Source organism: Pongo abelii, chromosome 6 (genome assembly GCF_028885655.2).
Source record: "Pongo abelii isolate AG06213 chromosome 6, NHGRI_mPonAbe1-v2.0_pri, whole genome shotgun sequence".
Classification (NCBI taxonomy): Eukaryota; Metazoa; Chordata; class Mammalia; order Primates; family Hominidae; genus Pongo; species Pongo abelii.
Window position 1 is genome coordinate 110956474 of NC_071991.2, and position 144179 is coordinate 111100652.

General features: G+C 36.2%; 1 protein-coding gene across 1 annotated transcript; it reads right to left on the minus strand.

The window, feature by feature from the left end:
* Nucleotides 1–16391: 16391 nt before the first annotated feature.
* Nucleotides 16392–60017, minus strand: PPP1R3A (protein phosphatase 1 regulatory subunit 3A). Its single transcript, XM_002818362.4, has 4 exons — nt 59223–60017; nt 21910–21968; nt 21687–21811; nt 16392–19764 (listed from the first exon to the last, which is right to left on the minus strand). Exons 1-4 carry the CDS (start codon nt 60002–60004, stop codon nt 17365–17367), a joined length of 3366 nt encoding a protein of 1121 aa, XP_002818408.3. The 5' UTR covers nt 60005–60017; the 3' UTR covers nt 16392–17364.
* Between the last annotated feature and the right edge of the window lie 84162 nt (nt 60018–144179).

Below are 144179 nucleotides of genomic sequence, written 5' to 3' on the forward strand. Positions count from 1 at the left end.
AATCAAGTCGGATTCATCCCTGGGATGCAAGGCTAGTTCAACACACACAAATCAATAAACGTAATCCATCACATAAACAGAACCAATGACAAAAAAACACATGACTCTCTCAATAGATGCAGAAAAGGCATTTGATAAAATTCAATACCCCATCTATCCATACTAAAAACTCTCAATAAACTAGGCATTCATGGAAAGTATCTCAAAATAATAAAAGCTATTTATGACAAACCCACAGCCAGTATCATACTGAATGGGCAAAAGCTGGAAGCATTACCTTTGAAAAGTGGCACAAGACAAGGATGCCCTCTCTCACCACTCCTATTCAACATAGTATTGGAAGTTCTGGCCAGGGCAATCAGGCAGGAGAAAGAAATAAAGGGTATTCAAATAGGAAGAGAGGAAATCAAATTGCCTCTGTTTGCAGATGACATGATTGTATATTTAGAAAAACCCATTGTCTCAGCCCAAAATCTCCTTAAGCTGATAAGCAGCTTCAGCAAAGTCTCAGGATACAAAATCAGTGTGCAAAAATCACAAGCATTCCTATACACCAAATAACAGACAGAGAGCCAAATCATGAGTTAACTCCCATTCACAATTGCTACAAAGAGAATAAAATACTTAGGCATACAACTTACAAGGGATGTGAAGGACCTCTTCAAGGAGAACTACACACCACTGCTCAAGGAAATAAGAGAGGACACAAACAAATGCAAAAATATTCCATGCTAATGGATAGGAAGAATCAGTATTGTGAAAATGGCCATACTGCCCAAGTAATTTATAGATTCAGTGCTATCCACATTAAGCTACCATTGACTTTCTTCACAGAATTAGAAAAAAACTACTTCAAATTTCACATGGAACCAAAAAAGAGCTCGCATAGCCAAGACAATCTTAAGCAAAAAGAACAAAGCTGGAGGCATTACGCTACCTGACTTCAAACTATACTACAAGGCTAAAGTAACCAAAACAGCATGGTACTGATACCAAAACAGATATATAGACCAATGGAACAAAATAGAGGCCTCAGAAGTAACACCACATATCTACAACCATCTGATCTTTGACAAACCTGACAAAAACAAGAAATGGGGAAAGGATTCCCTATTTAATGAATGGTGCTGGGAAAACTGGCTAAACATATGTAGAAAACTGAAACTGGATCCCTTCCTTACACCTTATATAAAATTTAACTCAAAATGGATTAAATACTTAAATGTAAGACCTAAAACCATAAAAACCCTAGAAGAAAACCTAGGCAATACCATTCAGGACATAGGCATGGGCAAAGACTTCAAGACTAAAACACCAAAAGCAATGGCAACAAAAGCCAAAATTGACAAATGGGATCTAATTAAATTAAAGAGCTTCTGCATAGCAAAAGAAACTATCATCAGAGTGAACAGGCAACCTACAGAATGGGAGAAAATGTTTGCAATCTATCCATCTGACAAAGGGCTAATATCCAGAATCTACAAAGAACTTAAAGAAATTTACAAAAAGAAAACAACCCCATCAAAAAGTGGGCCAAGGATATGAACAGACACTTCTCAAAAGAAGACATTTATGCGGCCACAAATATATGAAAAAAAGCTCATTATCACTGGTCATTAGAGAAATGCAAATCAAAACCACAATGAGATACCATCTCACACCAGTTATAGTGGCGATCATTAAAAAGTCAGGAAACAACAGATGCTGGAGAGGATGTGGAGAAACAGGAACACTTTTACACTGTTGGTGGGAGTGTAAATAAGTTCAACCATTGTGGAAGACAGTGTGGTGATTCCTCAAGGATCTAGAACCAGAAATACCATTTGACCCAGCTATCTCATTACTGGGTATATACCCAAAGGATTATAAATCATTCTACTATAAAGACACATGCATACATAGGTATATTGTGGCACTATTCACGATAGCAAAGACTTGGAACCAACCCAAATGCCCATCAGTGATAGACTGGATAAAGAAAACATGGCAAATATAAACCATGGAATACTATGCAGCCATAAAAAAGGATGAGTTCATGTCCTTTGCTGGGACATGGGTGAAGCTGGAAACCATCATTCTCAGCAAACTATCACAAGGACAGAAAACCAAACACCACATGTTCTCACTCATAAGTGGGAGTTGAACAATGAGAACACATGGACATAGGGAGGGGAACATCACATACCAGGGCCAGTCGGGGAGTGTGGGGACTAGGGGAGGGATACCATTAGGAGAAATACCTAATGTAGATGATGGGTTGATGGGTGCAGCAAACCACCATGGCACATGTATACCTATGTGACAAACTGGCATGTTCTCCACATGTATACCAGAACTTAAAGTATTATTTAAAAAATTTAAAAAAGGAATAAGGAAATAGAAGTTAAAAATGTAAAGATACATTTTACGTGTGTGTGTGTGTGTGTGTGTGTGTGTGTGTGTGTATGCTTTTGAGATATAATTCTCTCAAAACCAATCCAATGCAACTAAAATATCAGGTATATTTTGTAGCGTTATGTGGATTTTATTTTAAAGAGAAAAGATTAAAAATAAGTGAGTTATACATTCAGCTCAAGAAGGCAAGGAAAGTAAAACAGAAATAAATGGATTAGAAACAAAACAAACTAGTTCAATTGCAAGATTTTGGCAGGTTACATAAAAGAACATATAAAAGTCAATAGCATTCTTACCCTATTGGCATAATTATCAAAATAAAGAACTAATCGCTACTAGATCTAATAAAAGAGTTCAACAAAATAGTTAAGTGACACATAAATCAATAACCCTCTGTCAAAAATTTCTCAAATGAAGATATAATAGGAAAAATTATTTATTTATAATAGCAACAAAATCCATAAGGTACCTTAGAACAAATCTAATAGAAAATGTTTACTGTATTCATTGATAAAGTTGTAAATCATGATTGAATAAAAGACATGAATAAATTAAGAAATATATTATTCTCATGGATGAAAAGACAATGTTTAAAAAATATTATTCCTCCTCAAATTTATGTTTCTATTCAGTAAAATTTCAACTTGAGTTTTCAATCACATTTTTCACAAAACTTGATAAGCTGTTCCTATAATTCATATGGAAGAGTAAATAGCCATAAGTTAGGGAATTTTAAAGAACAAGTTAGAGCAACATCCCCTATCTGGTATCAAGATCCGATATCTAAACTTGGAGTTTCTCTATCCTAGAAGTTTAGAATTCAGATCCAGAAAATTCTAACAAGTAAGCTTTTGGATGTATATAATTAGGATGCAAAGCCACTGCTGGGAAATTCTGTTTTAAGGACCATATATCTTGAAGAGTGAGTGGAGGCAGAAAATCCACTGACAAAAATAGAAAAATGAAAGGGACACAGAAAACAGAAAAAAAAGATGAGAGAACATGAAAGTCCAAAAGAGACTACATTTCTGGTGACTTTTTATTTCCTTGTTGCTATTCCTAGTGATCCCTATTTTCACCTCTTACCCAGAAGTTGCCTTATTTATGATACATTTAATTTTTTCTTGAAGCTACCTTGAAGGGTTTTATTTTCAACCAATGAGCAAGTTTGATTGTTATCAAATTATACTTGACCTTAGAAATTAAAATGATGTCCTACTTTATAAAATACCATAGGCTGTATGCCTTTGTCTACCTGAAAGGAAAAAGCAGAGGCAAAATTAATATAAGTAGTTTATTTGGGCCAAGCTTGAGGGTTGCAACCTAGGAGTGTAGATTGATTTAACATGCCCTGAATATACACTCCAATTAGCAACATGAGTAGGTTTTTCAAAGGAAAGGAACAAGCAGTTCCTAAGTTCTTTATAAACAATTTACATTAAAATAGCATAAGTTATACACTGTTCCTTGTATCAAAAATTCCAGGAATATGAAGATAATGGATGAGGCAGCTAGTCGGGAACAAAATTCCTTTATACCAGTGGTCCACAACTTTTTGGCACCAAGGACTGGTTTCATGGAAGACAATTTTACCATAGACCTGGGTGGTGGGGGGGCTATGGGTGTGGTTGATTTGGGGATGAAACTGTTCCACCTCAGATCATCAGGCAGTAGTTAGATTCTCATAAGAAGCAGTCAACCTAGATTCCTCACATATGCAGTTCACAGTAGGGTTTGGGCTCCTATGAGAATCTAATGCCACCACTGATCTGATAGGAGATGGATCTTAGGTCGTTATGGGAGTGATGGGGAGAAGCTGTAAATCCAGATGAAGCTTCACTTGCTCACCCATGTCTTACCACCTGCTGTGCAGCCCAGTTCCTAACAGACTACAGACCAGACTACAGTACTGGTCCACGGCCCAGGGCTTGGGGACCCCTGCTTTAAACAATTGCCCCCAGGCATGAGGGGGCAGGGCATGACTGAAATCCCATCCTCATGTCTCTCTGGGTTTGCGTAACTCACAGAGCTCAGGCTGCTCTAAGGTATTTTTCTTTTCTGACCGCCAGTGATAGAACAGCTTTATAGATGCAGCAAATTGTCCCATTAATTTTTTTTAATTGAGCAAAGAGACAATATAAAAAGGGCAGTTTTCAAAAACCATTCCTCTGTGTCTTATGTGGGTAAGGTTATGCTGCTAGTAGAAGCATAGCTAAAAGCTTTTAAAGCAACTATGCCAGTCTTTTGCTAGCATATCCATATGAACTTATTCCGTGGTCTTACATAATGATAGTACTTCTTTGGATATGTTTCCAATACACACATTCCTTAAGCAGAGTGAAGGAAAAGAGATCCACTGCTATTCAGTCTCAGCATAGCATCACCTGCATGAAGTACGGCCAAAAGTTAAAATTACTGCAAAGGCCAAAACTAAATATAGTGACATTGGTTCTGCCTTAAAATATCTTTGTCGGCCGGGCGCGGTGGCTCATGCCTGTAATCCCAGCACTTTGGGAGGCCAAGGTGGGTGGATCACGAGGTCAGGAGATCGAGACCATCTTGGTTAACACGGTGAAACCCCGTCTTTACTAAAAATAATGTAAAAAAAAATTAGCCGGGCATGGTGGCGGGCGCCTGTAGTCCCAGCTACTGGGGAGGCTGAGGCAGGAGAATGGTGTGAACCCGGGAGGTGGAGCTTGCAGTAAGCCGAGATCGCACCACTGCACTCCAGCCTGGGTGACAGAGCAAGACTCTGTCTCAAAAAAAAAAAAAAAAAAAAAAAAACTTCGTCTTATTGGATATCTTGGGTCATTTGTTCGCATTTTCATTTATTTTTGCTGTTTTAATAGTGTTGTTTTACCCTATGATTGTTAAATCCTGGTAATAGGATATAGTTACTTCCCCCCAAATTTTTGTTCCTTTTACTGATGAGGAGCAGAATGCATATTCATAATACAGCTTCTAGCACCAGAAACCATTATAATTTTGAGTATCACACAGTGGGCGCCACAACTTTTGCAAAAGTTTCTTCCATCTTGTGCCATGCTGGCTATCTCGGATGATGGAATTATCATGTCCTGAACCGTCTGAGTAGGCCTACAGTATCTGGTTTCACAATGGTATAATTACCTTATGTCAGTAATGTAAATGATTTCTTTCTTGGATTTTGGCCAGCACATTCTTTTTAACATGTTTCTACCATTTTTTAACTTTTTTTTTTTTGACATTGTCCTCAGCATTACTGAATATGTAAAAATATTGTTCTACTTTACCTAAGCTGATCAGGGGCTGTTATACATGAATTACAATCTATGATCCCAAGGACAAGAATTCTGTCTTTAGGTAATAGAAGGCTGTTGCATTGAAAGCTGCCCCTTTTATTCATGTGACACGGAGTACTTCACACCTATTGGCTAGGTTATTTTCATAGATTTCTTAGGCTGACCTTACAGTTTATCATCCAAACCTGTTACTTATGAAAGTTAAAAGGGGTGCTATTATTAATTACACTAGAACATTAGGCATAAGTAAGCACTACTACAATTACATCAACATGTATCCTCATCCCAGTTATATGCAAGTAAAAGTTAGATATAATAATGCATTTGGAGGGTATTTTGTGTGTGTGATTTCCTTGATCCCTAAAATTACAGTGTTAAAAAGATGGCACATCTCTGAAATGTGTAAAGCAAATTGCTTACAAAACCAAACAATCCTTACTTTGTGCCACTTCTGCTCTAAAATTTTATCTCTATTACTGAACTGGTGACAGATACTGCCATTATTGGTTTATGTCTCTACCTCCATTGTCGTGCTCAAGCCAGGTAAGATGTACGACTAATCTATTGCTTGCAGCCTAGAAGGAGCTCAATGAGTATTTTTTTAATTGAACCCATTTGAATAAAAATGAATTGAAAAGAATAGAATGTTTTAGGAATCTTCCATTTTCAGGAGCATTAATAAAGAATTAGCTGTGCAAAAGATACAGTGTGTTATGTGTAGTATACTTGTATGTAAACATAGTACCACAGAGAACACTGACATAGAACTGTGTAATTTATAAGAATAGCTCAGTGTATCTGGATTGAAGGTACAACACAGTGAAATAGTTAAGAAGATCAACTCTGGAGAAAAACTGCTAAGGATCTGAATCTAGACTTTACTGCTGACTAGCTATGTAACCTTGGAAAAATTAATCTATGCATCTGTTTCTACCTATAAAATGAGAAAATTTTCTCATGCAATTGTGAAAAATAAAATGTGTTATTTTCCATAAGGAGTTTTAAATACTACCCAATTTATTATAAACACACAATAATTGGCCATAAATTTATTATTTTTATTGTTGATATTATTAAAGATGGAAACCTCACATGCACAGATCAGTAGGATATATATGTAGAAGTTATATTCAAAGATTAAGAGTACAACTTGATATTTTGTTTATTCATATAATAACAAATCAACTGTTATATTTAAATTAAATAGTAATTTAAGGATGCCAATAGGACTAAATAGGCCAAAGAATTCACATGCGAAGAGCCAATCTGACTTAAATTGTAATCTACAGGCTTACCCAACATGCTAAAGGCTATACCCGCTTCTTCAATTTTCTGGAAGAGTTTCAGAGGAATTGGTATTCATTTTTCTCTAAATGTTTAATAGAATTCAGCAGAGAAGCTATCAGGTCCTGGGCTTTTCTTTGAGAGATTTTTCATTACTGATTTAATCTTATTACTCATAATTAGTCTGTTCAAGTTTTCTATTTATTTTTGGCTCAGTCTTACTAGATTGTATGTGTCCAGGAATTTATTTACTTTTCCTAGGTTTTCCAATTTGTTGGTTTACAACAATGAACTATTATTGTTCATAATAGTCTCTAATGATACTTTTTAGTTCTGTGGTATCAGTGGTAATGTACCCTTTTAATTTTTATTTTATTTATTTGGTTACTTTTTTTTTCTTTGTTAGTCTAGTTAGTGGTCTGACAGTTCTCAAAATTTTATAGAAAATTGGGCCAGGTACAGTGGCTCATGCCTATAATCCTAGCCCTTTAACAGGCCAAGTCAGGAGGATTACTTGAGCCCCATAGTTTGAAACCAACCTGGGTAATAGAGCAAGACCTTGTCTCTAATAAAAATAAAAATAGTTCTCCTTGAAGAGGTCCTTCACGTCCCTTGTAAGTTGGATTCCTAGGTATTTTATTCTCTTTGAATCAATTGTGAATGGGAGTCACTCATGATTTGGCTCTCTGTTTGTCTGTTATTGGTATATAAGAATGCTTGTGATTTTTGCACATTGACTTTGTATCCTGACACTTTGCTGAAGTTGCCTATCAGCTAGGCAATACCATTCAGGACATAGGCATGGGCAAGGACTTCATGTCTAAAACACCAAAAGCAATGGCAACAAAAGCCAAAATTGACAAATGGGATCTAATTAAACTAAAGAGCTTCTGCACAGCAAAATAAACTACCATCAGAGTGAACAGGTAACCTACAGAATGGGAGAAAGTTTTTGCAATCTACTCATCTGACAAAGGGCTAATAATCAGAATCTACAATTAACCCAGACAAATTTACAGGAAAAAAACAAACAACCCCATCAAAAAGTGGGCCAAGGATACGAACAGACACTTCTCAAAAGAAGACATTTATGCAGCCAAAAGACACATGAAAAAATGCTCATCATCACAGGCCATCAGAGAAATGCAAATCCAAACCACAATGAGATACCATCTCACACCAGTTAGAATGGTGATCATTAAAAAGTCAGGAAACAATAGGTGCTGGAGAGGATGTGGAGAAATAGGAACACTTTTACACTGTTGGTGGGACTGTAAACTAGTTCAACCATTGTGGAAGACAGTGTGGCGATTCCGCAGGGATCTAGAACTAGAAATACCATTTGACCCAGCCATCTCATTACTGGGTATATACCCAAAGGATTATAAATCATTCTACTATAAAGACATATGTTTATTGTACACATATGTTTATTGTGGCACTATTCACAATAGCAAAGACTTGGAACCAACCCAAATGTCCAACAATGATAGATTGGATCAAGAAAATGTGGCACATATACACCATGGAATACTATGCAGCCATAAAAAATGATGAGTTCATGTCCTTTGTAGGGACATGGATGAAGCTGGAAACCATTATTCTCAGCAAACTATCACAAGGACAAAAAACCAAACATCACATGTTCTCACTCATAAGTGGGAATTGAACAATGAGAACACATGGACCCAGAAAGGGGAACATCACACACCAGGGCCTGTTGTGGGGTGGGGGGAGGGGGGAAGGATAGCATTAGGAGATATACCTAATGTTAAATGATGAGTTAATGGGTGCAGCACACCAACATGGCACATGTATACATATGTAACAAACCTGCATGTTGTGCACATGTACTCTAAAACTTGAAGTATAATAAAAAAATTAAATAAATAAATAAAAAATAAATTAGCCAGGCATTCCTGGCATGTACCTGTAGTCCTAGCTACCCAGGAGGCTGAGGCAGGAGAATAGCTTGAGCCCAGGAGCTTGAGATGGCAGTGAGCTATGAACACGCCATTGCACTCCAGCCTGGGCAATGGAGTGAGACAGACACAGAAAGAAAAGAAAAGAGAAAAGAAGAGAGGAGAGAGAGAGAAAGGGAGAAGGGGAGAAGAAAGGGAGAGAGGGAGAGAAAGAGAGAGAGAGGGAGAAAGAGAGAGAGGAAGGCAGGCAGGCAGGCAGGCAGGCAGGCAAATTTAAGGAAGTAACTCTTCCAAATTTATTCTCTGTTTGATTCTATGAGGCTAGCATTACCCTGTACCAAAACCAGATAAGGATACACACACAAAAATAGAAACCTACAGGCCAATATGCCTGATGAATATAGATTTTTTAAAATCCTCAACAAAATTCTAGCAAACTGAATCCAGTAACACATTAAAAAAATCATTCACCATGATCAGGTAGGATTTATCCCAAGGTTGTAAGGATGGTTCAACATACAAAAATCAATAAATATGATACACAATATTAATATAATAAACAACAAAATAATATAATCATCCCAATATATGCAGAAAAAGCATCTGATAAAATTTAATGTCCCTGCATAAATAAGACTCTCAACAAACTAGGTATAGAAGGAACCTACCTCAACATAATAAAGGCCATATATGACAAACCCACAGCTAACATACTTAACAGGAAAAAGTTAAAAGCTTTTCCTCTAAGAACTGGAATAAGACAGTAATGTCTACTTTCACCACTCTTATTCAACATAGTACTAAAAGTCTTGGCTAGAACAATCAGGCAAGAGAAAATAATAAATGGCATCCAAACTGGAAAGGGGGAAGTCAATTTGTTCCTGTTTGAAGATGATATGATCTTATATATATATTTTTAAACCCTAAAAACTCTACCAAAAATCCCTTAAAACTGATAAACATATTCAGTAAAAATACAGGCAACAAAATCTACATACAAAAATGAATAGCATTTCTCTACACCAACAACTAGCAAAAAAAGAAATTAAGAAAACAATTATATTCATAATATCCATGAAATATACCTATGAATTGATTTAACCAAAGAGGCGAAAGATCCCTATAAGAAAAACTATAAAACACTGATGAAAAAAATTGAAAAAAAACACAAATGGAAAGACATCCTGTGTTCATAGATCCAAATAATTAATATTGTGAAAATAACCATACTGCCAAAAGCAATCTGTAGATTTAGTTTAATCTCTATCACAATTCTAATGAAATTCTTTACAAAAATAGAAAAAGGCAACCCTAAAATTCCTATGAAACCACAAAAGACCCCCAAATAGCCAAAGCAATTCTCAGGAAATAGAACAAAACTGGAGGCATCACACTACCTGACTTGAAAGTATACCACAAAGTTAAACCAAAACAGCCTGGTAGTGGCATAAAAACTGACATATAGACCAATGGAACAAAACAGAGAAACTAGAAACAGCCACTGATTTTTGACAAAGGCAACAAAAACATTTTTTGGGAAAGACAGTCTCTTTAATATATAGTGGTGGGAAAACTGAATTTCCATATGCAGAAGAATAAAACTAGACCTCTCTCATCATATTAAAAAAATCAACTCAAAATGAATTAAAGACATAAATGGTGTAAGACCCCAAATTTTGAAACTACTAGAGGACAACATAGGGGAAATGTTTCAGGACATTGGTCTAGGCAAAGATTTTATGGAGAAGGCCTTAATAGCCCAGGCAACAAAAGCGAAAATAGACAAATGGGATTATATCAAACTAAAAATCTTCTGTACAGCAAAGTAAACAATGAACAGGGTAAACAGACAATCAGTAGAAAAATATTTGCAAATATTAATCCAACAAGGAATTAATAGCAAGAATGTACAAGAAACTGAAACAACTCAGCCAATAAACAAGTACCTTGATTAAAAATTAGCAAAGGAGCTGAATAAACATTTCTCAAAGTAAGAATATAAATGGCCAATAGGTATATTTAACAAAAAGTGCTCACCATCACTAATCATCAGGGAAATGCAAATCAAAACCACAATAAAATATCACCTCATTCCAATTAGCATGGCTATCAATAAAAAGACAAAATACAACAAATGTTGGCAAGAATGTGGAGAAAGGAGGAACCTGATACACTGTGGTGGGAATTTAAATTAGTAAAGCCATCTTGGAAAGCTATATGGAGTTCCATCAAAAACTACAAGTAGAACTACCATATGATCCAGCAATCCCACTACTGGCTATTTATGAAAAATAAAGGAAATCAGTATGTCAAAAAGACCTCTGAACTGAACCATGAACTGAAGCATGTTTATTGCAGTACTATTCACAATAGCCCTAGATATGAATCAACTTAAGTTTTCATCAATAGATGAATGGATAAAGAAAATGTGGTGTATATACACAATGGAATACTGCTCAGCCATGAAAAAAATGAAATCCTGTTATTTGTAGCAATATGGATGAGCTTGGAGAACATGATGTTAAGTGAAATAACCCAGGTACAGAAAGACAAATACCATATAGTCTCACTCATATGGGGAAGTTTAAAAAGTTGAGCTTAGAGAAGTAGAGGGTACTAGAATAGTGGTTACTAGGAGTTTGAATGGATGGGATAAATAGAAATTGTCAGAGATTTTGGCTAATGGACACAAAATTACATCTAGATAGGAGGAATACATTCTATCATTCTATAGTACTTAGGGTGAGTAGAACAGAATTTACAATAATTTATTGTTTATTTTCAAATAGAAGAGTGGATTTGGAATATTCTCAACACAAACAAATGATAAATGTTTGAGGTGATGAATATGTTAATTGCCCTGATTTTGTCATTACACATTGTAAAAATATATCAAAATATCACTGTACTCATATGTACAATTATGTCAATTAAAAATAATAAAAGCAAAAGATATGAAAATATGAAAAACATTATCTTTACTTTCTATTTTCTTTTCCAAATTTCAAAGAGTAGAAATGTATTTAAAATATTTTCACATGTTTATGAAGATAGGAAATAATCTTTTCTTTATTCCCTTCTTTAGGTAGGACTCCACCATTTCACTTAAAAACAAAGAAATTGTATTTGCATCAAGAAAAAAGGACAATTGGATTTTCCAAATATTTATTAATTGGGAAGTCAATTTAATATGTAGAAAAATATCTTTTTAGTGTGCATGTATAAAATGATTTAAATGTATATTTCTATAAACACTTTATGCTAAAAATGTTTACAAATTCTAACATAAAAGCTTCCTACATAAAATTACTAAAAGTAGGTTATGGGTTAAGTGTTTACAAAGAAAATTTCTAAACTCATAATGATTTTTAAGCACCATCTCTCTGCTGTTTGATATTATGTTTTATAGAGTTTGTCTTTAAGGAAATTTTAAGTCTGTTTCCACTCAGAACCAAGTCAGTCATATACAGGATTACTGAATTCTACCGTATGATAGACACGTATCTGGCTTTTTCTTTGAGCCTTCAGATATCAGTTGCCGATAGTCTTAAGCTGTTACGTGACATGTTACCACATTTCTAGGCTACATTTCTTTCCTTTGGACTCTGCCTCAAAATTAGACATGTCTTTGTATTAACATTTTAATTTCATATGAGTTTGATATGATGAATCTCATCAAGAATGAACCTCCACATATTACATGCATCACTACACGAAGTATTAGTAGAATGTATTCACTGCCATTTGTCACTGATTGAATGTTAAAATCATGTGTATGCTGGTGGGTGGGTACTCTTATGTATTAATCAAGCAAATGCTTTCTTTTTCAAAAAAATCCACTGATTATTTTTTCTAGTTGTTCTGTTTACCCTAAAAGTTGACATGCAGAACAGGTGCAAAACCGAAAGATCAGCCATTTTCAAAGGGCATGGCAGCAGTTAAGAAGATTGAGTTTCTTACACTTTATGTCTTGTGATGTTTGTTGGTTTTTAAGCTAAGCTACTTTATTTGAAAATATGTCTTGTTCTATTTTCACCTTAGCCAGTGAATTTAAGTTTGCATTATTGTTCTTTTAACATATAATTGGTATTTTATTCCCATGAAATAAAGGGAATGATTCACGTGCTAGAAAAAAATTATAAATATAATAAATCAACTTAATTCTTAGGAGAAATAGAGAGAAAGGGGGATGTTTCTCTCCTCCTTATCTCCCAAATCCATTGTACCATTCTGTCCTTTTTTTCTCAATGTCTCTGCCTTTTTCAACCTTGTGTTTGGTAGTTTACTAAAGCATTCTAGTTTTGATTCAGTCAAATTTATTCCTTTTTAAATCAGACTTCAGAGTATCCTGTCTTCATTTTAAGGATAATAAAGACCTCACTGCAATTCAATTCTATCCACAAGTATTGACTGAATATTCCTACAAACTAGACTTTGCAGTGTGATAGAAAACCTTGTCCGTCTTGAACAAGCAGACAGTCCAGTTAGAATAATGAGTCAAATCTCTAGTGCATGCAAGAAGAAGGTTAGTCAGAGATATGAAAGTGGAGAGATCCTACTGACTGAAACAGGATACTTCCAAAAGACAGGGTCTTGAATTTCCATAGCAAAGTGTGCAGAACTGGATAGGAGGAGAGAAGTAGAGATAACCAAAAGCGTCCTTTAGGCAGGGAGGCATACATGAACAGTCATGGAGGAACAGATTCCTATGGCATGTTCTGGGGATGATGTCACTGACTAAGGGCTTGAGACAGGGAGCAGTGAGAAATAAGGTTGAATGGTTTCAGTAGGGGTGTGAGTAGGAAGATGCATCAATTGTAACCAAGGCCAGTTTAATTAGGCATTGAAATCTACTGCAAACCATATGTTGGAGGCATCACAGCTAAATGAAGGTAATTTCTCTATAATCTATTGTTTTACCCATGCCTCTCTTTATTACCATTAATACAAAGAATTGAGTATGTTAGGAAAAAGGGAGTTCATCAAATTTTCACATTTGTTTCATATTTGAAAAATGAAAGTAATATAAATGCATTTAAAAAATATAGAAGTGACACAAAATAAAAATGTTATGCTTTTTAAAGAGTTGTTTGTTTAATAAGGTTTTAACACACTAAAATAAAGACATTTCCTATAAAACATGATCATTCAAACCTAGTGAAAATTTAATTCGCTGTTTTAAATAGGTTTTGGCAAAGTGATGGAAACATATTGGATTAATGGCAAAATCTATTTTTAAAAGATGAAAAGTGAATTATGTTGCCATGATTTTTATTATAAATTATTTCCAAAAACAGAAGAAATAAGCAAATGAATTTAACCAAATAAATACCAGTAATTTTTTTTACTGTTCTCTTCATATGGGAATACAGAGATAGAGGTGCTTGAAGAGCTTGGCTTCTCATTTATTTCAGATCTTGTTGCAGAATCAAAGTCAATCCTATTTCTCAGTTCTACAGGAACTGGCTAAGACAGATTCAAATAACTAAATAAGATCCTATTGCATAATTCAATTTCTATATTCTCAGTAAAAATTTGAAAGGAAAGTCAGAGATCACAAAAACAAATCAGTAGAGGAATCTGCTTGTATTTTTACTAGTTCTTCTGCTAGTTTACTGTTTTGCTTTGTTTGCTTTTTTGGTTCATTTACATACAAAGCTTGCCATGGATATTTTTAAGTTTCCATTTAACCAGCAGACTGGTTTAACAAATTAAAGATAGGCCTGCTTAATAAATTGATAGATGATATAGAGATAGATATATTACTTGAAATAATTAACTATCAAAATACTAGAGCTCAGCAGGAAATCATGGCTGCATTAACCCAATGTTCTTTTATGTTGAAGGGTGAATGTCATCTCATGAACTTATTTTCTCTTACCTTGAGAAATCTATTGTGATATTGATGGCCTACACCAATGTGATTTTTTTAAAGATAATTGTTTTTGCTACCCATACTTACTTGACTTGCAAATTTTTAGAATTTTGTTTCTAAAAGTCAGAAGCCCAGCAAAATAAAGACTAGGCTGTGTTTCTTACCCAACATATGAAGCGGATGTGTGATGCACCTCTAACTCTCCTGACATACCCTCATTTGGGCCTTAACTAGTACTTGGAGAGACAGAGTGCAGGCAGCTACGCTTGTAAAGATTACCCTTGCCATCATGACTCGCAGCCAGATCTCCATTAACCAGGGGCTGCTAGTCCTCCCTGAGATCCACTTTTCTTGCTCGGCATAGTGATGTGACCAAAACAGGTTGAAATAACCCCTCTCTTCACGTATCAATAGTTTCATAGGTTCTTATTTCAAGGTCATAAGTAACGTTTGGAGATGCAGTTGAATCATGAATTATTTCTTCATTGAATTAAGAGAAATACAATTATTTCAAATCTTTTAAAATTTGTTTTGTCATATTAAAAATGTATAGGAGAAGATTTGGTAAGTTAATATTATCAAAAAGTAAATAAAAGACATAAAAAGTTATGTTGTCTTTTAAGAGAATAATTCTAGTTCAGACACCTGTGTTCATAAAGTAATGTAGTGTTCTCTGCAATAATGAGATATGGCATGTTGACTAAAACACTTAAAGGTAGAATTCAAAAACTGAGACATTAAGAACTAAGGAAATCCTAACCTTAACTTCATTGTAATTTAGACCTGTCAACAAAATTATCAGGATAGCAATTTTAGAGATTATTTCTAGGTACTGCTTACAGTACTTCTCTTGTATTGAATGAAATTGTTCCCTCTCAATCAAATATTTGCCCTAAGCTCTACTTTAGGATGTTTGTATTTGGTCAACTAAAAAGTTGAAGTCAAGCATTCATTTTCAATGGGACTTGAGAGTAGTATACAATTAGAGGATTTGGAAATAGTTATGCACCTAATAAAAATTAAGGAAATCATTTACTACCAGATGAAAGTCAGTATAAGTGTTTCATTCTTATTTTGTCTTCCCATAAATGCATATGTCTTAGCTATATGGGATGACATATGCAAGTTTTACTCATTGACTTTGCCCTTACAGGTAAATAAACAGATTGCTTTTTCTATCTGAAGATCAGTGTTACATGTTTTATGAAAGAATTTCCTATGAAAAAAGAAACAACCAAAGAGGCCTCCTCTGGGTGACTTTCTTCTATAATTTCAGTGAAGTCAAAAGTGTCACACTACGTACCTATGCCTAGAACTAGCTATGCAGCGTATCAAAGGAAGTGCTATGCCACAGAACAGAGCACAGAGTTTTGCATACAGTAGTCATTCAATAAATAGTTGAAATAAACTATGAGAATCTTTGCATTGCCTCTACTTGACTAAAATGATGAGTTTCATTATCATACACACTTAGCTATAGGTAATAACAGCACTCAAAGTCACTGCTATACTGGATATTCATTTCTTCTTCAGATTTCCACATTACCTGTTTGCCTACTGAAAATTGAGTTATCATCTAACAACCTGATAATCATATAATAAATATCACCAAAGACTGTTTTCTAAATGCACTTCGGGGGATAATTCATTGTCTTAGGAGAAAATATCAAAACTTTGAAGACAAAAATACAATGTGGAACAAATAGTCCATTTGGAAATTTTATTGTCATTTAATGCCTTATGCTTTATAGGTACAAATTCATTCTGAAGCAATGCTTGTGGAAATTTTAATTTACATTTTCAATTCTGAATAGTTGACATTGAAATAGTTCAGCTGTGTTACAGTCTTCCCTCACAAGAGAAAAGCATTGCTTAAAGAGAGGCCACCCACAGAATTTTGCAAAATTGAAAGAATCTCCCAATTGTTTCAGTCTTGTCAGATTTTGCTTATGAACGCCCTGACTTTATAGCTATAAAGAAGGTATAAGATGTGTGTGTGTGTGTGTGTGTGTGTGTGTGTGTGCATCAAGTATTACACTCAAGTGAACAGAATATGTTTAAGTTTGCATTTCAATATATATGGGTGTTTTCTTAAAAATATGAAAGGTTGAAATATTTGATCAATGAATCCTGATAAATAATAGTGTTAAATACAAATTTCATGTTCAATACTAAAAGACCAAAAAAGTCCTCTGCCATTGTCCATGTTTTATCTGTTTTTTAAAACCGTAGGGGAAAATATATACTCTCAGGGGAAAAAAATGAAGCTTTATTGCAAGAGAAATGAATGCAAGAAATAGCACTTTAAGTAGTGAAGAGATGTGAAGCATTGTAACTTCATAGCCTGCTAAGGAGCAACAGCTGTACCTAATTTCAACTTGACGTGCTTCAGATCTCATATTCATATAGGTATTTAACGATCCAAACATAATGGTCTTATATAGAATAATTACTTATATGAAGGAGCAAACTTATTCGCGTTCCTTTTTAAATGATCCTTCAAGAGAAAAACTGCACTGGATCTTTGAACAATGAATAGTCCCATTCACCAATCCAAATGTTTGGGGTTAAATAGCTTATCTTTTAAGAGACAATAGTAGTGCTGGGGTTACTTCTTTTTGACAGACTCTTTTTGTCTACCCTCTTCCCAGGATAGCCAGGACAATGACAAAAGGTAGAATGCCAAGCCAATCATTAAGTCATAATGGTAGACAGTTAGAAGAAATATCAGAAACAAAAGGAAATAAGGTATTTTAGAGTTGGTATATTTTGAAAACAAAGATTCATTGCCTTGAGCTTGACTTTCCTCCACACGAAGACTAGTAGATGCAGAGCTCTCAGATTGCTTTTCACCTGAAGAGTATAGTGATTGCCCAGAGTTTACTAATCCTTCATTTTCATGCCTTGCTTCTTCCATATTCTCAAGAGGTTTGCTGATTAAAATCATTGGCCCTAGAGATTTTTCCACACTACATTCTTCTGTTTGGAAAATCTGGCCTATGCATCTTTCTTTTCTACTACCTGATGTCACTATTCCTGAACTTCTGGAAACTTCTTCAGGTTTAGACTCAGAATAAGGGTGCTTCTCAATACCCTGGATTTCTCTTGTTGAATTATAAATATTTTCTGATTTCGTAGAAGTAGGTTGGCTAGCCATGGTAGCAACTGCATTCTCTACAGCAATTGCCTGCTCATTAGTTGACACTGAAATTTCAGTATGATGTTTGGAAAAAGGAGAGCTAGTCTGAGGAGCTCTATTAGTGTCTGAGTTAAAAGCAGAATGCACAATGGCATCCAAATCTGTTTTCTTTGATAATTCTTGAACCTGCCTATGATCTCTGTTTTCTGAAAATACCGTTTTGTCTGTTGGCAACATTCCCAACTGTAAATCCAGTTTTGAAGTTGCTTTTTGATATTCTGTAATGACCCGTGAGGATTCTTCCACAGATGTTGTATTTCCAGTGCCACATTTCTCCCTGTCATGTGTCTTCCTAGGATTGTACACAGACATGGTTTCTTCCTTCTCCATTTCATCTACACGTACATTACAAATACCTAAACGTGATTCCTTTTCAAAATCATTGTCATAGATTACACCTACTGTATCTCGTTGACAAAGAGTATAATGTGAATCATCATTTCTCCCTTCATGTGGATCAAACGCTGTTTCCTTTACCTCGATGGGCCTGTCACTTCGTGCTGTCTCTTCAGGTAGCTTAGCAATTATTGCTTTTTCTCTAGCAGACATGCTTTCTGGAGTACTTTCTGATGTTGTCTTAATTATATAGGCTGCACCAGCTTCTGCTTTCTCAGTAATACCATGATCAGCTAGAGAAGACAGTTCACAGCACACTGTTTCTTGGCAGGTAAACAATTCTTCTGTAGTAGCTTTCAAACTCCTCGTATTATCTCTTTTTCCCCACACGTCTTCACAATCTGTTTGTTCTTTGATATGCTCTGTTATGTTTGTCTTATTCTCTCTTGATTTTCCCTGACTTTCCAGAACATTCCAACTTTGTTTATGCTGTGGGCTATTATCCTGATCTTCAGAATTAATCCCACCTGATTTTTCTTCAACTTGGAAAAGATAATCATTCCTCAAAACATTTCCAGTTCTTGATGAACAAACTTGACCAGTTATCTCTCCTAAAGTGCTGCCTTCATTGGTCAAATGATGATGCTCTGGGGTTAACACAGCTTCTTCCCAACTTAAATTTGTCCTTGATGAATGAGACATGTCTGCTGTGATTGCCCGGGTGGGGATTGCGGTATCTTCGCTCAGCAGCGTAGTCAGGTCTCTGTTACTAGCTCCAATCCCTTCCACACTTATTTTAGGGTTGTCCGTCTTCCTTTCTTGGTCATGTAAGATTGTTTGGAAATTTTTTCTTTGTTTTTCATTAACACCTAAATATATTCTTTGTTCTTCATCATTCTTACCATTGCCATAATCTTCATTAGAAGATCCTTCTTCTGTTGATTCTTTGAGACATGCCAACGTATCTGAATGGAAATCTCTTCGTAAACATCCCAAATCTTTTACTTCAATTTTTTTAGCTCCTCCTTCATGTTTTTTATTAAGGTTTCCTGCCATTAGTTGATCTGAAGAGGGGCAAGGTATTTGCATTGTGCCATTGCCATGGGCTGGATTAGCATTATTATCCAGGACTTCTTTGCTGCCAGTGTGTAGTTGCACTAGTTCATAACTACTAGTATCTCCCAATGATGGCTTGATTTCTCCCATATTTGAAGTAGTTTCCTCTGAAGGTTGATGCGCACAGTCATTTCCTGAGGAATATTTTTCATTGCAGTAAAAATCTCCCTTTACAGAGCTTTCTGCTGATGAACTTGGAGACAGAGACCTTTGGAACAAGTCAGTACATATTTCACCACGGATTTGCTTCTTCTCTAACCCCTCTGCTTTATTTGGAAAATTGACTGGATCTGTTGAAAATGTATTCCTTTCATCTCTGGAAGCAGTAGTTCTGGTTCTTATTAAGTGTTGATTTATCTTATGGGATAGAAACAACAAAGAAATAATGACCATAAGATCTTTTTAAATATATAGTGAATTAGATAGGTTTTATTAACTTGGCTAGTAATTATCTGGTAGACTTATTTGACTGATTTCATTTATGGATTTCATATAAACTCTGGAAGCCAGATGTTTTGGGGAGATCCTTGCTGGCTATGACTGGGGAACGAGATAAGTAAGAAAGGGGGCCCAAATTAATCACTCTCCTTCCCAGCTTCCAAATATCACATTGTATTATTCAACTGTTCTTGCTTGTCATTGCACTTTCTCCTCACTTAGGCTATACACGTTGATAGCTCCATGCTAATCAATTAGAGAGCAGCTTCCTGGGTGCCCCTTGCTGCATTTACACTTGCTGTAGGTGCCCCCATTACAGTTTCTCTTATTAATATGTTTTCTGCAAAGCCTCTGCAAACTATTAATAGCAAAACGTCACTCAAAGAAAAGTGAGGGAGTTAATGTCTCTGCAAATTCTGTTTTAATGACCCTCTGCCAACTGGTACTCAAATGTATTTGAGCTCTTCAGTGATGCCAACTGTCAGGATTTAACAGTGAGATGCCTGTGTTTTTTTTTTCTCCTCATAACTGACATTTGCATGATCTCAATAATTATATGCAAATCTTACGTTTTCCCCTTCTTCTCACATAAGGCTCATGTTACTTGTCAACTGCACAGCTGTCTTGTAAGCCAATGCCTGTGGGTTCCACAGATTTGGTTGTATTTCCATCTATTATAGAGCTTCATTGTTTTATGCATTAACGTCAGCATGGAGCAAATTAGCATCTAAATTACAGCTCCCTGTTCATTTATTGAATGTACAATCTCAGTAACTTCTAAACAAACTTTTATATTTGAGCCTGCTCATCATAATGAGATGTATTGGTGAAGTATGTGATTTTTCAGGGCCCTTTCATTATATTCTGTGGTTTGAAAAAAAAATGGCCATGTTAACTTTCAGCTGGTGAGAATTCTCACAATGGGTGACAACTTTGTAGTTTCTTAAAGTTGAGACAAAGTAAATTGCATACTTTAGTGATGCAGCTCCCAGATCACTATAGAAAAACTGGAATATGTGGGGAAATAGATGAGCTCTATTTCTTTCCTGTTTCAGCACTGACACTTGAAGAGGCAAATGTCATTTTAATCTTAGATGATTATGAATCCATGTATTCCAATGATATGAGCTCCATCCAAATACAGTAAAGGATAGATTGCATTATGTGACTCATTTACTCCTATTTCTTCCTTTGTGATAAAAGTGCTGTATAAACCATCCCCCAAAAAAATTCCAAATAGATTGAATGCTCACCACGTATGAAACTTATAACAAATTTAATACTAAGTTGTATAGTACTGAATTTGTTTCTGGTTTTAAAATTATGGCACAGGCTATTTTCTTTTTACTTGGTAATTTAATACTCTACAATGATACAGAACTTGGAGATTCTCACAAGGATGGAATTTTTTTAAAAATGCGGTTACATGTGACAATCATAGACTTGTAGAGTAGGACAGGACACTAACAATCCTCTAGTCCAGCCCTCTCATTTTATAGAGGAATTTATGCTAAGTATACACTTGTCACAAAGATTAGAAATGCACATCAGGATAGTGCTACCTCTCCTGTAATTCCTGCAAACTATTACTCAGAGCCACTGGTAAAGAGATAAGAAATGAATGTCATTAATTTACCACTGCAGAGACCAGAAGCAACATACAGAAATCAAAGTGCCTTGTTGATCAAGCTAGAGATGCAAGGACAGAATAGGCTGTGCTTTCACATTTGCAAATTATATTAGTTGAAGCTATTGAAAGGCAGGCATTGCAGCATCTTTGAAGCAGAAATGCTTTCAAAAGAAATCATCTTCTCTAATACCGTGGCAACCAGAACACTTACCATCAACTCTAATTCTTTTTCATTATGTTCACCATGTTCCCTGTTTACATCTTTTACATTTTGATTACAGGCTTCCAAATCTTCCTTGTCCTCATGAGAACAAACAATTGTTGGGATATAGGTATCTGAAAAGTTAATATAATTGTGCCTATGTAAGATTGTTTTAATTGTAGACTTTAACAAAAGAGACAAATTTGGTTTCAAAATTAATGAAGAATATTACCTGTATTCTTTGGATTCTCAAAGTTATTTTCTTCTGATGTTACTGATGATTCTTCTTTACTGTTAAATTTAAAAGAAAATGTTATATATTTTTCTGGGACTGCATCTTCTAAGTATTTTTACACAGGGGGAAATTCAATCAGTAACAAGCCAAATAAACATTATATAGCCTTTCTTATTTTCCTATATTACTTGGGATTTTTTGAAATAAAAATGATCTTTTTGGAATGATGCAATAGTAAGTATTGGTTGTAGAAAAATTTAAAAGTAATTCAAACAATGCCACATTTCTAAACAGAGTGTGTTTCTCATATTAAAACTTATACAACCAAAGTAAAAATATATGTAAATATGGATTATTCTATCTTCAATGAATTTCATCTTTTCAAGTGAGAATGTTTTTCTCATGGCTTAATGATAAAATTTTATGAACTGAGAGTCCATTTATGGTCATGGAAATTGCTAACATTTCAATTAATTTTTTGTGTTCCATTTTACTCAAAATTCTTCCAGTTGGACTAACATTAACTCTCTCCAGAAAAGCAAAAAAACACAAAAAGTAAAAGTAAGAAAGAAACAAGCTAACTAAAAAACTGAAAGGCAGCTAAATTTATACTCAGTTAAAAGACTTTATATATGTATTGCCACAGGCCAATTTTAAAAGCAAGACTTTGGATCATTTATATGCAAGCATATACTTTCCTTCTTTAAAATGATTTGGGTTACATTTCCTTTTCTAGCATACCCTTCATACTGATTGTAAAAGACAAATACCTTTTTCCTTCAAATGTAATCTATTTGTAGTTGTATTGTGGAATCATTAGAGTTTAGATTTGTCCATGAAACTCAGTAGGAAAAATGTTGGTACAAAAAGCCCACTTTGTGTATAGTTATGTCACAAGTCAATTTATAAGAAATATTTGGCGCAGTATACACATTTTCTTGTACTGTCTCAACTGAATTTCCTTATGGTGACTATTCTCAAGGGCTTTTCTGCAACAAAAGAAATCTGGAAAGTTGGCAATGGCTGATAATTTGTGTAATAAGAGTCTAGACTTCATTGCATGAGCAATTCTGATCCAAATCCCAGGAAGGCCAATTTTATACTCACAAATCATGAAAAATTGAAAATTCTTCCATCCTGACCATGCAAGAAGATAATTCAGTTTTATATATTTTTATGAATCATAATTTTAACTTTACCAAAAACATTTGGTATCTTTAGTGGGCCCACATATAGAAAATAATGCTTCTATATAAATATAATTTTATTAGAAAAATATACTGCTTGCATAATTGATACTGAATTTATAAATCCATATTGCTTAATGAGGTCAAAAACTATGCCAAGGTTTATTTTTATGAAATCCAACTGCAGGCTGACACACCTTTCCTTCTCCCTGTACATGTTTATGTGCTTAAAAATATATAAACCATTAAACAGCATTTATTCATTCCTGCTTCCTCTCTATTCCCATACAATACAGAAAGTATTATTTGTAGAAGAAAAATAGTCAAAGATTTTTGTTCTTATCTAATCAAAATGCTATCAATCACTTCTCTAATTCAATTCTCTAATATAGTTTAATTCTTAAAAAATGGTCCAGTCAAAAGGACAGGAGCCTGCTTTAACTTACTTGGGGATAAAATAAGTATTCAACTATGTATTCTTATGTTACTGTCTTAAAATGTCAATATAGAAATATAGGAGAAAAACTTCAAATTCAGGGACAAGTACAAATAAAAGTAGAAATAAATGAAATTTATGAAATATCTATAAACAAAAACAGAAAATATGTAAGATTTCTACGGGGAAAGCAATAAAATTATATCAAAGAATGTTAATGATCCTCAAAAAGTTGATAAACATACCATGTTCATAGATAGAAAATATTATGAAGATGTCAATTCTCACAAATTGATGTACAAATTCAATACTAATCAAAACACCAAAACATTTTTATAGAATTTGAAAATATTCTAAACAGAAAAATAAAGGGCAAATGATGGCTAAAATGTTTCTGAGAAATAGCAGGGAGGAGGAACTTTATCAGATTAAGTATTTTTAATGAAGATTTATTTATTAAGATAGTGTTATATTGGTACAGAGTCAGGCAAACTAATAAGACAAGATTGAGAGCTTAGAACTTTGGTATATGACAAATGGTATATCCAGAACATCGGTCTATGACTAACATAGCATGTCAGACAACAGGAAATATGGTACTTTTCAGTAAATTGAGATAGAGAAAATGGCTACCAATTGGATTTAGATCTTAAATGTCAAAAACCTTGAAATTCTTAGTAGAAAATATATGTGAATATCTTCTGGGCCTAAGAGTAGGAAATATTTTCTTAAGAAAAAAGAAAAAAAAGATTTAAAAAATTGGTCAGTTTAACTGTAGTAAAATTTAAAATGTTTATTAAGAGACTATGCTGTAAAAATAGAAGTTACAAAGTGGGAGAAGATGCTTTCATTACACAAAATCAACACAAATAAGCATCAAGAATACATAATGAACTCCTACAAATCAACAAGAAAGTACAAACAATTCATTGTGTGTAGGGGGGCAAGGGTGCAGACATTTCAGAGAAGAGAAAACACATAGCCAATAAGTACATAATGGGACAGTCAGCATTATTGGAGAATAAATGAAATCAAGACCACAAAGAGTTATAATTTTATACTCATTTAATTAATAAAAAATTAAAAGTCTATTAATACCAAGAGTTGAAGATGGTTGAAGCTGCAGGCTTTTTTTATTTTTTTGGAGACAACGTTTTGCTCTGACATCCAGGCTAGAGTCCGGTATGCAATCTTAGCTCACTGCAACTTCCACCTCCCAGGTTCTTGTGCCTCAGCCTCTCAAGTAGCTGAGGTTACAGGCACAGACACGTGACACGACATCCTGCTAATTTGTATTTTAGTAGAGACGAGGTTTCACCATGTTGTCAGGCTAGCCTTGAACTACTAAGCTCAGGCAATCCACCCGCCTCAGCCTCCTAAGGTGCTAGAATTACAGGCATGAGCCACTGCACCTGGCCCCCAGGCTTTCTTGTACATTGCTGGTGGGAGAATAGGTAAAACCACTTTGAAAAACAATTTGACTGACATTATCTTCAAAATTCAACATTTATATAAATGATGACCACTACTTCCACTCCCAGGTGTATACCCAAGAGAAACTCTTGCATATATTACCTGAGATATCTAAAGGAATTTTCATGGTGTCATTGTTAACTGGAATGTTCAAGGTGTCATTGTTAGCTGTATAAGTCTTGAATCAATCCAAATCAACAGAAGAATAGATACAAAACTATTAATATCACAAAAAGGAATATTATACAACACTCAAAATTAACAGCACAGAAACAAACAATATGGATAAATCTTAGCAATATAATATTAAATGAACCATTCCAAAGTATAACAGAAGACATTCTTTTTATTAAGCTAAAAACTACCTATATATGTAAATATACATATACCTATATATGTAAACATCCCTTGCCATATATATTATAAAGTTATATATAACTATATATACCTCTGTAATTTATATTATATAAATATGTTAAATATTATATATAGGTATATATAGCTATAACTGTATAATTTATATATAACTATGTATATAGCAAGGGACAAGTAATTTTATTTAAATATATAGGTAGTATTTAGCTTAATAAAAAGAATGTCCTCTGTTATACTTTGGAATGGTTCATTTAATATTATATTGCTAAGATTCATCCATTTGTTGTATGTCTCTGTGGTTTGTTATATATTATAAATTACATACATATAGCAAGGGATAATTTAATAATAAATAGTTACACTAAAAATAACTTGATTTTCAAGATATTATGGTTATATCAGGTGGTGATACGGTTTGGCTGTGTCCCCACCCAAATCTCATCTTGAACTGTAACTCCCACAATTCCCACATGTCATGGGAAGAACCCAGAGGGAGGTGATTGAATTATGGGGGTGGGTCTTTTCTGCACCTTTCTCATGAGTCTCACAAGATCTGATGTTTTTAAAAACAGAAGTTTCCCTGCACAAGCTCTCTCTTTGCCTGCTGCCACCCATGTAAGATGTGACTTGCTCCTCCTTGCCTTCTGCCATGATTGTGAGGCTTCACCAGCCATGTGGAACTGTGAGTCCATTAAACCTCTTTCTTTTGTAAATTGCCCAGTCTTGGGTATGTCTTTATCAGCAGCATGAAAACAGACTAATACAGGTGGGTCAAATTAGGGAGAAGGAATCAGGAAATGAAATGAGTAGAATTCAGTCACTGTTTTGGGTGGTTGTTTTGCAGGTGCTTATTAATAATTTGAAATATCTAAACAGTTCAATTCTAGTTTCAAATAATTTATGAAGACAGATTACTCTCCAGCCCACATTAGAGGATGCCTATTAATAAAATGCCACTCTGAAATTCAAAGTACGAGTCATATGACCAATTACATCTAAAGAGTTGAATTCAAGAGCTTTAGAACATTTGAGAAAAAAGACAAAGAACTTGATGGTTGATGATGATAGGGCCCAGAACTATGACAATTGTGACATGAAGAAAGTATACTTTTGAATATCTCTCATTTCCCCTTTATGTTCCCTGAGTACTTTTTGATAAAGGAGAGTTTCATATTTTTCTGTGGCTAACACAGCGCCTGACACATAATAGTGGCATAAGAAATGCTGTTGAGTGAATAAATGCACAGCATCGTTTCCACCCTCCCTCCTCCTCTCTACCTTTTGCCAGCATTACTATGACAGTGTTCTTCTCTTATTTCTTCATCTAATTTCAGAAAATAATCTAATATTTTAAAATATGTATATTTTTGTTTATCTTCTAAGACTTAAAGTATTACCCCTTCAGAGTTCAGGACAATGTTTTCAATTATAGAGTCAATAATGAGTCAAGATTTAAGCATAATTTTAAAATTATTATAATTTTAGAAATTAAAAAGTAAAAAAGAAATTAATTAATGGAACACTACTTTGTTTCCAGTGTACCTTAAATTATATAATATAGTCATCTATATTATTTAATCATGGTTTTTCTAATAGATATTTTAAAATATCTGTGTGTCATGAATTATAACAAACACTGAGAAATTGAAAATAAATATGCCCTAGTTTCTTATCTCAAGGAAGCTATAATGTGAAGATGGAAATAGACATATCAACAGGTAATTATAATTACTATAAGTGATAAGTATTATAATAAACAATGGGATATGATAGATATTCTCTTAGAAATAAGAAGAAATGACAGAAGTTATCAGGAGACTGTTGGAGGAATCAGGAAGTTTATCTCAAAGTTACTAACATTCTGATTTAGGTTTTAGGGATAACTAGAAGTTTCCCAATTAGAGAAGAATACAGCTACTGTAGGCAGAGGGAACAACAGGAGGCCAAAGACAAGACTAAAAAAGCACAAAACGGCCAGGTGTGGTGGCTCACACCTATAATCCCAGCACTTTGGGAGGCCGAGGAGGGTGGATCATGAGGTCAGAAGTTTGAGACCAGCCTGGCCAACATAATGAAACCCCATCTCTACTAAAAATACAAAAAATTAGCCAGGTGTGGTGGCGGACACCTGTAATCCCAGCTACTTGGGAGGCTGAGGCAGAATAGCTTGGACCCGGGAGGAGGTTGCAGTGAGCAGAGATTGTGCCATTGCACTCCAGCCTGGGCGACAGAGCAAGACTCTGTCTCAAGAAAAAAAAAAAAAAAAGCACAAAACAAAAAGTCTCATCTAGAAACAATGAAATGTTCAGAGGGGCTGGACTCTGTTTGGGGAAAGAATGCCAAGGGGTAGAATGAGAGTTAGTTCAAGCCAGATTGTAAAGGGCTTAGCATAGCAGGCAAAATGAGGTTGAATTATTTAGGTACTTTTTAACCAGTGGCATGGGGGTTAGGGCTAAACAGGAGAGAGACATGGTCAGATTTACATTTACCAACCAATTTCTGGAGGTAATGTACAGGAGAAACTGGACGGGATGAGCCACAATGGAGCAGAAAGACTAATCAGAGGCTCCTGAAACATTTCAGGCACAAAATGGTAAGGGCAAAGGGTACTATTAATTAAGAAAGAGAAAAAGAACCAAATATGACTTTTAATTTTTGATGTAGCATAAATATGATTTGATCAATACGCTGTACATAGATTTTTTAATGCCCTTCTCTACCCAACCTCAGTCGCATTCATCAGAATTAGAAAATCTACATTGTTGCCCCTTCCAAGACCTAGGCAAAGACAGGTAACTGAGGCGTCCTACACTACAAGTCAGCAAGGTCTTGAATTAGTCTGCAGATTGGTTTTGATGTTTTATGTGCTGGGTGACTTGCTTCCCAGGAGTTTATGTGGACATCTTTTTCAGGGTTCCTCTCTAACCTCTGGCACACATGTCTAGATGGTGAACCAGCAAGTTATTTCTAGGTTTCTGATTCCAGTCGTTCACTGAGGAAAATAAAATGTTTTCTCATTCACACTAGTCACCTGGGTCCATAACATTCTAAGGAGTTCTTACCAACCTTTAGAATGCCCTCTTGAGCATTCTACTAGATGAATTTCTAAGGAACTAGAAATCAAGTTCACAAAGGAACTTTAAACATCTCAGTTGTTTAGAAGCCCTGTTAGCTTGTCTCTCCCCTCTCTCATAAATACAATAGATCTCAAATACAACAATAGTTCCCAGAATTGCCTTTCTTGTAAAAAACTTCAGGCCTTACCTCTGTAAAATCTAAATTAATATAGACCTGTATACAGAGGTGAAGATGGGGAATAGAGAATGATGGTGCTAAAAATTTCCTAAAATGATTTTGATGAGAGGGCAGATTTGCAAACTCCTAGTATGGACAACAATGCATCTCACTGCCCCACCGGATTTAGCTATGCAGACTGCTCCTCCTTAGATGATAGACAGGTGTGAGAGTCATTCCTTTAGTTGCAATTCCTGGTCCCAAACCCAGTTCCCCTGCTTCTTACTAGTTTCATATGAGTTTAAAGCATGCTTTGCTACTATTTACATAACTCTAAAGATATCAAGAGATAAAGAATTATGCAGAGGTTTCTAATTTGGAGATCTAAAAGGATGGAACCACCATTACTTGACATGGAGATTTAAAAGGAAAAGCATGGGTGAAAGAAAGAGGATAAGCTTTATTGAAGGAAATATGTTAAACTTGTAAACTCTTTAACCAAATGGGAAGTGAAAACTAGTGTTTGTTGAAAGGAAAATGCCCAGATTGACATTTTTTCCTTTTTCCCTTACAATATCATTGCACAAAGGCTTGCACTATCTTTATAAGTTGAGGTAAATTTTCCCTCACTTCAAAGAAATGAGACATAATATTGAAATTTTATGTGATGACTTCTAGTAGACATTAAATAAATATGCACTGAACATAATAAATGAATGTTTTCCAGGCAATAGTTACACTTGTAAAATGTAGTAGCAATTTTAAATTTATAGCAATCTGTATTTATTCATTAAATCCATCATCATTTAACAAATATTTAGTGAGTACCCACCAATTGTGAAATGTTGTGCTGGATTACCGCAAAAAGCAAGACGGAGTTCCTGCTCTCACAAGCTAATGGGAAGAGTGGACAAGTACATAAAGCAACAGCCCCAGGCTATGATAACTGTGTGCTCCCTGAGGAACAGAGTGGGGTAGGAATACCTTCTAGAAGGACATGGCCTGTAAGCTGAAACCTAAATAAGAAGCCTTAGCTAGAGAAAAGGAGAGAAGCAATTCCAAGCTTAAGGCATTATATGCAAAAACCTTATCAGTAAAAAAAAAGAATTATTCTCAACATGTCAAGCAATCCAAGGTACAATTTAGTAAAAATGAAAGACTAAAGGCCCAGGGCACCAACCAATTGGTAGTCAACTAGCTTAAGAGGCACAAATTCAAACCCAAACAGTGCCTCTCAAAATGTGGTTCACAGACCTCCTATGTGAAAATGACCTGGTACTTATAACAAATGCTGCTTCAGGGGCCAGAAATCGGATCTACTGCATCAGCGTCTCTGAGTGGGCAGTGGGAATCTGCATTTTTAACTGGAACCTCAGAGTTAGCTGAAGTGCACTAAAATTGGATCTACTGAATCAGCATCTCTAAGTGGGCAGTAGGAATCTGCATTTTTAACTGGAACCTCAGAGTTAGCTGAGGTGCACTAGTGCTTGTCTAACTACATATATTAAAAAAGAATATCTGCAGGCAGACACTCAGACTCCAGGAATGTGGTACACGAAGTGCCTCTTTATGTCTCAAACTTTTCCAGCAAGTTACACACAATTATGCCATAGCTCTATGCACAAAAGAATAAATGTTTGTGTATTTCATATGTACCCAGGAAAGAAGAAACACATTGAAGAATAGACCCATCATCTTCTGTGACTTACAGAATAAAATAATGAAACATCAATGGGGTAGAAATTGAAGGACATTTTCAACCTATCTAATAAAATAAGTAAGCAAAAAATTATTTGTGTTTCTAAGTCAGCTATTAATCATTCAAAAATGTGAGTTCTACAGACTCTACCTCTGAGCCCCATGCAACTTACAGAAAGTTTATTTTACTTTTTATGCCAAATTCCTCTCAGATTTGTAAGAGACCTCATACTTGGATTGTCTCATCCCATCATTTTACAGAGAAAAGAAAACTAAAGCCCAGTTAAACAATATGGCAGAAGTCATACCAACCAACTAATGGCAAATCCATAACTAGCTCCAAGTTTCTTAGTCATTATGTTAGTGTTCTTTCCATAAAGGGTCAATCTGTGGTGAAAAAAAGCAAAAAAAAAAAAACAAAAAACAAAAAACAAAAAAAATCTGCATGCAAATCTCAGTCTTTCTGGTTACTTAACACTTACTAACTCAATTACTCACCATGTGACTTCAGTCAAGATACTTAATCAACCTCTCTGCGCCTCATTTTTCTCCAAAATCTTGCCTACTCCTAACGCAGTAATTATTTAGCATAGTTTCCAACACATGAAAGTGTTTAATAAATTATTATTGTTATTAGGAAATGTAGTAAATGGCACACTGATCATTAATTCCACATTATCACAAAAACCAATTTGTTTGCTGCTTCTTTTACTCTGAGTTATCTATATTTTTAATGTTTACAATATTCTCTCATATCTTTAATATTCAAGGTACTTCTAAGAGTAAAATTTGCAGTCCATGATAGCATACTTGCTCAGCCATGTAAATATACCCTTATTATCAGAAGAGCACCCTTCAAAGAAAAATCATTAGATCTTCAGTGACAGTAACCTTTTGTTTAAAAGTATCCTTTCTAAATACAACATACACTGGCATGATAATTTGCACCTTCTTTCATTACCCAATTGATTTATTCAGTGCCAGGATTTAGGCACCATGTTAATATTACTGCAGTTTCTGGATATGTTGCACTTTTGCTTTTGGAATTACAATTAATTTTAACACTGTCAAAATGTAGCCGTTTTTAGTATAATAATATGGTTTTTCCAAAGGTCCTATAATGCCATTGTGCTAAAACCCCATATGTCTCTTAAAAAATGAGCAAAACCTCTTAAAGATCTGTGCCACAAAGTCTAAGTCTGATGTGATGGAATTACCCAACCAGTTAAGGCAAATGGCAGGATTAGGTTGTAAGCAGCAAAGTCTAACTCTGCTCCAAGAGGAATGAAAATGTTGGCATGAAAAGGGATCATTTCCAAAGTGAATCATGAATATTGTATTTGTGTCTCCTTAATCCTCAGCCTGAAAGTGCTTGGAATTTTCTAAACAGGACCAAACTTGGAATTCTTGGGCATCACCTCTCACTCTATGATAAACAGCTAAAAAGTAAATGTGAAATTACTCAAGTTCAGACCAGCCCTCTTCGTTCAAAGCTTGTGATCTCCTTTCTTTCGCTCTCCTTCTCTCCGCAAAAGGAAAATAAATGACCTTTAAAATCAGAAATATGAGCCTCCTTTGAGATTTTTTAAAAAGTCACTCAAGAATAGTATATCATTGGCACTAAGTGGACACGTACAGAAATGTCGAACAGGTTTTCCAAGGGTAAATAACTATATAGTGTATTGTGGACTGTTTCTTTTCATAATGTTATGTTGCAGCTTCTCTAAAAATTGACTTTCTAGAACTCTGCCATTTCATAGCCACTCATATATTGAAGAAAGGAAGAAAGTAAAGACTTATACTTAACAATAGGCAAAATTCATAATACATTAGCCAACTACTACAGCTTAATATATTTCCCTTTGGTGTTACAGGACTGGCTAGTCTTCTCTTGATCAAGAATAAAACCAAAAGCAGAAGAGAAACATTTGATTAAAAGAGGGATCAGTGTCTAATTGTGAAGAGAAGCGCCTGAGGAAAAACAAATTTAAGGAATTATGCAGAAGGAATTAAGGATGAAAAGATGCATTAGGTTCAGTTTCTTGATGATAATGCCAGAAATGAAAACGAAATGAATACAGTTTGGCATGATTAACAGGCATTGAAAGAAGCAAAAAATAATCTCATGAAAAACAGTGAGAATTTTTAAAATGTCTTTATATTCTTCTATGCTGAATCTGGGGACTAATAACTGACACAGTAAGGCACATCGTTTTGTTTTGGTTTTGACCGACACATTGTTTTTTTGTGGGCATCACATTTCTTATCTGTAAAGTGAAAGCTCTGGATTAGATTAGAAGGCCACAAATACAATACACTCATGCTGACCTTTCTCTCTAACACTCATGGCAAGCACTGATAACAGATAAAGGGACTTTCTTGCTGTGGCCATATTGAGCCCCATTACCTTTCTTTTATACAGCCAGGCAGCCACTATCCATCAACCCCTTCATTGCTCAAAATTGAACCAATTTCACTTCCCAGCTTTAATATTAAATAACATGCCTTGCAGTTTAAGAGCTCTACATTTGTATAACTAATAGGAGTATTCTCAGTATCATTTAGAGGTATTTAATTGAAAAAATTCTTAATATTTTTCAAAAACAAAAATGCTGGTAGAATCAATAGAAGTAACTGCTAACCTAAAATTGCAATATAGCCAAGGATAAATTGTCAATTAAATCATATGATCAGTATTATTAATTTAAATTTAATACCACAGAAATCTCACCAGCACAGCTTGTGAGCTAGCCTTATATTATTTCTACTACATGTAATGGAATGGTTTATTTCCATGATATTTTATTTATGGCAAAGAAAACCTTTTCAAAAGTAAAACATTACCAATATCTATAATTTATTAAGAAAAATACATTGAATATACCTATTATAAAAGCTAATTTATTAATTTTAAAATGTGACTATAAACCATGGAAAACCACAAGTCCATTGGGGAAACTGTACTAAACTGCTCAAGCATTCAAGTAACTTAGAACATACCAGTATGTTTGTGACCAGATTGTTTCATTGAATTATCTTCATCTTTGCATAAAACTTAGTTGTTGCACTTCTAAAAATCTTCTCTATTTCTATACCTAAGTTAGAATATTGCCCAGTACCTCGGAGCTTGATCTTACTGAAAACAAGAGGTACTTTGCCTTATTGATCCAGGAAATTTCAACAGCAGACAGAAAAGCAACTGAAAAACAATCTTATTGGAGAATTCTTTGCTAAATCTCTCTTCAAAAAGTTTCTTCATTTTTTTTTTAACTCTTCAGTTCCTACCAAGGATAACAGGTCTAAATTTGCTTTGTCGTGACAAAGTGGTAGGTGGTGGTGTTTTTTTCTAGCTCACCCCAAAGCAAATAGGGAGAAAAGACATTTTAGACTTAATTCTCTGATTGGATTGGGCACCATGTGTGATTCTGTAGAGCTGTGTACTCTCCAAAGAGGCACTCAATTATCAGGATCTAATGCATAACTAAGTAGAATCTTGGAGGTCCAAGTGCGAACCAAAAAACATTTAGGTTGCTTTGGAATGAGATGTAATTACAAGCAGCATTCATAAATTGTAAGCGGAAGAAGACTTACAGATAAACCTGGCCCAAAGAACTCCATTAACCTGCCAATCATATTCAGTTGAGAGAAAAATACAAATGTTTTTCAGTGATGGATACTGGAACAACTGAATATACTTCAGAGAGATACCATTAAAAAAATCTCAAACTTATTGGCCTAAAGTCCTTATTTTACTTGCGTTCTTAAACAATAGTCATCCTTGGAACAGGTGGGTAGGTAGCAAGAAAGTAGCGATTGTCCAGCTGAGAGTCTTGCTACCTCAGAAGTCTTATCTCTACAATTCTGTCTCCACAATTTCCTCACAACATAAGTGCTGACAGCTTTATACTACCTACAGCCTTCAAAAATAATCAGTGTATTGTCATGTGCGTTTTTTTCCTAGGGATACTAAATTTCAGGCAATATTTTCTTCATAATGATGCTAATTTTTTGTGATTGTATAAAAAATTATTAGAGTCATGACCACTGAGACAACTAATTCCATTTCAACAAAACCTGTTTCCTCCATGGAATCTACAGTAAACTTCACCTAAGTCACTTGATTTGTTAAATATCGAGCTCTAACTTCCAAACTCTACAGTATTTGAATTAACATATTATTTTGAAAACTGTTGTTAAGAAAAGGTGATCTTAAATGTAAACTAATATTCTCAGTATATGTTTGGAAGGGTTTGGAGAAGGAACGAATACAGGAGGACATGAGACTTCTGAACTTTGAAATCATATCATTCAGAAGTGACAGCTCTCAGGAGAGGGATATCTTACCCAATAGGGTAGAAGGTGTGAGCTCACAGCATCAAACCGCAGCCACTCACCTGAGCACGTGTGGCCTCTAATATTCCCTAAGATGGGATGTTTTCATGTGGTTTGTTTATTTTTTAAGGAGAAAAAAGTACCAAACTTCAACTTTTTTCCCCAGCTTCTATCTCATTCCTGGCTCTTGACAAAGAATTTCAAATGTGTGTCAATAGCCCTCCCATTATCTGGAGAATAAATCATGTGAAATGATGCATAACTCAATAAACATCCTGGAAAAGCAATGCTTCAATATGTTTTATGGTAAATCATAGATTTTACATTTGTTAAAAGAACACCAGATATCTTAAATAATTTGGACTAATAAAATTAAAGCATGCCAAAGCACGTTAGAATGTTAAAAGTAGTCAAAACAATGAAGTGAATATCTTATTTAAATATTAACTTTAAAAGCTATGAAGTCATTTTTTAGATCCTGGGCATGTTTCTGGATTGCTATGCAATCAAATATATGTCTAGTATTTCCTCTATGTTTTTGTTTATATTATCAGTTACTGCTTTATAGTTTTTATAAGTGGTTAGATGCCTCTATGATATGAAATCTGTTGAATTTATATTTTCAAGCAATTCCATTTTACAAACATATTTTCAAATTAGTTATTCTACTTATGCTAATCATGCCATAAATTAATGTATCAGGGATAATAGAAATACAGTAAATTGGGTTAGTTTGCATTAAAATCCAAACAAGGACCCTATTATTAAACTGGATCTGTATTGAACAGCATTTGAAAAGTTTTCTACGCAGATTCAGTAAGTCTTAAAGCATTATTTCTAAATTTAATGCTTTGATGAACTTACGTCACACATTAAAATCATCTTAATGCACCTTTTTGTCAATTCTTCACAATAGTATTACAAAAGGAAGAGAAGAGAGGATATATTTATAAAGCAAATGAAAAAGAACTCAATGGAAGCCTATCAGGCTACCTGTTGATGAGCGTATAAGAGAGTCATTAATATGCGGATCATTGACATGATAGGCCATAATGACTCCTCCAGGGACTATCAGTCTATTGTGTCAGAGACTAGTTGGGGATTCATTAACGTGCAGACGCATGACTTCTTAATATGCAAATTATGAACGCAAAGCACTGAGGCATACCTCACAAATGTTCACATTTTGTGTTACACATTTTCTTTGTCAACCCCTCACCCACACCTTTTGTGAACTATTTTGTTTCTTCCATCCTCTGTCACAGATTTCTTCATAAAAGAGCCTATACTGATATGGAACCTACCACTTCACATTCAGAGAACTCCTCCTCTTCAGCTCATGGGTTTTTTTGTTTTGTTTTGTTTTGTTTTTTGGTTTTGGGTTTCTGTTGTTGTTTTTTACTTAAGGCTAGTTTATACATACAAACCACTTGCTTGCATTGTTTTGACTAAACCAGTCGAAATTCAGTACAAAATCTACTTTTATATTTTTCTCCAGTGTGAAATTGGTTTTTGGCTAATGACATATCAAAGTGAAGAAAGCACTTGTTTTTAAAAATGAAACATGAGTAGAATAATTAGCAGTTGAATAATTTGGACTGAAGGTGGGGAAAACATAGCGGAATGGAATACTGAAAAAGAGAGCAGAGAAAGGCCCAAGAGAGGACACCAGATAAAAGAATGCAATTAAATCAAGTAAGAGGATTTGATACCAATGTAACACAATAAATGAGGAAACAGATGTAAGCCACTCAATGTCTGGCATACAGCAAGCAAGTAGGAAGCATCAACTATTATTATTATATTGGCATTTTGCATTTATGCAAAAAAATGAATAGACACATTCCCTTTTGAAAAAATGTGAAAAAAACATATGGAGTAAAAGTTGTTCGGTCTTTGAACTAATAGTCTATGAAGAAGGGAATCAAACTTACATTCCTGCAACAGAATTAGCTACAGAATCCATGGAAAGGTATTCAAGAATTTTTTGAAGCCTATTCACATGCCATGTTATGGAAAATATGTTATGGTATAACTTTTCATATGAGACTTTGAATATTGCTTGTATTTACTTTCTTGACACTTCATAATTCTAGCCTGATCTAAAGTACAACACAATCTTTCATTACTATTTCTCTCTTAAATTTCAGGAGATACAGACCCTTAGTTCTTTACTTGTAAACTCCATATATCCTAAGCACTGCAGTGGGTCTACAGAAGTCTATATTTATTGAGTATAAAATAATTTTATCTCCATATAAATTAATTTGTATAATTTTTAAGTTAGCTTTAAGGTCCTCACTATCTTGAGGAGATCCTACATAGATTTTATTTGATTAAAACTCTTTAAATATGAGGTAATATGTTTTAGAATAAATTATGCTTATTAACATGATTATCACAAGCAGCTAATTACACTTCTTATTCTGGCTAACGTTAATTTCAATATTAAACGCCAGAAAACATCAAATAGTTACTGGAGTTTGAAGCTGCAGTGAGCTATGATTGCACCACTGCAATCTAGCCTGAGCAGCAGAATGAGGCCCTGTCTCTTAAAGGGAAAAAAAAAAAAAAGTTATGCAAATTATGTAGGAAGCTTAGAAGTTTACAGTACAGACACCATCTTATATTTGCTGGAGCCACCCACTGGAGGGGATGAAGGAGGTCAGGATGAGCTTATAAGTGCCAAGACAACTTGCCCTGTTGAAGGCTTTTGGGTCCCTGATTAAATGAGTAGAATTTATTACCAGAAAATCCTAAGATGAAGTGAGAAGCATTCACTAAGATGACTACTGTTGAAGATTAGTGTAAGAGCAATATGGTGTTCTGGAAAGGTCAAGTTGAGAACCAGATAAAAGGGGAAAGGCAAACAGCAGGTGACTGAGGAAATGGATCATGCACTGGGATTGCTAAAGGAGTGAAGTGCAAGAGCCAAACTCTGCTGAGATGCAGTTATGTTGATAAGGACGGGGATCGCTGTCACACTTTTAACAAAGCAGCACAGGACATTATAGTCAACACTTGGAAGGACACTGCTACCCATTGGGTTTAAAGGACTCAATCTGTCTATTGGATATGATACCAATTCAGAGTAATGTTGGATAAAATTCAACATGTGTTCATTCAACAAATATTTAATTTGTACTGGGCTGGAAGCTAAACCACTAGCTCAGGCTGACATCAAATTCTGCCTTCATAAAGTTTACAGTCTAATGAAGGATAACACAAAACAGGCTTTAAAATCACAGCTGTAAGCTTAATGATTGGGGTAGCATGGAGTTCTATAGAAGAAAATAAGAGAACTAAGTCAAACTCAGAGAACAGAGGTGGCCAGGGAAGGCCTCCTGGCAGAGGGAGCATTTTGTTTGAGTCCTGAGGGCTTAGTATGACTATTGAGATGAAGAAGACAGAGCAGAATATTCCAGGCAGATGGAATATCAAGGGCCATGGTAGTGAGAGAGATATAAGTGTCCAACAAAAACAACTAAAAGATGAGTACAATTAGATCTTAGTGACAAAGATAATGATAAAAATTTTCTCTTTGACCAAACTCTAGCCAGGCTCTTCAGGCCCATGTTCTTGACTAGGCCTCAACCCTGGCCTACACGAACTACAGCCTCTCAACACAAATGGTTTTGTCCTCCTCCTTTCCCCACAATAAAAGACTTAAGCAAATACTAACATCTTTTCTAAAGCTCGAGGCCATATTTCTAGGATGACCCCAGCCATACTTAAAGTGCCTGCCTGAGAAAGCTCAAGGCTGCCAAAACAATTTATTGTTCGTTCCAGCCAACACCTGAAGATAAGGCCCTGGCCACCATTTCTTAGAGCTTTTACTAAAAATGGCTTAAAAGTGTAAATCCTTTCTCTGTGTGTTAAGATGTATATGTATGTGCTACAATTCAGTATTGTCTTTTTCCAGGGCCTGAAAGCCATTTCATTAAAATGTAATCATCAGGAAGGATAGGGTCTCTATTTCCCAGTCTATGGAAGGATAGAATCCTAACTAGAATTTCAAGCTAACAGACTGACTGGCCTAATCAGCATTTATAAAGACCAGTACTTTGCAATTTTTCGGTTTCCTGACTCTACTAAGAGTCAGGAACTCACCCGGATCCTATTTGCCCCTTCTCTACTTAAAAATTCTTCCTTAAAAATGCCCTTGGAACCAACCCAAATGTCCAACAATGATAGACTGGATTAAGAAAATGTGGCACATATACACCACGGAATACTATGCAGCCATAAAAAATGATGAGTTCATGTCCTTTGTAGGGACATGGATGAAATTGGAAATCATCATTCTCAGTAAACTATCGCAAGAACAAAAAACCAAACACCGCATATTCTCACTCATAGGTGGGAATTGAACAATGAGAACACATGGACACAGGAAGGGGAACATCACACTCTGGGGACTGTTGTGGGGTGGGGGGAGGGGGGAGGGATAGCTTTAGGAGATATACCTAATGCTAAATGACGAGTTAATGGGTGCAGCACACCAGCATGGCACATGTATACATATGTAACTAACCTGCACATTGTGCACATGTACCCTAAAACTTAAAGTATAATAATAAAATAAAATAAAATAAAAATAAACTAAAAAATAAAGTCAAGAGCAAAACAAAACAAAAAAAATGCCCAGTCACCTCTGTACCAATTCAAGCTGAGTTCAGTTCATGATGTACCCCACTTCCTTATTGCAGTAGTGTATTATTGATTAAAATCTGTGCTTACCACTTCATCCAATGTCTTTAAAAAGAAAAATGAATACTTTCTAAAAGTTTACTTCATTCTAAATAAAAATGCCACACTGTGTGATATACCTTTTTTCCCAAAGAAATGTTCCCTTTTTTCCCAAGTAATCACTGAGGCAGCAAAGTATCTTTAATAAATATATAAAGCTTATCCTTTGTATCTGAACGTCCCACATCCTTAATATTGTTATTAATACTTAAAAATACTTCATGCCACACTTTCTAAAGTGTTGTTTTATTTGGATTTACTAATTTTTACTTATTTAAATAGCATTATTCTTTTGGTGGATAGTGTGACTAGTTACAAGATTTTCATTATTTTTAAAATTATAACTCAAAACACCAGTATTTATGTCCTTTGTTTACATCAGTCATTCTCAACCTTTGTGCACACTGGAGTAGTCTGGAGACCTTTTAAAAATACCAAGCCCGCAACCACCCCAGACCAATTAACTTACACTCTTTGTAGTTGGATCTGGGTGTGGGTGCCTTATTTTTCCCTTTGCTATGTGCAGCCAATTTTGAGACGCACTGGTTTACACTGCTATTCTACATTGGCTTTTACTATATGAAGGTATGGTTAATGTGAAATTAAGCCCTTTAGTAAAAATATTCTGCTATTAAGGTTTTCTAGAGGAGTGAGGACAAGAGGGGCATGCATAATCAAACATACTAGCATTAATGTAAATTGTATATGGATTGCGCTTCTGCTACTAAGTCTATAAAACAATTTTCACTCATCATGAGGATTACCTCTCCATACTTCAATGAATTTAAATTTACTTTTTTTTTTAACTGAAAGGAAGCCTAGATGTTGTTTTAGGTAGGAAACATTAATCATTTCTATGTTAACAACTTCTGCTTATTACAAAATTGATCATGTTTATGAAGATTTAGACTTGGGCTAGCAAAATGTTTTCCAGTTGTTGCACTATGTAGTGAATAGCCCAATTAAATGCAAGTACTATAAAGTATATCTCATAAAATAAACAATCAGAGTCTTGAGGTGAAAATAATAGAGAAAAAGTGGCAGTTATTGAAGAAGGTAGAACTGCAATATAATGGTTTAAATGCAAGTTCATGGATAATGCTGGTAGTTTAATGTATTAGGAGTGTATTATGTGTAAGAAAATATATCATATAAAAATACCATAACCATATATATTCTGGTCTTTTTCTTTCTTCCTAATATGGTATATAAGTGAACGCACTTGCAAGATTACACTTGCAGTCTTTCAGAATCATCACTTTCCAATGGTTTGCTTGATTTATACATATATCATTATATATGTCAATATACATAAAATATTGATATATATCATACATATATAGTATGTATGTACTATATTATTGTATATATGACATATCAAAAATGTATATTTACATATATATAGCACTTTATATGCGTATATATATTGATTTCTATATATACAGTGCTATACATGATATATGTATGTATAATGATATATGTAAGTATATACTTGTATATACACTTATATAAGTATATACTTACATAGTATATATATACAATTATATATGTATATATTCTCCTAATTTTATAAAAAATATTTTCTTATAAGTACTAATTTACATAAATTTATCCAACTTGCACAGTACTAGAAATACTCAAGTTAAGACATTTTGAAACAAAATGATAGTTACAATGATTAAGTTTTTTTTAAAATAATGCTAATGTAGAATTTCTTCTTTGGTTAGATTTACTGTAACACAATTCTACTTTCACTCAGAATTAGCAACTGGGTACTTCAGTGGGAAAAGGTGGACCTAAAGGATAGAATTTGAAGATCTGGACAGCAAGAAGGCAGCTAGATAGAGTAAAGATGAAAGGGATCCCTAAAGAGTTCAAAGACAAGCCACCAATTGCATGTGTTCATCCGCACTTTTCCTGCACTCTCCTACACTGTGGGTAGTGACTTATTTCTGTGTGAAATAATCCAAAGAGGGTATAGGAGCCCTGAGGAGCATTAAAATCCAATGAAAACAGACGGAGAAGGTCCATTGCTTGAACATTTTCCAATCATAGACACCATCCCCCTTCTAAATTAGACTCTCCAACTCTATAGCTGGCCCACGACAGTGTACCTAATATATTGGTGAGTAGAAAAAAGCAGGTTGTAGTCCAATACACAGGCATTGCATAATTTCACTTCTATTTAAAACATGGTGACAGCGTGTATATATATTTGCATCAACTTAGGAAAAAACCTGGAAGTTTATATTCCAAATTAATTTCTCCTCAATGAAATAAAATCATGAATGGGTTAAAGTAGGAATGTCACAGAGAAAATTATGAAATAAAGAATGTGTTTTGCTTTTTTCATTTTCTTTAATATTCTTAACCCTCCTTGCCAACGATCTTTGTGACAGAACTCTTTCTAACTAAGCAAACTGGTCCAGGGTTACCTGCAAGTGGTAAGGGGTTGTGTGACAGGACATAGTAGAAAGATCATATGCAGTGGTGTCAAAAGTATTCTTTTCAAATCCCCTCAAAACCAGCATACTCATTCTGTGACCTCAAAAAAGTATTGCAAATCTCTTTAATCCTCTTTCTGCAATTGTCACAATGGAGATAATAACATCAGCTTGACCTACATCACAGGGTTGTTGAAAAAAGATCATAAACAAATGCTACCTTTTGCAAACTATGAGCATCAAAACAGGGATTTTTAAGTTTATAACCGAAGTCATTTTGTATATACAATTTTAGTCATAACTTTTAGAAAACAAGAAGCATGTTGTATAACTTGGCTCCTAATTTTAATGATCTTTGTTTTCTTCCTTGTCTTTTTCCTGGCCTCTTTATGTTGGAATCTCTTGAGAACTCAGTCCTGTTCCTCTTTTCTCTTTGTGTGTGTGTGTGCTTTTTAAGAGATGGAGTCTCACCTTGTCACCCAGGCGGGAGTGGAGGGGCACAATCATTCACTGCAGACTCCAACTCCTGAACTCAAGTGATACTCCAGCCTCAGCCTCCCAAGTATATGGGACTATAGGCACAAACCACAGTGCCTGGCCTGTTATCTTCTTTATGTATGATATATTCTTGGTGATAACTTCCAGTCTTACATTTTAATATACTGTTTATGGCCTGAAGACTCCTAAATTTGTACTAGCCCAGAACTCTCTCCCAAATGGCAGACTACCTCTAATTGTCCACTCTACATCTCCACTTGGATAAAGATTTACAATGCACTTTAATGCAAGCCATGCAGTCAGAGTCAGCTTGCCTCTCTGCGAGCTCTCTGCATCTCCTGCTGTGTTCATCTTCACTCACTCTGCTTTAGCCACACTGGCCTTCTTGCTAGTCTGCAAACATTCCTGTTCACTCCCTTCTTAGAGAATTTGTACTGGTGGTTCCTTCAGCATAGAACAGAGTCATCACTGACTCTTTTCAAGTCTCTGATCAATTGTTACCTTCTTGATGAAGTGCATTCTTTTGAGAAAGTGAAGGAAGAACACTCATTCTGCTTATGCTTCTTAATTGCATTTATCTGGTAACCTTAGTTGTTCTTTATACTTATAATTTATTATTACTTTTCTCTCCATTAGGATGTAAGCTACATAAGGATAAGCATTGTCTTTTTGCTAATGTATCCTCAGTGCTTAAAACAATATTGGCACATAGTATGTTTTCAATAATATTTATTGAATGACTGATGACGGTCCTTCATCATTCATTTCTTCCAGTCACTGATTTTTTTTTTACTTCCCATCAATACCCAAGCTAAGAGCATAGTAAGAGTTTTGCTACTGATATTTGTATATTCTTTTCTTTAATGTTAACCAAGATCCATACCCTCTCAACCTTGAAGTCACTGGTATTACAGAAGAAACCATAGTAGAGTAGTTCCCATATATCCATCTAAGAGGATAAAGATTGAGGTGCCTGGATTAATCTTTTTCACTAGGTAAAAGTGTTAACTTTAGATTTTGAAGAAATAATTTGGATTAAACTAACTACAATAAGAAAGTTCCCTCAAGCACCGCCAGAGTAGTAAGATGAATCACCCATGAAATAGGTATAGAAATAGCTAAAATCTGTGCAATATATATATGCTTATTTATATAAAAAATGACCTATAGAAGAATTGAGTACTTAATATTGATAATGGGAAAAGGATGAAACCCATGTTTTAAACATAGCAACACATATAGACAAGTAAATAAAAATGCTTATGAACACAGAAACAATTATTTAAACTATGACGTCCCCAAAATATGCCCTGTAAGCATCATGGTGTTCATAAATTCCTTAAGCAGAAGGCAATGAAGGACCATTCGTATAACATCATCAATGCAAAACCTCTTAGGAGAAAAAAGTTGGGAAATCATACTCAATACGATTACATTCAATTCTCCTCCTTACAGTTAGCAAACTGAATCGTACATTTTTCTCCATTCTAATGTGCCCTCCAAACTCTTTCTGGATTAATATAACCAAAAATACTTGTTCTTGAGCATAAAGACTAAAGCACAAAATCTTCAGCCTAGCAAGACCATACAACTCTTTTTCAATCTTGCTTTTCAAGATTGACTCCCACAATTCCTTTCATTTCAGGCAGTGTGATTAATAACATCTTCAACTTAACTTTCTGTGCATTCATCTCCATAAGTATATTTATACTGTATGTAAATGTTCTTCTGTTCCTTCTCCACATTCACAAATTTTACCATTTGCAGGTCAAATTCAATTCCTCTGTGGCGCTGTCTCTAATCGTGGTAGCCTGCAGTATAATCGTTTTTCTAATGCCTATTGCTCTTTATCTCCTATGAATTTATCCGAGTATGTTCCATTCTATTTGGTAAATACCATGTTGATAGCTAACTTCTCATGTGTACAAATATTATCACTAAACCAAATCTTTGCTTAGAGATAGAAGTTACCTAAAAGAGTTCTATGTAAAATAGGGACTGTAAATTCTTTATGAATAATTAGTTTATCGAAGCACTATGCCTCAGAGCTATAGGGAGTTAAAGACCTTAAATCCCAAACCCAGCTTCGCCTGTTATATATTTCCTGGACTTGATCAAATAAATCTCCTCTGACAAATTTCTTCTTATGTGAAATGGGACTGGCTCTGCATACTACAATGTAACTGTGAAGTAATGGGAGATAATGTTATATCACTTAAGTCATAATAGAGAGATTTAAAAAACACATAAGTTTATGTAATAGCAAATTCTAAATTGATGAAGAACAAGCTTACTTATTAACATGGTAAAACACCATAAAACTCAAGTTAATACACTACAGTTCATTATACACAAGATGAGATTCTTACCTGGTTTTGTAGCCAAGTTCTAACAAATGTTACAGACCCTCAAATACAAAAAGAATAAAAGGAAGTTGGTCCAAAATCATCATAAGTGGTCAAAGAATCACCCAGAAATTGAGGAAATACAAAGAAAAAAATTTTGTCTTTTATAGTTATGTCAGCAAAATTATACAAAGGGTTTCAAAAATTAATTTCTTCAGAAGTCACTGTACAGACAAGTATATTCTATTGTACTAAAAACAGTATTCCTCCATATTGTTCAGTCAACAGCTAATTCTCTCTCAAAAATATGTTTAATTCAATCTCACAATGTTTTCACTGGGACCCATATTTGTATATTGAAGCTAATAGGAAAACAACAAAATGTATCAATAAAATTTTACCTTTTAGCTACTTTCACTGAAACAATTATTCCGAGAAAGTGGAAAATAAAATACTTACAAACACCATGTATTACCTACCGCCATAACACATTTTTACTTTGGGTGGAGACTTCAAGTTTTGTACAATGAAGTTCGCAAGAGTATTAGGAAAAATTATAGTAGAATTCTTAATGAAATCTATGAGGATTAAAGGTAGTAATGTAATAATTAATTGATGTATAATAGATGGAATATATTATTTTTGCTATATAAAATACATGATTATTTAAACTTCACCCTAATTTCCTAAAATATGTTTCCAATTCTTGTCATAAAAATATTATAATTTTAAGAGTTATGAGTGTTATAATTTGCCTGACAGTACTATTCCATTTGAGTTTGTCGATATTTTCACAAAATATTTAAAATGTTTTATATTCAGTGAAATCAGCAATCAGCTACGAACTAAAAATTCCCATTGCTTAAAGTTTACAAAAGTAAAAGCCGTTGCCTACAAGAGTCAATGCAACTAGACCCCTCTGTTACACAGTTTAAAACATTTATATACACGAATATGGGAATTGTTTCTATTCTTCCTGTAACTTTTCTATAAATCTAAAATTTTATCAAAAACCATTTTTGAAAACCTTTTAAGTAGTACACAATAGAGTGTAGCAGACACATCACACTAAATTTTTGTAGGTCTTGAGTTTAAACATTTAGATGCATTGAATTACTCTCATTGGTTCTAGGTTTTTGTTTTGCTCTTTATTTCATTTAGGGAAGGACCAAGACTCCGCAATCTCAAGATAGAAATGTCAGTGGAATACAACTAGTAGAGTGTCTAGGGATGCCAGCATCAGTGAGGACCACATAAGCATCAGCACTAATATGAGCAGTGGCCCTGGCAAGAAGAAAAACGTAAGTGAATCATTTCTGATCGGTGAACATAGAATTTCTACCTTTGGTCTTTTGTTATTCAGCCTATTGGATGTTTCTTGTTCTGGTCCCACTGGTCTGAATCATAAAGAAGGCCAAAGGCTGACCAACAAATATTTCTTTTGAGATGTTAGAATTACTTGAACTTACAGAAAAGTAAAATTATGATGGCGCAATTAATCATTTCTTTAGAAGTCATAGAAAAGAGGAAAGTGTTGAAAAATTAGAGTTTGCTGTGGCAGACTATATTATTTCTCAATTTGATTTTTCATTGATATCTTTGTAACTGAAAGAAACCATCTAAATTTAGACTGTCTGCAAGATGTTACAATGATTAGTGTTCAATTATCTATTAATTTGTATTCAATTTAGACAACAAATATGTAGTTATTGCAGAGACAAATCCCCTTCTATCTATTGTTTTTAACATATGTAAATATAGTCTTTGTATATTCTATTGCATTCTTAATTTTTAAAATAATTTGTATTTTTGATCAAAGGAACAATCATCACCTCCATGGCCATATAATATAATATGGATGTAGAATAGGAGTTGGCAAAGGTAAATTAGGTATGATATTAAAGTTTCTTATTTGAATGACAGGAATGATGACTATGACTTAAACAAAATATAAAACACAAGATGAAGAAATAGGATTGGGGGATAAATGTAACTTTGACTTGGGACATAAAGTAATTTGCCACTTGGAGATCCAGATGGAGATGTATAGGGGGCATCTCATTTTTAAAAATCATGAAAATAAATGCATTCATCCTTTGAACTATAATGAACATAATTCATTATTTAACTATTCAGAAGTCTTTTTGTATTTTATTAGGCCTCAGAGTTATCTATGAGAAAACTATTTGCCATTAATAGTTTTTCAAAGGTTTTTGTTGGTCACGTGGGGACTAATACTTAGATTAATACACCATTCCTGACCTCAAAGAACTTGAGAAAAAGGTCACACGTACAAGTTCTTAAGTGCAGAAATAGGCAATATTTAACATTTACCAGATGAATGATGTAGGCATTAAATGCTGATCCTAGAGAAAGGAAGTATCTGGATAAATTAGAGACATTAGGAAAGCCTCAACTAAGAGGGAAAATCAAACTGGTTCTTGTGGAAGGAGGAAATGGAATAGTAAAAGACAAGGAAAAAAATGTTTTCAAAGCAAGCAAGTGGCTTGAATAGAAACAGTGAACACAAGTGGAAGAGCTAGTGTCTGCATAATGGAAAGCTCTAAAAACATCCTTTTGGCTGTATTCATGTTTACCTGTAAATCAGAATCTTTTATTATTAATAGGATTGTTAAACCCCATAATGTATTGTTTTTATCACTACTGCTCATGAGTAGCATCAGAAACCAGGAAAGCCCTATTACAATCACATTGTATTCATAAACTCGGAGGAGCTTTCTAAATATTTACATTTCAGCATATTGAGGGTACACTACTTTATTGAGATTTAATATTCTTTACTGTTCACAAATGGTTACCTAATGAGGCAGCATTAGTAGTGAAGGGGAAGGTGGTTTTGACATCAAAAGGGGCTGTAATCCCAGTTTCATCAAGAGTTACCTTGAAAAGTCTGAGTTTCAGTTTCTTCATCTATAACTACCTCATCGGATTAAGGGAATACATTTCCGGAATTTAACCAAAAAAAAAAAAAAACCAACATATTTGTTCCCATCACCCTGCCTATATTGTGGCCAGCAAGATGTAGTTTCATAATTGTTTTTTTAAAATGGTGTAAATGTAATAAATGACCTTTGAAAGTAGCCTAAGAATTAACTGAAGTGTTTTACAATAAAATAATTTTTGAATTTTTCACAAGGGAATAAAACTACTTATTAAAATATAAAAATTATGAATGATAAAATATAATGTTATGGTTTGAAAAAAAGAGACCGTACCTGGAGGCTGCCTGGAAATGCCACCATTGTAAACATGCTGACTAAACAGATATAGAGGGCAGTGTGGCAAAGGTTCTATTTCTTCCAGACACGAAAATATCTGATAAGTCTTTTGCTAGGTGTTAATTTTTTGCCTATAAATAAATTGCATCAGATGTAATAGTGACAAACAGCAACTTTTTATTTAGGAAAAGTTGTACTCTAGAATTAGCTTTTTCATGGGAAAATGTTGCTAGAAATACTGGTAAATTAAAGAAAGTAAAAAAAGTAATCAGAGGTCAAAGCAAGTTCCATAATATGGATAGACAGTAGCACTAGGGGTCCTGTTGAACTAAATGGGTTTTATGAGATTTGCAAGCAAATGCCTTGAATGTTCACATAATTGCCAATGTCTAAAAACTTAACTCGGTTTACCAAAGTTAACTTGGAATGAGATATTACCGATATAGAAAATATAAAATACTAGCTAACATATGAACTCTCTGAAGAATGTCTTCATTATATGGATTACACACACACATAAGAAAGAGATCAGGTTAAGTGAAAAGCTCGTGTGTGCACACACGTGTGTGTGTGTGTGTGTGTGTGTGTGTATTTTTTCCACAGAAAAAAGCGGTGCATCAAGGATGAGTTGAGTGTAACAGGGCAGTATTACATTGCTCCCTATGTTTAATTTCCTAAATAATCAACTGGAATGGCTGTACCAATATTCTGTATATGTTCATTGATAGAACAAATAGCTTTTAGTTAAAATTATACATACACACAAAGTCAAGAAATTTAGCATATATTCAAATAATTTGTAGACACAATATTAACCTTTTTAAAACAAAGGGATACAATGTAAACCAATTTAAATTTCAGTGGGTCTAAACTGAATTTTATTTTTATAAATTTATTCAACATTTCTTTTCCAGACACACTTGTAGACGTTATTGTAGCACTATTCACAATAGCAAAGTCATGGAATGAACCTAAGGGTCCATTGATGGTGGATTAGACAAAGAAAAAGTATGTATACACTATGGAATACTATGCATCCCTTAAAAATAATGAAATTATGTCCTTTGCAACAACATGGATCCAACTGGAGGCCATTATCCTAAGTGAATTAACATAGAAACAGAAACTCAAATACTGCATGTTCTCACTTATAAGTGAGAGATAAGTAATTGGTATATATGGCCATAAAGATGGAAACAATAGACACAGGGGACGATAGAATTGTGAAGAGAAAGAGGGGAGCAAGGTTTGAAAAACCACCTCATGGTTACTACAGTTACAATATGAGTAATGGAAGTCCAAACCCCAGCCTTATGCAATAAACCCATGTAACAAACCTGCACATGGACCCTTTGAATCTAAAATAAAATAAAAATGTAAAAAAGAAATTAATAATGGCTAAAAAGTTATGTTCAGCGTCTTATTTATACAGTTACATTCTGGAAAGAAATGTTATTTTAAAATTAGGTATCTAGAAAATAGTGTAACTTTAATTCTTAATTGCTCATTATTTGTCCACAGTTTTCAAGAATTCTAATATAGCTATCTTTTTAGGTAAGATAGAAGAATAAACAAAGTGATCTTCTGAAGTACTTTTAACTTTCTAATTTTATAAAATAAAGTTTCCTTTCCTTCTCTGACTCTCAGAGGAAATACTGTAATAACAGTACCTCCAACACTGAGAATTCAAACAAAGAAGGCAGGGTTTGGAGAGTGCCTTAGTTAAACTACTGTTGACCAACCGGGCTGTTCCTGATCCATCAGTGTTGGCAATGTGTGGTCCTGGTAATAGTGATATCATTCACCCCTTCTGAGAATTCAGTTGATGACGGGGTTTTTTCTTCTCTGGCGTATGCATTAAAACACTAAAAACTTGTTTTCTAGTTAACTAATTCAGACCTCAAGGGAAAAACAAAGTTATTGAGGTTATTTGACATAGAAAATAGAAGTCTGTGAGAGAAACAATATAATTTTGCTTAATTTTAATGTATAAGGATAGGGATTCCAACATTTAATTCAACTGAAAGAGTAAATAAATGACTAAAGACAGAACAATATACGTGGCTACATTAAAGTCATGGAACTTTTCTGATAGAACACATTAGTGAAGAACATAATCTTCCCAAGACATATGTATTAGTTTGTTCTCACACTGCTAATAAAGAGATACCTGAGACTAGGTAACTTATAAAGGAAAGAGGTTTAATGGACTCACAGTTCCACTTGGCTGTGGAGGCCTCACAATCATGACGGAAGACAAAGGAGAAGCAAAGGCACATCTTACATGACAGCAGGCAAGAGAGCTTGTGCAGGTGAATTCCCATTTATAAAACCATCGGATCTCATGAGATTTACTCACTACCACGAGAACAGTATGGGGGAAACCACCCCCATGATTCAATTATCTCCACCTGGCCCCACCCTTAACACGTGGGGATTATTACAATTCAAGGTAAGATTTGGATGGGGACACAGCCAAACCATATCAAGATGATTAAGAAGAAACTATGTAACCATTTAACCTGGTTGTTTTCTGAATACTGCTAAAAGAGAAGGATAGAATTAGATAGTCACTTCCACAAAAGGATTCAACAAAAACTGTTCAGAAATCAAGTACTGTATTAACATTGGAAACAATAATTATAACTATATTTACACTAAATACTAAATACAATAAACACAATAATCTTATGCATCTACTTAAGATTATATGTGGACAATATAATCTATTTTCTGCTGCAGCTAAATGTGACTTTTTAAAACTTCAATTTTTCTATTGGTAAGTACTTACAAGATTTAAGTTGTTTTAACATATTATAAAATTATTTATAAATATTAATCTTCAAAAGGTGAAGTTGATAGACTATATTTTGTATTTCAAATATAGTTTGTGAAACTGAAATTTATCTTAGCAATTCTATGTGATTTGTAATTGTGTTAACACAGCCACAGTAATTTTTAAAAATGAAAATCAGCTGGAGGTTATTCATACAGCTTTAGAGTCAATAGGTTAGGTTTGTACCATGGCTTAATTCTCTAAATACCACGGATGGTATTCTGATGGTGTCAGTGGGCTAAGAAATGTTTTCACATAATTAGGAAAAGCATTTTCACTATTCAGTATAATTTACAAATATCAATGGGGAGGGTACTTGAATCCTTTTTACTACTGCAAATTTCAAAAGGTGTAAATAAAAATCAAAACCATGACTACACATAGGACAACCATTACCTTACAATATTAAAATTCAATTTATGGTTGTGACTTGAATAGTGCTGATATACAACACAGACGGATCATTTTCAGAGTAACTTGGTGTGGAGGGAATTTTAGAATTTCCTAAGACAGGTTTGTTTAATTGGTCTCTGTCCCTGAGCAATGCAGTATAACAGTTAAATTTAGCAACTTCCTTGTTTTCATCTTTTTATCATAAGATCTTTAAACAGCAGGATGGCATGATTAAGGCTTCAAAACCAGTTGTTATTTTTATTTAACAAATAATAACACTACCGTGCTAGTTAACCTAGTAAAGCTATTGAAGCAGCAGAATGGACACCTGAAAAGATTTGAGAGACAATACTCTGAAAAGAGATATATTCCTTTTCGTGTAGTTGTGGGGTACACAGAATGCTTTAAAACAGAGGAATGACCGAAAGTTAATGTTGCATAATGTATTTTCCTAGAAGAAGAGAATTATATAAACTTCAATTTCATCTTCTATTCATAGGCATAAAGGGATAATAAGGTGAATTGTGTGCAATCAACTCAGTTATTTAATCCAAAAGAACCCTCTTAAGAAGAGCTATCTTAAGAAAAAACATGTCCTCAGTTTCTAATTTATGAATAGGTGATGTTCCAAAGTTTTTTTTTTTTTGTGACCCAGACGTTGCTAAAATTTGGAAATCATTTTCCCATAGAAGCAGTGCTATAAATACTCGTCTCCCTGGCTAGTCCCCCAAGACTTATTGAACCATAACATGATTAATTTTGAAACTATTTGTTTTTGCCTGGGTCCTGGTAGCAGGAATGATGAGGGAAAACAGCATTTCTCTGTTAATCCTGGGCACAGTACTAGCCATACACAAGATTGGAAAATGTGGAATTTATCACCAATGTCATTAATACTACCATTTTGAGTATCTACAAAATGTCAGCAACTGGAATACATGTTTGTATGTGTTAGCTAATGTATTCCTCATAGCAACTCTGCCAAGTAGAAATTATTATCCCTATTTTACACTTGAATAAAATAGATAGAAAATATAATTTATCCAAGTACAAGCAGATAATTAGTTAGAATTAAAGCCTCAAGGCCTTGCTGTACTTTAAAGCCCTTGCTGTTTCCATTATGCTTCAATGTTTTTGGAATTCTCCACCCTTCATATACACATGTACTCCAGACCCCATGAGTCTCATACTACTATGGAACCCTATCACAACATACTTAAATCTACCTTGTATTCTGTAGTGCTCTCTGCGTTAAAATCAGACATTTCCATTTTCTCAATCCAAACTCAAATTGCCTCTGTGAAACTGACCTCAATGGGTATAAGATTGAAATAGCTCCTACCACCCTCGAGGGGTCTGCATTTAAGAAGGAAAATCTCATACATGTGTGTGCATGTGTACATATATATATAAGCATACAACACACACACATATATATACACAAACACATATATGTAAATTTTAGGCAAGGTTACAAAATGAGGTGTCAGATTATAGAGGATTTTTTAAGTTTGATAGGGCCCTGGGCAATCGGATCCACTTCAGATATCTGCCCTTGAGGTCTTTTCCCCTGCGTTATTTCCTGTTGAGGGATAGGGGTAAAAACCTGGAATAGGGATGAGAGTCACAATTAGCAGAAGTGGAGGAAGGTGAAAAACTAAGTTGGCCCACTTCATAACAGTGCCATCTTTTTTTTCTTCCTTTTTTATTTTCTTTTTGCCAGGAGCATTTTTGGCTCAGAAATAGTGGGCCCTGCTTTATTTTTACGGGCTGCAGATGGGCTTCAGGTGGGGAGGGATAGGCTCTCAGAGATCCCAGAGGATCCATTTGAGGCATGGCTTTCACAGTGACTCCTTTCAGCCACAGCATGAGAGACACCCTGAAGGAGGATACCCTTTTGTTCCTCTTCTCTCAGAAAAGTTTCAAAACCACTCTAGGGAAAGTCTAGGATGGGGTATGGATTTCCACAAAACCAGGAAACCATGAAGCCTTGGTGGACCTCCAAGGAAACTCGAAGCCAGTTGGCACCTCGCTGTCAACCAGCTGGCTGCTTCCAAACACCCTCCTGATGGGCCCTGCACAGCTGTGTTTTATGTTTCCACGTGGCCTTGCCAGAGGTCCCTCCTTAAACAGACCCAGCTTCCACAATTAGTGTGGACTCAAAACGAGTTAGTTGTGGCATACATGAGGTTCCAAAGGCCTCGTGGGGCTATTTACACCTCTTTGGACTATTTCCAGGAACCCAGATTATACTGTATATGTAAATTAAGGAAGTCTCACAATCCAACAGCTCTGACTGAAACACACAATGTAGCCATATCTTAGACCCCATTTCCCAATGCTTTTCTTGGCCTCATTTTCACAATTTTACCACCCTGAAAGATAAACCCTCTGTATTCTTAAAATTATGTTTTAGAAAGGAGTTCTCTCTTTCCTATTCCTGAACGTACCTGGGTTTTTTCCTACAGTACAAAAATCAAGGACTAATCAATTTTCTCCTTTGGCATTAAAGTCATTTAGGACTTTATTTGCATTCACCTGGCCAAGTTATAAATACCATCAAACACCTATATCATGCAGTTTCTTTACTTAAAATAATAAATTGGTTTCACTTAATAAAATACAAAACCAGATGAACTCAACCGGTGTACCCAGCCTTTAGGAACATACATTTAGCAGGCAGTGGGGAAAAAAAGCCAAGATGCTGAGAAGGGAGACCACCCCCCAGGCCAGTAAGTACACAATGTCAGCTCTAGGTCACATATTCTAGAAAACCTCAAGAGGAAATAATTCTTATTTCATTTTTTTATCTATGGCTTCTACTGTATACCCCGAGAATCTGAACTTGGTTTTGGTGTTTTCTCTCTCCCCTTCGTTTCTCTCTGCTTTTCAAGGCCTTTTCCCTTGGGGCCTCTTCTTGTCTTCACAGGCGCCTGTCTCCAGCCACACTTCTCAGTTAGATACTGCTGCCTAACAACTCAGAACCTGACATACAGTTCTTTAGTAAACATTTTTTGAATAAGTTTTGGAGCCTGAAACAAGGAAACCTATGATGTATGGAGAAATAATGCAAGTTCACAAGTCAGGACATTAGCTGAACAAGATTTGATAATAATAGGGACAATTGTGATGAAGGGCTTTTGATGATATCCTCATGTGTGTCTAACATGCTATATTAAAAGCTTTAAGTATATAAACTTATTTTAATCAATGTGACACTAGACATCATGACCCTTATTTGACAGGTGAATAAACTGAGGCTTTGAGCTTTGAAGTAATATGCCCACAGACACATAGCTACTAAGTGTAAACTTTACTGAAATTAATATGCATGTCTGTTCAATCCTAAATGAATGCCTTTTTATCCCTTTTGGTCTAGTTCTTCATTTTTTCATCTATTAAATGTGAAAATTTTAACATTCACTAAATTCTCTTCCAGCTTTAAGATATTTCATAAATAAAGTGACACATATCTCAAGAAAATTTACAGTTCAGTTAGTTTTCCTTGTTGATTAAAATCTTGCAAGAGACAAAGGAATGGCTCTCCAAAGCTGAAAATTTAGAAGCCCTGAAAGGAAAGAGGAGAACTTTGGTGCAGCTTGAGCCTTGCAGTTTTTCAGATACACCTAAAGCTGAAGTTACCATTGTCTTTTTACAGCACTTAACATTTACTGATAACTTATTATGTGCCAGACACTGTGCTAAAAGTTTATATGTATTACTTCACCGAAATCTCAACCCCTATGAGATAGAGCTGTGGTTATTCTCAATTAACATACCAGAAAAACAAGCTTAACTTGCCCAAGTTCACATTGCTAGCATGTAGGAGAGCTTGGATTCAGACTCAGATATCTTTAACTCTGAAGCCTAAAATCTCAACTTTGAGGTTATATTGTTTTGCATGCCATTTTAGCTTATTTGTCTATGTGCATTTAATGTGATTTATATCAATGTCATTTTTGTCATTAATTTTAAAATAAAACCCATCAGATATATCAGGAATCTGCTTAGTTTGCTAGCATATGTAGTGATACTTAACAAGTTATCTCATGATGCATGCCTTTCGGTGCAATTAAATATCTTTGGGTCAATCTCAATCACATGCCTATGAGTTACAAGCTCTGCCTCCCCCTCTCTCTACACATTTCTTTCTGTCCAAAGTGTATAGACTATCAGGCATCAAAAGAAAATAGACAACCCACACCAATGTGGAGATTTGCAAACTCTTAACATGAGAAAAATCTCCATAGAGAAAACATAATGCCTGGGTGGGTGATTGACTTAACAGAAATCCTACCTAAATGTATTTCCACATTCATTCATTCCATACTTATTAGAAGGGATTATTGACACTTTCAGAAGATACAATCTTAGGGACCCTGATAGCGAATTAACTTTTGTATTAAGAAGAATTGAAGTTAGCTGTTATTCTCTACACTAGGGCAGCCTGATTTTCATTTTAACTATGACTGATATTACACACTATTACTAATCTATTTGCAGGTATAAAGAAAAAGTCATGTATATATGTATGTATATACGTATATACATATATACACACATATATGTATACACGTGTACCTACGTATATACACACATATATGTATACACGTGTACCTACGTATATACACACATATATGTATACACGTGTACCTACGTATATACACACATATATGTATACACGTGTACCTACGTATATACACACATATATGTATACACGTGTACCTACGTATATACACACATATATGTATACACGTGTACCTACGTATATACACACATATATGTATACACGTGTACCTACGTATATACACACATATATGTATACACGTGTACCTACGTATATACACACATATATGTATACACGTGTACCTACGTATATACACACATATATGTATACACGTGTACCTACGTATATACACACATATATGTATACACGTGTACCTACGTATATACACACATATATGTATACACGTGTACCTACGTATATACACACATATATGTATACACGTGTACCTACGTATATACACACATATATGTATACACGTGTACCTACGTATATACACACATATATGTATACACGTGTACCTACGTATATACACACATATATGTATACACGTACCTACGTATATACACACATATATGTATACACGTACCTACGTATATACACACATATATGTATACACGTGTACCTACGTATATACACACATATATGTATACACGTACCTACGTATATACACACATATATGTATACACGTACCTACGTATATACACACATATATGTATACACGTACCTACGTATATACACACATATATGTATACACGTACCTACGTATATACACACATATATGTATACACGTACCTACGTATATACACACATATATGTATACACGTACCTACGTATATACACACATATATGTATACACGTACCTACGTATATACACACATATATGTATACACGTACCTACGTATATACATACATATATGTATACATGTACATACGTATATATATTCTGTTTTTACCTTCTGAAAGAAATAACCTCCAAATTAAGCTACATAGGAAGTGTAGAAGTGCTCAGAAATGACCCATTTAGATTCTGTAACTATTTGGAGAGAGCAGATTTTAGTAGCTATAATTTTTTGATCAAATAAGTATTAGTTCATTTTTATTTTAGTCAAGTACACATTTTGTAAAATAACACCAATAAGGTGTGCTATTTTTCTCTAACCAAACTCTTCACAATAAAATCCAACTGCAATATTCATTTAGAAATTTGATAATGCTCTCTTGTGTGAGTTTTAGGAATATTTGAAACCCCATTGCATATAAATTATATCATGGAAAAGCTGTATAAATATTCTATTATGGCACATGCTGTTCTAAGGATCTGTCAGGATTTCCTTTATACACTCCATTTTGAGTGGTATATAAATCAGATGTAAAAATTCATGTTGGACTGAAATTCAGCACAAAATGCCTCCTCCAGAGGCAAATGCTTTTTTCAAAATGTGGTTTGAATTATGTTGGTCATTTTTAAGTTACAGAAGTGTAGAAAATGTATTTGTGGTTTTGAGAGAGAGAGATTTTTTCTATTTTTATAACTCATTAGGAAACTTTACAGGCCTTCAGACCATTTTGTGGTTTAGTTCTTCTCAGGTTTTTCCCCAAAGCAATATTAAAACTTGAATGGTGTCCGCTGTGAATCCAATGATTACTGTTCTGAATACAAATATATGTGTGGATACATATAGTTCTACATATCTTCAACTAGGAGAAGTTCCAAAAATATTATGACCAAGGTAGAAGATGAGGCCTATCAGTTGGCTAGTCTCTGTCTTGGTATCAGTCAAGTTTGGCCTATCAAAGGAATCAAAGGAATCCCCTATCCAAACCACAGTTCAGCAGGTATTGCTTGAACTTTAAAACTGCATTAAATTGCAGAAAAATCCGGTAAGTTCAACACTGCCTCTTTTATGAGCTTTTAGACAATAATGCTGCGCCTTTTCTAAATTTTGTTTTCTCTAACATATAGAGCAAGTTGCAGTGTGTTTAACAGATATTCACTAATGATGATCTCATTTCTAAAGTATTTAATATGTATATATTTATGCATATAAATTAGTTTGCTAAATAATGTTGAACTTATTTTGTTAGTGTAGCTAATGTGTTAGAGTAATTTCATAAACATCCAAATTATTATTTTAGCCTATGTAGAGATTATTATTATACTCTCTTTCCTAACAGCATCAGTTAAAATCAAAGAAAGTTTGATTTAGACCAAGAAAGCTGGCCTAATTCACAAAGTTGATTAAGCCAATATTTCAAATGACTTTAAAGGAAAATGAAAATAAACATAATGTATATGTTTGAATTGCTTCCATCTATACTGCATTTAGTTTATTAATATATTGGAACAATGCATTTAGTAGTTATTATTTATCCTTTAAAGCATAAGTTTAAAAAAAATTTCCCAATATCATGTCTTATGCTTTGTATTAAATTCCCCTTAGAGAATTAAATCTGGGTGTCTTGACTCCCAAACAGTTCCCTTTCCTATTTCCTATATTACACTATTTCTGGTACAGTTACCAAAATCCTTGGGTTTAGGGACAGTTAGGATGGAGCACTCAGAGGATGATCAAACATTTGCCTGTGGCTGGAGCAATGTAGACTTTCCCTCTGGGATACTGAGGAGCAGAAGGGGTCTCACTTCTCCTGAATGTTTTCTCTACTTACCTAGTGTCACAGAAATTAGCCAGCTATGTACTATTGAGACAGCTGAACGCCAGTTTTTCTTATTTTTCACGTTAACAAGAGAGCAAGGTTACTAATGAGGGGTCACATCCCAAATCTCTAATCTATATAGCTGAATATCCCTATTTATATTTGGGTCATTTTTTGTTCTGCTCCAGTGACTTTTACTAAATTATACTAATTTGTGTTCCATAATGTTATTCTTGGTTATAATTAATGAAATTTTGTGTGTAACTCATATATCACTGATGTACTTATTTCTTTCTGTTAATCATTGAAGTCATTTCTTTTATAATTTAAATTAACATGTATCACTTCAAACATCCCTGTATAACTCAAACAATTATTTAAAAGTTATTTGCAGCTTTTGGGAGAAGTTTACAAATTTCTGAGAACTAGATACATATTGAAATATAGTTTTATGTTAATCAAAACTGTTTCAAAGGAAAGCACAGATATTTAAAAACGACTGAAAATAAAAGTACTTTAAATGTCAAAGTAAATAATTTTATATGTGATAATCTAGATTTCATGGTTTGAAAAGGAATAATTTATAACTCATTAGGCAAGTAATATACACAGTGCACTTCTCTCCCAACCTATTGCATTATAGCCATATTTTTTTCTCACATTTGTAGAAAGGGTAACACAGTGCTATTATTTTAATAGCTTTGACCTTGTTAAAGCCTGGCACCATTGTTTTTTACATAGCAAGCAGTATATTTGTAAATAGAGTGACTTTCTTACAACACACGAAATAAAGAATGACATAAAAACTTTAAGATTATGAATAATAAAATATGTAAGATATATCCTCACCTTGATTTTACCTTTAAGCAGCCTTTTATTTGTCGGTTAGGAGCTTCTTTCCATGGTTTTCCAGGCTCCGGCTCTTGTTCTTTCTTTTGACAAATGAATGTATAATTTGTGCCATTATTATTTGACCAAAATGTACCAATAGAAGTTTCATAACGTATACAAAACTCAACTTTACTGCCATCTTTTTGATAAGGAGGAACCAATGAAATCTTAAAAGAGAACTGGTCAGTTTCACCATCACATGAATTAGGAACATATTCTGCTAAAATGTCATAATGTGTCTGCCAGTCATCTAAAGACATTCTTACATATACTAACTTCTCAAAAGAAACATTCAAAACTCGAATAATACCCTTGATACTTGTAGACCCAGGAAGAGACTCAGTTGACTCCAGTATTGCTTTCTGTATTTGGAGTTGTTGCATAAGATCTTCTTTTGAAGAAGGCAAGTCAAACAGTGGGGCTAAAACATATTCTTCTGTGTGGAAAATGTCCGTCCCTAAGTCAAAAGTGGTTGAAGCACTTGGTAATTCCCAGCAATCAAATTCTTTAACAGACACAAGATTGAATCCAAAGGAATCAGCAAATGAAACTCTTCTAGTACCTGAAGATGGGGTATCCAGGTATATGTCTTCAGAAGAATCAGAACCTCGTCTACTTGGTTGAGGGGAGAAACGAGGTTGGAAAGTAACTTCTTCATCTTCACAAAGAGAGTCAGATAAATTAGGAACTTCTAAAAAATTATCTTTGCTAATCTGACTAGATACTTCAGAAGGCTCCATTGGGCTCTCTGATATCAAATAAGAGAGAACTGTACGACTAGTAGAGGCTGACATTTGAGATACTGAGGCTTAAAATAGGTATAATGTTACAGTTGACATTGCAAAAACAACTCAGCTCTATAAATAGGTCCAATGGCGTGTCAACTATGCTAGCCTGCAACCCTGCTAGTCTCCCTCTAAAGGCCTTGAATATGATAGCATCCATGCTACTCCCGCCAGTATGTTTCAGATTTAACTGGCAGTTTTTAAAGTTGTATTTGTTTATGAGCTAAGTTCCAAACAGATATTTTTAAATCATGTTCTGCTGTATTGGAAATCCTGGAACTTTAGGATAAAAATATTATTTTAATTAGTTGATGTTAAAAATGAAAATGTGGATTTTTTTAAATAAAATAAAAGTAGTATCACAACACTGAATATGTAGCTTGGACTAAATTCATCCATGGAGCAGGTAAGTGCAAACAGGGAAAGATAAGAACATTTATAGAACTGAAGAGATCCAGAGCCTGCTAATAATGACAGCTATCATTTTCAGGGATTTATAAATGTATAGTTTTATTACAAAAGGGTTAAATAGAGGTGCTGAAAGTTCTGAGGAAGGAAACATGATTCAGATGGGGAAGGTATCATTTTAAATAAAGCATGAAGGGTAGGTGGAATTTAGACATGCAAGGTTGGAGCAAGGCAGATTGTCCAGGTAGAAGAAATAGCCCAGGAAAAAGCCTAGAACAAAGAAGTAATCAAATTCATTATTTTAAACATTGGTACATTTATTTTAATTAAGCCATGGGAAAACACAGATAAGACACGTGTTATTGACTTGCAAATATAACGGGGCAAAGGTAAGCCTGACCCAGGACTAATACATTTATGTAGAATAAAATGTTCTTTTGCAAATGGCCATTTTATGCCCACAAAGCAGAAGTTGATACCATCACACCTTGAAATTCGATATGAGTTTTAAAATATGAACAGCCTGCTTAAACTGTCACACTTTTTTTATGTCATAAAACTCAAGTTGGGGGATGGTAATTTTGGTAAAAACCTATAAAAATTTTAACTGCACACAATTTGACCCAGAAATGCCCCAGCTAGAAATTTGCTCTATCAGTATGGGAAAGTATACAAAGATAAATACAGATCTATGTTCATAACAGAATTGTGTGTTTAACAATCTCTACAAACCTGTTAAATGTCCCTCTCGAAAGAGCATTGGATAAATAACCCATACAATAGAATGTTTTAGAAGGATAAAGTAGCACTTTATGTGCTAATATGCAAAGATAACCAAGATAAATGGCTAAGTGAAAAAAAAGAAAATGTTTACAGATATGTACATAGAAAACTCCTGGAAGGATACAAAAGACAATGTTAGCAGTACTTACTTCTATCCACAGAACTTAAAGATGGCAGAGGAATGGGGGCTGTATTCATTTTACTTTATGGTCCGCTGTACTGTTTGAAATATTATACATGAGCATGGTTTTCTTTCAAAATATCTATTAATTAAACTGAAAAAATATATGAAGTGTGAAAGGTGATTAGTTTTTCTTTTTAAAAAGAGCCCAATAGCATAATTTCTTTCAAATGAAAACCTCATTAATATGGTATAACTTATTAGGTAATTTGAAATGCATAAAGTAGTGGATGGAGAAATTATTTTCTAAAATTATAAGTGACTAGTGTCTAGAAGGATAAAGAAATGAAATTATTTGAGCTTTATCTCATCCACATAGCTAGAATAGGTGGCGACCACATGGATTGCTCAAGAATGGGTAATGGCTGTGGAAATGTCTGTGCCTTGCAGATTTGATGACCATAAGTAGCTATATTTCAAGGTACCTGAAATACATTGCTATGTAGTCAAGGAAATCAGCAACAAAATGCTTTATGGAAATTAGTAAAATAGTTCATATAGCCATGTAAATAATGTGATAATGAAAATTTAAGATATGATAATGTACTGAAATATTTTAACTGTTCAGGAGTTAGTTAGCAAAGGAATGGAAATGACCCCTGGGTCCATTTCCTGGCTCTGCTGCTTACTAGCTGGATGACCTTCTGAATGTTGCTCAGATGTTCTAACCCACAGTTGCCTTAATTGTCAAAGTACAATGTTAAAAATTAAACAAGATTCTTGTTAAACATCTAGCACAAAACCTATAGTAATAGCACCAGTCACTATTTTAATTCTGATATATATTTGTAAAAGGCTGATTTCTAAGATATATCAATAGATAGATGGATAGATATGTAATCTATCTAGCTACAGAGAATTAATATATATCATTAAGAAATGATTTGTAATTTGTTTCATTTTTGTCTTTTTCAAAGGCTATAATATGTAACACTTAGCTTTATAAGACATAATATAGCTCTACATTAGAAAATGGTCCTGTTATTTGATCTAAACTTTTCCCTTGTTAATGTGTCTCTTTACACAGAGCACTACCTTGATTTGTAGTAATCACTGCCTTTCTTTTGGAATTTATAACCTTCACATAATGTAGACAGTTGACATGTTCCCCCTTAGTCACCACTTAGCTAAAGCAGAGTGATTTCATCTTTTTAATCTCTTCTCACATGTCAATCCTCCAGTGCTTTTTACCATTTTGTTACTCCTCTATGAACTCTTTCCAGCTTGCCTGTATTTTTCTGTTAATGAGCTGCCCCCAGATGAATGCAATATTACAGATCAAGTGTCTCTGGAGCATGAAAAGAAATACTAACAGCCTCAGCCTTGTGACTTGGTGTTTGCATTCAGTTAAAATTCACACTTCCTTGCTTTATTTCCATATCACAGATCAGACCAATGTCCCATTTTCTCATATCCACCACTACCTCAATTTCAACACAATTTATCACACTCTTCTTCAGCTGCTAAGGTATACTGTTTTTAGAAGAATTAGAGCTTTTTCTTTCTTTCTTTCTTTCTTTTTTTTTACAAACTAAAGCTCAACTCTCCATGCATTCCACGATTTTTGGTATTAATCAAATATTCTCAAAGGCACCATTAACATAAAAAACAGTATCAGTCAGGAACCCAGTAAATAGGAAATAGATAGCATGCTCAAATAAGATAATTCCAGGAGGATTTATTTACAAGGGTCTATTTATAAAGTGTAAAGGAAGAGAAGCCACAAGAACTAGTGTGACAAACTGGGGTCAGTTGCATCAGAGCTTTTACCATCCTTCAAGGGATAAGGGAAGGGAACACTTATCAGAACTTGAAAGCAAAGAGTGCCATAAAGAGCTTACCAACTGGAGACCTGGTCAAGGGACACAGCCAGTTGAAGACGACTTTGCCAGGAGTGATCCGGGAGCATAATAAACTGAATTCATTCTTCTCCCTTTTTATGATGTCCTACCAGAGCTACCTATTGGCCAGAGGGCATGGGAACTATTATAGTTCATTCAGGTCAGTCTCCCGCAGCAGAAAACAGGGAGGAAAATGGTGGAAAGGATGGCAAGTAGATTTGGAGGAGCAAACAGAAGATATGAGGTATGAAATATATGCAAATATGTATATAACATATATACATATATAACTTAAAATACATATGTGTGTTCCTCTTTATTTATACATACTCTATCTCAATGCCAACTGAGTTTCTATTACCCGATCTTCTACTGTGATGGGTTCAAGGAAAAAAAGTTAAATATCTAAGGTGTGATCAGCTCTGATCCAGTGAGAATCACAAATAAGAGAGATTGTGTTTATCCACAAATGGGTAGGAAAGAAATGATCTATTTTGAAATTAATTATGATTTTGCATTTGTTTCCCATGTTAGCATAGGTTTTTGCAACCCAAAGAAACATTTTGTCACGAGAGAGTCTAGAACTGTAGTTTTTAAAACCAGAGATAGATGTCAAAAATCACTGGGAGAGATGTTCAAATAAGATTTTCCAAGAGGATGATGGTTCACAAGTGATTCTGATATATAGACTTGGTTAAGATGCATGATCTCTGGCTGGGCGCAATGGCTCATGCCTGTAATCCCAGCACTTTGGGAGGCCAAGGCGGGCGGATCACAAGGTCAAGAAATCGAGACCATCCTGGCCAACATGGTGAAACCCCGTCTCTACCAAAAACACAAAGATTAGCTGGGCATGGTGGTGTGCACCTATAGTCCCAGCTACTCGGGAGGCTGAGGCAGGAGAATTGCTTGAACCCAGGAGGCGGATGTTGCAGTGAGCCGAGATTGCGACATTGCCCTCCAGCCTGGAGACAAAGTGAAACTAGGTCTCAAAAAAAAAAAAAAAAAAAAAAAAAATCCATGATCTCCTAGTCTGTCTGCCATAGTCAGGGACTTAAGTTCTAGTTATGAAAACAATTGCAGCCATTATCTCTCTACATATGTACTATGTGCTATTTTTAGTGTGTGTGGGGGCTATAAAATGCTTTTACAAAAAAAAAAAAAACGAGAATTGGGTAGAACTTTAAGGTCACTTAGCAATCATCTAGGCTAGTCCCTTCATATTCACATAAGAAAACATAAATTCAGAACAATGAAGGACTCCATTATTTAATAGCAGAGAACTGACTTGAACTCAGCTCTCTCTTGGCCTCAGTCCAATATTGTCCATATTATTCCATACATATGCCAACTTCTAGTTTTAGAATTCATAATTAACAAATTAATCATTCTTTGAAAATAGTCATTAAAATTAATTTGTTCTAGATTTCATTTATGTTTTTAAAATCAATTAACTTTTGTGAACTTTCTTTTTTCCATTTGATGAAAGATCTCCAGGGATGTCCAGATAATTTTTCTTTGTGACAAGCTCTCTCAACCTTTTCCAGCTTATGTCCCCTTTAATAAATTTAATATCTTATACTGTTCTCTCTCTCCCTCTGAGACACTGCTATATTTCTATTTGAGAATTACTGATCTAAGTTATAAAAATGAATTATGTAATCTCTTAGAACTAAATTTGATATTTAGTATTTTAAAAGACTACTAGTGAAAGGGTATCACTTCAAACATAGTTTGAGACACAGATTTGTTCTTCAGATGTCAGTCATTGAAAAGTTTTCTTTGAAAATGTTCATATATACCAATAGGGCATGCACAGTTAAGTCAGAACAGAATGGAAACTTTGCAAGATATAGCTAATTTTTTTTTTTTTTTTTTTGAGACATGGTCTTGTTCTGTTGCCCAGGCTGGAGTGCAGTGGCGTGACCATGGCTCACTGCAGCCTCGACCCCCTGGGCTCAAGAAATTCTCCTGTCTTAGCCTCCCTAGAAGCTGGGACTACAAGAATATGCCACGACATCCAGCTATTTTTTTTTTTTTGGAGAGATGGGGGTCTCACTAGGTTGCCCAGGCTGGTCACTACATTTGTAAAGGGATGTGTCATTTATTTCTTGAAGAGTTGAATTATTCAATATAGATAATTGATCATGTTATAGCAGAAGAGTTTGGCCACCAAAGGCAGCATTCAGATTGTTTAGCTTAATTTATTAAAGATAAACTAGTATAATACTCAAGCACCAAGGGCTTATTTTACAGGGATTGCATAATGTGCTTTAAATTTTGACCAAAATAAAGACATACAAATATATAGTCAGAAATCTAGATCTCTAAGGTGTTTAGCAAGCACACATCAGAGATAACCTCTTCATTTTACACTGAAAATTGAAATTTCAGTGGTCAACTGGATTCTCCCTTGACATATGTGTGATTCCAGCATTAACCCTAGAAGGAAAATATATTATAAGCTTAAAGACAGATACCATCTAATAATATGTTAGGAAATTTTTAATTGACCCATAAAATTTATGCTCATAGTATATGCATTTTGATATTTAAAAATATAGCTAAGCACACTGTATTAGGAGTAAGTAGGCCTAAGTTCTAGAGCCATGCTTATTATTAAGAAACTGTGACCTTGGAAATCATTTAAGTTCTTTGTATAAATGTCTGAATATTACTGAAAATCTCTTCAAAACTGTGAAATCTGCAGACACATGAACCTTTTATCATGGAAGTTGTCATTTATTTGTGAAGCAAACGTATATTGACTTCTACTCCATCAGGCACTGTGTTAGATCCTAAGATTACAAAGTAAGTTATAAAATATAAAATCTGTTCTCAATACTCTAGCATCTAATGGAGAGAGGGAACAACAGAAATTCTCCATCATTATGGATCTCACTTCCTTGTGCTAATAGCTTTGGTTATTGATTGGGAAATCATAAACTTGGCTTTAGGTGTTCTGCCCATAGTCTCCCCTTTATTGTGTTAGAATTGGACTCTTGTAACATAGACAGATTTTTACAATTTTTTATTGGCAGCAAGGGACCATCCATCACTATTTCAAAGAAGTCTGGACTTGAAAACCTGTAAATAATGACTTTTGTGACTATTGACTTTGTTGATTTTGTTAACCATTCAGTGGCAGGGACTCAAGTGCTTGTATGCTAATAGAAAACTCTGCTAATTTTTTACCCCACACTTTCACCCTAGTTAAAAGGCATCAGCCAAGAAATACCAAGGAGTCCATACCAGAGTCAGATATCCCTTGATATGATACAGATAGCCCAGAATCATCGCTTTGTGCAATTAGGGGGAAAGGCAAAATTTAAAGTTCTATTTATGTTACTAGGAATTATCAAAAGATTATTTTAAATTTAAACTTAAACTTATTTCTAATAGTTACATTTAGACAATGTATATATTTCACTCGTTTTTTGGATGCATATGTCTTTTTTTAACTTTTATTTTAAGTTCATGGGTACATGTGCAGGTTTGTTATACAGGTAAACTCATGTCATAGGGATTTGTTATACAGATTTTAGTCACCCAGGTATTAAGCCTAGCACTCACTAGTTATTTTTCCGGATCTTCTCCCTCCTCCAAAACCCCACCCTCTGGTAGGCCCCAGTGTGTGTTTTTCCCTCTATGTGTCCATGTGTCCTCATCCTTTAGCTCCCACTTATAAGTGAGTACATGCAGTATTTGGTTTTCTGTTCCTGAATTAGTTTGCTAAGGAGAATGGCCTCCAGCTCTATCCACGTTCCTGCAAAGGACATGATCTCATTCTCTTCTATGGCTACATAGTATTCCATCATGTATATGTACCACATTTTCTTTATCCAGTCTACCATTGATGGGCACTTATGCTGAACCCATGTCTTTGCTGTTGTGAACAGTGCTGCAATAAACATACATGTGCATGTATCATTGTAATAGAACAATTTATATTCCTTTGGGTATGTACCCAGTAATGGTATTGCTGGGTGGAATGGTGTCTCTGTTTCTGGGTCTTTGAGGAATTGTCACACTGTTTTCCACAATAGTTGAACTAATTTACACTCCCACCAACAGTGTATAAGCATTTCCTTTGCTCCACAGCCTTGCCAGCACCTTTTATTTTTTACTTTTTAGTAATAGTCATTCTGACTGTTGTGAGATGCTCTCTTATTGTGGGTTCGATGTTTATTTCTCTAACGATCGGTGATATTAAGCTTTTGTTCATATTCTTCTTGGCTGCATGTTATGTCTTCTTTTGAAAAGTGTCTGTTCAGGTCCTTTGCCCACTTTTTAATGGGGTTGTTTGCTTTTATTCTGTACATTTGTTTAAGTTCTTTATTAGACCTTTGTCAGATGCATAGTTCGAGAATATTTTCTCCCATTCTGTAGATTGTCTGTTTACTCTGTTACAGTTTCTTTTGCTATACAGAAGCTCTTTAGTTTAATTGGATCCCGTTTGTCAACTGTTGCTTTTGTTGCAATTACTTTTGGTGTCTTTGTCATGAAGTCTTTGTCCAGAGTGGACACCAAAAGTAATTGCAACAAAAACAACAATTGACAGATGGGACCTAATTAAACTTAAGAGCTTCTGCACAGCAAAAGAAACTATCAACAGAGTAACCTACAGAATGAGAGAAAATATTTTCAAACTATGCACCTGATAAATATCTAACATTCAGCATCTATAAGGAACTTAAACAAAGGTACAGAGTGTTTCTATGTTCAGAATGGTATTTCCTAGGTTGTCTTCCATGGTTTTTATACTTTGGGGTTTTATATTTAAGTCTTTAATCCATCTTGAGTTAATTGTTTTATATGGTGTAAGGAAGGGGGTCCAGTTTCAAAATTCCATATATGGCTAGCCAGTTATCCCAGCACAATTTATTGAGTAGATAGTACTTTCCCCCTTGCTTGTTTTGTCTGCTTTGTCAAATATCAGATGGTTTTAGGTGTACAGCCTTATTTCTGGCTGCTCTCTTCTGTTCCATTGGTCTATGTGTCTGTTTTTGTACCAGTACCATGCTGTTTTGGTTACTGTAACCCTATACTAGAGTTTGACCCTATGCTAGAGTTTGACCCTATACTAGAGTTTCAGGTAGCATGGTGCCTCCAGCTTTGTTCTTTTCACTTAGGATTTCCTTGGTTATTTGAGCTTTGTTTTGGTTGCACATGAATTTTAAAATAGTTTTTTTCTCATTCTGTGAATAATGTAATTGGTAGGTTGACAGAAATATCATTGAATCTATAAATTGTTTTGGGCAATACAGCCATTTTTACAGTATTGATTCTTCCTGTCCATGAGCATGGAATGTTTTTCTGTTTGTTTGTGTCATCTCTGATTTCTTTGAGCAGTGGTTTTTAGTTCTCATCATAGAGACCTTTCACCTCCCTGGTTAGCTGTATTCCTAGGTATTTGATTCTTTTTGTGGCCATTGTGAATGGGATCACATTTCTGATTTGGCTCTCATCGTGACTGTTGTCTGTGTATAGGAATACTAGTGATTATAGTTCATTGATTTCATATCCCGAAACTTTGCTAAAGTTGTTTATCAACTGAAGGAGTTTTTGAGCCAAGACTATGGGGTTTTCTAGATATGGAGTTATGTCATCTGCAAACAGTGATAGTTTCACTTTTTCTCTTCCTATTTGGATGCCTTTTATTTCTCTCCCTTGCCTGATTGCCCTGGCCAGGACTTCCAATACTACGTTGAGTAGGAGTGACAAGAGAGGGCATCCTTGCCTTGTGCCAGTTTTCAAGAAGAATGCTTCCAGCTTATGCCCATTCAGTGTGATGTTGGCTGTGGGTTTGTCATAGATGGTTCTTATTATTTTGAGGTTTATTCCTTCAATACCTATGTTATTGATAGTTTTTAACATGAAGGGATGTTAAATTTTATTGAAAGTCTTTTCTGCATATATTGAGACAATCATGTGTTTTTGACTTTAGTTCTGTTTAGATCACATTTATTGATTTGTAGATGTTGAACCAACTTTGTGTCTCAGGAATAAAGCCTGAGATGCTGGATAAGATTTTTGGTGTGTTGCCAGATTTGCTTTGCCAGTATTTTTTGAGAAGTTTTGCAACAATGTTCATCAAGGATATTGGCCTGAATTTTTCTTTTATTGTTGTATCTCTGCAAGGTTGTGGTATCAGGATAATGCTGGCCTCATAGAATGAATTAGGGGAGAGTCCCTCCTCTTCAACTGTTTGGGATAGTTTCAGCAGGAATGGTACAATTTCTTCTTTGTACATCTGGTAGAATTCAGCTGTGAAACCATCTTGATATGGTTTGGCTATTTCCCCAACCAAATCTCAACTTGAATTGTATCTCCCAGAATTCCCACGTGTTGTGGAAGAGACCCAGCGGGAAGTAAATTGAATCACAGGGGCCAGTCTTTCCAGTGCTATTCTCATGATAGTGAATAAGTCTCACGAGATCTGATGGGTTTATCAGGGGTTTCTGCTTTTGTTTCTTCCTTATTTTTCTCTTGCTACCTCCGTGTAAGAAATGCCTTTCATCTCCTACCATGATTCTGAGACCTCCCCATCCATGTGGAACTGTAAGTCCAATTAAACCTCTTTTATTTCCCAGTCTCAGGTATGTCTTTATCAGCAGTGTGAAAAACGACTAATATAGTAAACTAATACCAGTTGAGTGGGGCATTGCTGAAACACACCCCAAAATGTGGAAGTGACTTTGGAACTGATTGGAACAGTTTGGGGGGCTTGGAAGAAGACAGGAAAATGTGGGAAAATTCAGAACTTCCTTGAGACTTCTTGAATGGCTTTGCCCAAAGTGCTGATAGCAATACAAACAATAAGGTCCAGGCTGAGTTGGTCTCAGACAAAGATGAGAAACTTGTTGAGAACTGGAGCAAAGGTGACTCTTGCTATGTTTTAGTGAAGAGACTGGCAGCATATTGCCCCTGCCTTAGAGAGGGGTGGAACTTTGAACTTGAGAGAGATGATTTAGGGTATCTGGCAGAAGAAATTTCTAAGCAGCAAAGCATTGAAGAGGTGACTTGGGTGCTGTTAAAGGCATTCAGTTTTATAAGGGAAGCAGAGCATAAAAGTTTGGAAAATTTGCAGCCTGACTGCAACAGAAAAGAAAAAAACCATTTTCTGGGGAGAAATTCAAGGCAGCTGCAGACATTTGCATAAGTAGCAAGGAGCCTAATGTTAATCCCCAAGACTATGGGAAAAATGTCTCCAGGCCATGTCAGAGACCTTCACAGCACCTCTTCCCATCACAGCCCTGGAGGCCCAGGAGAAATAAGTGGTTTGGTGGGCTGGGCCCAGGGTCCCCGTGCTGTGTGCAGCCTAGGGACTTGGTGCTCTGTGTCCCAGCCACTCCAGCCATGGATGAAAGGGGCCAACATACAGCCTGGGCTGCAGCTTCAGAGGGTAGAAGCCCCAAGCCTTGGCAGCTTCCATGTGATTTTGAACCTGTGGGTACACAGAAGTCAATAACTGAGGTTTGGGAACCTTTGCCTAAATCTCAGAAGATGTATGGAAATGCCTGGATGCCCAGGCAAAAGTTTGCTGCAGGGGCAGGGCCCTCATGGAGACCCGCTGCTAGGGCAGTGCAGAAGGGAAATGTAGGTTTGGAGACCCCACACAGAGTCCCCACTGGGGCACTGCCTCGTGGAGCTGTGAGAAGAGGGCCACTGTCTTCCAGACCCCAGAATGACAGATCCACTGACGGCTTGCACTGTGCACCTGGAAAAGCCACAGACACTCAACAACAGCCTGTGAAAGCAGCCTGGAGGGGGGCTGTACCCTACATAGCAACAGCAGCAGAGCTGCCCAATACCATGGGAACCCACCTCTTGCCATCAGTGTGACCTGGATGTAAGACCTGAAGTCAAAGGAGAGCATTTTGGAGCTTTAAAATTTGATGGCCCCACTGGATTTCAGACTTGCATGGGCTCTGTAACCCCTTTGTTTTGACCAATTTCTCCCATTTGTAATGGCAGTATTTACCCAATACCTGTATCCCTAATGTATCTAGGAACTAACTAGCTTGCTTTTGATTTTATGGGCTCATAGGTGGAAGGGACTTGCTTTGTCTCATATGAGACTTTGGACTGTGGACTTTTGGGTTAATGCTGAAATTAGTTAAGACTTTGGGGGACTGTTGGGAAGGCATGATTGGTTTGAAATGTGGAGACATGAGATTTGAAGGGCCCAGGGGCAAAATGATATGGTTTGGCTGTTTCCCCACCCAAATCTCAACTTGAATTGTATCTCCCAGAATTCCCACATGTTGTGGGAGGGACCCAGGAGGAGGTTATTGAATCATGGGGGCCGGTCTTACCCGTGTTATTCTCGTGATAGTGAATAAGTCTCACGAGATCTAATGGGTATATCAGGAGTTTCTGCTTTTGGTTCTTCCTCATTTTTCTTGTGCTGCTGCCATGTAAGAAGTGCCTTTTACCCCCCTCCATGATTCTGAGACCTCGTCAGCCATGCAGAACTGTAAGTCCAATTAAACCTCTTTTTCTTCTCAGTCTTGTGTACATCTTTATCATCAACATGAAAACTAATACACATCTGGTCATGGACTTTTTTGGTTGGCAGGCTATGTATTACTGATTTAATTTTGGAGCTCATTATTGGTCCATTCAGGGATTCAATTTCTTCCTGGTTCAGTCTTGGGGGGTGTATGTGTCCAGGAATTTATCAATTTCTTCTGTTTTCTAGTTTGTGGGCATAGAGGTGTTCACAATATTCTCTAATGGTTATTTGTATTTCTGTGTGGTCAATGGTAATATCCCCTTCATCATTTCTGTTCTGTTTCCTTGTATCCTCCCTCTTTTCTTCTTTATTTTTCCAGATAGTTGTCTATTTTATTATTTTCTTCAAAAATCCAACTGGATTTGTTGATCTTTTTAATGGTTTTCCTTGTCTCAATCTCCTTCAGTTCAGCTCTGATTTTGGTCATTTTTTATCTTCTGCTAGCTTTGGAGTTAGTTTGCTCTCAGTTCTTGTATTAGTTCATTTTCATGTTGCTGATAAAAACATACCAAATACTGAGTAATTTATTAAGAAAAAGAGGTTTAATGGACCCACAGCTCCACATGGCTAGTTAGGCCTCACAGTCATGGTGGAAGGTGAAAAGCGTCTTAAACAGTGGCAGACAAAAGAGAATGAGAGCCAAGCAAAGGGGAAACCCCTTATAAAACCATCAGACTAATAAATAGATCTAATGAGACTAATTCACTACTATGAGGACAGTAGTAGTGAATCACCTTCATTATTCAATTATCTCCCATGGGGTCCCTCCCATGACATGTGTGAATTGTGGGAGCTACAATTCAAGATGAGATTTGAGTAGGGACACAGCCAAACCATATCATTCTGCCCCGGCCCCTCCCAAATCTCATGTCCTCACATTTCGAAACCAGTCATGTCTTCCCAACAGTCCCCTGAAGTCTTAACTCATTTCAATATTAACTCAGAAGTCCACAGTCCAAAGTCTCATCTGGGACAAGGCAAGTCCATTCCACCTATGAGCCTGTAAAATCAAAAGCAAGTTAGTTACTCACAAGATACAATGGGGTTACAAGCATTGGGTAAATACACCCATTGCAAATGGGAGAAATTGGCCAAAATCTAACAGGCTACAGGCTCCATGCAATTCCAAAATCCAGTGAGGCAGCTAAATCTTAAGCTCTGAAATGATCCCCTTTGACTTCATGTCTCACATCCAGGTCGCGTTGTTCCAAGAGGTGGATTCCCTTGGTCTTGGGCAGCTCTGTCCTTGTGGCTTTCCAAGGTATAGCCCTCCCTCCTGGCTGCTTTCACGGGCTGGAGTTGAGTGTCTGTGGCTTTTCCAGGTGCATGGTGTAAGCTGTTGGTGGATCTCTCATTCTGGGGTCTGGTGGATACTGGCCCTCTTCTCATAGCTCCACTAGACAGTGCCCCAGTGGGGACTCTTTGTAGGGGCTCTGATCCCACATTTACCTTCCACACTGCTCTAGCAATGGTATTCCATGATGGTCCCTCCCCTGCAGCAAACTTCTGCCTGGACATCCAGGCAATTCCGTACATCCTCTGAAATCTAGACAAAGGTTCCCAAAACTCAATTATTGACTTCTGTGGACCCACAGGCTCAACACCACATGGAAAAGATGCCAAGGCTTTAGACTTGCACCCTCTGAAGCCATGGCCCAAGCTGTACCTTCACCCCTTGTAAGCCATGCCTAGAGCAACTGGGATGCAGGGCACTGAGTTCCTAAGCTGCAAACCACAGGGGGGCACTGCCCTGGTCCATGAAATCATTTTTTTTCTCCTAGGCCTCCAGGCCTGTGATGGAAGGTGCTGCCACAAAGGTCTCTGACATGCCCTGGAGACATTTTCTCCATTGTTTTAGTGATTAACATTTGGCTTCCCATTAGTTATACAAATTTCTGTAACCGGCTTCAATTTCTCCTCATGAAATGTGTTTTTCTTTTCTATCACACTATCAGGGTGCAAATTTTCCGAACTTTTTTTTTTTTTTTTGAGAGGGAGTCTTGCTCTGTCACCAGGCTGGCATGCAGTGGCAATCTTGGCTCACTGCAACCTCCGACTCCTGGGTCAAGTGATTCTCCTGCCTCAGGCTCCTGAGTAGCTGGGATTATAGGTGCATGCCACCACACCCAGCTAATTTTTGTATTTTTAGTAGAGGCGGGGTTTCACCATGTTGGCCAGGATGGTCTTGATCTCTTGAACTCATAATCTGCTCACCTCAGCCTCCCAAAGTGCTGGGATTATAGGCATGAGCCACTGTGCCTGACCCCAAAGTCACCTCTCAAATGCTTTGCTGCTTAGATATTTCTTCCACCAGATAACCTAAATCCTCTCCCTCAAGTTCAAAGTTCCACAAATCTCTAGGGCAAGGGCAAAATGCTGCCAGTCTCTTTGCTAAAACATAGCAAGAGTCACTTTTACTCCAGTTCCCAACAAGTACCTCATCTTCATCTGAGACCACCTCAGCCTGGATTTAATTGTCCATATCATTATCAGCATTTTGATCAAAGCCATTCAACAAGTCTCTAGGAAGTTCCAAACTTTTCCACATTTTCCTGTCTTCTTCTGAGCTTCCAAACTGTTCCACCCTGTGCCTGTTTCCTAGTTCTAAATCACTTCCACATTTTCAGGTATCTTTACAGCAGCACCCACTCCTGGTACCAATTTACCATATTAGTCCATTTTCATGCTGCTGATAAAGACATAACAGAGACTTGGTAGTTTATAAAGAAAAACCATGGCTTGGGAGGCCCCACAATCATGATGGAAGGCAAAAGTTATGTCTTACATGGTGGCAGACAAGACAGAATGGGAGCCAAGTGGAAGGGGAAACCCCTTATAAAACCATCAAATATTGTGAGACTTATTCACTACCACAAGAACAGTGTGGGGGAAACTGGCCCCATGACTCAGTTATCTACCACAGGGTACCTCCTACAACACATGGAAATTATTGGAGCTACGATTCTAGATGAGATTTGGGAGGGGAGACAGCCAAATCAAATCAGTTCTATAGTTATTTTAGTTGTGATTTTAGGTTGTTAAATTGACATCTTTCTAACATTTTAATGTGGGCATTTAGTGCTACAAGTTTCCCTTTTAACGCTGCCTTAGCTGTGTCCCATAGATTCTGGTATGTGTATGTCTTGTCTCACTAGTTTCAGAGAACTTCTTGATTTCTTTCTTAATCTCATTATGTACTCAAAAGGCATTCAGGGACAGTTTATTGAATCCCAAGTAATTGTACAGTTTTGAGTGAATTTCTTAGTCTTGATTTCTACTTTTATTGTGCTGTGGTCTAAGAGAGTGGTTGTTATTTCAGTTCTTTTGCATTTGCTGAGGAGCATTTTGTCTGATTATGTGTTCTATTTTAGAGTATGTTCCCTGTGGTGAGGAGAAGAATGTATATTCTGCTGTTTTGCGGTGGAGAGTTCTGTAGATGTCTATCAGGTTCATTTGAACCAGTGCTGAGTTCAAGTCCTAAATATCTTTGTTAATTTTCTGCCTTGATCTGTCTAGTACTGTCACTGGGATGTTGAAGTCTCCCACTATTGTGTGGGAGTCTAAGTCTTTGAAGGTCTCTATGAACTTGCTTTATAAACGTGGGTGCTCCTGTGTTGTGTCCATATATATTTAAGATAGTTAGTTCTTCTTGTTGAGTTGAACCACTTACCATTATGTAACAGCCTTTTTTTTTTAAATCCTTGTTGGTTTAAAGTCTATTTTGTCTAAAATTAGGATTGCAACCCATGCTTTTTTCTGTTTTCGATTTGCTTGGTAGATTTTTTTTTCATCCCTTTATTTTGAGCCTACACATGTCACTGCATGTGAGATGGGTTTCTTGATGACAGCATACCAATGGATCTTGGTTCTTCATCCAGCCTGTCACTCCATGCCTTTTAATTACAGGCATTTAGCACATTTAAATTCAAGGTTAGTATTGATATGTGTGGATTTGATACTGTCATCATGATGTTATTTGGTTATTATGCAGACTTGTGTGTTGCTTTAGTGTCACTGGTCTGTGTACTTAAGTGTGTTCTTGTAGTGGCTGCTAATGGTTTTTCCTTTCCACTTTGAGTGCTTTCTTCAGAACTGCTTATAAGGCAGGTCTGGTGGCAACAAATTCCCTCAGCATTGTCTGAAAACAATCTTATTTATCCTTTGCTTATGAAGCTTAGTTTGGCTGGATATGAAGTTAGTCATTGGAATTTCTTTTCTTTAAGAATGTTGAATACTGGCCCCCAATCTCTTCTGGCTTGTAGGGTTTCTGCTGGCAGGTCTTCTGTTAGACTGATGGGCTTCCCTTTGTAGTTACACTGACCCTTCTCTGTAGCTGCTTTTACCGTTTTTTCTTTCATTTTGACCTTAGAGAATCGATGATTATGTGTCTTGGGGATGGCCTCCTTAAGAAGGTTCTTATTGGGTTTTTCTGCATTTCCTTAATTAGAATGTTGGCCTCTCTAACTAAGTTGGAGAAGTTCTCTTGGATAATATACTGAAATATATTTTCCAAATTGGTTTCATTCTCCCCATCTCTTTCAGGGACATCAATGAGTCATAGATTTTGTCTGTTTACATAATCACATATTTCTTGGAGGTTTTGTTTGTTCCTTTTTATTCTTTTTTCTCTATTCTTGTCTGGCTGTCTTATTTTAGGAAGCCAGTCTTTAAGTTCTGAGATTCTTTTCTCAGTGTTCTCTGTTCTATTATTAATACTTGCATTATGAAATTCTTGTAATGTGTTCATCAGCTCTATTGGATCAGTTACATTCTTTTTTTTGTCAGCTCCTGTATCATTTTTTCATGATTCTTAGCTTCCTTGGATTGTGTTCTGTATTAGTCTGCTCTCACACTGCTATAAAGATACTACGCGAGACTAGGTAATTTATAAGGACAAGAGGTTTAACTGACTTACAGTTTCCCATGGCTAGGGAGGCCTCAGGAAACTTACAATCATGGCAGAAGGCAAAGCAGAAGCAAGGAACATCTTACAATGGCAGCAGGAAAGAGAGAGCACACAGGAGAAACTGACACTTTTAAAACCATCAGATCTCATGAGAACTCCCTCACTATCATGAGAACAGCATAGGGGAAACTGTCTCCATGTTCCAATCACCTCCCACCAGGTCCCTCTCTTGACACATGGGAATTGCAATTCAAGATGATAATCTGAGTGGAGACACAGAGCCAAACCATATCAGGTTTCAACATACTTCCGGATCTCAATGTCTTCATTCCTATCTATATTCTGAATTCTATCTGTCATTTCAGACATTTCAGCCCAGTTCAGAACCCTTGCTAAAGAGGTAGTGTGGTCATTTAGGGGAAAGAATGCAGTCTGCTTTTTGAGTTTTCAGAGTTCTTGTACTGGCTCATTCTCATCTTTGTGGGCTGATGTTCCTTCTATCTTTGAAGTTGCTGTCCTTTGGATTTTTTTTTTCATTTTATCCTATTTGATGATCTTGAGAGTTTGATTGTGGTATAAGGTGGGTTCAGTTGACTGGCTTTATTTTTGGAATATTTTAGGGACCAAGATTCAGATCCCATCTCCTGGGCTGCATGCTTTAACTCTGAAGGACTTGTAACAGGCCCAACTTTCTTCTCCATCTCCTCGAGGTTAGGAACCCACTGCACCAGTGGAGCCAAGGTGCTCCTGGACCACTGGCCCCTACCCACTGATGGGTGCCATCCAGCCAAAGTGTTTCATAGGGTGGTGGCAGCAGGATCTGTCCTCATTCACATATGCCAGCAGCAGCAGTGGCAACACAGCAAGGTACATGCTCATCAGCTTTGGCAGGGTGCTAGCAGGTGCTGGGGTGCCTTCCTCCATGCCTGCATTCACAGCAGCAATGGAGATAGCATGGCTCTGGTGGTCCCCACTGGTAACTTTGCACATAGTCACACTGGTGGTGGTGTTAGCACAGTGTCAGAGCAGTGGCAGATGCAGGCCTGTGTGTGCCCTCTCTGTGCATTAATGCAGTTGGGGGTGGCCACTCAGGGTGAGGGAGTGTCTGCTGTTCTCCAGTGCCTAGTTTCACCCTGGTGGCAGTGTTGGTACAGGGGTGGGGCACTGGTGGGGGTGAGGTGCTGGTGGGGGTGGGGCTGTCAGGCTCTGTGCCCACCAATTGTGCCAAGTGCAATGGCAGTACAGCAGGAAAGGAGGGGCAGAGTGCATTTCCACTGGCAGCAGTGGCAAGGCAGGGTGCATGCATATACATGTGCTGGCAGGGCTGGGAAGGCAAAATTTGTGTGTGCACACACACCAGCAAAGTGATGTGGGGGTGGCCATGGGCCCCCAAGGAAGCTGCAGTTGGGAAGGGAGCAGGCAGGCTGGTGCATGACCACGTATGCTGGCTGCCCTGCTGGAGCTGTCTGCTGGTCAGGCATGGTCTGCCAGCCTAGGAGCTATGAATGGGCCCCCAGGGCACCTGAGGATGCAATGCAAGCAGGCATGGACAGGCTGGGGTCCTGGGAGAGGCCAGCAGACCAAGGATTGCTCAGGTAGGACTGGCATCATCTGATAAGCAAGACTGCCCTGCAGAGCTTAGGTCTGACAGTCTCCCCAGGACCGAAGTCTGCTATGGGTGCAAGTGGAGCCTAGGGGGATGGGCATTCCTGCCCATGCTTTATTACAGATGCTCTCACACCAAACCCTTGGGGCTCTGCATTGGCTGATGTGCTACCCCTAAGACTTCTCTAAGCAGCCTTCCCTGCCAACTCAAGTGTCCATGGTGGTCAAGGGGTGTCCTCCTTCCAGGATTCCAGACTTCTATAATGAGAGCAGGTTGCTCCTTGCCAGTTCAACTCACCCATTCTGCCAGAGTCGGTGGGGGCCAGGTAGGAGTCTCGGTGCAAGGTAGCCTCTTGCAGGGTTCCCACCTTCCTCCCCTTCAGCCCAGCTTCTGTGTCGTCCCTCCCTGCACTCGCAGTGCCTTCCCTCTGCAGATCTGTTAGGAGTGCACCAGTAGTCCCAGTCCCTTAGCGGCAGCTGTTCCACCTGGCTGCATCTAGTTGGCCATGTTGTTCCAATGTATGTCATATTTTTTATACACAATACTTATTATTATTATTATTATTATTTTTGAGATGGAGTCTTGCACTGTCGCCCAGGCTGGAGTGCATTAGTGTGATCTCAGCTCACTGCAAGCTCCACCTTCTGGGTTCACACCATTCTCCTGCCTCGGTCTCCTGAGTAGCTGGGACTACAGGCACCTGCCACCACACCTGGCTAATTTTTTGTGCTTTTAGTAGAGACGGGGTTTCACCATGTTAGCCAAGATAGTCTTGATCTCCTGACCTCAAAGTGCTGGGATTACAGGCATGAGCCACTGCGCCCGGCCTATACACAATATTTATTTCATTAAACATTTAGCTGGAAGTTTAGCAAGTGGTCAGGAATGCGGGTTTTTTCTTTCTTTCTTTCTTTCTTCTAACTTTTATTTTAGGTTCAAGGGTCCAGGTTTGTTTTATAGGTAAGTTGTGTGTCATGGGGATTTTGTGTACAGATTGTTTCATCACCCAGATAATAAGCATAATACCTGATAGGTAGTTTTTTGTGTTTGTTTGATTGTTTGTTCGTTTGTTTGTTTTGAGATGGAGTCTCACTCTGTCACCCAGGCTGGAGTGCAGTGGCACAATCTTGGCTCACTGCAACCTCCACCTCCCGGGTTCAAGTGATTCTCTGCCTCTGCCTCAGCCTCCAAGTAGCTGGGACTACAGGCATCTGTCACCATACCTGACTAATTTTTTTTATTATTATTTTTAGTAGAGATGGGGTTTCACTATGTTGGCCAGGCTGTTCTCGAACTCCTGACCTCATGATCTGCCCACCTTGGCCTCCCAAAGTGCTAGATTACAGGCGTGAGCCACCGTGCCCAGCGGTAGTTTTTAGATTCCCTCTCTCCTCCTACCCTCCACCCTCAAGTAGGCACCAGTGTCTGTTGTTCCCTTCTTTGTGTCCATGTGTACTCAATGTTTATCTCCCACTTACAAGTGACAACATGCGGGCTGGGAGTGGTGACTCATGCCTGTAATCCCAGCACTTTGAGAGGCCGAGGTGGTTGGATCACCTGAGGTCAGGAGTTCGAGACCAGCCTAGCCAACATGATGAAAACCAATCTCTACTAAAAATACAAAAATTAGCTGGGCATGGTGGTGCATGCCTGTAATCCCAGCTACTCAGGAGGCTGAGGCAGGAGAATCACTTGAACACAGGAGGTGGAGGTTGCACTGAGCCAGGATCATGCCATTGCACTCCAGCCTGGGCGACAAGAGGGAAACTCCATCTGAAAAAAAAAAAAAAAAAGTGAGAACATGCAGTATTTGGTTTTCTGTTCCTGCCTTAGTTCACTTAGGATTATGGCCTCTAGCTCCATCCATGTTTCTGCAAACGGCATGATCTTCTTCTTTTTTATGGCTGCTTGGCATAGAATCTGGGTTTTAGAATAAGAGACCTGATTCAAATACCTGCTCTTTTTCTTATAAGCTGTTTGATCTTGAGCAGGATATTAAACCACTCTGTGCCTTATCTTTCATTCTATGAATGAAGCACAATAATGCCTAACTCATTTGATCACTGGGAGGATTAAACTAGTGCATGTCTATAAGCAGTTGTCAATAGTGACAAGTTTATTATAAGCAGTAAAAGTGGCATATATTATTATTGTTATTCTTGCTGATAATATTGCAGTATTGATGATTGTATTAACATACTTCTAATATTGAGAGACAATATAGCTGTGGGGTTCAGAACACAGTGTCACGGTGTCTGAAGAGTCATTGCATAAGCTCAAATCCTGCTTCTTCTATTTATTAGCTGAGTGACCATAGGTAATTATTCACTTTTCCTCTGCTTTTATTCCCCCAACCATAAAATAAGAAGACTAATAGTTACTACCTCAAAAGGATGCTACAGGGATCAGATGAGTTGATAGAAAGCTTTGAAACAATAAAAATATCTGTATCAGTCAAAATTACATAGTTAAACATTTACAAGGGAAAAGATTACTTAAAATCCCGTTATCTAGTATAGCCATTGTGTATTTTTCTTTCTAAAAGTTCCATGACAAAAAAAAAAATCTATTTTGTGCAACATTGTATCCCCATAAATCCCATAGTGTGTAAATGAATGAATGGATGGTGTGGATAAATGGATGCATCCATGGATCAATAGATTTATGACTGGATAGATGGATGGGTAAATGGATAGATACCAGGCAGAATGAATGAATTTAATGTAAGCCCTCATCTTCCTAGTAGTCTATTAATGATACCTTTTCTTGCTATTTCTGTACTTCTACAATATAGTAAAAAGCAATGTTCAACAATATAAGATCCTGAAGTACCTTCTAAATCATTACAAAATGGTTATTCATGTGTGGTATATGTGGCAATTCTCCATCTCCAAAGCATTTTTTAAACAGAAATCTCTATTCTTTGTTTAGATCAGATATTTTCCATACTAAAGAGAGTAAATCCCAATGCATGATATTGATGACCCTCCATCATGTGTATACCCAAATAAGAGCAGAAGAATTGCTTAATTGTTTCGGATTTGCTTTATACTACTCTATTTAGAGGCATACATTTTCTTTAGACTGCCACCATTAGTACAGATTGCTAAAAGACTTTTGCCTTCTTCACTAGATCAATTATGTGACTTCTTTACTATGTACTTTTCCACTAGTCCATATTAGTCCTTCCTGTTGTCATAGAATTCAATAAATGGTTTAAAATAGGATGAAACAACATAAGACATGGAAGAAAACAAAATTTGACTGTGAAAAATTAAGAGTTACTGGGATTTTATTATGGGGTCCTACGTACATCAGCATACAAAAATTTTCATTTTTTCCAACCTGTTTATAGGGTAGTATTGTAAGATATGTGACTTATTTTTTTATGGATCTTCTGTCATTTAGGTTACTTCATATAGGTAAAAATTCAGCAATAAGTATGAATTTCTCCAAAAGTTTCAAAGATTATGCATCTGCTTTATGCAGTACTTGGCACAGTTTGGGTGGTAATGAATACTTCATGTCTCTGCAACAATGTAAAGAATTGACTGAATTTAGCATGCAGGGTTTAATAATATAAAAAAGCCAGAAAAATTAGCTAGTTGTCTAAATGTTATATTTCACTAGTTTGCCAGGCCAGGAGTTTGTAATCTAGCATATGCACACCCTGCAGAGTCTGTAGATGGAAAACAAAGGGTCCAAAATATTATCTAAAATTATATTTTGTTTGTGCATGTCTACATTTCATTATGTAGAGTATATGAAATTCTTGACCCAGGTACCTGAATCAAAAATTTAGGAGTGTCTCTGTATAATTTTTTCAAATTGTTTATATGCTTTAAATTTTTATAATAAAATGATAGAAAATAAAAAATTAGAATCTGCAGATGATGATGATGATGATTGATATATGCAAATCATTATTTAACAATCAGGAGGAGTTGGTCCTATGAATTAAAAGTAAAGTGTATGCCAGTATGTACCTTTTATGCATCTAAAGTTATTGTTCAGCTAAAATTAAATCAGTATCCATTATTAAATTATCTTTGCTATGTAAAACGAAGGCCTATACATATTATGTATATATAATCTGAATATTCAGGTGAGAAATAAATAGTAACTTGCTTAATTTTTTAAGGTACTTCCTAGTACAGTGAATAGATGTATTTAGCATCCTTCTAAATTTTCCTATGGCAAATCATCTTTTACCACTATAGCAGTCAACTATCTTTAGATTATTTTGGATTTTTCTTAAGAATAGAAAGAAAAAAAAAACCTAGGCATAATCTCTTTCTTAGCCCAGTAGCTGAGTCATATATATTTTTAAATCATGTAACAAAAGTTGTCAAAAATAGAAGGAAGTGAGGAATATATGTTTCTTCAAGTGGAATCAGTTTGAAAGTTTAAGTGATTTGTTCACTGATGAACAGTGTTTGGCAAATTATGTGGTATAACCCATTTGGGAACTTGTATTATGTGGAATTATACAACTTAAGTTATATAGTCTTAGAGTCAAAAAGCTGCTTGGAAGTCATTTTGTCTAACCTTCACATTTTAAAGCCTCCCCATAAGATAAGTTAACAGGAATGCTTCAGCTTGTGTACTTCCAATGATAACAAATTCACTGCTGCATACAGCAACACCTTTCATTTTTGAAAAACTTTAATTAAAACTTCTTTCTAATTTTGTGCCACAATATAATGCGTATTAGTTTTTGTGTTTTATTTTTATTTTTGTTTTAGAAGCAGCATTTGATATTCTCATAAGAATGTATTGCGTGAACCAAAGTCTTCATAAAAATTTATTGTAACTGCTGCAAAATGTTTAAGTATTACTTTCATACAGAACAATTCACAAGCCATAAATATACAGCTCAGTGAATTTTTCAAAAGTAAACTTAGTTACATAACCCTCAACTAGTTCAAAAAAGAGATCATCAGCACTTCAGCCAGAAATTCATTTTATGTCTATTCCTAATAGGTGCCCCTTAAAGTGCACCACTATCCTAACTTCTATCATTGGTAGAAAAATACTGATTAGTATTGAAGGTTTTGAACTTCATATAAATAGAGCCAAACTCTTCAGTGTCTAGCTTTTCTCCCTAATATGTTTGTGAGATTCACCTATTTTTCTTGATGTATAATATTCTATTTTATAAATAGCTCATAATAAACATTACGGTTTGTTTCTAGGTTTGAACCTCTAAAGATGGTTCTGTGAACATTCTTGCATATGTCATTTAATGCACAAGTATACACATTTCCATTAGGTATATGCTTTAGTAGATACTGTCAAACAGTTTTCTAAAGTGGTGGGACAAATTTTCACTCCCAAACAGCAATGTGTAAGAATTTGAGTTGCGTCATATCCTTACAAACACTTTATATTGTCAATATTTTTGCTTGTCACTCTGGTCGTTTTACAGTGGTATCCTTTGTTTCTCATTTGAGTTTTCCTAATGTCTAACAAATTTGAGCATCTATTTTTTTTTTTTTTTGGCCATTTGGATCTTTTGCTTTTTTGAAGTGAAGTTCAAGTCAGGTAGATAGACACAAATATATGTAGATATGCGTCCTCTTTCACAAAGACATGTGTACATGTCTATATGTGATTATTTCTCCCATTATGTGACTTGTCTTTCCACTCTGAATGGTGTTTTTTGATGAATAGAACTTATTTTAAATGGAGTTCATTTGCTAGTTCTTTATGTAAATCTTTTAAATTTTTTCTTTCACATTTAGATCTATAGTCCATGTGGAATTAATCTGTAGGTATGATATGAAGTAGGAGAATCAAGATATATTATTGTTACATAAGGATATCCAACTTATCCAACAGCATTTAATGAAAAGATTACTCTTTTTCCATATACTGTGGTGTCAGCTTTATAATAAAATTAATGACCATATGTGTGGAGATCTGTTTTTGTAGTGTATAATCTACAGTCTGAACAACTGGTTTATTTTATTATTTTATGCTAGAATTATATTTTTCATTACTGAGATTTTATTATAAGCCTTAACATCCTGCAAAGTAAATTCCAGATTCATTATCCTTCACAATTTTCTTGGCCCTTTGCAATTCCATTTAAATTTTAGAATCGCTTAATTTCTCCCAAAAATACTGCTAAGATTTTATTTAGAATACATTGAGCCTATAGAATATTTGAAGAGAATTTGAAAATAATTGACATTTTTACATTATTGACCTTTCCAGTTGGTAAACATTGTGTAGCCCTTAATATTCTAGCTTTTTAAAATTTATCTCAATAATATTTGGTAGATTGCATTGAGTGGCCCTTGCACATCTATCATTAGATTAATTATCTGGTATTCTATTTGTTATGCTAGCATAAATAGTGTCCTTTGAAACATATCATTTTCAAATTTTCCTTTTGTTTCTATATAGAAATACAATTGATTTTTCCATACTGATTTTGAATCTAATGATCTTACTGTTTGCTTATTAATTATAGTTTATTTACAGTTTATTTTGCATTTTATGTGTACAATATCATGTCTTTTGTGAATAATTATAGTTCATTTCCCAATTTCTCCTCTGTATATCTTTTGTGTTATTTTACTGCTTTATTGCACTGGCGAAAAATTATAATGCAATATTCAATAGTAGTTCCTATAAATAGCATCCTTGTTTAAGTTCTCACCTGGTAAAAAGATTTTAGTATTTTATCATTAAGTATAGCATTTAATTCTGAATAAACTGGATATCCACATGAAAAATAATTAAGTTGTTCCCACCTCCCACCATATATAAAAATTAACCCAAAATGGAACAAAAGACGTAAATGTAGGAGCTAAAACCACAAAACTTATAGACAGAAATATAGGCATAAATCTTCATGAGTTTGGAGTAGACAATACTTACTTATCTAGGTCTCCAAAATTACAAGTGATTAAAAAAATGAACTTCATCAAAATTAAAAACCTTTGTGCTCCAAAGGACATTATCAAGAAAGTTAAAAGACCACCTACAGAAAATGATAAAATATTTGTTAATAATATATTTGATAAAGGACTCATAAATAGAATCTATAGTGTTTAAAACTCACCAGAATAAAAAATCAAATAACCCAGTTCGAAAATGGGGAGAAGCTTTTTTTTCCCAAGATATTGGATTGGAGACTTTGTAAGCATGCCTCTCCCACTTGGGAAGACAAAATAGTGTATAGAGATTCATGTTGTGAACTTTTTTCCAAGAAGCAACACAGGAACTTAACAGGAAAAGTGAAAAAAAACACAGACCCTTTGAAAAAAAGTGACAGACAGAGACTATACCATAAATCAGGTGGAAAACTGTGAGTCTCCAGAGTGTGAGATGGGGAGAGACTGTCTCTGTAATATACAATCCCACTGGGAAACCTTAGCAATCCAGGGCATGGGGGAATCCCTTAACCCTACCTAGAACCAGAGCTGATGTAGTGACCAGTGAGGAGTACAGGAGAAGGAGCAGCTTGTGCTTTGCATGCACTCCCAGACTCCAGCAGAGAAGAAGGGAAGCCATTCCTGATCCTGTCTCACAAAGGACCTCATGGAACCCAGCCAGCTAACTCAGGTAGCATTCACAAGTTGAGAGAAGCTCCCAACTGAGATTTATGACATAATCTTGAGTGGGAACAAACCCCTTTGGCCAGAACCAAGGGGCAAGTGGGAAGTATGCTGTAGCCGCAGCTGCAGAAGATGGGCATCCCTGCTTTGCAGGCAAACCAGGAGTGGCATGGCCTGAAAGCTGTGGCTTCTGTCTTAGTAGGGAAGGCTTATGGCCTGGGGCAGTTTTGAGTTCTGAGTGTAGGCTGCCTGGAACCCAGCTAGCTGCTGGAACACTGTGGGTGTAAAACCTGCCTTGCCAAGTACATGGGAGCTGGGTGGGGCTTACTGCTGCCTACTACCCCCACTTCCCTGTGCAGGTTCTTTTGTACAGCAGATGTAGCTGCACTTCTCCCTGGAACATTACCCCAGTGGCCAGAGAAATGCCCTCCCATCCCCACTGGAGATGCTGCTTGTACCCGCACATGGGGAGCCAAACCATAGACTTACCTGACCTAGCCCCAACTTGGCTTTGTCCCTCCACCTGCCCTGGTAATTTATCACAAAGGATGGGGACTTTGGGTAACCCCAATGCCTCACCCATTGCCTGAGAAATCAGAGTACCTTCTCTGGCAAGGACATAAGGCAAGCACAAATCCTACCACTACCAGTGCAGCTGGTGCTTTTTTGCAAGTACCAGCTCCTGGCTGGAGGCCAGCCAACACAATCCAGTATAGCATCTGCAGACAGAATAACACAGAGCCCAAGAAGGAGAAAACTTTTGCATGACCTCAGCTATCACCATTGCCTGCATCACTCTGGCTAACCAGGAGGTCGTGAGTCTGTCCATGTGACCAATACATTACTACTACAGCTGGCAGTTGAGAAAGCCAACACTCTAGGGCTATTTATAACCAAGGAAATCTCACAGAGTCTACATCAGTCCCCTGCTACCCCCATCAGAGTGCGTGCTGGTACCCACTGCTAGAAGACTACTGGACAGGTCAGATCACTAGGTTCTTTGCATACATTCCCCAGTACCAGTCTGAAGCATGGCAGCCCCACTAGGCAGTTAGACCCAGAGGAGCGAGCAGAAGGATTTGTAGTTCTGTGGCCCTCAGGAACTCCTACTCCAAGGGAAAGAGAAAGTGCATCACATCAAGGGAGCACCTTGTAGGACAAAAGAATCTAGACTGCAGGCCTTGAGTCCCAGAACTTTTAGTTTCTGAGAAGTTTCTTTCAGCAGAGGCACAGGTGCAATGCCTGGCTCAGTGGGAAAAGTCTGCTGCTCTACCCCAACAGTCAGGCAGCCCTGGGCTCATGAAGAGTCTTGGAGGAGGGGGCTTCTTCTCCGTCTCATCTACCACTACAGACTTAGCTGGGTCTTCTCCCATGGGAGCTCAGCATAGGTGCATTTGCGACAGTCTCTCTGGAACACTTCAAGGTGACTGCATCCCCATAGGAGGAGTGCCCTCCAGGTTCAGGCTTGCATGAGGGACAGCCACAATCTCTCTCTACATGGAACAATAGCATTCCTGCAGATGAAAAGAGGTACCTGTCTGATCTGAATAGCTGGAACACTGGATCAGGAGTGGGACTGGGAGGTGGATTGCATTCCTGATGGCCGGGTAAGAGAGCTGAAGTTTCTCTCTCTTTTCCCCCTAAAAAGATCTCAGTGTGTTTCATTGAGAGCTCCTCCAGCTATCTTTGTCAAGGCTGGAACCTCTGCCCACCATTGGGCATTGCATTTATCCACCTGATTTAGCTGCAGCTGGTTTTTATCTGTGGACACCTCCTTTGGACTGAAGCCTGAACTGTTCAACCAAGTGAATAAAATATTGGGGGGCAAATAATTAAAAAAGTGAATACCACTGGGGAATGAGATAAGCTTCATGAAACCTTTGCCATTCTGGCCCGACAGGAGACAGTGAACACACTGAGTACATCACTACTGCAATCGGAATCTGAGAAAACCATCACACAAAGACTCTATAACCAAAGAACTCATACAGAGTCTGTACCACTGAAATCACCCAGAGCTGAATTAGGTTTCAATAAACTACAAACATTAAAGTCAAATCCTTAAGGGGAAAAATAAAAAATAAAAAAGAGCACAGTCAACTCAAAAATAAATTCAACTTCCCAAAGTCCATAGTATCATTCTTATGCCTTTGCATCCTCATGGCATAGCTCCAACTTGTGGGTGAGAACATATAATGTTTGCTTTTCCATTTCTGAGTTACTTCACTTAAGAATAATGATCTCCAGTTCCATCCAGGTTGCTGAAAATGCCATTATTTTGTTCCTTTTTATGGCTGAATAGTATTCCATGGTGTGTGTGTGTGTGTGTGTGTGTGTGTGTGTATATATATATATGTGTATATATGTATATATGTGTGTATATATGTATATATGTGTATATATGTATATATGTATATATGTATATGTATATATGTATATATGTATATATGTATATATATGTATATATATGTATATGTATATATTGAGAGAGAGATAGAGAAATTGTGATATATATATATCAGCCAGAAATTTATATATATATCACAGTTTCTCTCTCCACTCATTGATTGATGGGCATTTGGGTTGGTTCCATATTTTGCAATTGCAATTTGTACTGCTATAAACATGTGAGTGCAAGCATCTTTTTCATATAGTGACTTCTTTTCCTCTGGGTAGACACCTAGTAGTGGGATTGCTGCATCAAATGGTAGTTCTATTTTTAGTACTTTAAGGACTCTCCACACTGTGTTCAATAATGGATGTACTAGTTAAAGGGTGGAAAAAGGGTGAGTGATAAAATTTGTAATTCAGTGCAATGTATACTACTTGGGTGATGGGTACACCAAAATCTCACAAAGCACCACTAAAGAACTTACTCATGTAAACAAACACCACTTGTTCCCCAAAAACCTATGGAAATAAAAAATAAATAATATATTAAAATAAATAAGTAAATTCAAAAATAATTAGAAGAAATAGTCTACCTGAATAAGACAGAACAAAAGATGATTCCGGCAATATGACAAAACATGGTTCTATAATAGACCCTGAAATTACACTAGCTGTCTAGCAATGAATTCAAACCAAGATGAAATCTTCAAAATACCAGATAAAGAATTCAAAAAGATGATTAACAAGTTACTCAAGGAGATATAAGAGAAAGGTGAAAACTAACATAAAGAAATTTTAAAAATAATTCAGTATGTGATTGAAAAAATATAAATAGAGATTTTTAAATACGAAACAATCATAACTTTTGGAAACAAAAGACACACTTAAGGAATTAGAAAATGCAGTGGAAAGTTTTAATAATAGACTAGACCAAGTAGAACAGAGAATTTCAGAGCTCAAAGACAAAAGCCTTCAAATTAACCCAATCAGACAAAAATAAAGAACAAAGAATTAAAAGAAATGAATACTGTCTCCAAGAAACATCAGATTATGTAAAATGGCAAAACCTAGGAATCATTGGTGTTCTGAAGGGAGAAGAAAAAAATTTAAAAAGTTTGGAAAACTTTCATGGTTTTGTTAGTGATTTAGACATCAAAATATGAAAAGCTCAAAGAATTCTTGGGAAATTCACTGCAAAAAGGACATCACCAAGGTATACAGTCATCAGACTATCTAAAGTTAATGTGAAGGAAAGAATTATAAGAGTAGTGAGAAAAAAGCATCAGATAACCTATAAAAGAAAACCTATCAGACTAACAGCAGACTTCTCAGCAGAAACCTTATAAGCCAGAAGGGACTGCGGTTCTAAATTTAGTCTCCTTCAACAGAATAACTGTCAGCCCAAAATTTTATAACCAGCAAAACTGAGTTTTATAAATGAAGGATAAATAAAGTCTTTCTCAGACAAGCATATGCTGGGGGAATTTGTCACTACAAGAACAACCCCACGAAAAAAATGCTGAAAGGAGTTTTATCCCTTGAAACAAAAGATTGGTATGCACCCAAATAGAAACTCTTAAGAGCATAAAATTCACAGATCCTATAAAAGAATAACACAATGAAGAAAAGAAAAAGTAGGTAACAATCATCAAAATGACAGGAACATGGAATCTCACATCTCACTATAAATGACCTTATTTATCATTTTTTAATGTTATTGCTTTAAGGATAGATGGGGACTCCTAGGTTTGGCCATTTTACATAATCCCATATTTCTTGGAGACATTGTTCATTTCTTTTAATTATTTTTTATTTATTTTTGTCTGATTTGGTTAATTTGAAAGCCTCTGTCTTTGAGTTCTGAAATGCTCTCTTCTATTCGGTCTACTCTATTATTAAAACTTTCCACATCTCAATATTAGCACTGCATGTAAATAGTCTAAATGTTCCACTTAAATGGCAGAACGGATAAAAAATTACAAGCCAAATATGTTGTCTTCAAGAGGCACATAAGGATTGTTATAGACTCAATATAAAAGGGTGGAAAATATATTCCATGCAAACAGAAACCAAAAGCAAGCAGGCATAGCTAATCTTATGTCAGATAAAACAGACCTTAAAGCAACAACAGTAGGAAAAGACAAAGAAGGTCATTATATAATGATAAAAAGATCAATTCAGCAAGAAGATACAACAACTGTAAACATATATACACCTAAATCTGGAGCTCTCAGATTCATAAAACAATTATGACTAGACATAAGAAAAGAGGTAGACAGCAACACAATAATAGTGGGGTCTTCAACACTCCATTGACAGCTAGACAGGTCTTCAATGGAGAGAGTCAACTGAGAGACACTGCACCTAAACTGCACTCTAGAGAAAATGGACCTAACAGATATCTACAGAACATTTTACCCAAGAACTGCATTATATGCATTCATCTCATTAGCAAATGAAACATTCTCCAAGCTACACCATATTATAAGCCACAGGACAAGTCTCATTGAGATTTTAAAGAAAAAATTAACATCACTTAGAGATTTTTTTAGGGGTACGTGTGCAGGTTTGTTACATAGGTAAACTTGTGTCATGAGGGTTTGTTGTACAGATTATTTTATCACCTAAGTATTAAGCCTACTACCCATTCGTTATTTTTCCTGATCTTCTGCCTTCTTCCACCCTCCACCATATAAGAGGCCCCAGTGTGTGTTGCCCGCTATGTGTGTCTATGTGTTCTTATAATTTAGCTCCGACTTGTAAGTAAGAACATGCAGTATTTGGTTTTCTGTTCCTATGTTAATTTGCTAAGGATGATGGCTTCAACCTCTATTCATCTTCCTGCAAAGGACATAATCTTGTTCTTTTTTATAGGTGCATAGTATTCCATGGTGAATATGTATCACATTTTCTTTATCTAGTCTAACATTCATGGGAATTTAGGTTGATTCCATGTCTTTGCTACTGTGAATAGTGCTGCAATGAACAAACACATGCTTGTGTCTCTATAACAGACTGATTTATATTTCTTTGGGTATATACTCCATAATGAGATCGCTGAGTCAAATGGCATTTTCATCTTTACGTCTTCAAAGAATCACCCCACAATGTTTTCCACAATTACCGAACTAATTTACATTGCTACCAACAGTGTACAAGCATTCTTTTCTCTCCACAACCTTGCCAGCATTCATTATTTTTTGACATTCTGATAATAACCATTCTGACTGGTGTGAGATGGTATCTCATTATGGTTTTGATTTGCATTTCTTGAATGATCAGTGATGCTGAGTTTTTTTCATATAATTGCTGGCCATATGTATGTCTTCTTTGGAAAAGTGTCTGTTCATGTCCTTTGCCCACTTTTTGATGAGGTTGTTTTTATTTTGTAAGTTTGTTTAAGTTCCTTTTAGATGCTAGATATTAGACCTTTGTCCAATGCATATTTTGCAAAAATTTTCTCTCATTCTGTAGGTTGTCTGTTTACTCTGTTGAGAGTTTCTTTTGCTGTGCAGAAACTCTTTGGCTTAATTAGATCCCACTTGTCAATTTTTGCATTTTTTGCAATTGCTTTTGGCAACTTTGTCATGAAATCTTTGCTTATGCCTATGTCCTGAATAGTATTGTCTAGGTTGTCTTGCAGGATTTTTATAATTCTGGGTTTACATTTAAGTCTTTAATCCACCTTGAGTTAATTTTTGTATATGGAAATGGTCCAGTTTTAATCTTCTGCATATGGCTAGCCAGTTATCCCATAACCATTTATTTTATAGGGAATCCTTTCCCCATTTATTTTTGTTAAGTTTTTTGAAAATTAGTTGTAGGTGTACAGACTTACTTCTGAATTCTCTACTCTGTTCCATTGGTCTATATGTCTTTCTTTGTACCACTATCTTGTTGTTTTGGTTACTGTATCCCTGAAGTATAGTTTTAAGTTGAGTAGCGTGATGGCTCTAGCTTTGGTTTTTTTTGTTTGCTTGTTTGTTTTCTTATGATTGCCTTGGCTATTTGGGCTCTTTTATTGGTTCCATATGAATTTTAAAATTGTTTTCTCTAGTTCTGTAAAGAATTTCAGTGGGAGTTTAATATGAATAGCAGTAAATCTATAAATTGCTTTGGGGAACATGGCCGTTTTAATGATAGCAATACTTCTATCCATGAGCATGGGATGTTTTTCCATTTGTTTGTGTCATCTCTGATTTATTTGAGCAGTGGCTTGTAGTTCTCCTTGTAGAGATCTTTTACCTCCCTAGCTAGCTGTATTCCTAGGTATTTTATTCTTTTTGTGGCAATTGTGAATGGGAGTTCATTCCTGAGTTGGCTCTTGGTTTGACTGTTGTTGATGTATAGGAATGCTAGTGATTTTTGCACATTGATTTGGTATGCTGAGACTTTTCTGAAGTTGTTTATTAGCTTAAGAACCTTTTGTGCTGATACTATGGGATTTTGTAGATATAAGATTATGTTGCCTGCAAACAGTGATAGTTTGACTTCCCCTTTTCCTATTTTGATGCCCTTTATTTCTCCCTTTTGCCTGATTTCTCTGGCTGAGACTTGCAATACTATGTTGAATATGGGTGGTGAGAGAGAACATTCTTGACTTGTGCTGGTTTTCAAGGGGAATGCTTCCAGCTTTTGCCCATTCAGTATGATGTTGGCTGTAAGTTTTTTGTATATGGCTCCTATTATTTTGAGAAGTGTTCCTTTAATACCTAGTTTGTTGAGAGGTTTTAACAGAAATCAATGTTAAATTTTATCAAAAGCTTTTTCTGCATCTATTGAGATCATTATGTGGTTTTTGTCTTTGGTTCTGTGTATGTGATGAATCACATTTATTGATTATTTGCAGGTGTTGAACCAATCTTGCATCCCAGGGATAAAGCCTACTTGATCATGGTGGATAAGCTTTTTGATGTGCCACTGGATTTGGTTTGCCAGGATTTTGTTGAGCATTTTGCATAAATATTCATCAAGGATATTGGACTGAAGTCTTCTTTTTTGTTGTATCTCTGCCAGGTTTTGATATCAGGATAATGCTGGCTTCATAGAATCAGTTAAGGAGGAGTCCCTTCTTCTCAATTTTTGGAATAGTTTCAGTAGAAATGGTACCAACTCTTCTTTATACATCTGGTAGATTTCAGCTGTAAATCCATCTGCTCTTGGGCTTTTTATTTCATTTTTTGGTTGGTGGGCTATTTATTACTGCCTAATTTCAGGGCTGATTATTGGCTCTGGGACTCAATTTCTTCCTGGTTCAGTCTTGGAAGGGTGTATGTTTCCAGGAATTTATCCATTTCTTCTAGATTTTCTAGTTTATATGCATAGAGGTATTCACAATATTCTCTAATGGTTGTTTGTATTTCTGTAGTGTCAGTGGTAATGTCCCCCTTGTAATTTCCAGTTTTGTTTATTTAGAGCTTCTCTCTTTTCTTTTTTATTAGTCTAGCTAGTGGTATGTTTTCTTTATTTAAAAAAAACAGCTCTTGGATTTGCTGATCTTTTAAATGATTTTGTGTCCCAATCTCCCTCAGTTCAGCTCTGATTGTGGTTATTTCTTGTCTTTTGCTAGCTTTGGGGTTGGTTTGCTCTTGGTTCTCTTGTTCTAGTTGTGATGTTAGCTTGTTAAGTTGAAATCATTTTAACTTTTTGATATGGGCATTTAGTGCTATAAATTTCCCTCTTAACACTGCCTTAGATTTATCCTAGCGTTGCTGGTATGTTATATCTTCGTTCTCATTAGTTTCAAATAACTTTTTGATTTTGGCCTTACTTTTATCATTTACCCAAGAGTTACTCAGGAGTAGGTTATTTAATTTCCATGTAATTGTATCACTTTGAGTGATTTTCTTAGTCTTGATTTCTAATTTTATTGCACTGTTGTCCAAAAGACTGTTTGTTGATATTTCAATTCTTTTGCATTTGCTAAGGAGCGTTTTGCTCCTGATTATGTAATTGATTTTAAATATGTGCCATGTGTTGACAAGAAGAATGTAAATTCTGTTGATTTTGTGTGGCGACTTCTGTAGCTATTTATCAGGTCTATTTGATCTAGTGCTGAGTTCAGATCCTGAATATCTTTGTTATTTTTCTGCCTTGATGATCTGTCCAGTGCTATCAGTGGAGTGTTGAAGTCTCCCACTATTATTATGTGAGAGTCTAAGTCTCTTTGAAGATCTCTATAAACTTGCTTTGTGAATCTGGGTGCTCCTGTGTTGGGTGCATATTTATTTAGAATAATTAGATTTTCTTATTGAATTGAAACCTTTTTCTTTTTTGATCTTTGCTGGTTTAAAGTCTGTTTTGTTAAAACTAGGATTGCAATTAATGCTTTTTTGTTTGTTTTCCATTTATTTGTTTTTTTTTTTTTTTTTACCATCTCTTTAAGTCTATGTTTGTCACTGCATGTGAGATGGGTCTCTTGAAAACAGTGTACTAACGGGTCTTGGTTATTTATACAGCTTCCCACGATGTGTCTTTTAATTAGGGCATTTAGCCAATTTACATTTAAAGTTACTATTGATATGTGTGGATTTGAGTCTGTCATCATGACGTTAGCTAGGTATTTTGCAGCACTATGATAAACCACACTGTTTATGTACACAATGGTCTGTGTACTTCATTGTGCTTTTGTAGTGATTGGTAATGGCCTTTCCTTTCCATATTTAGTGCTTCCTTCAGGAGTTCTTTTAAGGGAGGTCTGATGGTAACAAATTTCTTCAGCATTTGCTTGTCTGAAAAGGATCTTCTTTCTCCTTCACTTATAAAGTTTAGTTTGAATGGATAAGAAATTATTTGTTAAAATTTCCTTTTGAATATTGGTCGCTAATTTCTTCTGGCTTGTAGGGTTTTATCCAAGAGGTTCATTGTGAGTCTGATGGGCTTCCCTTTGTAGGTGACCTGGCCTTTCTCTCTGTCTGCCTTGAACATTTTTTCTTTCACTTTGACCTTGGATAATCTGAGCATTACATGTCTTGGGGATGATTTTGTGGAGTGTCTTACTGGGGCTCTCTGCATTTCCTGAATTTGAATATTGGCTTTTCTAACTAGGTTGAAGAAGTTCTCATGGATGATATTCTGCAATATGTTTTCCAAGTTGGTTCCATTATCCCTATCTCTTTCAGGCACACCAGTCAGTCACAGATTAAGTCTCTTTACATAATCCCATATTTCTCAGAGGTTCTATTCATTCCTTTTGATTCTTTTTTCTCTGTTCTTCTCTGTCTATGTCATTTCAGCAAGCCAGTTTTCAAGCTCTGAGATTCTTTCTCCACTTGGTCTATTCTGATGTTCATAATTATGATTGCGTTATGAAATTCTTGTAGTGTGTTTATCAGCTCTATTAGATTGGTTACATTCCTCTCTATACTGGCTATTTTGTCTGTCAGCTTCTGTAATATTTTATCATAATTTTTACCTTCCTTGCATTGGGTTACAGTGTACTCCTGTAGCTCAGTGAACTTCATTTCTATCCATATTCTGAATTATATTTCTGTTATTGCAGCCATCTCAGTGTCAGCCTAGTTCCAAACCCTTGCTGGAGATTTTATGTGGCCATTTATAAGAAAGATGGCACTCTGACTTTCTGAGTTTTCAGTGATCTTGTGCTGATTCTTTCTCATCTTTGTGGGCTTATCTACCTTCAATCTTTGAAGTTGCTGACCTTCGGATGAGTTTCTTTTCTTTTTATTTTCTTTTATCCCATTTGGTGACACTGAAGGTTTTATTGTGGTATAAGGAAGATTCAGCTGACTGGCTTCATTTCTGGGAGATTTTAGGGGGCCAATCATCAGCTCCAGGTTCCCAGACTATGTGCTGTTACTCTGGGAAACGTGTATTGGGCCCTATCATTTTTTTCTGGCTTCTTGAAGTTTGGAGTCTGCTGCACTGGGGGGACCAAAGTGTGGCAGCTGCAGCAGAGTGCTAGCAGATACAGGGGTGCCTGCCTCCCTGCAGGTGTTCATCAGAGTGGTGGAGGCAAGGCAGCTGGTGGGGAAGCAGAGGTCCCCTCCTGATGATTGTGTGCACTGTTGCACTGGAGTCAGTGTTAGCTTGGGGCAGGGTGCTGGCCAGTGCAGGTCTGGGTGCCTTGTCTGTGCCCTGCAAGCAGGAGTGTCACTCAGGGTGTGGGAAGATCATTCAGGGTGTGGGAAGATCCCCTGATCTCTGCACAATGTCAGAACAAGGGTGAAGTGCTGACAGGGGTGGGGCTTCCTGGGTCTGTGCATCAAGGCTCCATCTGTAGTGGTGGTTGGTGGGGTGGAAGGGCACACTGCACTCACACATGCTGGTGGGGCAAGTGATGCAAAACCCACCCATGCAGATACATGCCAGCAAAATGATGTGGGGAGTTGCCATGGGCTCAAATAAAGCTAACCAGCTCTCTACCAATCAGGTGTGGTCCACAGACACAGAAGCTATAATGTGGGCCCCCAGGGCACCTCAGACTGCCCTGTAAGCAGACATGGCCATGCTGGTGCCCCAAGTGAAGCCAGCAGACCAACCATCAGGTTGGACCAGCCCCATCTGATGTTCAAGACTACCCCACAGAGATCAGATCTGACAATTCCCCTAGGACTAAAGTCTTATGTGAGTAAGTTGAGCCTAGAAGGATAATTGACCCTGGCCACACTCCACTACAGACTCTCCTGCACCAAAGCCTCTGGTCTCCACATCAGTTGGCTTGGTCCTCCACCACTCTGCTTGACTCCTGGGGCTCCATTCCAGAGAGATATGGGTCAGCAATTGGTCAGGATGGAGGGCCTGTGTTGTGGGCTGAAGCCAGGAGTTCCCTGTCTGGTAACAAGTAGTGGGGGTGTTTAGGACCTATGGGAGACAGGCTGGCCTCCTCTTCTTGCATTGACTGTTGGAGGTATGGATGAGAAGCTTAGGGTCTTTGCTCCTTTGTTAGTCTGAGTGTAGCAAGGATAGTTCCACTGCAGAGACAGTGGCAGAGAGGCTTTCAGTTGCCCCTGGAGGCTCTTTCCAGGGAGTTGCTTAATTGCTACTGGCACAATAGCTCTGGCAGGGGGTGGCTACAAGCCCAGACCTGGAGAACCTGCCCACTGAGGAAATATGGGAATGGGCACCAATGTAAGAGTCTGGCCATTTTTTCATAGGGCTACTGCAGTATGCTGGGAGTCCACTCCAGTCCCTAGTCACCTCAGATTTTCTAGTACCTGAAAGTGTTACCAGTGAAGGCTGAAAAACAGCAAAGATGGCAGCCTGCCCCTCCCTCTGGGAGCTCTGTCCCAGGGATGTACAAACCTGTTGCCAGCCTGAACAGACCTGTAGGAGGTGGCTAGAGACCCCAGCTGGCAGGTATCACACAGTGACAAGGAACAAGATCAGGAATCCAGTTTTAAAAGTAGTCTGACCACATTTTTGTAGAGAAGCTGTGCTGTGCTGGGGATCTGCTTCAGTCCCCAGTCACCTTGGACTCTCCAAAGCCTGGAGGGTGAAACAGTTAAGTCACCCAAACAGCACAGATGGTGGCACACCCCAGCACCTGAGAGCTCCATCTCAGAGAGGCCTGAAACCTCTGTCAGCCATAGAATACTGGCAGGGGCAGCCAGAGACCCCGGTTGGGAGGCCCTACCCAGTGATGAGGAACGGGATCAGGGACCCATTTAAAACTCATTCTGGCCACATTTATGTAGGGCAGCTGTACTGTGATGGGGTACCACTTCCACCCCCAGTCAGCTTGGATTCTCTAAAGCCCAAAGGCTGGAACAGCTAAGTTGCCCAAACAGCAAAGATGGCGGCCCACCCCTTCCTCTGGAAGCTCCATCCCAAGGAGTTTTCCAAATCTCTGTAGGCGCAGAATACTGGCAGGAGAGGCTGGGGGCCCCAGATGGGAGGTCCTGCCCAATGAGGAGGAACAGGATCAGGGACTAACTTAAAGAAGCACTGTGGCCATGTTTTTATAGAGCAGCTATGCTGTACTGGGGCATCCCTTCTACCCATGGTCGATTTGGACTATCCAAAGCCTGAAGGGCAGAACAGATAAGTCACCCAAACTGCAAAGTTGTTAGCCCACCCCAGCCCCTGGGAGTGCCATCTCAAGGAACCTGAAACTTCTGTCAGCCAGAGAATACCAACAGGGGTAGCTGGAGATCCTGGTTGGGAGGCTCCACCCAGTGATGAGGAATGGGATCAGGAACCCACTTAAAAAATTAGGCTGGCAACATTTATGTAGGGCAGCTCTGCCTACATAAACATGGCCAAAATGCTTCTTTAGGTGGGTCCCCAATCCTGTTCTTCCTCATTGGGCAGGACCTCCCAACTGAGGTCTCCGGCAACCCCTGCTGGTATTTTCTGGCTGACAGAGATTGTAGAACAGCTGTGTTGTGCTGGAGAATCCCTGCAGCCCATGGTTGGCTTGAACTCTCTAAAGCCTGAAGGCCAGAACAGATAAGTCACCCAAACTGCAGGGGTTGGCCTGCCCCTCCCCCAGGAGCTCTGTCTTAGGGAGGTGTAACACTGCTGTAAGTGGCTGGCTGGAACTCCAAGACAGTGGGTCTTATTCTGTGAGGTGTCATGTAAATGGGGCCCACAGACTGTCACTGCTCAGCTCTCTGGATTCAGCCTCTTTCCTAGGGGTATGTATGGGGTTCTAAACCTCCTGCTTTGGCTGAGTTGCAGCTGCTTTCACTGGGAATCCCAGAAAGCCAAAGTATCTAAGGTTCCCAGGTCTCCGTGCATGCCTGAGTGGCTGCTCTGCAGAGACTCTACATAGCTCTGTGTGTCGGACGGAAAGCCCTGGTGGATTAGGTCCATGAGAGGATCTCCTGGCCCAAGAGTTGCAAAGATCCATGGGAGAAGCATGGGTTTCCAGGGTCGTACATCCACTCAGTACTTCCCTGGGTGGAGGATGTTCCCTTGGCTCTGTGTTGCTCCCAGGTGGGCTGTATTATTCAGTTTCCATGCTGCTACAAAGAACGGCCTGAGACTGGGTAATTTATAAGAAAAAGTTTTAAATGACTAACAGTTCCAAATGTCTGTGGAGGCCTCAGGAAACTTACAATCATGGCAGAAGGCAAAAGAGTAGCAAAGGCAAATCTTACATAGCAGCAAATGAGAGACAGAGTAAACGAGTGAAGGGGGAATAGCCCCTTACAAAACCATCAGATTTCATGAGAACTCACTCACTATCATGAGAACAGCATGGAGGAAATTGCCCCCATGATCCAATTACATCCCACCAGGTCCCACCCTCAACCTTTGGTGATTATAGGGATTACAATTCAAGATGTGCTTTGGGTAGGGACCCAGAGCCAAATCATATCATTCTGCCTCTGGCCCCTCCCAAATCTCATGTCTTTTCACATTTTAAAACCAATCATGCCTTCTCAACAGTCCCCCAAAGTCTTAACCCATTTCAGCACTAACTCAAAAGTCTACATTCCAAAGTTTCATCTGACACAGAGCAAGTCCCTTCTGCCTATGAGCCTGTAAAATCAAAAGCAAGTTAGTTATTTCCTAGATACAATAGGGGTACAGGCATTGGATAAATGCTCCCATTCCAAATGAGATAAATTGGCCAAAACAAAGGGGCTACAGGCCCCATGCAAGTCTGAAATCCAACAGGGCAGTTATTAAATCTTAAAGCTCCAAAATGATATCAGGATCAGGAAACCAATTTAAAAAGTAGTCTGACCACATTACCTCCATGTCTCACATGTGAGACATGCCGCTATAAGAGATGGGCTCCCATGATCTTAGCCAGCTCCAACCCTGTGGCTTTGCAGGGTACACTTCCACTCCTGGCTGCCTTCATGAGCTGGCATTGAGTGTCTGAAGATTTTCCAGGGGCACAGTGCAAGCTGTTGGTAGATCTACCATTGAGGGGTCTGGTGGATGGTGGTCCTCTTCTCACAGCTCCACTAGGCAGTGCCCCAGTGGGGACTCTGGGGCCTCCAACCCCACATTTCCCTTCCATACTGCCCTACCAGTTCTACATGAGGGCCCCACCCCTGCACCGCACTTCTGCCTAGACATCCAGGCATTTCCATACACTATCTGGAATCTAGGTGGAGGTTCCCAAACCTCAGTTCTTGACTTCTGTACATCAGCAGGACCAATACCACGTGGAAGCTGCCAAGGCTTGAGGCTTGTACCCTCTGAAGCAATGGCCTAATCTGTACCTTGGCCCCTTTTAGCCATGGCTGGGATGCAGGGCACCAAGTCCTCAGACTGCACAAAGCAATAAGGCCCTGGGCCTCACCCACAAAACCATTTTTTTCCCTCCTAGAACCCTGGGCCTGTGATGAAAGAAGCTCTCCTGTGAAGGTCTCTGACATACCCTGAAGACATTTTCCCCATTGTTATGGTTCTCAACATTTGGCTCCTTGCTACTTATGCAAATTTCTGCAGCTGGTTTGAATTTCTTTCTAGAAAATAGGTTTTTCTTTTCTATTGCATCATCAGGCTGCACATTTTCCAAACTTTTATGTTCTGTCACCTCTTGAATCCTTTGCTGCTTAGAAATTTCTTCTTCCAGGTATTCTAAATCGTGTCTCTTGAGTTCAAACTTCCACAGATCTCTAGGGCTGGGGCAAAATGCTGCCAGTCTCTCTGCTAAAGCATAGCAAGAGTGACTTTTGCTCCAGTTCCCACTAAGTTCATCTCCATCTGATACTACCTCAGCCTGGCTTTCATCATCCATATCACTGTCAGCATTTTGGTCAAAACTATTCAACAAGTCTCTAGGAAGTTCCAAACCTTTCCACATCTTTCTGTCTTCTTCTGAGCCCTCCAGGCTGTTCCAACTTCTTCCCGTTACCCAGTTCCAAAGTTGCTTCCACATTTTCAAATACCTTTTTTAGCAGCACCCCACTCCTGGTACCAATTTACTGTATTAGTCAATTTTCATAGTGGTATAAAGAACTGCCTGAGTCTGGGTAATTTATTAAAAATGAGTTCTAATTAACTCACAGTTCAGCATGGCTGTGGAGGCCTCAGGAAACTTAAAATCTAGGTGGAAGGCAAAGGAGTAGCAAAGGGATGTCTTACATGGTGGCAGTTGAGAGACAGAGAAATGAGTGAAGGCAGAAGAGCCCCTTATAAAACTATCAGATCTCATGAGAACTCACTGACTATCATAAGAACAGCATAGGGGAAACCACCAATCACCTCCCACCCGGTCCCACCCTCAACATGTAGGGATTATGTGGATTGCAATTTGAGATGATATTTGGGTGGGTTCACAGAGCCAAACTATATCATGGACCATCTTCCTGCCTTGCATTTTTCCATTATCCATGGGTCAAGTTGTTTCCTTGATTAGTCCCAATGCAAGTACCTAGATGTTTCAGTTGAAGCTGCTGTATTTACTTGCCTCTTCTTTTCCTTTTTGTGAGAGCCATGCACACTAGCTGCTTCTAGTTGGCCATCTTGGCCACTCCCCATCAATTTGTATTGAACAAGTAAAGAACAAAAAGATTTGTTTTTAATTTTTGTAATTATTATATCTTACTTCAGTAAAGATCATTAACTCCTAATTTTTCCATCTTCCATCCCCAAATTCTATCAGCTTGTCTGAAACACACACTCCCATGTACTCCCACACCACAACCAAAATAACTATATAAAACATAAGTATCTAGAAGTTGAAAGGGTAAAGACGTAGGAATACAAAAAAACAAAAAGCAAAAAACAAACTGATACTATTCTTTCTATAATTCTGGAATTTAAACTTATTTTAATTTAATAATTCCCTCAGAAATGTTAAACATGAAACTCTTTCTCATCTCTAGCTCTCACAGAATGAAAACATGATTTCTAGTTATGTTATTTCATTATAAAAATGTTATCATAAAATAATTAGAATACCTCCAAGGCATTTTTAATTTTGTAATTCTAACTCTACGGCCCACAGAGTTTATTTTAACTGTAATAGAACCTGTATATTGAATTGTGCCTACTTTTTCAGTGTGTGTGTACATGTATATGTTGGGACTAGCACTACTGATTGATTCTAAAAACTTCCATTCTATGAAATTTAATTCAGTAAATACTTACCGATATTCTTATCACAGGCCTTGTACCTAGAAAATGATTGAGGAAGTTTCTGTGCCCTCAAAGGAACCAGAATTTATAACAGAAAATTTAACTTACATAACTTCTCCATTCTGAATTAGACAAATATTTTTAGATATAATAATTACAGTTCTTCCTTTTACTTCCTTTAAACTTTACCAACCTGTGACATTCTAATTTTTAAAATTTTAATAGTTAGCTTTCTACACACCATTTAGGTCATCTGCCTACATCAAAAATGCATCACATTGAACTTTGCTGATTAATGGCATTTATACCATGGATTGCCACAGCAAATGGTACTTTGCTCTTGTCATGCAGTCTGCATGCCCAGCAAACAGTCAATGAAGATGTAATCATAGATATCACCAGGTCCAGATTAGATGGATTAGACAGTATTATGGAATCTTTCCATTGCTTGCATAATACTGTAGGACTGGCTCAAAGTTTAAGCTTAATTTTCTCTATTATTTATAGCTGTACTAAAGTGAGAACTGCTTATTAAAAATCTGGAAAAGTGTTTCTATGATACCATGTTTCTCACATCTCCAGAATACAGCCTTACCAGTAGATATTTGTATACTAGAACATATTTTAACTGAAAGGGATTCTAGAGAGCATTTAGATTCTCTGTGTCATTTTATTGTAAAAAGAAGGCCTACAGAGAAGAAGACAGTTTTTTCCCTCCTCTTTTTAGTGCACTTGCAGCATAGGCAAAGCCAGAATTTGGTCAGCTGGCTCATAATCCAATGGCCTTTTTCCTTGAACTTGTTAAGTAGACATTTAATTTGAATAATTAAGAAAGCTCCTTAAAATGTGTACCTGTGCCTCTCCTGAAGGTGCCCTCTTAAACATTAGCAGCTAGACCCTTCTTTTCTAGATTTTTTTTTAAACAAGTCTCACCCTGTCACCCAAGCTGCACTGGAGTGCAGTGACGTGGTCACAGCTCACTGTAATTGAGCCCAAATTCCTGGGCTCAAGTGATACTCCTGCCTCAGCCTGACGAGTAGCTATTCCTATAGGGATGAGCCACCTTACCCGACTAATTTATTTATTTTTTATAGAGATAGAGTCTTGCCATGTTGACCAGGCTGGTCTTAAACTTCTGGCTTCTAGCAATCCTCCTTCCTTGGCCTCCCAAAATGCTGGGATTAGAGGTGTGAGCCACTGTGCCTGGCCATTTCCAGATATGTTTATGGTACCCACACTTAAGATTGGATGGACTCACAAAATCCAACTCTGAAAATCAGGCAAGTCTCCTGAAGGGAAGTGGAATCTGTTCTTTAAATTCAAGCAAAGCAAACAAGGATCATTACCACATTCCAAGATAATGAGAATATCCAAAGATGATCCCTCAGTTGGTAAGGGATTCCTACCACACAGTTATGTCATCATTTCTCTGCTCATTCCTGCTTGGAAGTGATTTTTCCACTGTCTACACTAGAGTCTGAAGGAGAGTGCTTTACATCTTTTCAAAGAACTCCTTTAAAAGTATAGCTAAATAGCCACCATAAAAAGGTCTCATATATATGAGGCTTATATACTCATTTATATGAGAAGCCTTAAAGAATAACTTTGCATCACATTTTATATAGACTTCTTCTAAAAAAGTAAAAAAGAGAAAGATGAATTTTAAAGAACAAACAGGTACAAAGGAAAACAGTTAAAATCCCATGAACAAATAGAATAACATTAGATCATTTTTTCAAGTATAGTTTTATATAAAATATGAAGATATAAGGGAAATGATCTGTTAAAACTTGATATCAGAGAATTAGAACCATTAGAGATGTGATAAATACACACTGTCACTACTTCCACCTGGTTGTAAATATTTTAAATTTAGGAATGGCCTATTTCCTTTCCCCAGGAGGCTAATCAGAATTTAAATCAGGGTAGGGAAGGTTCTTCACAAATTTTTTGATCCAGAACTTCCCCAGACATGGGGTAAAGGGTCTGAAAATTATGTTCTAGCCTACTTGGAATGTGAAATTTTCTTCTACTCTTCAAACAGTGGAAATTATAATCATTGCAGTAAAGAATGAGGATTAACCATCTCGTATTATATAATTATAGGTTAAGTATTCTCAGCATAGGTGAAATGAAAATCAAATATGAATAAAGTTCATTTGCCCATTCTAAGATTCAGAAGTGGCATATCAATCTTTGTCTCCAAGGTTCAAACCGCTACAATCATCATAGCATACATGGTCTGTGGTTCGACAATGCAAGTTTCAGAAATGAAACCAGAATATACAGAATCATTTTGTTCTGCTCCATGTATCTAGATGTTACTCATTCACCCTTTCCTGAAACTTGAGGCATTTGGAAGCCAGGTAGGTGAATTTACTTTCCACATCATCCCTATGAGCTTTTGTCTAAATTATCTGGCTACACAAAAGTTCAGCTTGAAACTTATTGCTCACCTCCTATCTATTCAATGGTTTGATGGAACAGCAAGGAATATCGTTAAAGACAATGAGGCATCAACTCCTTTAATTATTCTCTCTTAAGAATCTGCCATTTCAGGCCATCTATTTCAGATTTGGAATTGCGACATTTTAACCTCCTCTTGATTAAAGGTTTCCATCTCCATCTCAAAGAATGCTTACTTCTATGTGGTTTCTCACAAATGGCTTAACCTTTCTGCATCTCAGTTTCATCCGTTATAAAATAGAGGTAATTACAGTGGTCTCTATTTGCCCAGGATGTAGCAGGCATGCTCCATGCATGGACTCCCTATAAGGTCTCTATGTAGAAGTTCTTTATAGAGTTTGAAATATGTCATAAGAACAAAGACAGAACTGAAAATAGAATAGGGACTAAAAGCAAGGTAGGACTCAAGAAAGTGCAAAGTTGAATGTTGGTGTTCTAGAGTCATTTGGTATTAATTCTGCCTTTTATACATTTAATTCACCTACCTTAAAAAAAAAAACAACTAAAGAGTCATGCACAATAGGCAAATAGAACTTTACAACTAGTATAAATTAAAACTCACAAAATGTTTCATCAAGCTTACAAGTAACAAAATATTTTTAACAGTTACAAAAACACAAAGTTGAGAACTGATATGATTTCAGTTTTCAAAGATATTTTTCAAAGTTAAATAAAGGATGTGAGATACTGACATTAAAATAAAGATGTGAATCATCTCGTGATTTCTTCATTAAGGATAAAACAGCCTGTACGTGCAAAAACTTTTGTATTAGTTTTTCAGTAATTTTAATTTTGAATGGTATCTATGCTTCCATTTTGAATTATAGAATTTTTGTTTTATCATTAAAAGTACTTTTATCCAATTTGCTCTATAAATCATTAGTGATTAAGGATTTGTCTATATAAAAAGTATTTTGAAAATGTTTCTCAGACAATATAGATAATAAGTAGCCAATATATTTCAATAATCATGAACATGTCCTTGAAGAAAATTTTTCTTTTCCTGTATTAGAAGAACTATGCAGAACTATTACTAGTAGCATGCTATTGAAATGTGCTCCATATTCAGACATTAGTTCAACATTATTGATATACACCAAGGAACATTTTTATATCTTCAGGGTTTTTGACCCCAGTATTCACTATTTACCCAAATCTTGGCAACCTTAGATTGTCACATCTATAGCTAACCATTGGTTGAATAGAAAGGCTTATCCATTAATTTAAAAATAAATATACTTAAAAATCTTTTCACATGATAATATCTTCTTGCTCTAGATAAAATAACAAGGCCAAGGTAGAGCAGTATATGTTGATTCTATGTCAATAGATTAGGACTTTATTAATCTTCCAATAAGTGGCCAAATGAAAGTTCTCATTCATTTTACGTGAAAGAGGTTGTAGTGGAAAGAAGCTGTTCACTAAATTATTATTGACTTGCCTATTATTTTTAATAGGCTTAGAAAATCAAATCAGATTCTTATAGAATTTTGACAGGAAGAAAGTATTTGCCAATAAATAAACCCTAGACTATGAAGTAATATTATTCTTTAGTTTGGTTGATAAGACAAAATTCTAATATCTTTACATTATAGAACCATATAATTCCTAAATGTCCAATATCCCAAGAACTACTATACTTAGAAGGAAATGTAAAGATATTAGATATTGTGCACATAAAAGTAAATAACATGATTAATATTTTCCAACTTTAAAAAGAGTAAAATTATTCACTTTGAAGCAAAGGTCTGTAACTTCTCTTAGAAACATTATAATAGTATCAAATACTTTTATAAATGTTTAAACTAAAGGAAGAGTAAAGGAGAAATCCATAATCTTTAATACAGTGGTCAAGAAACTAACTTCTCCAGTGAGAATGGTGGGCCAACATCTTGGAATTATTTCACACTAAATGAACAAAAATCATCAAAAACGAGGCTACGCCTATGTCTAATTATCAAAACAATTAACATAATTTAACTCATAAGCAGTATTTATTTCACACTTTCAGTTATACTTAGTCACAATAATTGATAGGTGCTGGCTACCTTTCCTATATTAAAATAGTGCCCTGACCTGGTATAAATATAATAGATTATATGTGTTGTTTCATAGGTACCAATGATAGCTTTGGCCTGATTTGAAAACATCTCACTTCATTTATCCTTCAAAACAAGAGCTTAGGTGAATAATTAAAATGTAAGATTAAATCTCAAATGTAAGAGCCGGAATGGCAAAGAGGTTTTATTTTCATACAAAGTACAACTGACAGATAGTTGCTACTTTGAGTACTGTTGAGAAAAAATGTAAGCACAAATCCAACTCAGTAGGAAAAATATTTTAATGGAATCTTACATAATAGTAGGAAACCGGGAATGCAGTCTACAAAGATGCTGGTGACAATGGATTTAATTTATTTTTATTCAGCACCTAGTATGTGGAAGACTCCATGCACACAACTGCAACAGATACAAAGATAAGTTGGTTGCAACTCTTGACTTCAAGGAAGGCAGCAGAGTGAGGAGGATGAAAGAGGCAAAACAAACCATATTGCACTGAATGATAAAAGTGACATATGAAGGGTACAGATAAAGTGTTAATTGGGAGTTTGGAGAAAAGAGATTATTTTAGTTCGAAGAAGTTTTTCATAAAGATTCATGGTGGAGATGGTAAAAGATTTTACAAACACTGTTTGGAGGTTAAGAATGAGTCCTATATCGGCTGGATATGGTGGCTCACACCTATAATCCCAGCACTGTGGGAGGCTGAGGTGGGTGGATCATTTTAGGTCACGAGTTCAAGCCCAGCCTGGCCAACATGGTGAAACCCTGTCTCTACTAAAAATATGAGAAATTAACTGGGCATGGTAGCACATGCCTGTAATCTCAGGTACTGGGGAGGCTGAGGCAGGAGAATCACTTGAACCTGGGAGGCAGAGATTACAGTGAGCCGAGCTTGCACTCCACACTCTAGCCTGGGCGACAGAGTGGGACTCCACCCCCCAGCCCCAACACACCAAAAAGAAAGAAAGAAGAAAGAAGAAAGAAAGAGAGAGAGAGAGAAAGAAAAGAAAGAAAGAAAGGAAAGAAAGAAAGAAAGAAAGAAAGAAAGAAAGAAAGAAAGAAAGAAAGAAAGAAAGAAAGAAAGAAGGAAGGAAGGAAGGAAGGAAGGAAGGAAGGAAGGAAGGAAGGAAGGAAGGAAGGAAGGGAGGAAGGGAGGGAGGGAAGGAAAGAAGGAAGGAAGGAAGGAAGGAAAGAAAGAAAGAAAGAAAGAAAGAAAGAAAGAGTCCTGTACCTGCCTGAACTCTGAACTGAAGAGCCTGTAAGTTTACCAAATAAGTTCACATTTTTTAACATCTAAGTTTAGCAGGTACATACAGTTCAGTGTAATTGAAATTTGCCCTAATTTCTGTTTATTTAATAACTATTCTCTGACATTCTAGATTTGATTTTTCTGTTTCTGTTTGTGATTCCCCAATAAGAATATGGCATGTTCTCTTTCCTTCCCCTACAAATTGCTAAATTTGCAGCAGAAGACCAAGAGTTAAGGATTTAATTGATATTTTGAATCTGTCATGCAACCACTCACTTGGACTCTCAGGCCTCTTGGTCCTATTTCAAGAGTGGCCTGGCCCACATAAGCCATAATATAGTTTGTAAATTGTCCAATTTAGCTGTTCAGCTGTTGTAGTCTAAAGTAAAAAATATGTAAGTGGGTCAGCTCTAAAATTAATTCAGCCTAACTTTGCCTGAAAACACTAAGAATATTACCATCATGAGGGCCAAAATATCGCCTCCAAGCAGACTGAAACCATCCCTGGAGAACAATTGCCCAGGACGACAGCTCCATGACATGTTCACTCTATTCCCATGTCTGCAGCTCTTGATTACAACCTAGGATGCTTGGATTCTGCTTACCAGAAAAGAAAGGTGTTAGCTTTAACTGATGTGCAAGTGAGAATAGGCTGATAAAATGAAGCACAGCTAAATAATAATCACAAGTAACATTTATTGAGCATCTATAATTTACCAGATGCTCATTTAATCTATTTACAATTCTATAGGAGAGAAGTTATTATTATGCTGCTTTACAGACATAGAAACTGGGTCTGGATCACAGGTAGGGCTGGAACTTGAACCATAGTCTCAAAATTCTGTGCCTTGAATTGCCACATCATACTACTTTTGTACATATGTTACTTTCCTCTGTGTATATTCCTCATTGATTAAGCACCTACTATGTGTCAGTCACCATGCTAGAGAGTATGAATATAATATGAGGGATGAACAGTGTTATGGACTGAATTGTCCCCCACATCCCATCCAAATTTGTATGCTGAAGCCCCATCCTTTAATGAACTATTTGGAGATAGGGTTTTCAAGGAGATAATTAAGGTTAAATGAGTTCATAAGAGTAGGACCCTAATCCAATAAGGCTGGTGTCCTTATAAAAAGCAGAAAAGATATCAGAAGTGTGTGCACACAGACAACAGCCCATGTGAGGACACAATGAGCAACAGTCATCTACAAGCCAAGGAGAGAGGCCTCACCAGATACCAACCCTGCCGGAACCTTGACCTTGGACTTTCAGCCTCCATAACTGTACAATAATAAATTTCTGTAGTTTAAGCCACTCAGACTTATAATTTCATTATGGCAACCCCAGCAGACTAATACAGAGATAGGTGCATAAGAATATGAAAAGAACGAATAGATGCATAAATTAAACATTTGAAGAGAATAAATTTCAACTTACTTCAATTAAAGTGTAAAGCTGAGTTATAAAATGTAATTCTTAGAGAATATACAGTTTCTTTATTTTTGTCTATAGCTGATCTGCTCTTCTTCAAGAGGCCCCATCTGTGGTTTCTTGGGAGAAGCATTAACTGATGGTCCAATCCAATTTAAAACTTAGTCCAAAATAACAAGTGAAAAAATATATTTTGGTAATATTCAGTAACTCCAGGAAGCTGTTTTCAATCTCTCAGATTTCTCACCCTTTTGTACCACCTCCCAGGTTCCTCTCCAATACAGCAAGTGGGTGTGGGATAAGGGTGACAGGGATAGGGGAGGTTCCTTTAGTGAAGAAGTCTGGATCCTCCAGTCTCCCATTAATGTTTCCAATTGCCTGTTTTCTGGGTGCTCTGTGGTCCTTCAACACCGGAATCTGAGCAAGGAAATTGTGAACCATTCTTTCAGCCTCTACAATGTCCCAGCATTATTCCCCTAGCAGGTTCAGCTTCACATTCACTGATATCATTACTATAAATGCCAAGCTGAGTACCAGCCTAGGTGGTCCAGCACAGAAACACTCTACTACACTGCCAAGTTTTGGCAAGCTGCCAGTCAGACTCTTAGCTACCCTGGGGCCTATAATACACAGGAAAGGGTAAGAGTGAATTGGAAATATAAAATTTCAGGCTGTGCTTTTAAAATTTTAACACTCAGCTGCTATGCCTGAGTCCAAGCCAGGATGGTACAAGGAAAAGTATGAGAGGGCCCCCATACCCAGGATCCCAAATGGGTATGGGGTCGGGGGACAGGGGCAAAATCTCATTCTGCTCTCAGTGATATCTTTACTCACAGAAAGAATGAATCTGTTCATCACATTCTCCCATCCCTGTTTTTCCTGCAACATTTCTACAGGACCAGAAAGGGACAGGCTTTTTCTCTATCCTCTTTCTATCTAGAACCCTTATGGAAAAGTCTATGGATGAGGCTCCCAAGTCTATGCTAACAATAGATATAATGGAATTTGAACATTGAATTCCCAATCACTGAAAAACCAGTTAACTTACTGAAAATTCTGTTCTTGAATACTTAATATTATTTCAGTCTTCTTCAGGAAGAAGTCTTAATCTACATCAAACTAGAAGGATCTCTTCAATGGAACGTAGTCCAGAAAGGCAAAAGAGAAAGCCACATAAATTATGTTCAACATACAGATTGTATCACACTTTCAGTTTGCTAGAAAGATAGACATAAATGATTAATTCTGTCTTTAAAATGCTTTCTGGAAGAAATAACATTTGAATTTAACCTAGAAGGAAGAAACAAATATTTGTTTTTTTATTTTTTATTTTTATTTTTATTTTTTATTTATTATTATTATACTTTAGGTTTTGGGGTACATGTGCGCAATGTGCAGGTTAGTTACATATGTATACATGTGCCATGCTGGTGCGCTGCACCCACTAACTCGTCATCTAGCATTAGGTATATCTCCCAATGCTATCCCTCCCCCCTCTCCCCACCCTACAACAGTCCCCAGAGTGTGATGTTCCCCTTCCTGTGTCCATGTGTTCTCATTGTTCAATTCCCACCTATGAGTGAGAATATGCAGTGTTTGGTTTTTTGTTCTTGTTAAAATATTTTAGGAGTGGCTCATTTACAAAATGCACCACCAGTGGTTCCTTTCCAAACTGGACATGTTTTATATCATTGGATAATAAACAGTCACACCAACAGGAAAACTGGAGACTTATGGATCACACCCAATAAATACAAAATAGTTAAAACTGTTTCATTAGTTCACAAATACTATGAAGAACCTATTGCATCCTAGGAATTATGCCAAGTGTTATCAAAAAGAAAAGTTACACTCTCTGCTGTCAAGCAATACACAAGCCTATTATTGAAGATGTTTAGCTTTCAGTGGTACAAACATATTTCATAAGAAATGTGGAGTTGTCATCACCAAGTAGTGTTAAAAATAATTTTCCAAATGATGAAAGTTAAACATTTCTTAGCAAAATCAGGACTAATCCTTGTATTAGTGTCCCATCTATCCAGCTGTACAGGGTCGCAGAAGCAGCACAGACAGCAACTTGCTTGCATTTTGTAAGAAGAAAGACAGGCCGGGCACGGTGGCTCACGCCTGTAATCCCAGTGCTTTGGGAGGCCGAGGCGGGCAGATCATGAGGTCAGGAGATCGAGACCATCCTGGCTAACTCGATGAAACCCCGTCGCTACTAAAACATACAAAAAAATTAGTCGGGCATGGTGGCAGGTGCCTGTAGTCCCAGCTACTCGGGAGGCTGAGGCAGGAGAATGGCGCAAACCCGGGAGGCGGAACTTGCGGTGGGCGGAGATCACTTGACAAAAAAAAAAAAAAGAAGAAGAAAGATGCCAAAAAGGGTGACCAAATGTATCTATAGGGAAAGTTCATCGAAACATTATACACAGAATAGGATATATGTTGGTACAAAGATTATTATTGTAAATATATTTAGAAAGATCAATGAGACTTAATTGCCTGTCCAATAGGTATGTTTAAGTTTATAAGAAAGAATTTACCTCCTCATTATTCTTAAATTTTATAGCACTTTAAGAAAAGTTCACAAAATATAATTCTGAAAATATATAAGCATAGAATCATGATTTATAGAGCAAGGAATCTTTTTTATTTCTTTAACCCAGAGGTCCGCAACTTTTTTGGCACCAGACACCAGTTCCGTGGAAGACAATTTCTCCATATATGGACGCGGGATAGGGTGGTAATAGTTTTGGGATGAAACTGTTCCACCTCAGATCATCAGGTGAAGGGGAAGCAACGCATGTCTTACATGGTGGCAGGAAAGAGAGAGCACAGGGGAAACTGCCACTTTTAAAACCATCAGATCTCGTGAGAACTTCCTCACTATCATGAGAACAGCATGGGTGAAATCACCCTTGTGATCCAATCGCCTCCCACCAGGGTCCTCCCTCAACATTCAATATGTGGAAATTACAATGAGATTTGGGTGGGGACACAGAGCCAAACCATATCACAGAGGGATCACAACTGTATCATTCAGGGTTCTCTAGAGGGACAGGACTAGTAGGATAGATGTACATATGAAGGGAAGTTTATTAAGGAGTGTTGACTCACATGATCACAAGGTGAAGTCCCACAACAGGCCTTCTGCAAACTGAGGAGCAAGGAAGCCAGTTCGAGTCTCAAAATCTCAAAAGCAGGGAAGCCAACAGTGCAGCCTTCAGTTTGTGGCTGAAGGCCTGGGAGCCCCTGGCAAACAACTGGTGTAAGTCCAAGAGTCCAAAAACTGAAGAACTTGGAGTCTGACGTTCAAGGGCAGGGAGCATCCAGCACGAGAGAAAGATGAAGGCCGGAAGACTCAGCCAGTCAAATCCTCCCAACTTCTGCCAGCTTTATTCTAGACATGCTGGCAACTGAATAGATGGTGTCCACCCAAATTGAGGGTGTGTCTGCCTCTCTCAGTCCACTGACTCAAGTGTTAATCTCCTTTGGCAATATCCTCACAGATGCACCCAGGAATAATACTTTACATCCTTCAATCCAATCAAGTTGACACTCAATATTAACTGTCACAATGGCTATACTTATAGTCTTCATGACTTATCATACTGTCCACTAATGCCAATAAAAGTAGGACTTTCTTTAAACACATCTTGAATGTGTATACAGCAATGTCTTGATGAAAGTAGAGTTCAGTACATGTATACTTTGAACACAGAAAGGTGGCTTCAAAAGTATACATAAATAGATCTTAAGGGCAGCAATCTGGCTAAGCCAGGAAACTTGTCAGGAAACCACATTTGCAGAGCAAGTGTACTGCTTTTATTTAGATTGTATATTATATTCAATAAAATGGCAATATTTTGTAGGATTTTATTTAGCCTTTATATAAGTATGGCAAAGCATAAGCCCTTCACATGAAAAAATATTATTTTTATTAGGATATAGTTAGAAATATTGCTGGTAATTAACATAAATTCTGTCTCTTCCAAGCCATTCTGTGGTAATGCCTCTGTAGACACATAAAATCACATGTAGATAGCTCTCATGTCTCTCTTTCTTACTCTAACTCTTCCCTAAACTTGAGTTATATATTTACCTTCATTCTCAAAGGCAAATTAAAACTACCATGTCCAAAATTATATCTATAATTTACCACACTGTCCCCAAAGGTTTTTCTCTTCAACATTTTCTGTTTCATTTGATGGCACTACCTGCTAGCCAGTCAACAGACTATGTTCATTATTAACGCTTTCTTTGTCCCCATCTTCAATTATTAATACCTCTGAATGGCATCCATTCAGCCATTCAGACCAGAAGTGTGGGGTGGGCTAATGTCCAATATCCCATCTATTTAGCTAGTAAGGAAGTGTTAGTAGCGCTGGAGACAGTTCTTCCTCACCCCTGAGCCAATCAATCACCGAGGCCTGTAGATGTTACCACCTGAAAAGTATCTTCGTTGTATTCTCTCAGGTGGTGAAGGAGTAAGTTCAAACTGGGCTTTGTGTAAACCTGAATAGTTGGGAAATTAATGAAATAGGAAAATAGAGTGTTGGTAATAGGGATAGTTTGCAGCATGCAAAGGCAGAATGGGGATGCCGCCTAAATAACCAAAATGGAAATAATATTGAGAAGCAATAAGATCCTGGAAGTGGTTCATCAGGCAAATGCTAAGTCCCTCAAATTAGGTATAAGACCTGAATGAGTCACGAATAGAAGACAACAATGTTAAGCCTCTGTGCTATAAGCCTAGGATCTTATAGCTGTCCTCTCACTAAGGACAAGATTAGTTAAGGGATCAGAGGCAGTACTAAACAAACATCTATACATATACATACATACATTCAAAAATAAACAAACAAATCAGCCATATATAGCAATATAAAAAAATAGCAACAGCCATCAGCTATTTGTCTTCTTCAGTGCACAAACTCTGAAATCCAACTTCTTAAGTTCTAATTTAACTCCACCATACAATGTATAATCTTGGACAAGTAAGCTACTCTGAGTCTCATCTGTAAAACAAAAATAATAGCACCATCTATACCATAAGATTGTTGAAAGGCTTAAGTGAGATAACTCCAGGAACTTTTGGAACAAAATTTTAGCACATAATTATTACTCAATAAAGAAAATATTTTATTATTACCATTATTACTTGTTGAAACACAATGTAATATAACGTTTAACTGGAACTAATTTCTTCTAAAATACCAATCTATATTTATTTTCTCTCATCACTATATAGATGACAATCTAATCTCTCAGTTTAGGTCCAAAGAGCTCACCTTTGCCTTACTCACTTTTGTTTGCTATTTGGACATCTCCACTTAAATGGCCTTTTTTACATTTTACAAATCTATGACTTAATACATCATCTTCTCTTAGTTACTTTATGCAGCAATATCCTCAACAAATAGTGGTGAGCCTTGAATGAAGAGACTCCAAACGGATGCAAGACAGTGTTCCTCCCTTTAAGGTAAGTATAACTCTATTCTTCTCAACTAGGTTATAAACTCCTTAAGAATTTAGAACACTTTTTTTTTTACTACTGTAAGGCTGGGTGTCTCATCATATACGAAATTTATATGTTGGGGTTGGGGAAGGAAAGATGGTTCTCTCATTTTCTCAACAAGAGTGTTGCCAGAAAAATACTTTTATATTCATGACCAAGTCTTCCTACCTAGAACCTCCATTAAGAGATAAATTATCATGGAGTCCTTAAGGCTAGCCTCCCTCAGAAAAGCAGGCAAGCAGCCAATTATCTAGAGAAAAATTGTTTGAGACTTTTTTTTTTTTTTTTGAGACGGAGTCTCACTCTGTCGCCCAGGCTGGAGTGCAGTGGCGCAATCTCGGCTCACTGCAACCTCCGCCTCCTGGATTCAAGCAATTCTCCTGCCTCAGCCTCCCAAGTAGCTGGGACTACATGTGTGTGCCACCACGCCTGGCTAATTTTTTGTATTTTTAGTAGAGACGGAGTCTCACTGTGTTAGCCAGGATAGTCTGGATCTCCTGATCTCGTGATCTGCCCGCCTTGGCCTCCCAAAGTGCTGGGATTTATTTGAAACTTTTAAAAGGAAAAGTTACCTTCCTCCAAGAGGTTTGTACCCAGAGAGGTATCAGTCTAGAACCATCCTTAACCCAACATTCCTCGGATCAAGTAGCATGTTGGAAATACTGACAAAGCTGAGATAAAGGGCTCCAGATCTCCTGGAAGGAAATGGAATTTTCTTGACTTTCAGAAGCTCAGCAGACAACTGGAGCAGCTGATAGTGGTGCTGCAGTAGAGCTGTCCATTGCTCAGTTTGAAGATGGCCAAGCATCAGAGCAGTACCAGGATACAGTAAGAGGCAATGACAGTGTCCTCATCAGGCGCCTCCACCCCACACACATCCCCACCTCCTGTGCATATGAAGCACAGTGGTAGTCAATGGGGAGGAGTGATGGGCTGTGAGGAAAGGAAAAGATAGTGCCTGAATCCAGGTGATAGAGGAAGACCTAATCCAAGGCAAGGGTGATGGGAATGATGACTGCTTGGCAGTTATAGACTGCTTTTTCACAAAAAGTAAAGGACCTGAAAATCAAAGATATTGATGGTGAAAGAGTGGAAGGGTAACACAAGTTGACAAAGAAATCCATTTCCAGACATGGAGAAACCAAGAGTCAAATGATAAATAGAGGGATATAGAGGTATGGGCCGAAGAGAGAGATGAGATTTTTAGGAGAGTGCCTGTAGATAATAGTACTTTTAGTAAAGCATGAGACCTGGGTAGCAAAGTGAGTGGTGAGATAATGCAAGCACTGCTGTCTGTATGCTTATTCAAATATGTGATTCAAGGAAAGACTGGCATTAGCAAAATTATTAAAGAAGTTATTTCAGTGTTTCATCATTCATTTTGAAATTTCTATTTCCTTACACCATCATGAGATTATCAAATGCCTTTGACTGTTTCCTCTGCTTGAAAGATCTCCCCTCAGATGTTTCATTTCCTGGTTTCCTTCAGCCTTTCCCATGAGATAACCCTCTCTTCCGGGAAACACACACACACAGTTTTTATCCCCTACTTCGCATTATTTTTCTCCTTAACACGTGCCAATATTTAATATACTATATGCATTTTATCAGTTTATTGTCTATCTTTCCCATAGAATTTAAGCTCTATGAGGACTGGGATTTTTGTCTGTCTTACTAACTACTCTATCCTCAGCACCAAGGATCAGTGCCTGATGCATTATAAGGGTTCTATAAATATTTGTTGAATGGCTAATTCAATTACTAGATATGCTGTTTATCATTTCAAATGGCTGGACTCCTTTACCAGAGTTTTTCATGCTCCCAAGCCACTACTGGGGAATTCCATCCAGTGACTCTTGTCTTAAATGATTCCTGATTCACTTCCCTGCTACACTGAAAACCACCTGTCCTGTGTCCCTTTCTCTTGAAATTTTTCTAGATGATTAGGAATTATTCTGAAAATTATCTGTGTAAATATAGATGGCTAAAATTAATGTATAGCATAAAGCAGACACTATTTTCCATTGTGGGGGCCCTCAGTGACTCATCCCAAATAATAAAAAACGTGAAAATTTCAAGAAATGTGACAGTCATGTGAAGGAAAATTTTAGGGCCAGAGAGTGCCAAACATACACTGTAGGAAGCTGACTTTGCCTTCTATGTCTAGGTTAAACCCTAGGTCTTAGAATGTATCACCTTGGCATAAAGCTGATGTGTTGTAAAAACGAAGATCAGTACATTCAATAGCCATTTACTAAAATGGGCAATTCATTTAGGGAATACTTTACAACACAGCCATGGGCTTTTTAGCCAAGACATTTTTACTCAACTACAAACCAATTTCCTTTTGTTTAGTCCACATGGAAGAGAGATTAGCTAGTTCTTGTTATCCATCTTTCTCACAGTAATAGTGTGAAGGTTTAATAAAAGACAATACAAAACTTTTACAAGTATAAACTTCTAAAGAACTAATGATGGCTTTATTCTTAAGTGCTTCCATGTCACCTTGTTATTTCTTGCTTGTCATTCACTAATTAAATGCCAGTTTCAAATAGCTACATGGCTATAAGTGTTATTTGACATAATCTAAGATAGAATCTAAGTACAAGCAATGGTGCTTGGATACTGATCCTGGTTGTCCTCCCATCCCTCACCTTCAGCACAGCCTCTATAGTCTTCCTTTTATCTTCCCCTCCCTTCTACCACACATCTGTCAATTCGCATCTCATTCCTCACCATCCCAAAGAATAAGTGACTGCTCACCACTCTCCATCTGTGCTTATTTAACATTACTGGTTTCATTCCCATTGTCCTATTGTTGTACCTTGTCACCTACAGATTTCACACTGGGTTGGTTTTTTTGGCTTTCATTTTATTTTAACACTGTGAATTGCATTATGGAAGATAACTAGACCAGAACCAGGAACCAGTGTTAAATGAACTCACTGTGTATAAAGTGTATGGTGAAAAGATAGTAAGACGTGAAGCTTGATAACAAGGGTAACTCACGGTCAAAATTGACTAGTGGTAGATTACATTCTCCCACACTAGTAACTAATGTGTAATTTTGCCAATGGAAAAACATTAATTTGCAGAATAAGCTTTTTAGTAGAATGGGTAATTCATGACATTAACCTACTCTGATTATTCCCTCATTTTATCTCAAACAGCATTAAAACCATGATCGATGTTTTTTCAGAAAGATTCCATAAAATAAAAAAAACTCAGAACATTTATTATAACAAATGACACTTGTCTGTTACTTTCCACAACATTACTTTAAGGCAGATAACTAAGTTACAGAGAAGTCTGATGCCCTGCTTGAGTTTGCAAAGGTAGTCAATAGCCTTCAGTACTCAAACTGTGGTATTTGGAATTCATACCCAGTGATTCTTTTACTCTGTTATATTGATGTCTAAATCTGTACGTTTTCTGACTTGTGTTCCAAGAAAAAAAATCATATTGTGTATTAGAAAGTTGATATTAATTTCCTCCCTTTTGGATGAACACTTGCCTGATGCATTACTATAGTATATGAGTACAGTGCAGGTCATCTGCATTTCAGGTAAATTCCTTGGAATAAATACAGACTAACCAAGCTATTTCCTTTACACATAAAACAGGCACATTGATGAGATTATATTCAATTTTGTACTAAATTTAAATACTTTTTCTGGTGCAACTTTCACAGTTGTCACAGAGAACAAGCATCACTGCATGCTGTTCATATTAGACACAGAAATAGAAGCAAACATAACCTGAAGCTGAATTCTTTATACTCTCTGTGTCCTAAAAATCAAGTGTCAGTTTATCATTAGTTTTTCTCAATAATCCTCCTTAAGACTTCTCAAACACCTCAAGAAAACCAATCTAAATCCCCACATTTTAATCAAAACAATTCCTCAAAGAATTCTAAGAAATGTGATTTGTGAAAAATGAACTAATTGTTATGCCCCTTTTCCTATACTGTTTTCACAAGAGGCTGTATGCCAGCTCCATTTATTATCTGAATTCTGCACAATATATGTTCTAGTAGCTATTCAAAGGGAATCGAATTTAATTCGAATTTAATTTTCACTATTTGAATATTCCAAAGCACTTGTTTTACATACAGAACAACTACATATATATATATATGTAGAGAGAGAGAGAGAGATCTATACATAGCACTATGTTAATCCCAGCACTCTGGGTGAGGCAGCTATATATATATATACACACATATACAGAGACAGAGACAGAGAGAGAGAGAGATGGAGTCTCGCTCTGTCGCCCAGGCTGGAGTGCAGTTGCAGTGGTGTGATCTTAGATCTCGGCTCACTACAACCTCCACCTCCCAGGTTCAAGCGATTCTCCAGCCTCAGCCTCCCAAGTAGCTGGGACTACAGGCACACACAACCATGTCTGTCTAATTTTTGTATTTTTAGTAGAGACAGGGTTTCACCATATTGGCCAGGCTGGTCTTGAACTCCTGACCTCAAGTTATCCAGCTGTCTCGGCCTCCCAAACTGCTAGGATTACAGGCGTGAGCCACCGTGCCTGGCCCACATATATTGTTAAGAAAAAGCTAGACTCTAAAACTCGTAGTAAATATGTTTGAAGATTCTTTTTTTTAAGACATCTTATCAACTTTGTTTACAAACACCAGATTTTTTTGTGTGTGCCTCATATAGGGACATTTTAGGGGTGTTTCTGTATGCCCAGTATACACTATGCATTACTAATAGAATTATTATTATTATTTGGGGAAATTACATCTTTCCCATTGTCTCTCTATTCTTGGGGGCCCATGAAATCCTGAAGCCTACCTCTCACTAAGAGGCCTAAGGGGGAGGATATTTCCTTTCAATGTTCCCATACGACAAAAAGGAGGACACATGACCTAAATTTGGCCTGAAAACGGAAAAGTTTTAATCTTAGGCAAGCACAGAGAAAAACGAACAAATTGTTAGAATTTCATTTCTCCCAGAGTCAACCTGTTTTTCTAATTGAAGTAAAATTTTATAACGTCAACATAAAACTAACAGCTAACCATTTCAAAGTGAACAACTCATTGACATTTAGTACACTCACAGTGTTGTGCCACCATCACCTCTATCTAGCTCTAAGACATTTCATCATGTCAAAAGAGAACTTGGGCCAGGTGTGGTGGCTCACACCTGTAATCCCAGCACTCTGGGAGAGGCAGGTGGATCACTTGAGGTCAGGAGTTCAAGACCAGCCTGGCCAACATGGTGAAACCCCATTTCTACTAAAAATACAAAAGTTAGCCAGGCCTGGTGGTACATACATGTAATCCCAGCTATTCGGGAGGCTGAGGCAGGAGAATCACTTGAACCTGGGAGGCAGAGGTTGCAATGTGCTGAAATTGTGCCATTGCAAACCAGCCTTGGCAACAGAGTGAGGTTTGTCTCACAAAAAATAATAATAATCATAAAAGGAAACTTGATACCCATTAAACAGTTACTCTCCATTTTCCCCTCTCTCCAGCTTCTAGCACCACTAGTCTACTTTCTATTACTATGTATTTACATATGATGAATATTTCACATAAATGGAATCATACAATATGTAGCCTTTTGTGTTTGGCTTCTTTCACTTAGCATAATGCTTTCAAGGTTCATTCCTGTTGTAGTATGTGCTTGTGTTGACCAGTCTGCTCTTCTCCCTAGAGTTTTTTCCCAGCTTCCTTCCTTTAATTCTTCTGCTACTACCTCAGTTGTTGCACCTCACAAGCCCAGTCTACAAGTCATCTCACCCATTCTGTTATGGTCCTTCTTCTTGGACTACTTCCCCTTCCTTGTAGTTAGCCAGAGTCACTGGCTTCTATTTCTTACAACTGATAAAGATTTGAAACACTTCCTACTGATCACATTAACTATTAATTTCTAACTGGATACAATAGTCCATTTTTTTTCATTTTCTACCCTCTTTTCTGCTGTCAAATAAAAATATAAGAATGATAAGCGTCTATTTACTGTCTTTTTCTTTCAGTACCACTGCTAGGTGGTACTTGTTTTCATTCAAAGGAATTTCAAGTATAAAGATAAACAGATTTTAATATCATGGTGACCTATTTTTTTTTTAACACTTTCGATAACTTAGCAAAAAGTCGCTTCAGCAGATCTTAGTTCAAAGGAAGAATAAATTGATACCAGAGGCTGAGATTCAGAGGCTCCTCCTTTTTTAGAATGTCCATTTCTCTAGCAGAGAATTTATGCTTCACTAGATGTATCCCGCCACTGATGCCCCTTCAGCTGGGTCACTTTGTATAGTGCATGCAGCCAAAATTTGAACAGTATAAACCCACTTCCATTAGGATTGTAAGAGGTTGGTGAATGACGCATGCTCTGCTATTTGTTTGCCTGCAAGTTTTTCTCTCAATAAAATCTATTTTATATTTACACCACATGGGGTTAGTGTCATGTGTGTCCATATACTTTTTTCATAGCAAAGCCAATCTAATGAACTCTGTGAGACACAAATATAAACAAGACAGAAGTCCTTATTCATAAAGAGCTCAAGTCTAGTAGGGAAAACACCACAGATACAAACTACTATGAGATGAATAACAAGGTTCAAACCATAATATCTGCAATCAGGAAGCATCTAGATATTGCTTAAACACTTCCTTTGAAGAAAGAATTTACTTTCTTGAGGCAGAAACTGAAGTTGCTGAAATCCATTCTTCCATAACATATCCATACTTGTTCTTGTTCTTCCCCTTAGAACTACAAAAATCCATTGTTCTTCCAGCTAACAGCCTTTCAAATATCTGAAGATGATTATCATATTGACAACCACTCTAAATAATCTTCAATAACTTTCGTCACTTTATAGTTACAATGTGCATGGAAAGAGGAAGAAGAAATCACTTGGGGGTTGAACTATGTTTATGGAATAAGCAGCATTTGTCTACAAGTTGAAGTGCATTTCTTTAATTGAAGGCAAAAGAAGGGTTATTCAAGATGGAGCAAGCAGAGAAAGCAAAGTGTGTATTTGGCAAAGTTAATCTAGTTTTCTGATTAAAAAGATTTAAATAGTTCAGCATAGGTATTTGAGAAAGATCGGTGAGACTGTGTGGGTTAAAAACATAGACTAAAATTTGTAGTGTAGATAATTAGAAACCTTAAAACACGTTTGAACAGAAGAATGGCATGATAAAAGATATGCTTTAGGAACATTACTTTAGAAACATTACTTATAGAATGGAACCTAGAGAGAAAAGAGAATAATTAAGGGGTTATTATGGAAATCTAAATGGGATGTAACAAATGTGTTGAAATAGAAAAATGGTAGGAGGTATGATCAGAATAGGTCAAATGCAAAAGTTGTTGCAGAAATATAATCACCATTCATAGTACTATGATATCTATTTCTTTTCCTTAATATTAAGAAATCACTACATAAGATTTGTAGATAGTATACTTCTATAAAGACAGGATGGTGAAGTACAAAGCAGCTTTAAAGTAAGACAGATGTAGTTAAAATTTTGCACATGCTGCTTCTTAACTGTGTGTCATTCACGTTATTTTACCTAGGAATCACATTTGCCTCATTTGTAACATGGAGATTAAAAAACATAGTGGTGTCTGGTACAAGACATGAAATAAATCTTAGTTCCCGGCAGGGCGCAGTGGTTCACGCCTGTAATCCCAGTGCTTTGGGAGGCCAAGGCGCGCAGCTCACGAGGTCAGGAGATTGAGGCCAGCCTTGCCAACATGGTGAAACCCAATCTCTACTAAAAATACAAAAAATTAGCCAGGAGTCGTAGCAGGCGCCTGTAATCCCAGCTATTTGGGAGGCTGAGGCAGGAGAATCACTTGAACCCAGGAGGCGGAAGTTGCAGTGACCTGAGACCTTGCCACTGCACTCCAGCCTGGGCAACAGAGTGAGACTCCATTTCTAATTAAATAAACAAATACATCTTAGTTCCCTTCTTATTTTTCTCATTTCACTTTTAAAGCTTTTTATTAAGCTGCTGTTAGGTACCAGGAAATATACTTGCTGATGAAATCCCCAAAACTTTTACTCAAGTTGCCCAGAGTCTACTATGAAAGATATACAAGTGTGGTAGACTAGGTCGTTCCTAAATACTCTGTTTCCTCCTATAAGAGCATTCTATCTCCCATCCCATCCCATGTCATATGACTTGAAAGGATTCCCTGTGGGAATCTTTTCCACTCCATACACTTTGGACTTCACCATGTCACTTGTTTTGTCCAATAGAATGTGAGCATAAGTGATGTATGCTACACCTGGGCAGAAATTTTAAGAGCCATTACATGTTTTGCTATTTCTTTTTGCCTTCTGCCAGGATAAAGATATGTTTCAATATGGGTTATTCTTGGAATGAAAAAAAACATACACACACAGAGCAGAGCCACAATCATCCTGCAGTTGCTATAGCCCAAATATAATGAATGAGAAATAAACCACTCAGATTTAGGGTTCTTTTGTTGCTGTAGCATAACCTAGCAAAACCTAATATAAAATACATAAATCATTATAAAAAACACCAGGAGTCTGTGGTAATACAGAAGAGGAACAACTATAAAATACATAAATCATTATAAAAAACACCAGGAGTTTGTGGTAATACAGAAGAGGAACAACCAACCTGTCTGGGAGTAAATGGGTAGTAAGGGAAAGCTTTTTGGGGGGAATTATGTCACAGCAAAGGGTGGACTAAAAGGTAGAAATGGGCTAGGCAGAGAGGGCTTTCATGGAAACTGTACATTCTATATAAAACCACAGTGCTAACAAGTGACAGAAGAAAATATGGTTGGGAAAAGGAAAATAGTAAGGTATGATGGGAAATTGGGGTGCATGTGGAGGTAAATATGCACTCAAATCTCAATAAGACTGAACTTGACCAGTCTATTAGACCAAACCTGCCTCTTCAATCCCTGAACTCCTGATCAACTTTTTAATTCTATAGTATGTGACATCTTCTAACATGCTGGATAATTTACTTACATACTATATTTGTCACTTATTATCTCTTCCACCACTGGAATATAATCTCCATGAAGGCAGGGATCTTTGCCTATACTGTTCACTGATATGTCCCAAGCACTGAGAATTGTGCCTAGACACTAGAGGAGGTGATCAACAGTATTTGCTGAAAGATTCCAAAGTCATTCAAAGGTTTCAAAGATCATGCTTAGGGGTAGGTTTTATCATAATGAACACAGGGAGACAATGAAAATTTTAAGCAAATGAATAAAGTGACTTGCATCTCAGAAATATCATTATGAAAGTAATATGAACAATGAATTGGAAGTAGAAAGGTGGAGGAAGGTGGCAACTCTCCTACTGACTTTTATGTGAAATTTGTGATGGCCATTTTGTACCATATTAAATAAAAGAGTCTTTAACAGCTTATTGAAAGTTTGTAAATACTCTGGGAGGAGCAGGAGTAGAAGTTGAGCCAGGAATATTTTCACAGTATTGAGGTTCCAGTATAGGTTGGAGATGATAAATTTGCTGACTCAATCTAGAAGAGTCCTGTAATCTTTCTTAGCAGAAAATCATTTTCCTAAATGTAAGGGCTAAGAAGGTAGATTGTAAGACCTATAAACAATCAGGCAGTTTTAGGGCAGAAGAATAGTACTAGAAAGCCAGGAAAATGTGAGAATACAAAATAAAGAAAGCATAAAGTAGTGTGGGGATGGGAGTATGAGGGTAGAGTATCTGAGACATGTTGGGCAGTGTTCAAAATAGACAATATTAAATGAAATGATGAAATTATTTCCTGAAGGTTATAAAATGAAACTAGCATCTCTCTCTCTCTCTCTCCCTCTTTTTCTGTCTCCTGCTCCCTCCCTTTTCCCTTCCTCCCTCCCTCTCTGTCTCCTTTCCCTGCTCTCTCTCTCGCTCTCTCTCTCTCTCTCTCTCACACACACACACACACACGGTGTATAATATTCCCCTTCTATTCATAGTATTTGTTATTGTATTTTCTCTTCTGGCCCTCACATTCCTTGTCCCGCAGTGTTACAAATTGCAAAACCAATTAGAGCTAAATGTTTATATTAGTTGTTTCTTGATTTCTCCAAGAAACTCTTAATATGTAGTGCAACACTGCAAGTAAATTTGTATTCATGCTTTAAGAACTAAGATAGTACTACCAACAAGCAATGGGAATAACTGACTAATGATTCCTTTATATTTAACCAGCAGTTATTATTGGATTTAATAGAATACTTCATTTCTGAGACTTTTCATAAATACATAAAACAAACATTTATTGTTTGTCTTGGTGTAGAATACATAACCAGAAACAATGGTTTTCATTTGTTCTGTATATCAGTGAAGAAGTTAATCCTTTCACAATTTTATCTAGCTGTAATCCTTTTTTCATTAATCATAAGATTTTAATGGAGTGTGCTGAAGTGTTTTTTCCAAGATTATAAAAACATGGAGGACTAACATCATGAGCTGTTTATCTTCATATTTACTGCATTGTAATTTTTTAGTTCCAATTTATATTTTTAATATCAGCAGTTCTACTTTAATTGTTTACTACATTGACTTAATATGGTATAAAAAGAGGATGATCTACTAAGTTGAGTTCCACAATATTTCTGATTCAATTGGTCAACTTACTGAGACACATTTTATACTGTCCGCAAACCCAGTATGAACCAATAATTGATGTCTATTATAATGAATGAAGATACACTTCTAACTAATTAAAAGACAGTCAACATTCATCAGAAAGAAGAGTTTCAAATGGTTCCTGGAGTCTCATCATTTGTGTCACTTCTGAATTTTTTGTACAGCAATATATTTTGAACAGTACAAATGAAGTCACTTCTGGAAAGCCGTCTTTATCTTATATTGGCTTTAATTTCAAAGACCATTCTCATCTTACCTGCAAATAAGATGAATTTAGCTTCTATTTGAATACATTAAGGACAACTTTCATCCCTACTAGATCCAGAATCAAGGATGAATAAACAGTGCAAGACACAACATCTCCCTAAATGAATGCTTCATCAACAAGGAAAGAGGTGAAGACAGAAAGGGAAATTAATGGAATATGCACCCAGTCAACATTAATGAATTTTTCTTTCAGGTGATTTTAGACAACAGAGAAAAGCTTTTGACTTACCTCTTCAAAAAATGTATTTGGTTACATGGGGAAATTTTACTCTGTCTATATTCTAAGATTTATTTGACCAAATCTACTTCTATTTCCTGAACACTACATGGAAAATAATTTATTTTAATAGAGCATGGAATATAATATTTTTAAATACTTTATTTCAAATGTAATAACAAATACCTTTTATCAGCAACAAACTTACCATCATTAGCAATGGGCACTGAAGTCTAAGAAAAACTATTTAAGTGGTTGCTGTGAAAGTTAGTCTACCTATACAACCTAATACCTACCTCTTCTTTTCATAATTAGTAGGAAATCTAATCATTTCTTGACCCATTTAGATATGTGTCAACAAAAATGCCATTTGTAATTTTAATGTTGTTAATATTATTCAATACAAATAACTATTTGAAAATTATCTTCTTTTGATATCCTGTGATAAAAGGTAAATCTGAAATGTAGTATATTATGTTTAATTTTTAATAAATTGTCCTTTAAAGCAAATACGTTTCATATATTGATAGGAGACATAAATCATTCCTGTGCTCACTTTTGAAAACCTATTAACAATTTAAAATTATTTAATGTACTCTATGAACTATATTAGACATATTTTAAAATTAAGACAAATATAATTTTTATATATATTATCCTGTTTCTGTTTTTTCTTATACTTCTTATAGGAAAATAGATATATTAAGATACATATAGTATATACCTCTTTTGATTATTTGGTACAAATGAGCTAAGTAAATAAAAATTTTACTGTAGAGTATAATATGTTTAAATAATCATAATGAAAATGATTTTCTTTTAATTATATAAAAATAAATATTTCTTTTAAGTATGTTTAATATTTCAGATAAAACAAAATGAACACATAAAAGTAATTTTATTGATTCCAGATTTAGTTTTTAATTATTTTCAATATTTTCTATACTATTATTTAGGGAATTGACAGGGTTCAATTTAATGTAGGTGTTAAAAATATCAATACTAAATCATAAATATTAATATTTTCAAGCAAATAGATCCTTCTATATAGAATATGTGCTATTAATTGTTTAAATGAATTGAAAGTCATTTAATAACATATATAATAAACAATGTAGCTCTGCTATTAGATTGGTTAGGTCAAATTATAAAATCACTATTCATTATTTTCTTAAATTAAGTTGGTGATGTCAGTAAATATTTATCTCAAACCGGAGCCAACTGTACCAACAAACTGTTTGATAGACTACAATCGAGTTAACAGTTTGTAAGGATATTCACTAATACCTTTAAGAGGAAATCAGTGTTATAAAAGCTAATAAAATAAATATTTAAAACTTGCCTGGTGGCAATCATAAATTCTTTTTTTAAATGAGTGGGCAATTTTTCTGAGGTTGGTAAGAGGCTGATGAAACTGAGCAGATTCAAGGAAAGGGACACTTGGTTTTGCCAAACCTGCAAATTGGGCCAGACATCTCACAGCCTTGCCCAGATGAAATGCCTGTGACTAAGGCAAAGAGCTATGGTTGGGGTCTTGTGTGTTCTAATGAACCAACACTGCAAACTGCGTTTTTTATTTCTTCAGTCATAAAACTAATGATGCTAAACATACAAAATGAAAATCACACAATATACTTAAATTCAAGAAAAACTGTACAGTATTTGCAACATATATTCCTTTCAAAAATAATAGAGGGGTGTCAGAGTGAGACCTCATCTCTAAAAATCAGCAGTAGCAGCAACAGCATCATCATCATTATCATCATCATCATCATCATCATCATCATCATCATCACTGGCAGTATTTTGTAGAATTGAATATCAAGAAAATAATATTACAGCATTTCTATATTTATTATGTCACTTTAGTTCATTTTTATGTTTAGTTTTTAATATAATCCACTTATCATCCCAAACATGGAAATGACATTCATAATCTGTCAAAATAATGAACTACAGTGATCTATAATGAGAAATTCCTAGTTACATTTCAGTACATCAAAAAGTCCAGTATCTTAGAGTACCAAAACAAGTAGTAGGAGGGAGAAAGGAAATAGAGAAGCTAATATAAATATATGACTTCCCCATTTAAACTTTGCCATGTAGTCAGGGAGATGGAATACATATACTTTTAAAGACCTAAAGGAAAAAACATGTACAAAGCAACATTATTCACTGTACAAATTAACACAGTATAAATTGAACACATGGATTGTGAGAGGAGGCCGAACAGATGAAAGAATCATCAGAGGAGCCAGTCGTGGTATGTTTTCTGTAAAGATTACTGTGGCAATTAACAAGAAAACTGAATTTCTATGAAGTAAAAGCAACGCTTTCTAGGTAGAGTGTATGCTAAAGTGAAAAAACAGTAAGTATGGACCAAGTGAAAATTTTGGTGGAAGGAAAGAAATATTTTTGAAATGAATAAAAATCTGTGACTTACTGTTGTCAACAGAAAATAGCAAAATTAAAAAGAAAACTGGTCAATCAGGATATATTCTGGACATTATACAAAAATGCATTATATGTAACATGATTTTATCATAAAAATTACATACAGGGCTATTTACTACCAATTTTATACATATTTTACAAAGACAGAAAAAGAGAAGAGTGAAATATCTTACACTTCAAATTATTTATGAATTTTCCTGTATTGATTTCAAGATCCTACAATGTGAAAGCAATGTGAAACAAGATTAGTATCACAAAATATTCAGATATCACTTAGATTAAAGTAAGAAAAATGGTATTTGAGTTTATACCAGTTGTCAATATTTAGAAAGTTTTTAAATAAGAAAAAAATGAGTTTACCTTGCATCATGAGAAATTTAAAGTTAAGCATATTTTCTGATGATAAATGATAATGGCTAAAAAAAATCAAAGCAAGATTCAGGAAACTGTTTTAAACAAGTTAGGAAGGGTTTATGTGAAGGATAGTTTTGGAGTCAAAGCAGCAGTTTTATAAAAACATAGAAACTGATTCTCAGACTTGCCTCTAACACTAAGTAGCTAACCCAGATCATCATCTATTAAAGTGTATTAACCTTTTTTCAATCAGTTTCAATTCCATTCTTTTGAGTCAATAAACTGAGTATAATGTAAGAGGATGGATATTGTCTTCTGGATTTGAACTTTATTAATCAATCAACTATAATGACAATTCTGAATATTGAGTGATGTCTCACTAAATAAGCATTTTTTTCTGAAATGTCCTCTCTGATGTTATCTAAATTGCTATTTTTACTTTTTAAAAAAATCTACGTGGGGATTAGAAGTATATTCAAATAAGCCAGAGAATAAATTTGACCTTCTCTTTGCTGCTCTTGAATGGAAAATTGTCTTTAATATAACAAGTTTTTAAAATAAGTAAATAAATGGTTTTTGACTAGAATAAAAGCTACTTTCCATCACAAGAAATTATTTTTCTTCATAATATTCAGATAAAACTTCGGGATTATCAACCTGTGGCACTAATCTCATTGAGTAAAACCAGTGATAAATATTAATGGCATACTCATCTGTGCTATGCAGAAATACCATTAAAGAACAAACTTCCCCAAATAAATTCTACTCCTAAACTTCAATGTTTTTGCAATTCCTTATCTAGTTCCTTGCTTCTTTAAGTACATCTAATCATGAGACTCAGACTGACCTCAAAGGAATTTGATTAATCAACCTTGAAGTCTCAATTCAATGATAATCTAATATGTAAAGTAACTATCAAAGTTATCCTTGATGTTTCCACAATAAAGATTCACTGTAGGTGATATATTTGAAGAATTAAATGCAGAATCTAAAAATTCTAAAGAAATAACCCAATATTAAAACATTGGTAAAGTACAAATGACACAAGGGTATTAATAAGAAGTCTTGTTATTTGCAGTCTTCAGACATTTGAAACAAGAAAATATCTGTTTTTAATTTGAATTAGTCCTAGCAAAATGATCAATAAAGAAAAGATAGTTTATTACAGATTTCATGATATTACCAAAAAACAACTGGCAGTATAATATAAACCACAAAATTATCTGTTAATTACAGATGTACTTGAAGATTTTTCATGAACATTAGCCATTCATGGTTACAGAATTTCACTAAGTAAAGGGGAATGTAAAATCTTGTATGGTTCTTTCAGGTTTAACCCTATGTGATACTAAATAATACAAAAAATTTATAAAATATTCAGAGTGAATCAGCAAGATGGCAGAATAGGTGGCCTCCTGCTTGTATTCCCCATAGCAACAATAATTTGGCATTCATCCACAAACAAAAGTGCCTTGTGGGAGCTTTGGGATCCAGGTAGGAGGTTGCAAAACGCTGATGGAGTCTAAAACCAAGAAGAGCCATCTTGAAACTACAGGCTCATGCCCAACGTGTCAGGCTCACCAACTCTGGTCCTGAAAACAGCCCCATCCCCTGTTAGACTCACATACAGACCTGGTTGGCTTTGATCCTGCACCACCAGTACCACCTGCCAAGGGATCTGGGAGGAACAACATCCACCTGTGCCACACGTGGCTGTAGTTGGCTACAGTGGCTTGGATGCCCACTGACCTCAATCCTGGTTGTAGACCCTAAAGCAGTTCATCATCTGGCTCCAGTCCTCAACCTTGGTCTGGGAGCAGTCCTGCCTGCCCAGTGAACCACCAAGAGACATGTGTTCATGCTTCTAGAGCCAGACCTGCCAGTGCCAACCCCCATCCCACAGCATATCCTGAAATGGCCCTGTGACTTGTCTCCAGCCCCTCTCAGCTGTGGCCTCGGAACAGTCCTGCCTGCTCAGAGACTTGCCAGGAGACATGCCCATCCATGCCAACCTCAGTTCTACTAAGGAGTTTGAAGTGGCCCTGTTACCCAGCTCCAGCCCCCACCCCCACTTTCAGTAGCAGTCCAGGAGTGGTCCTGCCAACCCAGGAACCAAACAGAGTCATGCCCTACATCAGGGGTTCCCAACTCCCAGGTCATGGACGCACACTGATCCATGGCCTATTAGAAACCAGGTCACACAGCAGGAAGTGAGTAGCAGACGAGAGATCATTACCACCTAAGTTCTGCCTTTTGTCAAATAAGTGGCAGCATTAGATTCTCATAGAAGTGTGAACCCTATTGTGAACTGCACATGTGAGGGATCCAGGTTTCAGGCTCCTTATGAAAATCTAATGCCTGATAATCTGAGGTAGAACAGTTTCATCCTGAAACCATCCCTCCCAGCCCAGGTTTGTGGAAAAATTGTCTTCCATGAAACTTGTCTCTGGTGCCAAAAAGGTTGGGGACAACTGCCTTACATGATCCCAGAGGCATCAGAGGCAGACCTGAAGACCTGTGTCATCTGTGGCCCCTGAAGCAGCCCTGTGACTTGGTTCCAGCCCTTCATAGTGGTGGTTTGGAGCCAGTCCTGCCTGCCCAAGGAACGACCCAGTGACCCAGGAGAAGCCCTCTAAAAGACCTGTAGGAGCCACACCTGTTCATGAAAATGGTAACAGGCCTATAATCTGCAGACCTGGCTGTGGACCCTAAAGCAGACCCTTGTGTCTCAGAGCCATCCCTATAATCAATGTCCTGGAACCAGTCTAGTCCACCCAGGTACCAGACAGAATCAATACCCATTGGAGCCCCTTGTAACAGGCCCACCAACCACAGACCCCACTGTGGGCCCACATGACCAGGCTCTAACTCCACATGACTCAGATCCAAGATAAAACCGCATCAGCTTGGGTACCCAAGAGGAGAAGGCATTTACCTGTAAAAAACAGTCTGTAAAGACTGGAAGAGGTGTTTGTTCCTTGAAATACACAGAAACTGCTTTAGTCTGATTGTTTTTATTCCCCTAAAATTCATATGTTGAAACCCAGCTCCCAAGGTGTTGGTATTAAGATGTTGTATCTTTGAGAAGTGATTAGATTATGAGTACAGAGCCCTCATGAATGGAATTGTAACTAATTACATTAAAGCTCCATGAGATGCAAGAGAACACAGATAGACAACTAAACAAATCAATAAACAATGCATAAACAAAATTAGAAGTTTAATAAAGCAACAGAACACATACACACACACATGCAAGACAAACAAACAAACAAACAAAAAACAGAAATCCTGAAGCCAGAGAAAACAGTGAGAGAACTGAAAAAATTCAATAGATCTTCAATAGCAAATTCAATCATGTGGAAGGAAGAATCAGTGAGCTCAAAGACAAGTCATTTGAAATTAGCCATTTAGAGGAACCAAAAGAAAAAACAATTAAAAAGAGTGAGAAAAGTATACGGGACCTATGGGACACCATCAAGCAAATAAATGTAAAAATTATGGGAGTCTCAGAAGAAGAAAGCTTATTTAAATAAACAATGGCTGAAAACTTCTCAATCTAAGGAGAAATGTGGATATCCAGATTTATAAAGTTCATACATCCCCAAGAAAGATCAGCCCACAGAAACATTATTTCAAAACATATTTTAATCAAGTTGCTAAAAGTCAAAGACAAAAAGAAAATCTTGAAAGCAGCATGAAAAAAGGAGAGTTCTCATATACAAAGGAACTCTCATATGACTGAAAGTAGATTTCTCAGCAGAAACCTTGCAGACAAGAGCAGAATGAAATGACATATTCAAAGTACTGAAAGAAAAAAAGTGTGAGGTTAGATAATATAGCCAGCAACACTGTCCTTCAGAAATGAAGAACAGTTAGATAGACAGTCCCCAAAAAATGTTGACGGAGTTCATCATCATTTAACCTGCCTTACAAGAAAAGTTAAAGAGACTTCTTTCAGTTGAAACAAAAAAGTGCTAGGAAAGCATGAAAACATATGAAAATTAAAAACTCACTGAAAAAGAAAAATATATAGTCAAATTCAGACTATATTAATACTGTAATTGTGGTACATAAAACAGTTTTAACTATAGTTTTGAAGTTAACAACAAAGGTATTAAAAATAACTACATATAAAATAATTTTTAATAGATACACAAGATAAACAGATGAAAACTGTGACATCAATAGCATAAAATAAAGAGGAGAGGAAGTAGAAGTGTGGGGTTTTAGTATGCAATTAAAGTTATTATCAGTCTAAAATTGACCCTAAGACAAAGATACCTCAAAAAATAGAACTAAAGGCCAATATCCCTAATGCATATGAATGAAAAAATCCTCAACAAAATACTAGCAAACTGAATTCAACAGCACATTAAAAAGATCATTCATCATGACCAAGTGGAATTTGTCCCAGGGATGCAAAGATGGTTCAATATATGCAAATCAATCAATGAAATACATCATATCAACAGAATAATTATCAGCCTAAATAAGTACAGAATAAGGGACAAAACCATATTCTCATTTCAACTGATGCTGAAAAAGAATGTGATAAAATATAACATCCCTTCATGGTACCAACCCTCAAAAAACTGGGTATAAAAGGCATATATTCAACACAATGAAAGCCGTATACAGCAGACCCATGGCTAGTATCATACTGAATGGGGAAAAATTAAAAGCCTTTTATCTAAATCTGGAACAAGACAAGGATGCCAACTTTCACCTCTATTATTCAACATATTACTGAAAGTCCTAGCAAAAGAAATCATATAAGATAAAGAGATAAAGGACATCCAAATGGGAAAGGAGAAGAAAAATTATCCTTGTTTGCAGATGGTATGATCTTATATTTGGAAAAACCTAAAGACACCACCCGAAAACTATTAAAACTGACAAATTCAGTAAAGTTGCAGGATACAAAAATTAACATGCAAAAATGAGTAGCATTTTTATATGCCAACAGTGAACAATCTGAAAGAGAAATCAAGAAAGTTATCCTATTTACAATAACTATTAATAAAATTAAATACACAGGAATAAACTTAACCAAAGAAGTTAAAGAGTCTACAATGAAAACTTTATCAAAAAAAATTGATGCAAGAAATTAAAGAGGATGCAAAAATGGAAATATATTCCATGTTCATGGATTGGAAGAATAAATATTGTCAAAATGTCCACACTACCCAAAGCAACCTACAGATTCAGTGCAATCCCTCCCAAAATACCAATGACATCTTCACAGAAATAAGAAAAAACAATCCTAAAATTTATATGGAACCAAAAAAGACCCGGAATAGCCAAAGCTATTCTGAGCAAAAATCACAAAACTGGAGAAATTATATCACCTGACTTCAAATTATACTACACAGCTATAGTAACCAAAACAGCATTATACTAGCATAAAAACAGACACATAGACCAATTGAACATAATAGAGAACCAATAAATAAATTAATACCTCTACAGTAAACTTATTTTTGACAGAAGTGCCAAAATCATACATGGGTAAAGGAGAGTCTCTTCAATAAATGATGCTGAGAAAATTGGACATCCATATGTAGAAGAATGAAACTAGAACCCTATCTCTCACCATATACAAATACCAAATAAAAATGGATTGAAGACTTAAATTTAAGGCCTCAAATTACAGTTTCTTGAAACTACTATAAGAAAACACTGGGGAAACTCTCCAGGACATTGGACTGCGCAAATATTTCTTGATTAATACCCCCCAAGCACAGAGAACCAAAGCGAAATGGACAGATGGGATCATGTCAAGTTAAAAAGCTTCTGCACAACAAAGGAAACAATCAACAAAGTGAACAGACAACTCACAGAATGGAAGAAAATATTTGCAAACTACCTGTCTGACAAAGGGTTAATAAGCAGAATATATAAGAGCTCAAGTAGCTCCACAGGAAAAAGCCTAATAATCTTATATTTTAAATGGGCAGAAGATCTGCATAGACATGTATCAAAAGAAAATATATAAATGGCAAACAGAGATGCAAATGAGAAATATCATTTCTCAAAAGAAGATATACAAATGCCAAGCTGCTTAACATCACTTGATTAATAATTTTGAAAAACAGCGAAATGGCTTTTATCCAAAAGACAGGCAATAACAAGTGCTGGTGAGGATGTGCAGAAAAGGGAACCCTAGTACACTGTAGGTGGGAATGTAAATCAGCACAACCACTATAGAAAACAGTTTGAAGGTTTCTCAAAAAACTGAAAATAGAACTACCATATGATCCAGCAACCCTACTGCTAAGTATACACCAAAAAGAAAGGAAATCAATATATTGAAGAGATACTTACACTCCCATGTTTGTGGCAGCACTATTCACAATAGCCAACATCTGGGAGCAACCATCTGTCCATTAACAGATGAATGGATAAAGAAAATGTGGTACATATCCACAATGAAGTACTATTCAGCAATAAGAATAAATGAGATCTTGTCATTTGCAACAACGTGGATGGAACTAGAGATCAGTATGTTAAGTGAAATAACCCATGTACCAAAAGACAAGCTTCACATATTTTCACTTATTTGTGGGATCTAAAAACTAGAAGAATTAAACACAAGAAGATTAGGAGTAGAACGATAGTTACTAGAGGCTAGGAAGGGTGGGGATAAAAGGAGTGGGATGGTTAGTTAATATAAAAATATAGCTACGTAATATGAATAAGATCTAGTATTTGATAGCTCAACAGGGTAGTCAATAACAATTTATTGTACATTTTAAAATAACTTAAAAAGTATAACTGTATTATTTTTACCACAAAGGAAGAATAAATCCTTAAGATGATTGATACCCCATGTTATCGTATTGTCATTATTATGCATTGTATGCCTACATCAAAATATCTCAGGTATCCCATAAATATGTACACCTAATATGTACACACAAAAGTTAAAAATAATAAATAATAAATAATAATATTTTAAAAAGAAATTTAAATCAGTTCTAAGAAAACTTGTAGCAATGAAGATCTACATTAAGAAAAAAGATAAATTTCAAATAACTTCTTTATACTTTAAAGAATTAGAAAAAGAAGAACAAACTAAGTCAATGTTAGCAGAAAGAAGGAAATAATAAAGAACAGAGAAGAAATAAGTGAAATAGAGAGTAGATGATCAATAAGAAAGGCAAATGATTTAGCTAGATGGACTTAAAAAAGGAGATCAGAAAAAAATTATATATGGAGGAAACATTACCAATGATACCACAAAATATGAAGAGATTTTGATAGATTACTATACATAATTATATTCCAACAAATTGGTTGGCCTGGAAGAAATGGGTAAATTCCTAGAAATATACAACTTACCAAGACTGAATCATGAAGAAATAGAAAACCTGGACAGACCAATAACGAGTAAAAATATTGAATCTAATCAAAACCCTCTCAACAAAGAAAAGTCCAGGACCAGATGGCTTTACTGGTTAATTCTGCCAAATATTTAAATAATTCAAGCCAATCCTGCTCAAAGTTTTCCAAAAAATTAAAGAGGAGGAAAGACTTCCAAACTCATTTCACAAGGCCAGCACTACCCTAATACCACAGCCAAATAAAAACACTACAAGAAAAGAGAATTACAGGCCAATATCCTTGAAAAATATTGATGTAAAAGTTATAAATAAAATATTAGCAAGCCAAATTTAGCAGTACATTAAAAGGATGATATACTATATTCATATGGGATTTTTTCATGGATTCAAGGATGATTGAATATATGCACATAAATATGATGCATCACATTAACAGAATTAAGCACAAAAATCAGATGATCATCTCAATAGATTAAAAAATCATCTGACAAAACTCAACATAGTTTTATAATAAAAATTCAACAAATTAAGTATGAAAGAAATGTACATCAACATAATAAAGACCATATAAAACAAGCTCACAGCTAAAACATTCACAGTAGTAAAAAATAAAAGTGTTTTCTAAAGACCAGGAACAAAACAAGACTGCTCACTTTTACAATTGCTATTAACATAGTACTGGAAGTTCTAGCCAGAGCAATTAGTCAAGTGAAATAAATAAAGGGCATTCAAATTGGAAAGAAATAAGTTAAATTGTCTCTGCAGATGACCTAATCTTATATACAGAAAACCCTAAAGATTACACTGAAATAAACTGTTAGAAATAATGAACAAATTTAGTAATGTTGGAGGATACAAAATCAACATACACAAATCAGTTTCATTTGTATACAATAACAATGAAGTATCCAAAAGAATTAAGAAAACAGTATCATTTACAATAGTATCAAAAAGAACAAAATACTTATGAATAAATTTAAATAAGAAGCTGAAAGACTTTTACACTGAAAATTATAGAACATTGATGAAAGAAATTGAAGAAGACACAAATAAATGGAAAGATATCTCATGTTCATGGATTGGAAAAATTAATATTAAAATATTCACACTACTCAAAGTAATCTACAGATTCAATGTAATCTCTATCAAAATTCCAATGACATTTTTCACAAAAATAGAAAAAGTCTCCTAAAATTTGTATGAAGCCACAAAAGACTCTGAATAGACAAAGCAATCTTGAGAAAGAATGAAGCTGGAGGCACTACCCTTCCTTTTTGAGATGGTGTCTTGCCCTGCTGCCCAGGCTGGAATGCAGTGGCATGATCACAGCTCACTTCAGCCTCAACCTTGTGGGCTCAAGCAATTCTCTTGCCTCAGCCTCCTTGGTAGTTGGGACTACAGGCATGTGCCACCACACCAAGCTAATTTAAAATATATATATTTTGTAGAGACAGGGTCTTGCTGTGTTGCCTAGGCTGGTCTCAAATTCCTGGCCTCAAGGATTCCTTCCACCTCAGTCCTCCAAAGTACTGAGATTACAGGCATGAGTCACCACGTCTGACCTCACCCTTCTTGATTTCAACTACATTACAGAGCTATAGTAATAAACAGAGAATGGCAGTGGCATAAAAATAGACACATATACATCAGTACAGAATGGGAAATTAAAACAAACAAACAACAACAACAACAAAAATGGACATATAAACCAACAGAACAGAATAGATGGTCCAGAAATAAACGCAGGCATATATGGTCAAATAAGTTCCAACAAGAGTGCCAAGAATACATATGGGAAAAGAACAGTCTCTTCAATCAATGGTTTGGGAAAACTGGATATTCACATGCAAAGGAACAAAATTGGACCCTTTTCTTATATCATATGCAAAGATTAACTAAGTGGATAAAAAAAAAACTTCATGTAAGTCCTGAAATCAGAAAACTCCTAGAAGAAATAATAGGGAAAATGCTTGGCAATGATCTTTTGGATATGAACCCAAAAGCATGGCAAAAAAGCCAAAATAAACAAGTAGTACCACATCAAACTAAAAAGCTTCTGCACAGCAAAGTACACAGTGGATGGAATGAAAAGGCAACCTATAGAATGGATGAAAATATTTGCAAACTATATAACTGATTAGGGGTTAATATCCAAAATATTCAAAGGAATCTTACAACTCAGTAACACACACACACACACACACACACACACACACCATAAATTATTTAGTTTAAAAATGAACAGAAGACTTAAATAAACATTTTTCCCAAAGAAGACATACAAATGGCTAACAGGTATATGAAAAGGTGCAACTATCATTAATCATCAAGGAATGCAAATCAAAATCACAATGGAATGTCACCTCACATCTGTTAGAATGGCTATAAAAAAAAAAGAGGTAACTAATGTTTACAAGGATATGGAGAAAGGGGAACCCTTTTACCTTGCCTGTGGGAAGGTAAATTGAAACAGCCATTATGGAAAACAGTATGGAGTTTCTTCAAAAAATTAAAATAGGATTCTGCTATACACTTCTAACAAAGCCAGTAAATCAAAGTGATATCTGCACCCCCATGTTCATTGTAGCATTATCTACAATAGCCAAGATATGAAAACACTCTAAGTGTCCATCAACAGATGAATGAATAAGGAAAATGTGGGATGCGTGTGTGTGTGTGTGTGTGTGTGTGTGTGTGTGTGTGTGTGTGTGTGTGTGGAGAGAGAGGAGAGAAACAGAGAGAAATAGAATATTATCTGGCCATGAAAAAAGAAACCCTGCTATTTGTGACATGGATGAAGCTGAAGGACATTATGTTAAACAAAATAAGGCAAACACAGAAAGACAAATACTGTATGATCTCATATGTGAAGTCTAAAAAAGTTGAAATCATAAAGGGTAGAATAGCGGTTGCCAGCAGCTAAAGAGATGGAGTGGTATGTTGGTTAAGGAGTACAAACTTTCTGTTATAAGATGAATAAGTTCTAGGGATCTAACATACTGTGGTAACTATAGTTAATAGTACTGTATTGTATACTTGAAATTTGCTAAGAGAGTAGATCAAAAGTGTTTTCATCACAAAAATGGTAACTATGTGAAGTGATGACTATCGTGATAATCATTTTACAATATGTATACAATATAGGTATACATATACCAAATTATCACATTGTACCCATTAAATGTATATAATTTTGTCAATTAAAGCTCAATAAACCTGAAAAAGAAAGACAAATACTAAATAAATAAATTCAGCAATCTTTTTGGCACCTAATGACAAATTGTTTGCTGCCTTCATTGATTTATTTTATTGAAACACATCAAAAGGTGAGAATTATTAAGGTAATTATTAATCCTGTGGTCAGTAACTGAGAACACTTTTCTTATGCTGCAATTAAATCCCTTATTCCCATTAATGACAGTGAAAAACATGGAATAGTAAGGTCAAATATTCTAAGAATACAACTTAAAAAGTAAAGTAATGGACAAAACAATTAGGTGTTTTTATAAAAGAAATGTTGAGAAATATATGGCAAAAATATCACATAAGTTATCCTAATTTAGGTTAAAAAGCAATAAAACAAAGCACAATGCCTATCAAGAATCATGTTCAGATAGGACAGAACTTATGACAAACACTACTTGCCTGGTTTTCAATAACTTAAATTTACCCAAATTCACAGGAAAAGTCTTCTATAGAAAATCTTTTGTTAGTCACGGTGCAGCTCATATACCCAAATTTAGTTAGAAATGTCAGAAATGCTATGGCTGGTAATTACAGAGTGAATATAAATCAAATAATAGCTTTTTAATCATTATAATGATCATAGTAATTTGAAAGGTGAACATAGCAAGAATGATGTTAACATAAAATTGTTGATATCAAAAACTGAAATTAATACTGGATCATTTCCATCATTAATCAGGAAATAAATCTATCTTGCAAGAGGATTTTCTGAGAGCAGCTAATAACTGCTATCACACTTTCCTGAATCCATAAACCAAATATAGATAGAAGAGTGACTGATATTCGGAGCCTGAAAGTGACAGCTCCCTCATGAATATAACTAAACCACGTGACCTCTATGGTATTAAGACTTGAAGTAAAATTATCTTATCATGAAATAATTCAGCAGTCAGCTTGATGAGTATGCTTCAGTGCAAAAGCCACAGATATCTGTGTCAAGCTGATTTTCTGCCATTATTTGCATGTTTAGAAGGTTACTTGAAAATAGAAAAAAATGAATTAATAATGAGTTTTGTATAAGTATACACAATCACAGCAAACACAATAAAAATTGTGTAATAAGTGGGAATGGGGCTAAAATATGGCCTCTAAACCTTGAGTCACAATTGCTATTTGCATGCCCCAAATAACCATTTAGGTTTTATCATCATCTATCAAATACTTTCCAATGACAGTGACATCTCTTATTCTTAGAAGACAGACACATAGGATACTATCCCAAAAGGGTGCATTTTTTGGACATCCCAAATCACTAAACCAAAATTATTCCATTTACCATGAATTTTAATCAATATGTTATTATTCCAAAAATAGATTTAAATGTATTCTTCATCTCATGCAGTGTTCATGATGGCTATTGCAAAACAAAAGGCAGCATCATCCATGGCTTTTATCCTAGAACTCTGGAACTGCTATCAGGGTTGAATGGGAGACAGTTTAGCGAAAAATACTGAAATTTCAAATATTTATAGCCATTGACCCAATAGGTCTACCTCTAGTTATTTATTTAACAAATAGATGTACTCACATTAGTGTTTAAATACACACACATGCACACACACATAAACATTTATACATACATATACACATACACATCTTTAATATATGTATGTAAAACATGTTAATTATAGCAATATTATATTAATAACAAGATGGAAACAACCAAAATGTTTACAAACTAATGTTTCCATATTAATACAATGGAATACTATATCACCAAATAAAATGAATTGGGTAAGTGTCCATAATATTCAGTTACACAAAATGCATAAATATGCAGAATGTGTGACATGATTCTAGCTGCATTTTGTATAAATATAAACCTTCATATATGAAAACTAGAAAAATTCATATTTTAAAAGCAAATTACATTAGAATAAATGAAAGTTAGTGATCAATTGTGTAATGATTAGATAATGATTGATTTAATAATTGAACTAAATAGGTAATGACTAATTAGATTGATATAAAATGATTAGATTCATTTTTACTTGATTAGAGACTTTGGGGTCTGTTTTTGTTGTTGTTGTTTTGTTTTTACCACAGAAAACTATACCTCAATGTGCACAAACCATGTTGTTTTGTCCAACCATCATTTGTGAGTAATTTATTTATAACACATATCTCCAGTGTCTGCTAAGATGTAAGCTTCAGGAAGACACAAATAATTGTCTGTTTTGTTCAATGGTGTACCTCAATCACCTAGAAAATAAATGCCACATGTATTATAAATCCTTAAAAATATATAGATGAGTGAATTAATGAAGAAACTTTTTGGTTTTTTAAAATGAGCCTTGACATTTGCCCTGTACTTGCATAGACATATAGCCATATAGGCCTCATACTTTTCTCTTGCTCCCAAAGGAAAAAAAATTATATTTGATATATGAGGTTAAGATTTAACCAGCAGAAATAATCTCTGTTCCAAAATTTCCATTCACACATCATGAGGTATTTCTCTTATTTAGTCAGTGTGTGTGTAAACTATTCGTGCTTCTCTAGGTATCACAGAGACCTAGAAACTACTTTATATGTGCCTGTCTCAGGTTCTCAACCCTGAACTATCTCTTTTTCTCTCTCTCTCTCTACCCTCCTCTACATTCAATTACAACAGCAACATAGAAATTACAAAATGTTTAATGTAATTCACATATGAACCAGCAATTCCACTCCCAGGTATATACTGAAGAGTAACGAAAATATATATCAAACATAATCATAAGATTTTCCAAAGTTGAAATGAAAGAAAGAATGTTAAATGCAGCTAGAGAGAAAGGTCAGGTCACCTACAAAAGGAACCCCATGAGGCTAACAGTGGACCTCTCAGCTGAAACCCTATGAGCCAGAAGAGATTGTGGGCCTATATTTAACATTCTGTAAAGAAAAAGAATCTTTAACCAAGAATTTTATATCCAGCCAAACTAAGCTTCTTAAGTGAAGGAGAAATAACATCCTTTTCAGATAAGCAAATGTTGAGGAAGTTTGTTACCACCAGACTTGCCTTAAAAGAGATCTTGAAAGGAGTGCTAAGTATAGAAAGGAAATACCACTACCAGCTAATACAAAAACACACTTAAATACTCAGACCAGTGACACTGTAAAGTAACCACACAAACAAGCCACCATAATAACCAGCTAACAACACAATGACAGAATCAAATCCACACGTATCAAAACTAATCTTGAATGTAAATGTGCTAAATGACTCCACTTAAAAGGCACAGAGTGGTAAGCTGGGTAAAAAAGCAAGATCCAATGGTATACTGTCTTCAAGGGACCCATCTCACATGTAATGACACACATAGGCTCAAAATAAAGGGATAGAGGAAAATCTACCAAACAAATGGAAAACAGAAAAAAAAAACAGGAGTTGCAATTATAAATTCAAATAAAACAGACTTTAAACGAACAAAGTTCAAAAAAGACAAGGGGATTACATAATGGTAAAAGGTTCAATTCAACAAGAACACCTAAACATAATACCTATCCTAAACACCTATCCTAAACATAAATGCACCCAACACAGGAGCACCCAGATTCATAAAGCAGGTTCAAAGATACCTACAAAGAGACATAGACTCCCACATAATAATAATGGGAGACTTCAATCTTCCATTGACAGTACATCTAATACTGTCAATTATCCAGGCAGAAAATTAACAGATTATCAAGGCAGAAAATTAACAAAGATCTTCAGGACCTGAACTCAACATTGGATCAAATGGATCTGATAGATCTCTACAGAACTCTCCATCCAACAACAACAGAATATACATTCTCATCACCAAATGACACATACTCAAAAATTGACCACATAATTAACATAAAACAATTCTCAGCAAATACAAAATAATTGAAATCATACTAGACACTCTTGGACCACAACACAATAAAAATAGAGGCCAAGACTAAGAAAATCACTCAAAACCAGGCAATTACTGAAAATAAAACAACATGCTCCCTCGTGCCTTTTGGATAAATAGTGAAATTAAGGCAGAAATCAAGGAGTTATTTGAAACTAATGAAAACAAAGAGACAACATGCCAGAATCTCTGAATACAGCCAAGGCAGTGTTAAGAGGGAAATTCATAGCATTAAATGCCCTCATTAAAAGAGTGGAAAGAACTCAAGAACTTAACATCACAACTGAAAGAACTAGAGAACCAAAAGCAAACAAATCCAATAGCTAACATAAGACAAGAAATAACCAAAATCAGAGATGAAGGAAATCAAAACACAAAAAAATTCAAAAGATCAATGAATCCAGGAATTGGTTTTTTGAAAACATTAATAAGATAGGCCACTAGCTAGGCTAATAAAGAACAAAAGAGAGAAGATTCAAATAAACACAATTAGAAATGACAAAGGGAATGTTACCACAGACTCCACAGAAATAAAAATAACTATCAGAAACTACCATGAACATCTCTATGCACACAAACTAGAAAACCTAGAAGAGATGGAAACATTCCTGGACACATATACCCTCCCAAGACTGAGCTAGGAAGAAATTGATTCCCCAAAAACGCCAATAATGAGCTCCAAAACTGAATCAGTAATAAGTAGCCTACCAATAAAAAAAAAAAGCTCAGGATCAGATGGAGTCACAGCTCAATTCTACCAGATGTACAAAGAAGAGTTGGTACCATTCCTACTGAAACTATGCCAAAAAATTGAG

Bases quoted from the DNA above. Each gene is read 5' to 3' on its own strand.
- PPP1R3A (XM_002818362.4), bottom strand. From the start codon at position 60,004: ATGGAGCCTTCTGAAGTATCTAGTCAGATTAGCAAAGATAATTTTTTA. The intron at 21,812-21,909 runs GTAATATTCTTC...TTAACTTTTCAG, and splicing joins TGAGAATCCAAAGAATACAG to ATACCTATATCCCAACAATT. The intron at 19,765-21,686 runs GTAAGTGTTCTG...CTATCCCATAAG, and splicing joins AAAAAGAATTAGAGTTGATG to ATAAATCAACACTTAATAAG.